At 30.8% G+C, this 141,809-nt stretch overlaps 18 protein-coding genes, 1 non-coding gene and 2 pseudogenes across 20 annotated transcripts in view; 14 read left to right on the top strand and 7 right to left on the bottom strand.

The window, feature by feature from the left end:
* Positions 1-1,861: 1,861 nt before the first annotated feature.
* LOC137822089 (isoflavone 3'-O-methyltransferase 4) lies at positions 1,862-4,137 on the top strand. The gene is made up of 4 exons (XM_068626994.2): positions 1,862-2,519; positions 3,112-3,422; positions 3,551-3,615; positions 3,714-4,137. The coding sequence occupies exons 1-4, from the start codon at positions 2,077-2,079 to the stop codon at positions 4,008-4,010; spliced, it is 1,116 nt and encodes a 371-aa protein (XP_068483095.2). The 5' UTR covers positions 1,862-2,076; the 3' UTR covers positions 4,011-4,137.
* Positions 4,138-6,615: 2,478 nt separating this feature from the next.
* Positions 6,616-9,807, top strand: LOC137822090 (isoflavone 3'-O-methyltransferase 4). The gene is made up of 4 exons (XM_068626995.2): positions 6,616-7,146; positions 8,349-8,659; positions 8,787-8,851; positions 9,345-9,807. Exons 1-4 carry the CDS (start codon positions 6,701-6,703, stop codon positions 9,639-9,641), a joined length of 1,119 nt encoding a protein of 372 aa, XP_068483096.2. The 5' UTR covers positions 6,616-6,700; the 3' UTR covers positions 9,642-9,807.
* An 11,339-nt stretch (positions 9,808-21,146) lies between these two features.
* On the top strand, positions 21,147-23,048 carry LOC137821888 (isoflavone 3'-O-methyltransferase 4). The gene is made up of 4 exons (XM_068626682.2): positions 21,147-21,690; positions 22,118-22,428; positions 22,541-22,605; positions 22,721-23,048. The coding sequence occupies exons 1-4, from the start codon at positions 21,281-21,283 to the stop codon at positions 23,015-23,017; spliced, it is 1,083 nt and encodes a 360-aa protein (XP_068482783.1). The 5' UTR covers positions 21,147-21,280; the 3' UTR covers positions 23,018-23,048.
* An 8,995-nt stretch (positions 23,049-32,043) lies between these two features.
* On the top strand, positions 32,044-34,006 carry LOC150027737 (isoflavone 3'-O-methyltransferase 4-like). The gene is made up of 4 exons (XM_090302308.1): positions 32,044-32,605; positions 32,687-32,997; positions 33,209-33,273; positions 33,538-34,006. The coding sequence occupies exons 1-4, from the start codon at positions 32,115-32,117 to the stop codon at positions 33,832-33,834; spliced, it is 1,164 nt and encodes a 387-aa protein (XP_090158434.1). The 5' UTR covers positions 32,044-32,114; the 3' UTR covers positions 33,835-34,006.
* Positions 34,007-46,757: 12,751 nt separating this feature from the next.
* On the top strand, positions 46,758-49,951 carry LOC150027736 (isoflavone 3'-O-methyltransferase 4-like). The gene is made up of 4 exons (XM_090302311.1): positions 46,758-47,217; positions 48,492-48,802; positions 48,930-48,994; positions 49,488-49,951. Exons 1-4 carry the CDS (start codon positions 46,790-46,792, stop codon positions 49,782-49,784), a joined length of 1,101 nt encoding a protein of 366 aa, XP_090158437.1. The 5' UTR covers positions 46,758-46,789; the 3' UTR covers positions 49,785-49,951.
* Positions 49,952-55,255: 5,304 nt separating this feature from the next.
* On the bottom strand, positions 55,256-56,413 carry LOC150027735 (uncharacterized; annotated as a pseudogene).
* Positions 56,414-64,788: 8,375 nt separating this feature from the next.
* Positions 64,789-70,600, top strand: LOC137822084 (isoflavone 3'-O-methyltransferase 4-like). Its single transcript, XM_090302975.1, has 6 exons — positions 64,789-65,089; positions 65,851-65,854; positions 68,642-68,826; positions 68,938-69,248; positions 69,612-69,676; positions 70,155-70,600. Exons 1-6 carry the CDS (start codon positions 64,845-64,847, stop codon positions 70,449-70,451), a joined length of 1,107 nt encoding a protein of 368 aa, XP_090159101.1. The 5' UTR covers positions 64,789-64,844; the 3' UTR covers positions 70,452-70,600.
* Positions 70,601-71,809: 1,209 nt separating this feature from the next.
* On the bottom strand, positions 71,810-73,870 carry LOC150027734 (protein CURVATURE THYLAKOID 1B, chloroplastic-like). The gene is made up of 6 exons (XM_090302307.1): positions 73,521-73,870; positions 72,989-73,113; positions 72,811-72,897; positions 72,634-72,696; positions 72,118-72,155; positions 71,810-72,020 (listed from the first exon to the last, which is right to left on the bottom strand). Exons 1-6 carry the CDS (start codon positions 73,687-73,689, stop codon positions 71,963-71,965), a joined length of 540 nt encoding a protein of 179 aa, XP_090158433.1. The 5' UTR covers positions 73,690-73,870; the 3' UTR covers positions 71,810-71,962.
* Positions 73,871-77,543: 3,673 nt separating this feature from the next.
* Positions 77,544-78,722, bottom strand: LOC150027733 (NDR1/HIN1-like protein 12). Its single transcript, XM_090302737.1, has one exon. The coding sequence runs from the start codon at positions 78,387-78,389 to the stop codon at positions 77,796-77,798; it is 594 nt and encodes a 197-aa protein (XP_090158863.1). The 5' UTR covers positions 78,390-78,722; the 3' UTR covers positions 77,544-77,795.
* Positions 78,723-80,593: 1,871 nt separating this feature from the next.
* LOC150027732 (two-component response regulator-like APRR9) lies at positions 80,594-85,079 on the bottom strand. The gene is made up of 8 exons (XM_090302732.1): positions 84,651-85,079; positions 84,144-84,305; positions 83,932-84,062; positions 83,523-83,633; positions 83,030-83,141; positions 82,542-82,944; positions 81,250-82,018; positions 80,594-81,055 (listed from the first exon to the last, which is right to left on the bottom strand). The coding sequence occupies exons 1-8, from the start codon at positions 84,829-84,831 to the stop codon at positions 80,942-80,944; spliced, it is 1,983 nt and encodes a 660-aa protein (XP_090158858.1). The 5' UTR covers positions 84,832-85,079; the 3' UTR covers positions 80,594-80,941.
* Positions 85,080-85,095: 16 nt separating this feature from the next.
* On the top strand, positions 85,096-87,320 carry LOC150027731 (pentatricopeptide repeat-containing protein At4g01400, mitochondrial-like). 2 transcript variants are annotated; one of them, XM_090302734.1, is made up of 2 exons: positions 85,096-86,016; positions 86,103-87,320. In XM_090302734.1, the coding sequence occupies exons 1-2, from the start codon at positions 85,186-85,188 to the stop codon at positions 86,109-86,111; spliced, it is 840 nt and encodes a 279-aa protein (XP_090158860.1). In that variant the 5' UTR covers positions 85,096-85,185; the 3' UTR covers positions 86,112-87,320. The 2 variants fall into 2 exon arrangements, with proteins under 2 accessions (XP_090158860.1, XP_090158859.1); XM_090302733.1 differs by having other exon boundaries at positions 85,099-87,320.
* A 430-nt stretch (positions 87,321-87,750) lies between these two features.
* LOC150027730 (ribosome biogenesis regulatory protein homolog) lies at positions 87,751-90,525 on the bottom strand. The gene is made up of 8 exons (XM_090302735.1): positions 90,300-90,525; positions 90,061-90,211; positions 89,648-89,699; positions 89,385-89,513; positions 89,015-89,132; positions 88,405-88,588; positions 88,169-88,282; positions 87,751-88,075 (listed from the first exon to the last, which is right to left on the bottom strand). The coding sequence occupies exons 1-8, from the start codon at positions 90,413-90,415 to the stop codon at positions 87,935-87,937; spliced, it is 1,005 nt and encodes a 334-aa protein (XP_090158861.1). The 5' UTR covers positions 90,416-90,525; the 3' UTR covers positions 87,751-87,934.
* Positions 90,526-92,112: 1,587 nt separating this feature from the next.
* Positions 92,113-94,031, bottom strand: LOC150027729 (28 kDa ribonucleoprotein, chloroplastic-like). The gene is made up of 4 exons (XM_090302736.1): positions 93,472-94,031; positions 92,941-93,042; positions 92,537-92,842; positions 92,113-92,440 (listed from the first exon to the last, which is right to left on the bottom strand). Exons 1-4 carry the CDS (start codon positions 93,790-93,792, stop codon positions 92,387-92,389), a joined length of 783 nt encoding a protein of 260 aa, XP_090158862.1. The 5' UTR covers positions 93,793-94,031; the 3' UTR covers positions 92,113-92,386.
* Positions 94,032-94,099: 68 nt separating this feature from the next.
* Positions 94,100-97,732, top strand: LOC150027728 (conserved oligomeric Golgi complex subunit 4-like). The gene is made up of 3 exons (XM_090302731.1): positions 94,100-94,759; positions 95,141-96,107; positions 97,028-97,732. The coding sequence occupies exons 1-3, from the start codon at positions 94,131-94,133 to the stop codon at positions 97,655-97,657; spliced, it is 2,226 nt and encodes a 741-aa protein (XP_090158857.1). The 5' UTR covers positions 94,100-94,130; the 3' UTR covers positions 97,658-97,732.
* A 939-nt stretch (positions 97,733-98,671) lies between these two features.
* Positions 98,672-102,178, bottom strand: LOC150027727 (pyruvate dehydrogenase E1 component subunit alpha-3, chloroplastic-like). Its single transcript, XM_090302730.1, has 3 exons — positions 101,656-102,178; positions 100,264-101,044; positions 98,672-99,260 (listed from the first exon to the last, which is right to left on the bottom strand). Exons 1-3 carry the CDS (start codon positions 101,875-101,877, stop codon positions 98,983-98,985), a joined length of 1,281 nt encoding a protein of 426 aa, XP_090158856.1. The 5' UTR covers positions 101,878-102,178; the 3' UTR covers positions 98,672-98,982.
* A 309-nt stretch (positions 102,179-102,487) lies between these two features.
* TRNAC-GCA (transfer RNA cysteine (anticodon GCA)) lies at positions 102,488-102,559 on the top strand. The gene has a single exon. It is a non-coding gene; the product is annotated as a tRNA-Cys (tRNA).
* A 1,755-nt stretch (positions 102,560-104,314) lies between these two features.
* LOC150027725 (uncharacterized) lies at positions 104,315-105,159 on the top strand. The gene has a single exon (XM_090302151.1). The coding sequence runs from the start codon at positions 104,482-104,484 to the stop codon at positions 105,046-105,048; it is 567 nt and encodes a 188-aa protein (XP_090158277.1). The 5' UTR covers positions 104,315-104,481; the 3' UTR covers positions 105,049-105,159.
* A 4,421-nt stretch (positions 105,160-109,580) lies between these two features.
* On the top strand, positions 109,581-115,050 carry LOC150027724 (putative L-gulonolactone oxidase 6). Its single transcript, XM_090301955.1, has 4 exons — positions 109,581-110,241; positions 113,488-113,743; positions 114,005-114,106; positions 114,243-115,050. Exons 1-4 carry the CDS (start codon positions 109,591-109,593, stop codon positions 114,953-114,955), a joined length of 1,722 nt encoding a protein of 573 aa, XP_090158081.1. The 5' UTR covers positions 109,581-109,590; the 3' UTR covers positions 114,956-115,050.
* Positions 115,051-118,607: 3,557 nt separating this feature from the next.
* LOC150027723 (putative methyltransferase PMT21) lies at positions 118,608-123,543 on the top strand (annotated as a pseudogene).
* A 3,848-nt stretch (positions 123,544-127,391) lies between these two features.
* On the top strand, positions 127,392-131,586 carry LOC137820210 (putative L-gulonolactone oxidase 6). The gene is made up of 4 exons (XM_068624149.1): positions 127,392-128,143; positions 129,347-129,602; positions 129,813-129,914; positions 130,617-131,586. Exons 1-4 carry the CDS (start codon positions 127,475-127,477, stop codon positions 131,360-131,362), a joined length of 1,773 nt encoding a protein of 590 aa, XP_068480250.1. The 5' UTR covers positions 127,392-127,474; the 3' UTR covers positions 131,363-131,586.
* Positions 131,587-136,475: 4,889 nt separating this feature from the next.
* The window catches only part of LOC150027722 (heterogeneous nuclear ribonucleoprotein Q-like), a 6,038-nt gene continuing 704 nt past the window's right edge, over positions 136,476-141,809 (top strand). The window contains exons 1-8 of the mRNA XM_090302147.1: positions 136,476-136,528; positions 137,965-138,405; positions 138,503-138,619; positions 138,729-138,869; positions 138,957-139,133; positions 140,674-140,878; positions 141,097-141,275; positions 141,385-141,470. Coding sequence (XP_090158273.1) covers positions 138,001-138,405; positions 138,503-138,619; positions 138,729-138,869; positions 138,957-139,133; positions 140,674-140,878; positions 141,097-141,275; positions 141,385-141,470 — 1,310 coding nt within the window. The 5' untranslated portion in view covers positions 136,476-136,528; positions 137,965-138,000. The remainder of the gene's footprint in view (positions 136,529-137,964; positions 138,406-138,502; positions 138,620-138,728; positions 138,870-138,956; positions 139,134-140,673; positions 140,879-141,096; positions 141,276-141,384; positions 141,471-141,809) is intronic.

The raw sequence follows: 141,809 nt of genomic DNA, 5'->3' as shown, positions 1-141,809 counted from the left end.
TTACCGCCCACCGAGAACGCCATCTTGAGCTCCGCTAGAACTGACCAGAGAGCAAACCCTACCTGCAGAGAAGCCTGTTGAAGATGGAAGCTTTGATGTATCAAATCCACATGAAGCCTAAAACTGTGCTGCTTTCTGGGTTTGGGTTTAGATTAGGTTGTTTAGATTAGGTTGTTTAGAATCTTTGTTAAGATCACTCCTTGAAATTGAAGCCTACACAAAGCTTGATTAAATCTATTTTAAGAAACTAAGTGTTTTTTCAAGCAAAGAGAAAAAACTAGTTGATTTGTCGAAATAATCGGTTGTTTGTCACTTAGCTGGCTGGATGTTTTGAAACTGCTTTTTGAATCAGTTATGTAACTGCTTTGACTCGTTCAACCGGTTAAATCGTGGTTTCAACCGGTTAAATGTGTGTTTTCATAACAGTTTTTTGAAAACCTATTTTAACTGATTCAGTTGTTCAAATCTGCCTTAAACGACTGTTTTTCAAAGGCTATAAATAAGGCTTTTGTTCAAATCAAAATACATAACAAATACAGCAAGTATTGATTCAGATTTGAGAAAGAGATTTGGTTTTTTTGAAAGTGTTTTAAAAAAGAGCAAGAGTGCTTTCAAGCTTTATAGTGGTGACAAGTGCTGATCATAGGATCTCTGGTTCTGGTTCTATAATTCCACGTGTTTTCTATCATTGATTAGTGTCTTGTAATTGTACTTCTTTTACATACTGTTTGTGTTTGAAATCCTGTAAAGACAGAGGTTGTTTTGTCTTGAGGTGTGAAGTTTTGCAAAGGGGGTGGGTAGACTTTGTGGGATTCAAAGTCACCTCTTTGTGATGTGTGGTTGTAATCTGTGTTGATTACTAGTGGAAACTCAAAGGTTTGTCTGAGAACTGAATGTAGCTTAGGAATTGAGTGAACTAGTATAAAATTTTCAGACACTGAAAACGAATTCTCCCAAGGAACTAGAGAAACAAAAGTATTGTCTAGCCAATCTTTATTCCCTTCAATGACTTTCGCCAGATTATCTGCATCTTCACAAGACAACAGTACGAAATCTTCACCAAGAAACACTAAATTCACAAAACCACATCCGCCCAAAAAGAGACTCTCCTTAATCGCTTGAAAAAATTGATTTCTTAGAAAATCTTCCAATGTAACTACTCTCCAACCACTCAGAATCCTCCATCATGACCCTAAAGATAGGCGGGGATTCATCTAAATGCTTCTGGACAGTAGCAACAACCTCCTTCTGAGAAGAATCACCACTCCCATTCTTTACCTCTTGTGCGAAAGTCCGTTGGTCCGCCTTTTGGCTCCAAACTTTTTGAGGCCCCTACGATTGCTTTTTGAAGTTACGGACTTCTCTTGACTACTCTCGCCTACTATATTTAGATATATTCACCCGTAATTTCCTATACACAATCCAAATAGTGTCTAGCTTTCTTTCCATCTCAAAACGTCCCTCGCCCCTTGAAACCTAACAAACCCAAAATGTTGGTTCCTAACGTTAAACTTCCTAGATATAAACACATCCAAAACTCTATCCCATCTTTAAAAAAAATTTCAAAAATCCTTTTCTTCATACTCATGAGAAAAATTAGTAAAGAAAAACGAAGTATCTGTCATGGTTGATGAACTTACATTTTCTCTCTCTCTACATTCTAGTGCACCAAGGAGACGTGAATCAAAGTCAAAAAGAAGCAGATCCGAAAGAAGACGTCTAACCGAAGTCAACCGGCGAGAACACAAATCATTAAAGACTATGAAAAATAAAATTATAATTAATTTTAAAAGATCTTTAAAACTCTATATGGGTTGAGACGTCTGTACGATAAAGCATTTTCATTGGATGGTATAATAGTGAAAAACTACGGTGTTACTGAGCGTGTTATCTGCATAGAGTACGAATAAGATATTTTAGACCTCTTCTTTATTGATCATGTTGCACGTACGTAGTGTGTTCCCTTCTCTTCTTCTCTCTCTTGCTTTCTCAACGGAAGAAGAAGAAGAATAGTGTGTGAATATAGACTAGTTTAAAGTGTAGAAGTGGTGAGTGATTGCAGGAGTTGAAGTGGAGATGGCAAGCCTTCCGGATTCAACTCTGAATGGTGAAGAAAAGAGGATGGAAGAAGAGATAGAAGATGCAGAAAGCTTCTCGCGTGCCTTTCAGCTTATGAGTTCGATTGTCCTTTCGATGGCGCTGCAAACGGCAACGGAGCTGGGTGTGTTTGAGGTGCTGAAAGAAGCGGGTGAAGGTGCTAAGCTTTCTGCTAAGGAAATAGCATCAAAGATTAGTTGCAGTAACCCAGAAGCAGCCTCAATGCTAGATCGTCTCCTCGCACTTCTTTCTTCTCACTCCATTCTCAACTCGTCCCTCATTTCCGACCACCGTGTTCCTCCCACCTTTCACCGGCTCTACACCATCACTCCCGTCGCCGCATTCTTTGCTCCCAATTCTGATGGAGTTTCGTTGGGGCCCATGATGGCCTTGGGCCAAGACAAAATCTTCCTACAAAGCTGGTATCTCAATTATTATGCTCATGATATTTTCACTTCTTACTTTACACTGTAACAAAATATTAATATTTATAATAAAATAAATTTATAAAAAATAAATAAAATACAAAATATTCATATATTTTTAAAAATTAAAAAATTATAAATTTTAAAATATTAATATTTATTGAAGTATAAGGTAAAATATGAAAAAAAAAATTGTTATTATTATATTTTATCACTCTTTCCATCACAAACATATTTGTATAATTTAAATTATACCAACAAAAAACTAGTGATGATTCCTTACAAACTTTTTCATGGTCCGTGTGCAGTTTGTTTGTCGTTGGTCCACTCACCAACTATTGGACAAAATTACATTGTTTACACTTTTGACTCCTTGTTGCAATCTTTCATTCTCTCTCTTGCTAATCATTGGGAGATAATAGTTCAAATTTAATGCGGGTTGTTGTGATAATAAAAGAATAAAGTCACATCATTCAGTATTATGATTTTATGCGATCTCCTAAATTATGTCATTGGAAGTAAATGTTTCCAAGAGGATTTATGAATTGAGAGGCACTTTCGGGCAATAACTTTGTTTTTACATTATTAGGACGGAGTTGAAAGATGCAATTAGGGAGGGGGGTGTTCCATTCAACAGGGTTTATGGCACTCATGCTTTTGACTATTCACGTTCGGACTCAAGATTCAATAAGGTTTTCAACACAGCAATGATCAATCACACCACTTTCATGATGAAGAAAGTTCTGGAATCCTACAAAGGTTTTGAGGGCATAAAAAGATTGGTGGATGTTGGTGGTGGTCTTGGAATCAACATTAACTTGGTCACTTCCAAATACCCTGATATCCATGGCATCAATTTCGATTTGCCTCATGTCATTCGAGAGGCTCCTTCCTATCCTGGTATCATCCTTACACATTCCAATCCTGTGCTTCTGCAAAATTAAAAAAAAAAATGTTATTTGGTTAACTTTGAGTTTTACAAGACAATAATATTAAGAGTGTGTAGTATTTACTTTCTAATATTACAGGAGTGGAACACGTTGAGGGAGACATGTTTGAAAATGTTCCTAAAGGAGACGCCATATTTATGAAGGTAAAGTGTGAGTGAGGAGGGAAATATATGAATAATAGTTGGTTGAAAGTTTAATTCAAAGTGATGCATTATACCAACCTCATTCAATGATTGTACAGTGGATACTTCATGATTGGAGTGATGAAGATTGTGTGAAACTGTTGAAGAATTGTTATGATGCAATTCCTGATGATGGAAAGGTGATAGTTGTGGAGGCAGTTCTTCCAAAAATACCAGAGACTAATAATGCTTATAAGGCAGTTGCACAATTGGATGTTGGGATGATGACTCAGCACGAGGGAGGTAAAGAACGGTGTGAAGAAGAGTTCATGGAATTGGCAAGAGCAGCTGGATTTAGTGGCATCAGATATGAATGTCATGTCAACAGTTTATGGGTTATGGAGTTCTTCAAGTAGACTACACCACATGTTTCCTCTGTGTTATTTCTAATTTCTTGTTTATGTGTTTCATGTTTGCTTGTATGCATTTTAAAGTAACAGAATAAGCTCATGGTGTGTATTATATTATGTTATGTTCACTTTTCATATTAATAAAGAATAAAATTAAAAAAAATTTAAAGATGTGAAAGATAAATCACGCCGCTTCCACTAGAATTTGATCACTTTATTTTTTATAAAAAAATAAATTATTTAATATTATGATTTAAACACTAAGTAATCCCTCTTTTCATTAAATTTTATTAGTATGTAAACATTAACTTTAACTTTTTTTTGAACTAAAACTTTACATTTTGAGTAATCCTTGTCAAAATGTACAAGTTTTTCACATAAATGACCGGTATTGCCTTTTCACTATTTCTTTTAGATTTTTAGATGTTTAATTAACCTTTAACATACTTAAACCTTGTTCTTTGCTAAACCTAACATGTTTGTGCAGTTCAGACATATTCCATTTTTTTAGTATGGTATTATAGGTGATTTGAAATAAACTATTCACACTCAATCCCAAAGTTTTAAGTCTTCCTACAATTTGTTTATGCATAACCTTATGGTAGTCAACATACTTATTCCATCAAAATTTTATTTTTTTCATTTTCATAACAGGTTTGTCTCTATTATTCATCATTATTGAGTCCATTTAAAATGATGATTTTGTGATAAATTGTCATTAAAACACTAATAATGATGTTTTAAGTCGGCGTTGAACTATAAAACTTACAATGACATTTTCATTAACAAGGTAACTCCATTTTACCTACAGTAATCATTCGTAGGTATGTCTAAATTTATCTATAAATTTAAATCTATAGGTAATTATCATTATGTAAAAAAAAATTATTAATAACAATTTCAATAATTATCTAAACCAATGTAACATCACTTAACTCTAAACATTCCGGTCACATCTTTTAACATTTTCTGTAAAGCATCTTTGGCTACTATTATCAAATACCATTGTTTATTAGGTCTATGTAGCAACAAAGCACCATTTTACTTTGTGAAAATAAATTATAGGTCCAATTTGCTTGATACAACATGAAGATAAGTGTAAGGGAAAAAGTGAAGTTCTTAGCTAGCTTGCACAAGATCATATACGCATATGCTAATTAAAAAAATGTTATTTGTTACCTTAAAATATTAGTGCTATCGCAAGCTTCGGATATCGTATCTGGAAATAATGCCTTAAAATAAAATAAATATTGACCTATAATTAATGTGGCTCACACTTTCTATATAAATAATACTTATTCTAGTTATAATGATATAGAATATCTAAAATAATATAGCCATGGAACATTAATTTTAAAAAAAATGGAAAATTTAATTATAAGAAACTGTTATATACGGATATAATTTGTATGTAATTTATTTTAAATTTAATTAAAAAATAATAAAAAGTGTTACATACTAATTATACCCATATATAATGTATTAAAAATTTAATTAAAAAAACTGTTACATACAGTTTAAATCCTTATGTAACTTATTTCAAATTTAATTAAAAAATAAAAAAAAGTGTTACATACGAATTATATCTATATATAATGTATTAAAAATTTAATTAAAAAAAAACAGTTACTGTATGTATTAAAAATTTAATTAAAAAAAAACAGTTACATACAGTTTAAATTCATATGTAATTTATTTTAAATTTAATTAAAAAATAATTTGTATGTAATGAAAATTAAAAAAAAATTGTTGGATAAATTTCGTATGTAACATATTTCAAATTTAATTATAAAATAATTAAAAATGTTACGTACAGACTTTATTTGTATGTAATTTATTAAAATTTAATTAAAAATAACAGTTACATACGATAATACAATCCACATGTAACTTATTTAAAATTTAATTAAAAAATAATCAATAATAAATAATGATATTATAAATATTAATAATATTTATATTATTATTAATATTAATATTAAGAATAATGATAGTAAGTATAATAAAAATCATAATGTGATAAAAGAACTTGTTTAGTGTAATGGTTGCAAGAAATGTCAGTATTTCCTATCCGCTATTTTGATGTTCATATAAGATATATCTTTGAATCACTTAATACAAAATGGATTGAGTATAAGCAACAACTATTTTGTAAAGATGAAAACTAGCATTCTCTCTTCATCGTCTACTACCAATATGAAAATACTACAAAATCCAAAATTAACATATTCAAATATCAAAATATACATCCACATAGCTAAATATAAATCCTAAATCCTAATCCTAATCCTTAAATATAAACAATATAGAAAAAAAAACAAATCAAACAATTCAAATTATGAAATATAAGGTCTAATGTTTCATACCGTCTAATACCTACATTCCATCTACCATACCACAACTGTATACTTATTATTATATTTACAAGTTTATTTTACCCATAAAAATATACATTTAATTGTATGTTATTTTTATACACTACTTTATAATATTCTTATAATATAAATTTATTTTTTGTTAACTAATGTTAAGTAAAAAATGAAAAAGACGTGTGTTGCACGGGTCAAAGAGTAGCACCTTACAAAAGAAGCATTCAAAAGATCATTGGATTGTTCAATATATTGTGGAAAAATAGGGAAGAAGAGTATAGTTTCAAGCGTAGAAAGTGGTGAGTGATTGCAGGTGTTGAAGTGCAGATGGCAAGCCTTCCAAATTCAAGGCTCAATGGTGAAGAGAAGAGGAAGGAAGAAGAAGAAACAGAAGATGAAGAAAGCTTCTTGCGTGCCATACAGCTTACAAGTTCAGTGGTTCTTTCGATGGCAGTGCAATCAGCGACGGAGCTGGGAGTGTTTGAGGTGCTGAAAGAAGCGGGAGAAGGTGCTAAGCTGTCTGCTAAGGAAATAGCATCAAAGATTAGTTGCAGTAACCCACAAGCAGCCTCAATGCTAGATCGTCTCCTCGCACTTCTTTCTTCTCACTCCATTCTTCACTCTTCCCTCGTTTCCGACCACCGTGTCCCTCCCACCTTTCACAGGCTCTACACCATGACTCCCGTCGCCGCATTCTTTGTTCCCAATTCTGATGGAGTTTCGTTGGGGCCCGTGATGGCCTTGATCCAAGACAAAATCTCTCTACACAGCTGGTTAAACTCTCTCTCTCTCAACTATTATTATCATTTTATGTTCTTTTCCATCACAAACATATTCGTATATCTAACGTGCTAAGAGTTTAGGACAAGTATCTTAAATGGTATGCATATCGATACACTTGTTGTAGAATATGTATATGTGAAGTGTTCAATTCAAAAAATATTTGTTGGATTTCTGACAATTCTAGTATGGTTCTAATACAATCTTAAAAAAAAAAATACATTAAATTTTTAAAAACTCAAATTTATTATATAAATTTTTATTATAGTTATAAAAATAAGGAACAAATCCTTTTTAACTAGTAATGAGAAACATATTTTTACTAAAAATAAGTGATACTTGTGCACATAAGTATTTATTGTCAAATTATATAATACTAGCGAAATCAGAGGCATTGTAGTGTATGTGTATCCGCATTCCTTCTTCTGTTTAACTTATATGATGATAAAAATTTAACATACATACAACAATAATTTTGGATGAGTCAAAATTGAAAAACAAAAAATAATATGTAAAAAATAAATGATAAATTGATTAATCAACATTTTGTTTCTCCTATGGTTTGAGTTCTCTCCTTCAAGTTTTTTATTTTCTTCCATGGGTGGTTTTGGAATCGGAGAGTGTGATGATGTTCATGTTAATGTTAAGATTCACTTGATGGTAGATAAAAAAGAATGATGGTTTTACCAAAGAATAGAGTTGTTTGAAATGAACTCGAGAGAGTGATTGAAAATAAATGTATGTTATTTTGTTGTATACGTTAGATTTGGTGTGAGAATGGAAGAGTGAGGGTGAGAGTATGATCTCTTTATTTCTGTTGTTGCTAGATTTGGTGTGGGAATTAATAGAGGAGTGAGGGTGAGAGCACCTTTATTTTTGTTGTTGCCTAATAGGAAAGTAAAGGAAGAGTGAGAAGTTAGTTTACATATAAAGACTGTCACATAACATTAATTTAACAAATTAATAAATAATTTTATTTTTTTAATAATTTATATGAAATGATAAAATACTAATAAGATGAGATATATTGAATAAGGATAGAATCATAAAAAAATTGTGTATACCAAAAAATGGTTATAATGAAAAATCATCTTTATATATAGTTATAAATATAGATTTATGTTTCCGTATCTTATATTTTTAAAGATTTCATGTATTTCTGTATGGTACTAGTAATTTGTTTATACATTATTAGGAGTGAGCTGAAAGATGCAATTAGGGAGGGAGGTATTCCATTCAACAGGGTTCATGGCACTCATGCTTTTGAGTATCCACGTTTGGACTCAAGATTCAATAAGGTTTTCAACACAGGAATGATCAATCACACCACTTTGGTGATGAAGAAGGTTCTGGAATCCTACGAAGGTTTTGAGGGCATAAAAACACTGGTGGATGTTGGTGGTGGTCTTGGAATCAACATTAACTTGATCACTTCTAAATACCCTCATATTCATGGCATCAATTTCGACTTGCCTCATGTCATTCAAGAGGCTCCTTCCTGTCCTGGTATCATCCTTACACATTCCAATCCTGTGGTTCTGCAAAATTTAAAAAAAAATGTTATTTGGTTAACTTTGAGTTTTACAAGACAATAATATTAAGAGTGTGTAGTATTTACTTTCTAATATTACAGGAGTGGAACACGTTGAGGGAGACATGTTTGAAAGTGTGCCTAAAGGAGACGCCATATTTATGAAGGTACCTAATTGTCGGTAGGGAAATATAGGAGTATTTAATTGGAAAATTATGGTTTTAATTTTACTTCATAACATCTTATAATAATATAATAATATTTTAAATTAAAAAATATTAATTTATGAAACCTAAATAATTAGATATTAATTTAAAAATCATTTCTCAATAATAAAAACTAATTTAGAAACTAATAATTTTTTTATTCTAAAATAGTATATAATTTAGTTAATATAGCAACTAAATATTTCTAGTATTTAAAATTAGTTTCTATTTAATAATTTTTTAATAGTGATTTTATCACACCTTTTTTACATCGGTTTAAATTTCTAAACATTAATATTCAAACTTGATTTGTTTTTTTATATAATTAATAGAAACTATGAAGGTCTTTTTTATCAATATGAATAATAGTTGGTTGAAAAAGAGTTTAATTCAAACTGATGCATGACTTATACCAACTTCATTCAATGCGGTTTGACATTAAGTAATTGTACAGTGGATACTTCATGATTGGAGTGATGAACATTGTGTGAAGCTGTTGAAGAATTGCTATGATGCAATTCCTGATGATGGAAAGGTGATAGTTGTGGAGGCAATTCTTCCACAGATACCAGAGAATAATGATGTTTATAAGACGGTTGCACAAATGGATGTTGCGATGATGACTCAGAACCCGGGAGGTAAAGAACGATCTGAAGAAGAGTTCATGAAACTGGCAAGAGCAGCTGGATTTAGTGGCATCAGATATGAATGTCGTGTCAACATTTTCTGGGTTATGGAGTTCTTCAAGTAGACCACATCATACGTTATTTCTAATTGCTTGTTTATGTGTTTCATGTTTGCTTTTATGCATTCTAATATATTATGTTATATACACTTTTCATGAAAAATAAGTCAATATTAAGCCTGTGATAAAGTTGTGTGATGTGGCTTAAGATTAAAATAAAGTTTGTTATGAAGATTTTTCTCTTGTCTCTTTTGCTTAAACAATAATATTTTTCACTTAATTTTTACATTCAAACTGAGTAATTAATCATTATTTGAGTAATGAATTTCAAGAGAAGAGATTATTATTATTGTCTCTCTTACTTAAATAATAATACTTTTCACTTAAGGTTAAAGTTTGCTTAAGCATCACTCTAACAATCTTTACGCTAAAATTTAATTATAGAACAATAACAATATATACATTGTTGTATTGTAAGGCAAATAGCAAAAGTGTTTTTAATATAAAGGTAACGTTGAACTATTTTGAATTGGTATATGGTCTTAAGGTGAATTTTTCTAAGAGTAAACTTGGTGGGATTGGGATGGAGCAGTCGGAGATTCTCCACTCTGCGACAATTCTAAATTGTGAGATGATGAGAATTCCTTTTAAGTATTTGGGGATGCCTGTAGGGGGGTGTCATAAGAGGGGTGAGTTATGGGATGAAGTGGTTAACAGGGTAAAGAAAGATTTATCTCGATGGCGGGGAGGATATGCTTAATTAAGTCGGTCTTGTCGTCAATACCTTTGTTTTATCTTTCTCTATTCAAGATTTTGCCTATTGTTTTAAAGAAGATTGTGAGCCTGCAGATGAATGTTTTGTGGGGATGGGGGTTAGATGGAAGGAAGATTGTCTGGGTGGCATGGGATAAGGTTTGTAAATCCAAGGAAGAAGGAGGGCTTGGTATTATGAATGTCAGGCAGTTTAATTTGGCTCTAATGGGAAAATGGATTTGGCGTTTGAAAACGGAAACAGGGGTTGTGGAGGGAGGTATTGGAATCTAAGTATGGAGGATAGAGAGGTTTGAAGGAGCAGCGAGGTAATAATAGTAAGGTCTTTATGTGGTGGAGAGATTTAAGGAAGGTTTGAGGAATGGGGAAGGAAGTTTGAAGATCGTTTGAATTTGGAGGTCGGAAACGGGAGAGAGGTTATGTTTTGGTCAGACAATTGGATAGACTCAGAAGCCTTGAAGATTGGATTTCCAAGATTATTTTCTTTGTTTGTTAATAAGGAGGCAAATTTATGTGATTGTGGTATATGGGGGAACAGGACTTGGGAGTGGAACTTAAGGTGGAGAAGGGGTATGTTCGCTTGGGAAGAGGAGCAAGAAAGTCAATTCTTAGAGATGATCTCTACTAAGATGCTCGAGATGGAAACAATGGATAGATGTGTTTGGAAGGATAGTGATTCAATAGAGCTTTCAGTTAAGTTCGCTTATGGTTTTTAAAGGGGAGAAGGAAGTGAGGAAGACTCAAGAAGTTATAATTTTTTCTGGAAAATTAGGGCGCTTCCCTCAGCTCAAGTCACATCTTGGAGAGTGATTGAAAACAAGGTTGCTTGTAGGGTTAATCTGAAGAGAAGAGGAATCGAGGTCGAGAGTAATTTGTGTTGCTTGTGTAGGAGGTCAGAGGAGTCAACAAATCATTTGTTCGGCGAATGTAGAGTTGCTTGGCTAATTTGGAATCTTTGTTATGACTGGTTAGGACTAAGATCAGTCGATTTTATGGATCTTGGGTCTCATTTTGAACATTTCAAGATTCTGGATGCACCCACTTCAGTTAATCTTATTATGGGCAACTTGTGGATTGCGTTGGTTAGCGAGATATGGAGGCACAAGAATAACTGTTTATTTAAAGGTGGAGTGGTTGATCATACTGAAGTGTTCTCTCTGACACAGATTAAGGTTTGGTCCTAGATCTCTTCAAAAATACCGTCAGCTAATTTTTCATTCTCTGATTGGTGTCTAGAACCCTTGGTATGTATGCATTCAATTTAGTTTTTTATATTGGTTGATCTTTGTTATTTTTTTGGTTGATATGTAGATGGAAAGGTACTTTGTGAGCATCATTTTGCTGTATAAGGGTTGGACCACCCCTGAATTTGTCTCATTTAATTTCATTACTATTTGCTGATAAAAAAAACATAAAGCTCAAAATAACTAATATTACTCAAGTTGACCTTCACATACTCTTATCAATTTCAAAAAAACCCTAAACCTCAATGTCTATTTCTTTAATTTCAATACTCAAGCCACCAATTTAAAACAATAAGACTCATACAGTTTAGAAATCAATTTCAATTTTGAAAAGTTTTTATGTGAAAGTTACTAAATATCCAAATAACAGTTACAAAAAGTTAAAGATTCTTCAAATCTATACGTATGGAATAATAAAATCAAATAATATAAAAAAATTAATCTAGAGTTAAACTATTTGAGATGAACTTTTTTTTAAAATGATGAAGCTAATAATATAAGTTCAAATACCTTCTGAAAAAGGAATTGAACAACTTATTTCTTAGCATGATGGGTTGATTTAGTTGGTTAATATGGTGATTATTGAATTTCTAGTTTATATATTTAATGTGTACAAATGGTATATATGTTTCACTTTTTAAGCAAGTTGAGAAGGGTGTCGAAATTTTATTTCGATTGGTGATATTTTGAAAAAATGCATATCTACCACTAATTGGGTTACGATTTGTTTTCCTTTTTAGAATGAGGTTTGAAGATTATTAACCTTCATCGTGAAAATAATATATATCTTCTTAAGCTTGCTTGGAACTTTGTTTATAGTAACAGACCTTTGTCTTTTCTCCTGAAAGTCAGGGTTCTTAAATCAAAATATGAGTTTAGAATGGTTTATAGATCCTCATATCTTTGGCCTGGAATTATACAATTTTATTCTCATATACTTGATTATATTTCTTAGACTATTGGTACATGTACTTTTATTAATTTTTGAAATGATAAATGGTGTTCTACTACTTCTTTAACAAATATTGTAGGATTTGTGATTGAAATATTCCCTTATCTCCTGAGCAGTTTGGTCGGCACCTAACCAAAGTTTTTAACTCAGTATAATAACGAACCTGAACAAAACAGTTCGGTCATTAAAACCTTGATATTAATTAGATACCAATTTAGAAACTAAAAAATATTTTAGTCTCTAAAGTGATATTTAATTTAGTCACTATAGCAACTAATTATTTTTTACTCTAAAATTGATTTCTATTTGATGATTTTCTTGTAGTGTATATTATTAAAATAATACAAATTTCATAAAGGAGTTAGCTTAAAGAAATCAAATTTAAATTTAAATTATGAGAAGACTTTTGAGACTCAATTCCTCATATAACACTATTTACATTTTTATTTTCCCATCTAACACCCTTTTGTTTTTATTTCCTTATCTAGCACCCTTTTGTTTTTATTTCCCTATCTAACACTATTTCAAAAGTAAAAAAATAAATTAAAAAATTAAAAAAATTGATAATTTTAATTTTGAATAAATTAAAAAAAAATAAATATTTTTAATGTTTAAAATAGTTAGAAATATAATTAATGAATAAAGAAATATTTTTTACAAAAAAATAATAATAAATTAAAAACGTTTAGTTTAAATATTTTTTAAGAATGAAGAAAATAAAAAATTAAACCCTACACCAACATACAAGTTGAATCTATAAACACAAATGAATATTTGTATTTATTTATTATTATTGATGATGTAATCATGTTAATTTCAAGTAAAAAATACAGGACATAATTATAAAAAAAACAAAGTAAATTAGTATTAATTAGTAGTTGACACCCATATAATATTGAAGTGTCTACCCTAAATGCAAAATCCTAAAAAAAAAATTAATGCAAATGTTATACTTAATGCTTAAAAATGAGTAGACACTATAATATTATCTATGTGTCCACTACAAATTAATATTAATTGATTTTGATTTTGATTTTTTTTATAATTATATCCTATATTTTTTACTTGAAATTAACATGATTACATCATAAATAATAATAAAAATAAATACTAATTTATGTTTATATATTCAACTTTTATGTTGTTGTAGGGCTTAAATTTTCATTTTCTTCATTTAAAAAAAATTAAACTAAACATTTTTAATTTATTATTTATTATTTTTATTTTTTAGAAACTCATTTCTTTATTCATTAATAACTATTTTAAACATTAAAAATATTTATTTTTTTAATCCATTCAAAATTAAAAAAAAAATTATTATTATTTTTTTACTTTTGAAATAGTGATAGGTAGGAAAATAAAAATAAAAGGGTGCTAGATAAAGAAATAAAAACAAAAGAATGTTAGAGAGAGAAATAAAAGTGTAAATAATGATATTTGATAAATTGAGTCGACTTTTAATCAAGGTGGTAGTGATTGATTGCATACTTTAATATTTATTTTTCGTAGAAATAAAGCTAGAATATTATTGTTTCGTGTATTAAATAGTGGACAAATTTTATAAATATTTCAAATAATAAAAAATACATTTTTCAAAATTATAAAATTATCTTGTGCATAAATTAATTTAGAAAAAGATTGTAATTTTTTAATTCTTAAGTTTTGTATCAAACACCAAATTTTTGCCAAAATTATATTAATAAAGCACTAACAAACCATGACAAAATTGGAACTCCATTCCAACAATTTGACTATAAGAGATTCGAGTAATGAAATTTTCGTAATATGCATCACTTTTAATGAAAAAAAAGGTGAATTTTTGACCATTTATACAGAATCCGAAAAAACTTTGTGCATATTGTTTTAGAATAAATACATTACTTTTATCTTTATTATTATTATTACTAACTAATGAAAACACAGACCTATAAGTGCATTTTTATTTTATTTTATTATAAAATATTATATAATTAATATGTGATATAAATTTAAAATATTATTATAAATCTTACTATGTACAAAAACATGAATTTAAAATATATTTTATTCTTTATTTAAAAATATTTATATAAGGTAGAAATTATTATCCATATATATCAATTACTTTTAAGAAAAATTATTTATTATTTTAAAATAAAATAAAAATAAATTATTTATTTTATATAGTAAACAAATATATTTTTTTAAAGAGGAATAACTACACTTTTTTTCTTTATAAAAAAAATTATTATTAATATGTGATATAAGTGCATTTTTATTTTATTTTATTATAAAATATTATATAATTAATATGTGATATAAATTTAAAATATTATTATAAATCTTACTATATACAAAAACATGAATTTAAAATATATTTTATTCTTTATTTAAAAATATTTATATAAGGTAGAAATTATTATCCATATATATCAATTACTTTTAAGAAAAATTATTTATTATTTTAAAATAAAATAAAAATAAATTATTTATTTTATATAGTAAACAAATATATTTTTTTAAAGAGGAATAACTACACTTTTTTTCTTTATAAAAAAATTATTATTATAATAACTATTGAAATAAAATTATAAAAATATTTTTATTAAAAATTATTACAAAAATAATTAATTTTTTAAGTTTGTTGTATGCAATTTTTTTTATTGTGTAGGTTATTTTTTATTGGAAAGAATTATTTGAATTTTAAAAAAAATAGTTATTTAAAGGGTAAAATTGTAAAATTTGGATTCTTTATATTTTTTTTCAAATTCAAATTTCTCTAATTTTTTTAAATATTCAAAAAATTTAATTTAAAATAGTTTTTAAATTTGTTAGAATAGGAAATTATAATTTTTGTTATAAGAAATAAAATATTTTTTTGTTATTCAGAATATTGTACCAAATATCATAAGGTTTTTTAATATTGTTCTAAATCAGATATAAAATTTTATTTTTGCACTCTACATTACTATTTAATGAAAATTTATTACAGAAGTTATGAAAAGGTAAATCTTTGATTATAATGGAAAAGAAAAACTATTTATAATACTGATTCTACTTGTTACAAACAAAAATTACTCTTGACAAAACTATACCCTTAAAATACTCTTATAGAAAAACATACTCACTACAAAAATAAATTAATTTTAATGGGTTATTTTTTGCAGTTTTAACCCATGTTAAGTGTATTACTCGCGGTTTGCTTTTTCTCTGAAAGATTCAACGTCGCTAAGTGATTACTGTTATTCCCGACAATTTGAAAACCCCTACTATTTCCAACAGTTTTGAAAACCTTCGTTATTCCCGACTCTTTTGAAAACCCCCGCTATTTTCAACTGTTTGAAAACCTCACTATTTCCGACGATTTTGAAAACTCCCGCTATTTCCGGCAGTTTGAAAACTCCTATTATTTCTAGGAGGTGGATATATAAAAAATATGTGACAAATAATAAAATTTTTGAATAAAATAACCCTTCAATTTGTCTTTTTATTATTATTATTCATATAATGAGTAATATTATAATAAAAAATCTATTATTTTGAGATGAAGTACTGATGAAACCGAGGCATATATATATATATATGTTTATATCATAAGTTAAATCTAGTTGGTCGTGATTGTGTTTTAGATTTGAATTAGTATGTGGTACTTCATCACTTATATATATCATCATCAAGATAATTTTTGAATGAAAATAATCAAGTCTTACATTGTAGAGTTTGTTCTGAACCTCAAATAATTGTGCAAGACTTGACTCATAATAATCCCATATATTTTTGGAAAATGTTTCCGTGCAGAACAAAAGTTTTGTACCTACCTCTAATTATGATTTTTTTTCTTGTTCCTTCATGGATCTACGTTCATAGAGAATATAATAAACTTATTTCATAAAAGTTATAATAATGAGAATATCATAAACATTGTAAACTCATTTAATTCGCATCAAAAAGTAAAAGTATTAAATCCAGTACAAGTTTATTCAATTTATTTTTGCTAAATAGGAAAACATAAATTAATATTTAATACAACTAACTACCCAACAAAATAATATAATGAAGAAACATGGTACCTTCTAAGTAATACATTATCTTTTTTTTTATCAAGAGTACATAGTCTTTATAATCAACTAATTTTCTTGATCATTCCAAATCTTAAAAGTAATGCCTAATGGATTATTGTTGTTGTTATCAGCATTAGAAATGTGAACCTTTGAACTTTCACCTCTTTGCCTGAGATACTCCAAACCACCAGATTTCTTCACAGCTGCAACAGACAATGATGAAAGAATATGAGAATCAACTTCCAAACATTAACAACTAATGCAGAAACCATGTTTCAGGCTAAAACATTCTAAACTGAAAACTCAATTTGAGTAGTTAAGTAGGAACTCTCACCATCATAGTTTTCAACACAAAATTTTTGACAGATGGACTTCAACTCATTAGCACGATAACGATTTGCAAGAACCAGAATATATGGAACAAAATATATAGATATGTCACTACAAAATATTGATTCACACATGAGCTTCAATCTTGGCAAGTCAAACTATTCCACTACAGCTAATAACTTTGTCGGAAATGATTATGATATTGAAGAATAGGAGCATGATTGCCACAGAAAGAGCTCTTCATCTTCCATTAGAATATAGAGACTTTCATTTCACACATTAATACAAATATCAAAACAGATTCAAACTAACTCAATGCATTTTCAATTTCTTCCTTTTTTTTTCATAAATCTCATTCACCATTTCTTCACAAATTCCATCTCTCACTGTTAAAACTGGGTTTCATTAACTAAATTCTAATATGCAATGGAAATACTGATACAATACTCTAATACATTATTGCATCACTCTATACACGTTACTCTATACACGTTACTCTATCGTATTTTCTTGTTAATATTTTTGTTAAAGATTACATATGTTAAGTAAACAGACAAGTCAAAGTTAGAGGTTAAAATTAAGTGAGAGATTTCTGTCTTACTTGATAGCTTGGTGAGTCCTCACGACTTCCTCCATTACATCACCAAATCTTCCTTCAATCAGTTTCTATCAGAAAAATATGAAATTAGTTTCTTCGTATGTGTACATAGTTTGGAATGATGAAATAGAAGAAGTTATATATTGACTCGCTCTTCCTGGAATACAACATTGCCACTCTCTTCCTGAAGGCTTGGAAAAGTGAATCTGAGCCAGAGTCAAATAGAAGATGATGATGAAAATAATGCGAGAGAAAGAGATGATTGCTAGATGAGGATGAAAATAGAAGACGAAATAGAGAGTGAAAGAAGAGAATGGGGTCTTGTTGGATTTTGAAAGTTGGAAATGAAAACAAAAAATGTGAGAAATAACCTAGGGTTGACGTTAGAGAGCATTGTTTCTCTAGGAGAAAGGAAGAAAATTGAAATATTTTACTTTGACTTATTAAAAAACTATTGATGTTTATCAGGGATTTAAGAAACCTCTACTAACAGTGTCCATTACCAGATGTTATAAAAACCTCCACGAATAAATCTCTATTAAAATAATAAATTTTTGTAGTGACTCTAGTAGAAAAAAAGACTTGAATTTTGATATAGTAGAATTTTCAAAAAGAACATTCATCAATAAAACAAAAAAAACTTGGGTATTGAATGGTCAAAATAACTAATTAGAAAATAAGTTTTGTTAAATTAAATAAAAACATTTTTTCATTTTTTCTTATAATTAAAAAAAAAAAATTCAATAATCACATTACTCTTAAAAGTTAAGTTGTCAAGTGATTATTTATTTTTTTCAGTGACCAAATAAGCTTTAACCACTAAACCAAACAAATTCTTTTGTAATATTATGATTTTTATTATACTTATTATTATTAATGTGAGGCACTTGAAAATTTTCATAAGTATGTAGCTTAAATATAATTTAATAAAAATTATATTCAAACTTTCAAAAATTTAATTTATTTTATTTAAAATTTATATAACAAATAAATAAATTTAATGTATAAAAAAATTATATAATTTATAAGAAAAACTTTCTTTAATTTATACAAAACAATTAAATTCAATTTATACAACAAAAATTTATTTTAATTTATAGAAAAAAAAACTTAATTTCATTTATAGAACAAAACATATATTTAATTTATACAACAAAAAATAAATACATAATATTTTAAAAATTTAAATATGTATTTTTTTACCCAATTATTATTTTTCTACATCTTTCAATTCTTTATAAACTTTATAGGATAATTTCTTTAAATAATTTTAAATTAAACTATTAATCAATTTAATAAATTTAATTTAACTAATTTATATCTAAATACTTATTATAAATGAAATTAAATTAAAATAATTAATTTTTAAAAAATTTAAGTATTTTGTATAACATTTATAAATTTAATTACATTTTTTCTTTTACTCAATTATTATTTTTTAACATTTTTCAATTCTTTTTAAATTGTTTAAGATATTTTTTTAAAATAATTTAAAAATAAACACGTAATCAATTTATTAACTAACATATACCAAAATTATTAAAAAAATTAAAATAAATACAATAAACAAGTAAAAATTATAATATTTTTTACCATATTATACATTAAATAAATATAAATTATAGTCCATTTTTTATTTAAATCTATATTTACGTCCATTATGCGTCAGATTTCCAAAAAAATATACTTTTGCATCAATTTTGCATGGATTTGGTAAAAAAATCACGTTCACACTTAACTCACATATGAAAGTTAAATCACCGTGGAAGGTAAATGATCGTTTTTTAGTGGATTTAACTCATAGTATTATCCCTAACAGAGTAATAATGGATGGATTCCTTTACAAATAAGAGTTAAAGGATTTTTTTTTTAAAATTTGCAAATCATCACAAACAGTATTATCAATTTGATCATAAGGGTAATATATTTTATTTTCAGAACGGTCAAATTGAACAGCAGTAATTTAGTTTATTACTTTACTTTACAGTGATAACAATAAGCACAATATTTAGAACTTTATTTTACACTTATAATATGATCTACAATATTACATAATTATAAAATTTTTACTATAGTTATATAATTTTGTATAAAATAATCAAAGTACTCATGATCATTCTGATAAACTTGACTTCAACTTTTAAAGATAAAAAGTATCAAAATATTCTCACTAAAAATCAATTTTAGACTTCTTAAATTGATTAATTAGGAGTATTTTGACAATTTATACAAAATCTAGCCAATTACAGAAGAAATAGTAAAAATCATTTCCAATATTATAATTAACATTCTGCCTTATTTTTACATTAGATTGAAAAGATATTCCATTTTTATACTTTTATGACATCACAAAAACTTATGATAATTTTTCGGGTTTCAATTAAAAAACATATTTAAAAATTATTTTCAGACAGTAGTTAATTGTATGAATCATGATGGTCTTCCTTCTCAAATTTTTATTCCATTCTTTTCAATATAAACTTCTGAATAATTCAAAAGAAACCTATATATAACATATTGTAAAGTTAACTCAACAAAAAATTTACAATATATTATTAAAGAAAATATATATATTCATTAATGAAAACACATATAAAAACTATAAGAAAAAAAGTGGTTTGTTTTTACATTATTCGAGGTAAAATTTTTTATTAAGTTATTTATCTAAAGTTACACGCTAAACCATTCATAAAAAAAACATGTTCTTTAAGGATTTTTTAATTTCATCTTTTAGAACTTCGGTTAAATATAATGGGTTTAAGAATCTCCATACAATATCATAAGTTTCAAAACCTTCGTATAATATTTAAAAACATAAAAAAAAAATATCATAGATTTAATTTTAAAGATTTTAACTATAAGATAGAGGTTTTTAGTTCACAATTTTTTTATTGTTTATTGATAATTATTATAAGCCACATTAAAAATTCTGTGGTTTAAATTATCCACCTTTTATGACACATGATGTATAATATTTGTAAGTTACATTTCTAAAAAAATTTCCTTCTATTTTCAAAATAGAAAAATTTCCATATTTTTATTATTTTAGGTCACACTACTTTTCCCGTGATGCATTTTTTTTAAAAGTCATTTCACAAAAATGTAGCTTAAAAATCATGGCTAAAAAATGATGATCAATATTGATTCGTAAGTCATGTTTGTTTTACAAGAGAGTTACCATAGATAGTTTCACTAAAATAATAAATATTGCAGTAATTATTCATAATTATTTTTATTATAAAAAATACACATTATATTTACTTTAGCTAAACAAGTATCATTTATTTTAAATTCAGAGAAATTAATTTTAAATTATTTATTATCATTGAAATATGTTTATTCAAAAGAGAAAAATATTGCATGAACACATAAACAGTAAAAAAAATTACATTTGACACTGTTTATAATAATATAATAATATTATTAAATTAAAAAATAAAATAAAATATTAACTTATTATAACGGGAAATGTGTGTTTTTAGGGTTGAATGTGTTAATATATAGCAGCCTATTCAAAACTATAAAATTAAAGAAGAAAATTGTTTAATTTGTAAAAAAATACCTTAAAAAAAAGCACTGAAAAAGGAAGGTTAAGGATAAGATTTTTTCCCTTTATATATAGACCTCTTCTTTTTTCTTCCCTTCTCTTCTTTTTTCTTCCCTTCTCTTCTCTTTCTTGTCTTCGTAAGGGAAAGAAGAAGAGTAGTGTGTAAATATATACTAGTTTAAGGTGTGGAAGTTGTGAGTGATTTGCAGGTGTTCAAGTGGAGATGGCAACCCTTCCAGATTCAGAAATAGAAGATGCAGAAAGCTTCTCGCGAGCCATGGAGATTGTAGGTTCGGTGGTCCTTCCGATGGCAGTGCAATCGGCGACGGAGCTGGGAGTGTTTGAGGTGCTGCAAGAAGCGGGAGAAGGTGCTAAGCTTTCTGCTAAGGAAATAGCATCAAAGATTAGTTGCAGTAACCCAGAAGCAGCCTCAATGCTAGATCGTCTCCTCGCACTTCTTTCTTCTCACTCCATTCTTAACTCTTCCCTCGCTTCCGACCACCGTGTTCCTCCCACCTTTCACCGGCTCTACACCATGACTCCCGTCGCCGCATTCTTTGTTCCCAATTCTGATGGAGTTTCGTTGTGGCCCGCGATGGCCTTGGTCCAAGACAAAATCTTCCTACAAAGCTGGTTCAACTCACTCTCTTTCAACTATTATATTATTTTTTTTAAAGGATCAAAACCTTCAATTGATCTAAAGTAAAATCTTAAAGAAATCCAACACTTCACTCTTAAATTATACCAAAAAAACTAGTGATGATTCTCTACAAACTTTGTCATGGTCTGTGTGCAATTTGTTTGTCGTTGGTCACAGTTTTGACTCCTTGATGTTGCAATCTTTCATTCTCTCTCTTGCTAATCAAAGGGATACAATAGTTCAAATTTAATGCGGGTGATAAGTGTTGTGATAAAATAAAAGAATAAAGCCACATGATTGAGTCAAAACAGGGTTTGCTATTTCAGCATTATGATTGTATGCGATCTGCTAAATTATGTGATTGGAAGTAAATGTTTCTTCATTTGCTCAAGTGAAATAAGTTTGTTTATACATTATTAGGAGTGAGCTGAAAGATGCAATTAGGGAGGGGGGTATTCCATTCAACAGGGTTCATGGCACTCATGCTTTTGACTATCCACGTTTGGACTCAAGATTCAATAAGGCTTTCAACACAGCAATGATCAATCACACCACTTTGGTGATGAAGAAGGTTGTGGAATCCTACAAAGGTTTTGAGGGCATAAAAACACTGGTGGATGTTGGTGGTGGTCTTGGAATCAACATTAACTTGGTCACTTCTAAATACCCTGATATTCATGGCATCAATTTCGACTTGCCTCATGTCATTCGAGATGCTCCTTCCTATCCTGGTATCACCCTTACACGTTCCAATCTAAATTTAAAAAAAAAATATGTTCTTTTCGTCTTTTGAAGACTTATTTGGTCAACTTTGAGATTTTACAAGACAATAAGATTTTGCAGGAGTGGAACACGTTGAGGGAGACATGTTTGAAAGTGTGCCTAAAGGAGACGCCATATTTATGAAGGTAAAGTGTCAGTGAGGAGGGAAATATATGAATAATAGTTGGTTGAAAAAAGAGTTTAGTTCAAACTGATGCATGAGTTATATTCAATGGGGTTTGACATTAAGTAATTGTACAGTGGATACTTCATGACTGGAGTGATGAACATTGTGTGAAGCTGTTGAAGAATTGCTATGATGCAATTCCTGATGATGGAAAGGTGATAGTTGTGGAGTCAATTCTTCCAAAGTTACCAGAGACTAATAATGCTTATAAGGGGGTTGCACAAATGGATGTTGCGATGATGACTCAGAACCCAGGAGGTAAAGAGCGATGTGAAGAAGAGTTCATGGAATTGGCAAGAGCAGCTGGATTCAGTGGCATCAGATATGAATGTCACGTCAACATTTTAGAGGTTATGGAGTTCATCAAGTAGAAGAATCTGTCTCTTATCCAATAAAAATCAATTTTAAAGATAAAAAATAATTAATATTTTTTATCAACAGTGAATATATAAAATAAAATAAATGAAACATTTTAGGAGTGTTCCAACCCTTATACATAGATTATCTCTACAAATACAATTCACCGAAAAATCAACAAACACATATACCTAGAATACTTTGGTTGTAAGACATAAAAAAAAATTGGGAGTTATAGTGACTAAATTAAAGAATATTTTAAAATCTAAATAATTGGTAGTTTAAACTTTGGTAGTTAATTAGAGAAAACTATTTAATAATGATAGGAACTAGTTTAGAAACCAAAAGTTTTTTTAATTTATAAAATGTTTCTAATTTAATCACTATAACGAACTAATTATTTTTTTTCTTAAAATTAGTTTTTATTTCATGAATTTCTTTAACTGAGATAATTTCCTTAGTGTTATTTCTAATTGCTTGTTTATGTGTTTCATGTTTGTTTTTATACATTTTAAAGTAACAGAATAAACTCATGGTGTGTAATATATTATGTTATATTCACTTTTCATATTAATAAAATAAAATTAAAAAAATTAAAATATGTAAAAGATAAGATCAGACCGCTTCCACTAGAGTTTTCATCACTTTATTTTTTTATAAAGAATATTTTATTTAAACTTATGATTTAAACACTAAGTAATCCCTCCTTTAGTTAAATTTGATTAGTATAGGTAAACATTAAGTTTTACCTTCTTTTGAACCAAAACTTTATGTTTTCAGTAATCCTTCTCAAAATATGAAAGTTTTTCACATAAATGACGATTATTGTCTTTTAGATTTTTAGATGTTTGATTAACCTTTAACATACCTATATCATGTTTTCTCATAAATTTTTTTCTAGTTCTTTAACTTTTTTTATGACTTACATAATAAACTAAGTTACTTTTCCTAATTTTTAAACCTTGTTCTTTCTTGAACCAAGTTGTTGTGCAATTTGATACATTCCATTTTTTAGTATGGTATTATAGGTTATTTGAAATGAGCTATACTCAGATAATGATAAGTTTAAAATAAATTTTATAAGGATTTTTTCATTCATAGTCAATTCCAATATCTTAAGTTTTGCTACAATTTGTTTATGAGTAGTATTTGACTCCTCAAACTTTATGGTGGTCAACGTACTTATTAGCATTCCATCAATTTTTCTTTTTTATTTTCTTGACAGATTTGTCTTTATTATTCATCATTATTGAGTCCATTTAGGATGATAATTTTGTGCTAAATTGTCATTAAAACACTAATAGTGACGGTTTAAGTCTTGATTGAACTATAAAACTTACAATGACATTTTCATTGACAAGGTAACTCAATTTTACCTGTAATAATAATTCGTAGGTAAAATTTGAAGGTAGGTGAAAATTTATATATGAATCCAAATCCAGTATAAATCAATCAACTTAAGTGAAGATAGGTTGCCTAAGTAACTAATAAAAAAACACATGAAAATATGTCACCAAAGTTTCTTCACTCAAGTTGTATTTTTTTTTTATCAACAATAAAAAATAAATAAAATAAATGTGAACCACTACTCAAGTTGTGTAATGTGGTTTGAAAGAGTTTTTATCACTTAAGCGTCTTACCCATGCTTTGTGTACTATCTAAATTAAAGCAAAATTATTTATCAAGATCTTTCTCACTCAAGCTACAATATGTTGCTTGATCAATATTTCTCATTACTTGAATTTTAAAACAACACTTTAATGATACACCCTTCTCTAACTTAAGAAAAAGGTAAATGAAAACTTAGTCAAACCTCCAAAACTCCATTGCTAAAGTGATCATCACTTTAGCGACCAATCATCATTTGAGCGATAAATTTCAAGAGAAAAAGAGAATTGTTATTTCTTCTCTCTTACTCAAGTAATGATATTGTGCACTTAATATTATAGTTATCGTGTGAGTCGAAAAATCTCAAGACTCAAATAAGATATGGAGAAAACAACAATTTCTACATAAAGCTCAAAACTCATCGAAAACCAATTCTAATAAATTTCATAGTCCTAACAAGGGTTAAACATAGTTTTAGACTAAGTTAAATAATATTTTACACTACAAAAAAATAATTAAATAACAACTAATTTAAAGATAAAAAATAATTAGTCATTATATTATTAAGTTAGATACTATTTTATAAACTAAAAAATTATTAGTAAATAGTTTCTATTATTAATAAAAATTTATAAAATATTTTTCAAATTGATATATAATATTAGCTACCAAGATTTTAGTTACTAACTATTTTAGAGTCTTTAATTAATTAAATAAGTGACTAATTTATAATGTAAAGTAATTATTATTAAAACCTTTATAAACTATTTATAGTTAATATTAAATATCAATTTAAAACTATTTTATAAACTTTTATTACTAATAAAAACTTATGTAGCCAATAACTTTTTATTTTATAAAATAGTATCAAGTTAATCAATATAATAATAATTATTTTTATCCAAATTAATAACTATTTAATTATTTTCTTATAACATTATTAATAATAATACTCAATTTGAACCTTACTTTACATACCATCATCAATTTCAAGAATCCATCTAATTTCAGTACTCAAACTACCAAGTACACAGATCAATAAATCAATGTACGGTAAAATTGTTTTACAAATGTGGTTCTAGAGTAAGATCGCATTTGTAAATCAATGTGAAACCCTAAACTATTTACAAATGCGGTCTTTACTATGACCGCATTTGTAAATAATTTGAATTGATTTACAAATGCGGTCTTACTCTAGAACCGCATTTGTAAAACAATTTAATTTCAAAAATGTCACCGCGTTTTTTGCAAATGCGTTTAAGCGCAAAGCCGCACTAAATAAATGGTCATTATTTTCATATTTTGTACTAGTGTTTCTTGAACCAACTTGTTGTGCTATGGTATTATTGGTCATTTAAAATGAGCTATACTCAGATAATGATGAGTTTAAAATAAATTTTATAAAGATTTTTTTCATTTATAGTCGATCCCAAGATCTTAAGTCTTGCTACAATTTGTTTATGCATAGTATTTGACTCTCGAACTTTATGGTCGTCAACGTACTTATTAGTGTTCCATCAAAATTTTATTTTTTATTTTTTTGACAGATTTTGCTTTATTATTCATCATTATTGAGTCCATTTAGGATGATAATTTTTTGTTATATTGTCATTAAAACACTAATAGTGATAGTTTAAATATTGGTTGAACTATAAAACTAATAACGGCATTTTCATTAACAAAGTAACTCAATTTTATCTGGAGTAATAATTTGTTGGTAAAATTTGAAGGTAGGTGCAAATTTATATATGAATCCAAATCCAGTATGAAATAACAAATTTTCTTGTATTGGTATTTTATTAATAACAATTTCAATAATTGTCTAAACCAATGCAACATCATTTAAGTGAAGATAGATGCTTAACTAACTAATAAAAAAACACATGAAAATATGTCACCAGAGTTTCTTCACTGAAGTTAGTTGTGTAATGTGGTTTGAAAGAGTTTTTATCACTTAAACTTCTTACTCATGCTCTGTGTAGTATCTAAATTAAAGCAAATCTTTCTCACACAAGCTATAATATGTTGCTTGATCAATATTTATACCGCTTGAACTTTAAAGCAACACTTTAATGATAAACCCTTTAAGAAAAGGTAAATAAAAAACTTAGTCAAACCTACAAAACTCCATTGCTAAAGTGACCATCACTTTAGCGACCAATCATTATCTGAGTGATAAATTTCAAGACAAAAGAGAATCGTTAATTTCTCTCTCTTACTCAAACTGATGTTGTGCACTTAAGATTAAAGTTATCACTTGAGCATCACTAGAGCAATCTCAACACTCAAATAAGATATGGAGAAAACAACAATTTGTGCATAAAGTTAAAAACCAATCGAAAATCAATTCTAATAAATTTCATAGTCCTAACTAGGGTTAAACATAGTTTTGGACTTAGTTAAAGAATATTTTACACTATAAAAAAATTATTAAATAAGAACTAATTTAGAGATAAAAAACAATTAGTCATTATATTATTAACTTAGATATTATTTTATAAACTAAAAAATTATTAGTAATTAGTTTCTATTATTAATAAAAATTTATAATTTTCAAATTGATATATAATATTAGCTACCAAGATTTTAGTTACTAACTACTTTAGATTATAAAATAGTCTTTAATTAAATGAATGACTAATTTATAATTTTAAGTAATTAGTACTAAAACCTTGATAGTTAAGGTTAAATAATTTAAAAACTATTTTATAAACTTTTATTACTAATAGAAACTAATGTAAATATTAATAATTTTTTAATTTATAGATTAATCAATATAATAATTAATTTTTTTATCTAAATTAATTGATATTTAATTATTTTCTTATAGCGTTACTAATAATAATACTCAATTTGAACCTTACACTACAAGAAAATCTTGAAATAGAAACCAATTTTAGAAACAATAAATAATTAGTTGTTATAATGACTAAATTAGAGACCATTTTAGAGACTAAAAAAAATTCGTTTCTAAATTAGTTTTTATTATTGTTAAATAGTTTTTAAATTGGTATTTAATTAGCTACCAAGGTTTTAACTACTAATTATTTAGAATCTAATTTGATACCAAAAACTTTGGTAGCTAATTAAATACCAATTTATAAACTATATAACCATAATAGAAACTAATTTAGAAGGCAAAAGTTTTTTTTTAGTTTCTAAAATGGTCTCTAATTTAGTCACTATAACAACTAATTATTTTTTTTTTCTAAAATTGGTTACTATTTCATGATTTTCTGGTAGTGTTACATTACATATCATCATCAATTTCAAGAGTCCTTCTACACATCTACATTTATCTATTTAATTTCAGTACACAGACTACCAACTTCAATAATCAAACTATTGAAAGTTACTTTTTATCCAAGTAATAGTTAAAAAAAAGTTAAAAATTCTTCAAATCCTTGAGACCTAAACCAATATAATCAAATAGATACAAAATTTTAATTTGAAGTTGAACTATTGGATATGATTATTTTTATCAACTAACTAAAGTGTTTTGTGTCAGACCAAGGAGGGATCATGTCAACATCTATTTGTGTCAGACCAGTAGTCTTCTGTTTTTAATGCTTTCTTTATCAGTTTTCAAATGTCTGTAATGCTGAACAATATGGTTTTATTTTCTGAACTATTATGGTTATGGTTTTTGTTTCATTTTTGTTTTCCCTATGCTTATATGCTGTTTGATGAATCCAAAGGGGGAGAAAAATAGCTGCTGAAAAATAGCTCACCATGCTAGGTGAAGCTAGCTGAAACAGGGAGTTAATTCTGCACCTTAAAACCATTTCTCATGTTATGCAATACTGCTGTTTTTTTCTGGTTTAAAATCTGGTGCAGTGCAGGTTCTTAAAGCAACAAAGCTATGAGGTTAGCTATGGGGATTTGTCTCCATCAAACAGGGGGAGATTGTTGAAGATGGTTGCTGCCCCTTCAAGATTGTGTTTGATGAAGACTTTTATGTACATTTCATGTGTATTTTTGTTTTGCTTTAAGTGTGTCTTAGGCAGTGCTTAGAGGTTGTTTAAGAGGGCTTTTTGCTGAGTAACTCACCTCATAACCACTGGCCATGTGATAAGAACAAGCATAAGTTTTCTTAAACTATTTTACAAAAAACACGTTTACTGCATAAAAAATAAATCTGTTCTTTTCTAAGTAAACAAATTCATTTTTACACTGATGCCTTGGTTAAGTCTTGTAAAAAATAGATTTTGTGCATCATGTATTTTGACTAAGTCTTCTATCTTTCAAAACGACTGAGTTTTAAATAGTTAAACTTTCTCTGTTTTCGTTTTGAAAAATAAATCTGTTCATCTGTAAATGAATAGATTCTTTTTGTCTCTGGTGCCATGTCAAGCTTAAACGATTTTCAGTTTTATCTCAGCACCAGAATGGTTGACTAAGTCTCCTCACTTAACAAATTCTCTAACTGCTTTTGAAAATAAATCTGTTCATTTTATTTTCAATCTGTTCATTTTATAACAGCTTTAACTGTTTTTCAAAAATCTGTTATAAGTTGGTTTTCTATAAAATGCAAACTTGTTTCTGAGTTTAAAAGTTGTTCATACATTTGCAAAAACAAGTTTTGACAGCAGAGAATTAAGAGTTTACAAAGGATTAGCATTTGTTCTTAAAAGATTTCAAAAATCACAAAGTGCTTGTTCTTGGTTTGGTTCCAAAAGCTTGGTGTGAGGTGCTGCTACTGTTCTAGCAATCTTTCCTACTGGTTTAAGGCAGATCTTTGTATCCTCAATCAGGTGTAGTCGTTTCACTTCTCATTTCTTGTAATTGTTTGGTTGAACACTCTTCTTGATAGGTTTTCTTGGAGAGTGTGTGTGAGCTGAAATAGGTTTTTTCAGCAAGAGTACCTAAGTTCTTGTAGGTTTCAAGAACAGTGGGAATTGTACTTGGTTGTACTGTGTTTTAGTGATTTCCACCTGGTTTTGGTGAAGACTGGATGTAGCTCAGTTGAGTGAACCAGTATAACTGCTTGTGTTCATTCTCTCTCACTCTCTGCAATTTCGTTTCTGCATAATTGATAAAACAACAAAGAAATAAATCTGTTCAATTGAAAATAAATCTGTTCTTTCTGGGCGCTGTGCATACTGTTCTTAATTTCTGGAAAACTGTCTGGTTTCAATAAGAACACTGATAATCTGTTAAAGGCTAGTAAAACAAGTTGAGTGTGATAGATTGCCTCACTAATTGTCAAGCCCTTAACTGAACCTAAATCACATTATTTGGAATTAAGGTTTGCTGTTTTTGTGTTTCACTGTTTTTCAATCTAATATCAGTGTGTATGCATCTGGAAAATATATCTGCATAATCTTGTAATTAACTAGAGAAACTCTATTCTTTTTAAGGAGGGAGTTGTAAATGTTGAAGAGGTTTTTCATATGACTCAGCTCAAGTCGTAGTTATGGATGAAGCATAGGACATATACCTTCAACTACTCCTTTGTGGATTGGGTACTTAATCCGTCTATATGCGTTAAAAGCTTTAAGTAACTGGGTGTGAGCTTAAGCAGGGTAGAAAGTGTTTCTTTGGATTTTATTTTAGAGGAGTTGTGTCTAGAAAAGAGGGTCCAAGACCCACTGCCGTGGTGCAGGCTCTAGTGCTGCAGGGGTTGGTAGCAGAGTGCTAAGAGGGTGGTTCTTGTGCTGGGTGTTGTGTGGTGTAGTCCTGACCATACAGGTTTCTGCAGGTCAAGGAAGGTATAGACAGGAAATGGTTCGGATTAGTGCTTTCTGGAGGATAGATTTTATTACTCCGATGCAGTAATTTAAAGCTTGATGCTGCATGCGGTGGTGTTTGGTATAGTTGTCTGCCATGAGTGGAGAGCAAGTCTAACGACCAAAAGAGTTGTTTCTTGTTTTTCGGTGCAGAGTGAATTGAACAGGTATAGGTTCTGGTATAGTCTATTGCTTTTTTTCAGGTCATGCAGCAGTGAGCTGGTGGTCAATCACAGCCAAGCACACATGTTTTTCCTCTGTTTAATGTGTTATGTAGATTCTATAAAAGTGTAGCTTTATCTTGTTGATGTTTTTCTACTAAGGGTTTCCTGGTAGAAGCTGGTTACAAAGGTGCAGATATGCCATATTGTATAGAATGTAAGGGAGAAGAGATCATGGAGTAGCAACTGCTTTCTCATCTGGTTTCTGCTTACCGAGGAAGGTGTCTGAGATGTTGTTGTTTTGCTTTCTGGTTAGAGTGTTAGTGGCTTGCTTGGTGGGCTGGTAGCAAGCTATGCCTATATGTACTAACAGGTTTTGTTTGTTGGTTTGAAGCAGGTTTTGGGGTTGTAATTACATAGCTCTTTTGGAACTAAGTGGTGTGTCTCTTAGTTAGCATGCATGTATTGTAGGTAGTTTTATTAGGAGTTCTATGTATACATGTTGGAAAGAGTTTCTTTTTATTTAATTAATTCATTACAGATAAAAAAAAAATCAAATATCAACAGAGAAAAAGGAATTGTGAGATTTTCAAATAAGAAGAAGATAATTTTCTAAATTAAAATATGATAAAGATGAAAGTGATCTTGAACACACACAATAAAATTTGGTTTTGAAAAAAAAAATACAAATGAAGCAAGAAATTTTAAACAAAAGAATGGAAAAGTGTGAGGCAGAGGAAACTTAAAAAAAAAAATAAAGAATAATAATTAGAAAAATATATGAAAAGAAGAAATAATGATAAGGAAAGAATTGAACTAAAAGTCTATTTTTTTTATACAATTTTTTTGATCCATGCTAACTTGATGCAAGAAAAGGAAATAAATTAAGATTTATTTAAGTAAGTATAAATATTTTGAAGTTAAATCATAATTTTGATTTTCAATAATTCTTGATCTTCAATTTGAGTCTATCTTTGAGGGATATACTATCTCATTGGAAACTGTTGTACGCACAATTTTCCATCAAAATGAATTAAATTGTGGCGGTCTGATTTCACTGAATACCTAGCTAAAACACCGCATTCAGATAATATTATTTTGTCTACAACTATTTCTGCTACTACATATTTCATTATATTAATTTATAAGGATTGAAAAGCTTTTATATATCAAAAACCCTAATCCATGCAACAAACTTCTCAAGCTCCATCAAAGGTCAGAGGTGTTATTTATAAGGAAATTGGGTTTTCCATTTACAATTGTATTAATTTGCCAATCATCTAATCAATTATTTAGACTCATAATAAAGTTCTTAGCTAGCCACCACACCACCATAAACAATGTTTATTAAAAAATGTTATTTATTACCTTCAAAATATTAGTGTTGTCTCTTTAAAATAATGCCTTATAACTAAAAAATATTATCCTACACACAATAAAAAGCATATACTTAACATTATATTATAATAATATTTGAAAATTTAAAATAAATTAAATATAATTAAAATATTATTTTATTGATTTGTCAACGAATGGTTTTTTATTGTGGTGTTGACATATCAACACCCAAATTATTATAAGTATCTCAGAATAATAAAGTATAAAGGTTTTCAATGGATGGTTTAATATATAGTGGAGAAGTTGGTGAACGATTGCAGGTTGAAGTGGAGATGGCAAGCCTTCCAGATTCAACGCTGAATGATGAAGAGAAGAGGAAGGAAGAAGATGCAGAAAGCTTCTCCCGTGCCATGCAGCTTGCGACTTCCGTGGTCCTTTCCATGGCAGTGCAATCGGCGACGGAGCTGGGAGTCTTTGAGGTGCTGAAAGAAGCCGGAGAAGGTGCTAAGGTGTCTGCTAAGGAAATAGCATCAAAGATTGGTTGCAGTAACCCAGAAGCAGCCTCAATGATAGATCGTCTCCTTGCACTTCTTTCTTCTCACTCCATTCTTAACTCTTCCCTCACTTCCGACCACCGTCTTCCTCCCACCTTTCACCGCCTCTACACCATCACTCCCGTCGCCGCATTCTTTGCTCCCAATTCTGATGGAGTTTCCTTGGGGCCCGTGATGGCCTTACTCCAAGACAAAATCTTCCTACAAAGCTGGTTCAACTCTCTCTCTCTCTCTCAACTATTATCATTTTATCTCCTTTTCCCTCACAAACATATTGGTATGTTTTAAAATAGGAGTGAGCTGAAAGATGCAATTAGGGAGGGGGGTGTTCCATTCAACAGGGTTTATGGCACTCATGCTTTTGACTATCCACGTTTGGACTCAAGATTCAACAAGGTTTTCAACACAGCTATGATCAATCACACCACTTTGGTTATGAAGAAGGTTCTGGAATCCTACAAAGGTTTTGAGGGCATAAAAACACTGGTAGATGTTGCTGGTGGTCTTGGAATCAACATTAACTTGATCACTTCTAAATACCCTCATATTCATGGCATCAATTTCGACTTGCCTCATGTCATTCAAGAGGCTCCTTCCTATCCTGGTATCATCCTTACACATTCCAATTCTGTGGTTCTGCAAAATTAAAAAAAAAATGTTCTTTTTGTCCTTTGAAGACTTATTTGGTAAATTTAGAGTTTTACAAGACAATAACATAAATAGTGTGTACTATTTACTTGCTTAGAGTCCAATACTTTCTTTGTTAATAATATATGATGTTGAGTTTTAAAAGCAAAAGGTACCTAATATTGCAGGAGTGAAACACGTTGGGGGAGATATGTTTGAAAATGTGCCAAAAGGAGACGCCATATTTATGAAGGTAAGTGTGGCTGTGTTACAGGGGATTTTGGTCAATTCATAATGATGGGTGCTAGGGAAATATATAGTATTTAATTTTAAAGAGGAGAGGAATCTCTCCTTTTATCAAACACCCTTTTTACTTTAGCTTAAACTTCTAACCACTACGAACGTGTTTCTTATGTTGAATATGAATAGCAGTTGATTGAAAGTTTGATTTATTGAAACTGATGCATGAAACTTATACCAATCTTCAATGAGCTTTGACATTAAGTAAACTGTGCAGTGGATAGTTCATGATTGGAGTGATGAACATTGTGTGAAGCTGTTGAAGAATTGTTATGATGCAATTCCTGATGATGGAAAGGTGATAGTTGTGGAGGCAGTTCTTCCAAAAACACCAGAGACTAGTAATGCTTATAAGGGGGTTTCACAACTGGATGTTTTGATGATGACTCAGCACGAGGGAGGTAAAGAACGATGTGAAGAAGAGTTCATGAAATTGGCAAGAGCAGCTGGATTCAGTGGCATCAGATATGAATGTCATGTAAACAATTTTTGGGTTATGGAGTTCTTCAAGTAGACCATTATGCTCTTTACCTCTACTTCCTCTGCTTTATTTCTAATTGCTTCTTTATGTGTTTTATGTGTTTATTTTTATAATTTTAAAATAACAGAATAAACTCCTGGTGTGTAATATATCATGTTATATTCACTTTTTATATTAATAAAATAAAACAATTGAAATATGCAAAGATAAGATTAGAACGTTTCCACTGGAGTTTTCACTATTTTCATGAAGAATTTTTTTATTTATTTTGAATTTATGATTTATGCACTAAATAATCTCTAGTAAATTCAGAATCAATCCAATGTGTATTATGAAAACTTTAGTTAAATCTCATTAGAAACATGCATAATATCCTTCTTTTTTAACGTCTTGAGAAATCCTTCTAAAAATGTTCATATTTCTCAAAAAAAGGATATTTATTGTCTTAATTAATTTTTCTAGATTTTAATAGATGCATATTAACCTTTTAACATCCTTTTCCCTATATCATGCTTCTTCACATAAAAAATTCTGGTTTTTTTTTATGATTTTCATAATCAACTAAGTTACTTTCCTAATTTTTAAATTCACTTTCTTCTTGAACATGTTGTGTAATTCATACACATTTGTTGATGATTTTTTTAGTGACTAAATAAAAATAATAAGGTATTTCATTAATACTCCAACCTTTATAGAAGACCCAGTAAAAAGTTCTTCCCTTATCAAAGTTTATTCCCCTACACTTCTTTAAACCTTTCCAACTTTGTCTAACAAAATATGAGTATAGAACTGCTAAACAAAAAACAGAACTAATATGGATACTAGGTATAAGGCCACATATATTAGCCCTCCTTCATCTTCCAAAAAACACCAGCAACACCTGGCCCTCCATAATCCCACATACTTCTGCACCTTCTACAACAAGAGGTTGCACAACTTCTTGTCGTCCATATAGAGAGGATTGTAATCTGCAAGCTTCCCATAACAACATCCTTAACAGAGCTTAACAAATAACAACCAATACCTCTTATTTCCCTCCAGCTTTTTAATGAGTTCAGAGTCCTCCCATCCGACAGATTCCGTGCTAAACAGAATGCTTCTAATAGTAGCATGACTGCTTCAAAACCGCAGCATACTGAACCTCATAGCACATCTCTTCTGCCCTACTGTAGCTTCCTCATAGATTGACAAGATCTGTGTTATTTGGAAGATTTCTTCCGCGCGTCAGGGACTTACTACGGCCACTCCACAATCCTGTCCACACCTTATTCTTCTTAGAGCTCAAATGCACTAAATATAAGTTCTTGAAATGGAATCTCAGGTCCTTATATTGGACGAACAAAATATCTATTCATCTAAAGCATAGGCACCATACACGTTTGTGATGTTACCTCCCCACAATTGACAGTCTTGTGCCTCCATGTTCAGAAAATCTGTGAAGATAAGCCTTATCATTTCTTCTTCTTTGTAAGGATTCTCACTCGAATTTAGTTCTCCTCCATCTAAGCCACCATTTTCAAATTGAGTTTTCCCACCCTCCAACCTCACCCACTGTCAGCCTTTTGTTCAAAGATATAGAATGCAACCTCGAATACAACGAGATAAGCTTATTATCACCTGCCCAGACATCCTAATAGAATCTGACTTTATCCCCAAAGCCCACTTTCCAGACCAGAGCTTCTTTAAACCACCCTTCTACATTATCCTCGCCACAAACTTTAGACAAATCCCTCCACCACCAAGACTGGTACTTCTTGGGTTAGTGACGTTGACTTGATTCAACTCCATATTTAGAAATTAAAATATCCTTTCACTTTCCTCGTTCTTCACTCACCAAACACCATTTCCATTTGGCCAAAAGAGCTTCATTGAACTTTCTAATGTCTCTAACCCCAATCCACCTTACTTCATAGGTTTGCATACGTTTTCCGAACTGACCCAAGAGATAACTCTATTATCCTTTCCCCAACCCCAAAGAAACTTCCTTTGAATACTTATGATTCTACTATATACGGACTCTGACGCTTTATAGAAAGAGAGATGAAAGAGAGGTAAGGTTGTGAGCACCAACTTAATTAAGCAAATTCTCCCTGACAAAGATAAGAATCTACCCTTCCAAACACTAAGCCGTGTACTAATTTTATTCAAAACTGGCTCCCAAGACTCCTTTTTTCTCATATTAACACCAACTTCAAGACCCAGGTATTTAAACTGTGTCCACATAAGAGTACAGTTAAGACATCTTGCATAGCAATCAAGGTTACTCCTAACCAAATTAATACCTACCAACATTGATTTATGAAAATTAATTTTTAACCTAGAAGTCAACTCATAACACCTTAGAATTTCTTTCAGAGTGAACACATTAGAGTAAGAGTCTTTCTCACATGAAAATAGTGTCATCAATAAACTGAAGCACACAAGATTCAACCTCGTTCCTCCCCACCTTCACCCTAGTAAGCATGTTGGACTTAATAGCTTTCCTAACTAACCCAGTCAAACATTCAGCTACAACTAGAAAGAGGAACGGAGCTAGTAGGTCTTCTGCCTCAACCCTCTCAGAGGGTAGAACTCTTCAGTAGGACTTCCGTTAACCAACACAGACACAGAGGTAGACTCCATGCAACCTTTGATCCACTTGATCCATTTACTATGAAAACCAACATGTTCAGTTTATCTCATAAATGATCATTATTGTCTTTTAATTATTTTTTCTAGATTTTTATAGATGCATGATTAATCTTTAACATTTTTTTCCTTGTATCATGTTTCTTCACACACAAAAAATCTAGTTCCTTGATTTTCTTGATCGCTTACATGATGAACTAAATTATTTTACTAATTTTTAAATTCTATCTCTTATTGAACCAACAGTGCAATTCATGCACATTCTACTTATTGATCACGGTATTATAGGTCATTTGAAATGCATTATACTTAGATAATTATGAGTTTAAAATAGACTATATAAAAAATTTCTCATTCATAATCAATTCCAAGATCTTTAATGTTGCTACACTTTATTATTCATGTTACTTTACCCATCAAACAAGGTCTTCAATCTTGTTTTTTGGGAAGACGGTTGTTTATTAGGATCCCTCATCTTTTTTAGAATGAAGCTTTTTTTACTATGAATTAAAGTAATCATAGTACTTCTATTTATTTTATTTTTTATTGTTAATTATAGAAAATATTTTCAATCACTAATGTCTTATCAAAATTTTATTTTTTCATTTCGACAACGAGTTTATCTTTAAAGATTTTTTTAATCCTAGAAACCTAATATAACTAAATGAATACAAAGTTTTAATTTGAAGTTAAACTACTTGATTTGATTATTTTCTTTAATTAAAAAAAATAATTAATTATTATATTGACTAGTAGGTAAAACTTTGATGGTTAATGTTATATATTAATTTGGAAATTATTTTATATTTTTTATTAATAATAAAAATTATTTTAAATATCAATAAATTTTTAGTTTATATTATTTTTTATCTTTAAAATTATTTTTTATTAAATATGATGAAAATAATTATTCTAAACTGAAATATGATGAAAATATGATTCTAAACTGAAATATCATAAAGGTGAAAATAATCCTGTACATGTCAACGTCAATTATTGTAAAATAAAATTTGATTTTGAAAAAAAATGAAAAATGAAGTGAGAAATTAAAAAAAAAATAATGGAAAAGTATGAACGACAGAAATTTTTTTTGAAAAAAAGATATAAAAATAATAAGAAAATATGAAAAGAAGAAATAATGGAAGGAAAGAAATGAAGTAAAAGTTTATTTTTTATTCAATTTTGTTGATCGCTGCTAACTTGATGCAAGAAAAGGAAATAAATTGAAATTTATTTTAATATCTTAATATTTCATTTTAATTTTTAAATTAAGTGGTGGTAGTGAACACAATTTCTTTTATCTTATTTTAGTTAACAATAGTTTTAATTTGATTCATGATGACATGGAGTCATGTAAAAAATTACGTAAGAAAAACACACATGTTTAACTTAACCTTTAATAGTGATGTTACTTATTTGTTGATAAAATTACCACAAAAGAAAAATAACGAGAGAAATATTAGATTTATGTTAAAGTTATGAATAATCTTTTATTAAATATGGTTTACCTTTTAAATGTGTACATTAAAATTATCAAATGTGGATTTGGCTCTTAGGCGATGAGAAGAAAGATTTGTGGGAAAAAGTACTGGATTCTAAGTATGGAGGTTGAAGAGATTTTTGGGTGTAAAAGAATTGTAGATCATATTTTTTATTTTTTTTGTGGTGGAATTTGAAAGAAATTTGGTTTCTTGAGTGTTAGAAAGACAACTTTAGGATAATTTTATGGGAGGTGGGAGGTAGATAACGAGAGAGAGAGATAAGGTTATAGGAGGACAAATGGACGAGAAATATGTTTCTCAAGGTCAATCTTCCAATGATGTTTTCCATTTGTTCTAATAAAGAAGCTTACATTTGGCTAGGAGGGGAGATGACAGTCAATCTAGAGTAGTTTTGGAAGTTGGAATGGAGAAAGAACTTGTTTGAATGAGAAAAGAATCAGGAACAACAGTTAATGTATCTTTTGGGAGAGAAAAGGATAAGAGAGGATAAGAAAGATTCTTGAATTTATAAATGGAATTTCCATGAGAAGTCAGGTGTTATTTATAAATGGAATTTCCAACTACAATAGTACCATTTCCTCAACACTTAATATTTTCTCTTAACCATTTTCTTTAGCAAATAAAAAAAATAGAAATACAAAGGAATACTCCAACACTTATAAAAAAAAAATCTACTCAATATACTACATCAAAAAATTAGATCCTATTATATATATATTTCTACATAGACTTATTCAAAATTTCACTATTTCAAAATAAAAAACAGATTCAATAAATCTAAAATAAACAAACTTAAATAAAAATAAAAATTATAAAAAAAATACATCAACTTAGTCAAAAGAAAAAAAAAATATGATGATAAGTCACCAATTTTAATATTAATTAATTCTTTATGTATTAATTTATTGTTACGTATAGATTCTCTTTTATCTCTCATCTGCTTATCCTCTCTTTAATGTCTCATCTATTATTAACTTCGTTATTCTTAAGTGCTATAAAGAAATTGAGTTTTCCATGAAAACCGTAATTTACAAGTGTTTTAATTTGCCAATCATATCATCTAATCAATGTTTAACAAAAAATGTTATTTATATTATATACCTTCAAATATTAGTGCTAGCTCTTTATTTACGCTAGCTTCCGATCGGATCTGGAAATAATATAGCCATGCACATGCATTTTAACTATAAATATTGGAGAAATGTCAACTAAACACGTGAATAAGTGTATTATGAATAATTACAGAAGTTGAGTCAACTAGAATGGTTTATTTTCACCCTAAATTCTAAAACAAATGTTGATATCTATCTGTTCTTTGTTGAATATTACTCAACAATTAAAAATAAAACATTTTAATCATAGAAGTAAATGAAAACTTTATTTAACTTACATTTTAATTATATAAGTATAACCGCAAAGTGTTATGAAACTTATAAGAGAAATATTATGAATTTGAGTTAAATCTAAAGTTGATTTTCACGTGAATAATAACTTAAAGAAAATTTAACCACTACACCAAGCAAATGCTTTAGTATGATTATGATTTTTATTATACTTATTATTATTAACAATATTAATATTAATAATATGAATATAATAATAATGTTAATAATAATATCTATACATCTATACCTATATATATATATATATATATATATATATATATATTATATAAAGGGGATTCCCCTCTTAACTGCTCTAAATTTTTTTCCTATTTTATCCTTATATTAATATTTATTTTTATTATTGTATTATGGTCATTTTGTCATTTCTTATTCACCTCTTAATTGCTCTTAATTCTTTTTTCTATTTTATCCTTACTTAATAATTTATTGTATTAATTTATTTTGGTTATTTGGACATTTTATAATTTCAAAAATTAATAAAATAATTTTAAAATTTATTTTATTTGTTATTATTTAATTGTGGAGAGAGTGGAGAGGGTGGGGAGAGTGGAGAGAGTGATTAGTTACTTTTCTGTTTTAAAGATTTTTTTTTATTAAATAAAAAATTAAAGATATTTGTAATATTTTGTGGACCACTTTAGTAGGAGAGTGGAGATTTAGTACGTTACTTTTTTTTTATTTAAACTGATATTCTCGATTACACATAACTCACGTATCCTACTTTCCACTTTCTCTCTCCTATATAGGTACCTACTTCCCACTTTCTCTCTCCACTACACATAACACATTCTTTTTTTTACCATACTTCTCACTTTTCTTTTCTCTTTCCTTTTCACTTTCATGTAAAATCATACTTTCATTTCTTTGATTAATCTTGCACTTTTCATGGATTGTTTGTGAGTTTTTGGAGTTTTTTTTTGCAGTGGCTTTGGATCCGTGATTGGGAAAATCTCGACAATGGTGTTCTAGGAGCATCTCTCCAAGGTTTATTTGTTTTCAAGAAACTATGCAGGTTTTGTTGTCTAATGATTATGAAGGTTTTGTTGTGTCTAATGAGGGTCTAGCCTATACTCAAGACTAAAAAACATAGGACCTATATTTTCTCAATATTGCACTACATTATAATTCAAACAATTTTAACTTTTTTGCTTTACTTTATATTAAATTATAAAAAAAAATGGAAAGTGATAACTTCTCATACTCTAATTTCACCTTCGCAATTATAGAATAATGTTTTTTCATCATTACTCTACTTCAAATTTGAACAGTCAAATTAGTATGTAAAATGTTTCAATTTTTTATTTTATGCATTATCTTATTTTGGTTTATATTTTTTTTATTTTATGCATTATCTTATTTTAGTTTATAAAAAAATGGAAAGTGATAACTTTATATTTTTATTTATGAATATCTGATTTTTTTTTATGTTGTGGAACATAATTTAATAGGAGGTCTTTTAAAATTATTTCGTAAACCATAATAAACATAATTTTACTAAATTTAATGAGTTTTAATAATATTCAATCAATATGCATTTAAAAAAATATTTTTATGACATAATTTTCACAATCTATGTTAAAACAAAATGAGTATATATATGATCGTCTATATATTTGATTTAAAAGGTTAAATATTACTATAATCACTAAAACAATGTATTAATTAAGACCTAAGTTTCTTTTAGTTTGAAATACTAATTAAAATCAAACTATTATAGATTTAATGAATAGTCAAATCAGTAAAAATAGAAAATATTGATACACAATAATAATAATAACATTAATAGAAAAAATAAAAAAATACAATAATTATAAAAATAAAATATTAGATACATAATAATAAAAATAAAATATAGATATACATTAAAAACAAAAATAAAAAAATGCGGATACACCTGCGCGAGAGCGCCTGTGTTCCCGCTAGTATATATAAAGGGGATTCCCCTTTTAACTTCTCTTAATTTTTTTTCATATTTTATCCTTATATTAATATTTAATTTTATTATTGTATTATGGTCATTGTATCATTTCTTATTCCCTCTTAACTGCTCTTAATTTTTTCCCATTTTATCCTTATATTAATTTTTAATTTTATTATTGTATTATGGTCATTGTGTCCTTTCTTATTTTTTCTACAATATTTAATATACGTAGTGGACATTTATGAATTGAAAGAGAGGTGGAGGAACGGTTATGAATTGAAAGAGAGGTGGAGGAACATTTATGAATGGAAAGAGAGGTGGAGGAACGGTTATGAATTGAAAGAGAGGTGGAGGAGTGGTTATGAATTGAAAGAGATAATTTATTTTGAAAATTAATTCCATAATGAAAGAGTGTCTGTTGTATGAGAGAGAAATAAATTTAATAAAATATTTGAAATAAATGGAACAACCGTTTGAATTGAAAGAGATAATTTATTTTGAAAATTAATTGCATAACGAGAGAGAGTGTCTGTTTCATGAGAGAGAAATAAATATTAGGAAATGTGAGTAGTGGCCAAACGTGAACAATTTGATTATTACTGAGCGGTTACCACTTTCTTCAGTAGTTTCCACCGTCACCATTTACATCCACTTTCTTACGAAGGAATAGTTTTCACCAGTTACATTCACTCCCTATAAGGAGTAGTTGAGCGGTTACCACTTTCTTCCACTTTCTTATAAGGAGTAATTTCACCCGTTGCATCCAAAGAAAAAAAAAAGCTCATAAATTTTGACACATTTTGAACTCTCTTCCTTCACGCTCCATGTTCTTCTCCTACTCTCACCCATCTTAGTCCCTCTTCAATCACCACTGTACAACAACGACCACCATTGTTTCTTCCTTCTCGCACTTCCCAAAGCGTTCGAAGCAGAGACGTGTCTCATTGTTATATGATTTGAACATTTTTGTTTCTATTGCTTTCTTAATTTTTTTTTATATATATTTTTGAATGAATTTTAAGCCCAGCTTTGCGGGCAAAGTTTTTATGTCTACTGTGCTTTGATCTATTAGATATGTTGGAAGTTTGGTAATTTGTATTTAGTTTATTATTTTATTTTTTTCAACTTCTTTGCCATGGAAGATGTGGATTCAATTGATATGGTGATAGATTCCGCAACTTCCAACATACAACCATTTGCATTATGTTTTGACATTGTTTGCTGGTCCATTTTTTTTAAACCTTAATTTTAACCTTGATAACCTTACAAAGTTCAAGATTACACCCAAGTTTAATCAAAATTTAATATTCAAAAATAATAAAATGAAAATATAAAAAAAAATTAACATAAATTCTTAATAAAACTATTATCAATGATGCATTTAGATAATTTACATATCTTCTCATATAATTTAATATTTATTAAAATTATATGAATATATAAATAGTAAAAATGAAAAATGCGGATACAGGCACATGAGTGCTCGTGTTCCCACTAGTTATTAATAATAATATTAATAATAATAATAATAATAATAATAATAATAATAATAATATTAGTAATAATATTAATAAATATTAATAATATGAATAATATTAATAAATATTAATAATATTAATAATATGAATATAATTTATTTTATTATTATTAATAATAATTATATTAATATGTATAAATTATGTTAATAATAATAAGTATAATAAAAATGATAATATGATCAAAGGATTTGTCTGGTCTAGTGGTTAACTCTTCCTTGGACACTGTAAAAACTTGGGTGATAAACCTGGCTGTTGCAGTAAAATAAACTATAAACTTAACTACAAGATTTGATTAGCATTTCTGCGCTAGTGATTATATTATATTGTGTGATTATTATTTTTTATTTAATATGTAAATGATTAATTAGTATCATATATTAAAATTATAGTGTTTAATTTTAAAAGAATTAAAAAATATTTTTTTTTAAATAAAATTAAAATATATTCGTTAAAAGAATATTTAGGCATATATTATTAAAATAATACAAATTTCATCACTACAAGAAAATCATGAAATAGAAACCAATTTTTAGAGACCAAAATAATTAGTTACAATAGAAACTAAATTAGAGACCATTTTAGAAACTAAAAAGAAATTTGGTTTCTAAATTAGTTTCTATTATTTTATATTATTGTTAAATAGTTTCTAAATTGGTATCTAATTAGCAACTAAGGTTTTAACTACCAAATTTCTTTTTAGTTTCTAAAATGGTCTCTAATTTAGTTACTATTGCAACTAATTATTTTGGTTTCTAAAAATTGGTTTCTATTTCATGATTTTATTGTAGTGCATAAAGGAGTTAGCTTAAAGAAATCAAATTTAAATTTGAATTGTGAGAAGACTTTTGACCATGATAGTGATTGATTGTATTTACTTTAATATTTATTTTTCGTAAAGCTTGAATATTATTGTTTCATGTATTAAATAGTATGTTTAGACAAATTTTATAAATATTTCAAAGAATAAAAAAATGCACTTTTAAAAATTAAAATTATCTTGTGTATAAATTAATTTAGTAAAAGATTTTAATTTTTTTAATTCTTAAGTTTTGTATCAAACATCAATTTTTTGCCAAAATTATATTAATAAAGCATTAACAAACCATGACAAAATGGGAACTCCATTCCAACAATTTGACTATAAGAGATTGGAGTAATGAATTTTTCGTTATATGCATCACTTTTAATGAAAAAAAGGTGACATTTTGACCATTTATACAGAATCCGAAAATTAAACTTTCTGCATATTGTTTTAAAATCAATATATTACTTTTATCCTTTTTATTATTATTACTAATTAACGAAAACACAGACCTACGTGTATTTTTTATTTTTTTACATTTTATTATAAAATATAATTTAGAATCTTACTATATATAGAAAAACATGAATTTAGAATATATTTTATTCTTCATTTAAAAAATTAATTATATAAGGTAAAAATTATCATCCATATATATCAATTAGTTTTAAAAAAAGAAGTTATTTATTATTTTAAAATAAAAAAATATTCAATTATTTATTTTATATAATAAACAAAATTATTTTTTAAAGATGAATAATTACACTTTTTTTCTTTATATTGAAATAAAAATATATTATAAAAATATTTTTATTAGAAATTATTAAAAAAATAAGTAATTTTTTAAGTTTCTTGTATGCAATTTTTTTATCGTGTAGATTATTTTTTATTCGAAAGAATTATTTGAATTTAAAAAAAAGTAGTTATTTAAAGGGTAAAATTGTAAAATTTGGATTCTTTTTCTTTTTTTTCAAATTCAAATTTCTCTAATTTTTTAAAAATTCAAAATTTTAATTTAAAATAATTTTTAAATTTGTTAGAATAGGAAATTATATTTTTGCTTATAAGAAATAAAATATTTTTTGTTATTCAGAATATTGTACCAAATATCATAAGGTTTTTTAATATTGTTCTAAATCAGAATTAAAATTTTATTTTTGCACTCTACGTTACTATTTAATGAAAATTTATTACAGAAGTTATGAAAAAGGTAAAGCTTTGATTATAATGGAAAAGAAAAACTATTTATAATACTGATTCTACTTGTTACAAACAAAAATGATTGTGTTGACAAAACTATACCCTTAAAATACTCTTATAGAAAAACATACTCTTGTAGAAAAAAGATACTTGAATTTTCATAGTTGAATTTTCATATAGTAGAATTTTCAAAAAGAACATTCATCAATAAAACAAAAAAAAAAACGTGTTTATTGAATCGTCAAAATAACTAATTAAATAAGTTTTCTTAAATTAAATAAAAACATATTTTCATTTTTTTCAATTTACTTTTTTAATATTTTAATATATTTTTAATAAAATAAATTACAATATATTTTTATATGTTTTAAAGTTTTGTTAAATTAAATAAACACCTTTTCTTATTTTTATTTTAATCCTTTTTTATATTTTGCTATTTTTTTTATTAAATTAATTCATTTTATTTTATTCAAGATTTTTTTATTAATGGAACGAAATTTACGACAAAATTGTTGACTATGACCAACACGAGCATAAAGACTAAGACTAGTATAGAACCAAATTAATGATTATATTTTATTATTATTAAAGTAACAATATATTGATATCCTAATAAATTTAAACAATCATTTTATATCATTATTTTACTTTTGTTCCTATAATTACAAAATTTTAATTTTTCAATAACCACATTACTCTTAAAAGTTAAGTTATCAAGTGATTATTTAATAATAAAAGATCATTCTTAATTAAGAGACTTTATATTTATTAAATATTTTACAATGAACTAAAAGTATAACTAAATCATTTATAAATCAATTATTTTATAATCTTGAATTCGATTTAAACTCACTTACTAACATAATATTATTCAGTAACATATAGTAATGGATTAAAACTTTATTTTACACTTATAATATGATCTACAATATTACATAATTATATATTTTTTACTATAATTATATAATTTTGTATAAAATAATCAAAGTACTCATGATCATTCATGATAATCTTGCACTTCAACTTTTAGAGATAGAAATATCTTTAATTTTCAAAATATTTAACAAGAATCACATCTAAAAATCTAGAGAGAGTTCGATAAGTTTAGTAATAGAAAATATTTGCTGAACTTAATTTGTTAGCCTTTAATATTCTACAATTTAGTGCAATATGTACTTCATATATTTTCAAAAAAATCTTGAAAATTATTTATTATTTATGGAACACATTTCAAATTTTATCATCAAATTAATATTCTTAATGGTTAAAAATTATTCTCACTAAAAATCAATTTTAGACTTCTTAAATTGGTTAATTAGGAGTATTTTGACAATTTATACAAAATCTAGTCAATTACAGAAAAAATATTAAAAATCATTTCCAATATTATAATTAACATTCTTCCTTATTTTTACATTAGATTAAAAAGATATTCCATTTTTTATACTTTTATGACATCACAAAAACTTATGATAATTTTTCGGGTTCAATTAAAAAACATATTTAAAAATTATTTTCAGACAGTAGTTAATTGTATGAATCATGATGGTCTTCCTTCTCAAAATTTTATTCCATTATTTTCATATAAACTTCTGAATAATTCATAAGTCATGTTTGTTTTACAAGAGAGTTACCATAGATAGTTTAACTAAAATAATAAATATTGCAGTGACTATTCATAATTATTTTTAATATAAACAATACACATTTTATTTACTTTAGTTAACAAGAAAATTGTTTAACTTGTAAAAAAATACCTTACAAAAAGAAGTCAAAAGAGGAAGGTTAAGAAGGTAGGGGTTGAGACGTGTGTATGATAAAGCATTTTCATTGCATGGTTTAATGGTGAAAAAGTAGGGTTTTACGTAGCGTCTTATTTTACATATTCATCACTGTTAAGGATAAGTTTTTTTTTTCTCCTTTATATAGGCCTCTTCTTTATTCTTCCCCTTCACTTCTTCTCTTTCTTGTCTGCAGGTGTTGAAGTGGAGATGGCAAGCCTGAATGGTGAAGAAAAGAGGAAGGAAGAAGAGATACAAGATGCACAAAGCTTCTCGCATGCCATGGAGATTGTAGGTTCGGTGGCCCTTCCGATGGCAGTGCAATCGGCGACGGAGCTGGGAGTGTTTGAGGTGCTGAAAGAAGCGGGAGAAGGTGCTAAGCTGTCTGCTAAGGAAATAGCATCAAAGATTAGTTGCAGTAACCCACAAGCAGCCTCAATGCTAGATCGTCTCCTCGCACTTCTTTCTTCTTACTCCATTCTTCACTCTTCCCTCATTTCCGACCACCGCGTTCCTCCCACCTTTCACCGGCTCTACAGCCTCACACCCGTCGCCGCATTCTTTGTTCCCAATTCTGATGGAGTTTCGTTGGGGCCCATGATGGCCTTATGCCAAGACAAAATCTTCCTACAAAGCTGGTTCAACTCTCTCTCTCAACTATTATTATCATTTTATGTTCCTTTCCATCACAAACATATTCGTATAATTTAAAGAAATATGTTTTATTAACACCCAATCTATCTGGTACTAATACAGATTTGACACTGCTTGCGTGATATTAATTAACGTCGGTAATATTTGATGAGGATGTGACACTAATTCTATATTATAATATATGACACGTAGCACACACAAAATTGGTTATTTGTGTGTCTCTAAGTGGTTACTTATGTGACGCACGCAAAACTGGTTACTCGTGTGTATAAGTGGTTACTTATGTGATGTTTATGGTCACCTACTCTTCATGAAAAAAAATTCATTTTTTTAATAAGAACCATATATTACATCGATGAGATGACTTAACTGGTGTAATAACTCTACCAGAACTGGTTACCCAGCCACAAGTTCCTCCACATATACTGGCACACGCAAAACTGGTTACCGTCTTTCTGTAAGTGGTTACTTATGTGACGTTTATGGTCACCCACTCTTCATGAAAAAAAATCATTTTTTTTAATAAAAACCATATATTACATCGGTTAGATGACTTAACCGATGTAATAACCCTACCATAACTGGTTACCAGCCACATGTTCCTTCACATATACTAGCACACGCAAAAACTGGTTACTCGTCTGTCTGTAAGTGGTTACTTATGTGACGTTTACGGTCACCCACTCTTCATGAAAAAAAATCAATTTTTTTTAATAAAAACCATATATTACATCAGTTAGATGACTTAACCGATGTAATAACCCTACCATAACTGGTTACCAGCCACATGTTCCTTCACATATACTGGCACACGCAAAAACTGGTTATAGTGTGTCTGTAAGTGGTTACCTATGTGACATTTATGACCCACCACTCTTTATGAAAAAAAAAATCAATTTTTTAATATGGGACATATATTACATCGGTTAGATGGCTTAACCGATGTAATATGGGTCATTCTGAGTAAAAAAAAAAAATATTACACCGGTTGTTACTAATAACCAATGTATTATATTTTTTTTTACCCTATTTTGAAACTCACACTGCTCATTTGTGCGCAATCTCACTATGTCACGTTTGGAGAGCGTCAAATGTGTGTTACTATATTTTAAAATATATCATGACTCTATTTTAAATTATACCAAAAAAATATGTGATTGGAAGTAAATGTTTACAAGAGGATTTATGAATTGTGAGGCACTTTTGGGCACGTTTCTTCATTTGCTCAAGTGAAATAACTTTGTTTATACATTATTAGGAGTGAGCTGAAAGATGCAATTAGGGAGGGAGGTATTCCATTCAACAGGGTTCATGGCACTCATGCTTTTGAGTATCCACGTTTGGACTCAAGATTCAATAAGGTTTTCAACACAGGAATGATCAATCACACCACTTTGGTGATGAAGAAGGTTCTGGAATCCTACGAAGGTTTTGAGGGCATAAAAACACTGGTGGATGTTGGTGGTGGTCTTGGAATCAACATTAACTTGATCACTTCTAAATACCCTCATATTCATGGCATCAATTTCGACTTGCCTCATGTCATTCAAGAGGCTCCTTCCTGTCCTGGTATCATCCTTACACATTCCAATCCTGTGGTTCTGCAAAATTTAAAAAAAAATGTTATTTGGTTAACTTTGAGTTTTACAAGACAATAATATTAAGAGTGTGTAGTATTTACTTTCTAATATTACAGGAGTGGAACACGTTGAGGGAGACATGTTTGAAAGTGTGCCTAAAGGAGACGCCATATTTATGAAGGTACCTAATTGTCGGTAGGGAAATATAGGAGTATTTAATTGGAAAATTATGGTTTTAATTTTACTTCATAACATCTTATAATAATATAATAATATTTTAAATTAAAAAATATTAATTTATGAAACCTAAATAATTAGATATTAATTTAAAAATCATTTCTCAATAATAAAAACTAATTTAGAAACTAATAATTTTTTTATTCTAAAATAGTATATAATTTAGTTAATATAGCAACTAAATATTTCTAGTATTTAAAATTAGTTTCTATTTAATAATTTTTTAATAGTGATTTTATCACACCTTTTTTACATCGGTTTAAATTTCTAAACATTAATATTCAAACTTGATTTGTTTTTTTATATAATTAATAGAAACTATGAAGGTCTTTTTTATCAATATGAATAATAGTTGGTTGAAAAAGAGTTTAATTCAAACTGATGCATGACTTATACCAACTTCATTCAATGCGGTTTGACATTAAGTAATTGTACAGTGGATACTTCATGATTGGAGTGATGAACATTGTGTGAAGCTGTTGAAGAATTGCTATGATGCAATTCCTGATGATGGAAAGGTGATAGTTGTGGAGTCAATTCTTCCAAAGTTACCAGAGACTAATAATGCTTATAAGGGGGTTGCACAAATGGATGTTGCGATGATGACTCAGAACCCAGGAGGTAAAGAGCGATGTGAAGAAGAGTTCATGAAATTGGCAACAACAGCTGGATTCAGTGGCATCAGATATGAATGTCGTGTCAACATTTTCTGGATTATGGAGTTCTTCAAGTAGACCACACCATATGTTATTTCTAATTTCTTGTTTATACGTTTTATGTTTGCTTTTATGCATTTTAAAGTAACAGAATAAGTTTCTGATATAATATATTATGTTATATACACTATTGAGCCTCTACTCAAGTTGTGTGATGTGGTTTAAGATTAAAAGAAAGTTTGTTATGAAAATGTTTCTCAATCAAGCTACACAAAATGTTGTTAAACACATGAATGATACACACTAGTGTAACTTAAGAAAAAGTAAAAAAAAAATAATAATCAAATCTTGCTGATAAAAAATCTTGAATAATAATCATCATTTAATAGTAATTGGTTTCAAGAAAAGAGATGATTGTTATTGTCTCTCCTGCTTAAACAATAATATTCTTCACTTATGATTAAAAAAAAATTTAAGTTTGTTTAAGCATCACTCTAACAATCTTTACGCTCAAATAAGATATAAAAAATTAATATATACGTAAAGCTCAAAATAACTAATAATACTCAAGTTGACCTTCAGATACTACCATCAATTTTAAGAATCCTCCTTGTAAATCTCAATGTTTATTTATTTAATTTCAATATTCAAGTCACCAATTTAAAACAATAACAGTCATACACATATAATAAATCAATTTCAGTTTAGAAAAAAATTTATGTGAAAGTTAATAAATATACAAATAACAGTTAAAAAAAATTAAAGATTCTTCAAATCTAAACATATTAAAAGTAAGAAGAAGAGAATGCATCTCACATTAGTGTCTGAGTTTTCTTTTCTTGGTTGTTTAATTGTTAATGTTACTCATTTTTATTTTCATTTTCCTACCCCCTGCACAAGTAGAGAGTTATCTTGATACCATTGTTGATGTGGGCATCGACGGAGAGGATGAATGCGTTCTGAATATGACATTCTTATTCAAAAATCAAAATTGGTTATCTTGATACCATTGTTGAATAGGATTAGAAAATAAATATTTTCTTAAGGTTTGTTATGAAGTTTCTCATCTTATTCTTCTTCTTTTTTTCTTTTCATTATTATATTTCTCTTTTTTAGTTTTATTTTAGTAACAACAAATCAAAATTAGTGATTCACAAGAATGATGACTTAATTTCTTTAAGGTACAAAGTTAACTTGACATCATTGTTGATGTGGACATGGAGGATGAATGCTTTCTAAACATTCTTGCAGAGAAGAGGAAAGAAATTGGAAAATAAATATTTTTTTAAGGTTTGTTACAGAGTTTCTTATCTTATTATTTTTTTTTCATTATTATATTTCTATTTTTTAGTTTTATGTTAGTAACAACAAATCAAAATTGGTTATGTTTATTGTGTTATAAATTTAAATTTGTTTAATATATTTTTTACTGCAACTTAATTATTAAAATAGTAGGTTACAAGTCATAAATGATGAGCGAAAATGTTTTTATCTTCTTTTTACTTAGTGATATTTGATATTTAAAAGATATGAATACACACAATAATATACAATATAGTAATAATAAAAAAAATCAGATGCACATGCGCTTTAGCGCCTGTGTTTCCGCTCATATTAATAATATGAATATAATATTAATAATATGAATATAATTTATTTTATTATTATTATTAATAATTATATTAATATGTATAAATTATATTAATAATAATAAGTATAATAAAAATGATAATATGATCAAAGAACTTGTTTGGTCTAGTGGTTAATGTTTCCCTAGTCATTGGAAGGACTTGGGTTTGTGTCCTGGCTTGCATTACATACGGATTTTAGAGGATATGAATCCAAATAGAAATGATAATAAAATTGGGAATTTAGGGTTACGGAACGAAATAAATTCAAAACAGTAACAATAGAAACCTGGATAAAGGAAGGCGCCACAAACAAAGTTTGATAAGTCTAAGGATGATCGCCACAAGAATTGGTGGATTCTTGATAAGATCGCAAGATGCAGGGAAAAACCCTAGCAGAGAAACACTCTCTAAAATTGTCAAAATATTCATTCCCCTATTCTGAGTTCCAATAGTGTATAAATTACAAGTTTAGCTAGAGGTATTTTCTTGTTTGTAAGAAAATAAGACGAAACTACAATCCTTATATTTCAAGAAGGATCATTTGCCCCAGTGGTTAAGTTGATACTTTCCATCTGGTTCTAGGATCCAAACATGTTGTGCATGTAATCAATGAAGTCTTTTTAAGCTGTGGGCAATTCAACAATTGGGCCTCCAAAATATTAGCCACCTTGTGCTGTAAAGTCTCTTGGGCCTTTTTAAGCCTTCCTCTTGTCATGGGTCCGCCTAAGTCTGGGATGGCTTGGTCAAGTTCCTCCTTACTATGCCCTTTGGTTTGGATGTCCTCATCATTCCCTCCCTCTTGAGAAAGACTTGAAATTAATTCCAAAGCTTCATCATCTGCAGTAAAAGGAGACAAATCAGACACGTTAAAAGTGTTACTGACATTGTACTTACTTGGAAGATCAATCTTGTAGGCATTGTCATTAATCTTTTCTAACACTTGGAAAGGTCCATCCCCTCTAAGTTGGAGCTTTGATTTTCTTTGTTCAGGGAATCTTTCTTTCCTCATGTGTACCCAGACCCAATTTCCAGGCTCAAAGATTACTTTCTTTCTTCCTTTGTTAGCTTGCTTAGAATAACCTTCAACCTTTTTTTCAATTTGTGCTTTGACCTGTTCGTGTAGCTTTCTCACATAGTCAGCCTTAGCCTGTGCATCTTTATGCTTTACAACAGAAACGTTAGGCATAGGTAACAAGTCTAATGGAGTTAAAGAATTTAATCCATACACAATTTCAAATGGAGAACAATTTGTTGTGCTATGAACAACCCTATTGTAAGCAAACTCAATATGAGGTAAACATAATTCCCAAGCTTTCAATTTTTTTTTTTCAAAATAGTTCTAAGTAAGGTACCCAAAGTTCTATTCACTACCTCTGTTTGTCCATCTGTTTGGGGATGACAAGTAGTTGAAAACAAAAGTTTGGTACTTAACTTACCCCATAAAGTCCTCCAAAATTGAGTTAGGAATTTTTATCCCTATCACACAATACTTCTTGGTAGCCCATGAAGTCTTACTACTTCTGATGCGATCCAAAAGGCCAAGGAACCAGGTCAACAGGCGCCACCTCGACCCAAGAGGACTCTGAAGAAGCCGTTAAAGCTATTGGACTAATTCAACCATTCCAGCATATTTTCCTCATTTGTTGGTTACTGCATTTTCTTTGTTTTTAGCATCATGGGTATTAGTGGTTAGAACATGGCTATCATTTAGGAGTTTGTTTCAGTTGAGTGGTCATCATAGGATTAGTGGTTAGTTACGAATTCTGCATATTTAAATACTTGTAATTTTCATTAAGGGGATATACACAGAAAACTTGCATCAGTTCTTTTTCCTTTCTGAATTTTCTTAGTCTGGAGTTTAGCCTACTTACAAGCTGCTATCAACTTCCCTAAAAAACAAGTCAGCTACATGGCAAGCATCATCAATTTTTTTACAAGGAATAAAATGAGCCATTTTGGAAAATTTGTCAACAACCACAAAAATAGAATCTTTCCCAACTTGAGTTTGTGGCAAACTCAATACAAAGTCCATTGAAATACCAATCCAAGGGCTATCAGGAATAGGTAAAGGAGTGTACAAACCTTGAGGTTTGACTTTTGATTTGGCCTTTTTACAAGTAATGCACTTTTCACAAAAATTTTGTACATCACATTTCATGTGAGGCCAATAAAAATGTTCATGCAAAGTGTCGTAGCTCTTTTGAACCCAAAAGTGCCCCATTAGCCCTCCCTCATGTGCTTCTCTTACTAAAAGATCCCTAATGGAACATTTAGGAACATACAATCTTTTCTTCTTAAACAAATAACCATTGTCCTTAAAATAGCCATTGGTACTAAACTTTATGCAAGCATTATAGATTTCAGCAAATTCAGAATCATGTGGATAAATATCTTTTAAAAATTCAAGACCAAACAATTTTGTTTCAAGAGTAGAAATCAAAACATGTCTTCTAGACAAAGCATCAACCACAATATTTCATTTTCTTTTTTTATGCTTAATGACATATGGAAATTGTTCTAAAAATTCAACCCACTTGGCATGTCTTTTATTTAATTTTCCTTGGCATTTTAAGTACTTTAAAGACTCATGGTCACTATGAATCACAAATTCTTTTGGTAAGAGATAGTGTTGCCATGTTTGTAATGATCTCACTAAGGCATACAATTCCTTATCATAAGTGGGATAGTTTAAGGAACCACCATTTAATTTCTCACTAAAATAAGCAATTGGATAACCTTTTTGCATCAAAACAGCTCTTATACCCACATTAGATGCATCACATTCAATTTCAAAAGATTTTGCAAAGTTTGGTAATGCAAGAATGGGGGCATTAATCAATTCATGCTTAAGGGCGGCAAAGGCTTTTTCCTGTTTTTCTTCCCATTTAAACCCAACATGCTTTTTAACAATCTCATTTAGGGGTGCTGCCAAGGTGCTAAAATTCCTTACAAATCTTCTGTAGAAACTAGCTAGGCCATGAAAGCTCCTAACCTCACTCAAATTTTTAGGGATAAGCCATTCTTGGATAGCCTTCACCTTTTCATAATCTACCTGAACTCCTTTGGCACTTACCACAAAACCCAAGAACGCAATTTGTTCAGTACAAAATCTGCATTTATCAAGATTAGCATACAACTTTTCTTTTCTAAGAACATTCAAAACAGCACACAAATGTTCCTTATGTAATTCCAAACTAGTGCCATAGATCAAGATGTCATCAAAATACACCACAACAAATTTGCCCAAAAATTCTCTCAAAACATGGTTCATTAATCTCATAAAAGTGCTTGGGGCATTTGTTAGCCCAAATGGCATCACACGCCACTCATACAATCCATATTTTGTTTTAAAGACAGTTTTCCATTCATCCCCCTCCTTAATCCTAATTTGATGGTAACCACTTCTTAAGTCAATTTTTGAAAATATACAAGCACCGTACAGTTCATCTAATAAATCATCTAACCTGGGAATAAGGTGTCTATACTTGATGGTAATATTATTGAGTGCTCTACAATTTGTGCACATCCTCCAAGAACCATCCTTTTTAGGCACCAAAATAACTGGAACAGCACAGGGGCTCATTCTCTCTTACACCCATCCTTTGTTCATCAGTTCTTCTACTTGAGTTTGGATCTCCTTTGTCTCTTAAGGGTTGCTTCTATAAGCTGGCCTATTAGGAAAAGATGCTCCTGGAAGAAGGTCAATGTGATGTTCAATTCCCCTTAGGGGTGGGAGTCCTCTAGGAACATCACTTGGAAACACATCCTGGAATTCCTACAACAAAGAATCAGCACTAGGAAGAAAATTAATTTGATTAGAATGGTCAGCAACCAAAGTATTATTTTTGCAATAAAGTAAGTAAAGGGGTTTGCTAGAAAGTAACAACTTTTTCACTTCATTCACTTTCAGCAATCCACTCATTTTTTTCTCTTTTTAGGTGTTTCACTCTTGCTCTGTTTAGGTATTTCACTCATCTCTCTTTTCTCTTGGACTCTCTTTTCTCTCAATTTGATTTGATCCTCACACACCTCTCTAGGAGATAAGGGTTTGAGAATGATCTTCTTATTATTCTGCATGAAAGAGATTTTATTGGTGAAACCATCATGAATAGTCTTGGTGTCAAACTGTCACGGTCTCCCTAACAAAATGTGAGTTTCCTCCATTGGAACCACATCATACAAGACATTGTCATTATATTGTCCTATGGATATGTTCACCTCCACTTGCTTACTCACTATCATCTCTCCATCTTCACTAAGCCATTGAAGCTTGTATGGCCTTGGGTGCGGTTTTGTCTCCAAATTCAATTTGGTAACTAGTCTTGAGCTAGCTACATTGGTGCAACTTCCTCCTTCAACTATGAGTGAACATATTTTCCCTTCAATGGAACATCTAGTATGGAAAATATTTTCCCTTTGGGTTTGGTCCAAAGCTTGCATTTTGCTTCCTAAAAGCCTTCGAATCATCAACATATCACCCTCCAATGCATCCAACTCCACCTCTACATCCTCCTTCTCTTCTTCACTTGAAGGTTCACTATCTATTTGTCCATTTGATAACATGTACATAGTTTTTTTTGTTGGACATTCTGCAGCATAGTGTCCCCTTCCTAAGCATTTGAAACATTTTACATCACTTGTCTTCCTTTTAGGTGGTGAATTATTATATCTATTAGATGACTTCCCACTTGAAGACATGGTCGAACTTGAGGGAACTCCTTTATCATTCCAGTTGGAATTATTATTATTGTTAGAACTCCTCCTCATGATTCTTTTCCTCTTGAGTTGTTGTTCTACTTGGTTAGCCTTGTGCAACAAGTTCTCAATGTCAACATACTCTTGCAGCTCCACAACATCCCTAATATCGTAGTTCAGTCCATTCAAAAACCTAGCCATGATTGCTTCGTTTTCTTCATTCATTCCATCTCTAATCATAGTTACCTCCATCTCTTTAAAATACTCTTCCACACTTTTATTTCCTTGAGTCATTCTCTGGAGCTTGAGTTGCAAATCCCTATTGTAGCCTGCTGGAATATATCTCTTTCTCATAATCCTTTTCATTTCTGTCTAAGATTCTACCATGGGTTCTTCAAATCTAGTTTTGTCCCTTTGGTATTTATTCTACCAAGTTAAAGCATAATCTGAAAATTCAGTTGCTGCCAACTTCATCTTCTGTTCCTCATTATACTCATTGCAAGCAAACACATGCTCTACTTTAATTTCCCACTCCAAGTAAGCATCATGATCACTTTTCCCATTGATTGTGGGAATATTTAATTTTATTCCATCAATTCTCAGAGTTCTTTGTTCTCCCTCATTTTCTCTTCTCCTCCTCCTATCTCCCCCTCTATTTTCTGGATTTACTTGTTGTGCTTGCTCCATTTGATCCAACCTCTCATGGAGTCCATCACTTTGTTGTTTCATTATCCTTTCCAAGTGTTGTGTTAAGGCTTGCATCTGCAGTTGAGAAAGTCCACTATCTGACGATTCCCCTGCCATGCTCAAGTAAACAGATTACAAATAACAATAAGTTTGGGCCTCACACCACTTTCTCACGTGTTTACACTCAACACTCGTGTTTCACACAATAAGGCTTTTTTTTCTAATGATCACACTGTCTTTTACCACTCTTTCTCTACTTAAGGTTCTTACAAGAATCAAGCAATCGATAATCCAGAATCACTTTCAAAAGTAGCAATCAGAATCAATTAAAAATAATAGTAAAAAACAAAATAGTGAAGATCAATTTCATTATCAACAAACAAGCAAGACAATTAAAAAACAGCAAGCAAAACAATATATAGAGAAAATAAAATATGTAGACATGCCACTTTTAGAACTTTTAACAAACATCAAGTATGCACTGAATCAGAGCTATTTTTTTTCTTCTCTTTTCCTCTTGTTCTTTTTTTTTCTATTTCTGTTTTCCTCTTCTTCTTCCTTTTTTTTCTTTTCTTTTTTTTTTCTTTTTTTTCTTCTATTTTTTTCTTTTTTTTCTGTTTCTTCTTTTTTTTTAAAAAATAAAAAATAAAAATGAACAGTACCGTGAACAGTAATGAGGAAAAAAATATATTGGATGCACAATTATATTATGACTCAAACATTTGCTCTGAATACCAACTGATATGAATCCAAATAGAAATGACAATAAAATTGGGAATTTAGGGTTACGGAACGGAATAAATTCAGAACAGTAACAATAGAAACCTGGATAAAGGAAGGCGCCACAAACAAAGTTTGATAAGCTTAAGGATGATCGCCAAAAGAATTGGTGGATTCTTGATAAGATCGCAAGATGTAGGGAAAAACCCTAGCAGAGAAACACTCTCTAAAATTGTCAAAATATTCGTTCCCCTATTCTGAGTTCCAATAGTGTATAAATTACAAGTTTAGCTAGAGGTCTTTTCTTGTTTGTAAGAAAATAAGACGAAACTACAATCCTTATATTTCAAGAAGGATCATTTGCTCCAGTGGTTAAGTTGATACTTTCCATTTGGTTCTGGGTTCAAATCCTACTTGAGGAAAAAATAATAATATTATTCTATTTTTAAGGATCCAAACATGTTGTGCATGTAAGGCTTGGTCAAATTCCTCCTCATCAGCAAGCAACCTTTGATCCATTTGATCCATATACTATGAAAACCAGCATTATGTTCCCCTATTATTGTCTTTTAATTATTTTTTCTAGATTGTTATAGATGCATGATTAATCTTTAACACTTTTTCCCCTATATCATGTTTCTTCACACAAAAATTTCTAGTTCCTTGATTTTCTTGATGGCTTACATGATTACCTAAATTATTTTACTAATTTTTAAATTCTATCTCTTATTAAACCAACATGTTATGCATTTCATACATATTCTACTTATTGATCACGGTATTATAGGTCATTTGAAATGCGTTGAATAATTATGAGTTTAAAATAGACTATATAAAAAAATCCTCATTCATAATCAAGATCTTTAATGTTGCTACAATTTACTCATGGTACTTTACCCATCAAACAAGGTTTCCAATCTTGTTTGTTGGGATGACGGTTGTTTATTAGGATCCCTCATCTCTTTTAGAATGAGGTTTTGTATTATGAATTAAAGCAACCCTAGTACTCCCATTTTTATTTTTTTATTATTAATTATAAAAAATATTTTCAATCACTAATTTCTTATCAAAATTTTATTTTTTTCATTTGGACTAGGAATTTATCTTTAAAGTTTAAATCCTAGAGACCTAAAAGAATATAAGTAAATGAATACAAAGTTTTAATTTGAAGTTAAATTACTTGATTTGATTATTATTTTTAATTAAAAAATAATAACTAATTATTATATTGATTAGTAGGTAAAATTTTGATAATTAATGTTATATATCAATTTAAAAATTATTTTTTATTTTTTATTAATAATAAAAATTACTTTAAATATCAATAAATTTTTAGTTTATATTATTTTTTATCTTTCAAAATATTTTTTATTAAATATGATGAAAATAATTATTCTAAACTGAAATATGATGAAAATATTATTCTAAACTGAAATATCATAAAGGTGAAAATAATCCTGGACACGTCAACGTCAATTATTGTACAATAAAATTTGATTTTGAAAAAAAATGACAAATGAAGTAAGAAATTAAAAAGAAAAGAATGGAAAAGTATGAACGACAGAAAAATTTAAAATCAAAAAAGAAATAAAAATAATAAGAACATATGAAAAGAAGAAATAATGTAAGGAAAGAAATGAAGTAAAAGTCTATTTTTTATACAATTTTGTTGAACACAATTTCTTTTATCTTATTTTAGTTAATAATAGTTTTAATTCGATTCATGATGACGTGGAGTCGTGTAAAAAACTACGTGAGAAAGACACACATGTATAAATTAACCTTTAATAGAGATGTTAGTTATTTGTTGATAAAATTACCACAAAAGAAAAATAACTTGAGGAATATTAGATTTATGTTAAAGTTATGAATAATCTTTTATCAAAGGTTTAGCTTTTAAATGTGAACATTAAAATTATCAAATGTAGATTTGGTGCTGAGGGCATGAGAAGAAGGATTTGTGGATTCTAAGTATGGAGGATGGAGGGATTTTTTGGTGCAAAACGAATTTTAGATCAGATTCTTTTTGGTGGTGGAACTTGAAAGAAATTTGGTCTCTTGAGGGTTAGAAAGATAAGTTTAAGATAATTTTATGGGAGGTATGGAACGGGAGGGAGATAAGATTATAGGAGGACAAATGGGCGGGAAATATGTCTCTCAAGGTCAATTTTTTGAGGATGTTCTTCATTTGTTCTAATAAAGAAGCTTATCTTTGGCAAGTAGGGGAGATGATACTTAATCTAGAGTGGTCTTGGAAGTTGGAATGGAGAAGAAACTTGTTTGAATGGAAAAAGAATCAGGAACAATGGTTAATGTATCTTTTTGAAGAGAAAAAGATAAGGGAGGATAAGGAGGATTCTTGGGTTTGGAAGGATTGTGAGATAACAGTGTAACAGTGTATCTGCATATACTATTTTTAAAGAAGATGCTCAAGCGGAAGAGAAGGATTTGTTTGTGGGCTTTTGGAGGATAAAGGCACAACCATCATCACAGCTCGTAGTATGGAGGATTTTGGAAGACAAAATAGTGACTAAAGTGAATTTGGTGAGAAGGGAGCTAGGTATGATTAGTCACATTTGTTGTATGTGCGGGGAGGAAGAGGAAACTAGCTTTGATTGGTGTCTTGAGTCTCGAGTTTGCACGATGTCTGTCAAAAACTATTAAGAGATCTAGTTTATGAGTCGAGGGCCTTTAAAAGTTCAATTGTAATAAATGATATTTGTATTGTTTGTGTGAGGAAGATGAACATTAGTCTTTTGTATAAGGGTTGAGGTATCCCAGAAATATCTCTTATTTATTCATTTTTTTCAATAAAAAAACATTAAAATTATTTCATGTTAAATGAATTTTTTTTTTAATTAGTTTATACATTAAAATTTAATTTGAATAGATATAAATATTTTTTTAAATAACACTTTTTTTATATTATATTGTGTGATTATATAATTTTTATTTAATATGTAAATAATTAATTATTATTATATGATATTAAAAATAAAAATTGATACTGTTTAACTTAAAGAGAATAAAATATTTTTTTCTAAAAATTTAAATTAAAATCTATTCATTAAAAAATATTTAGTCATATATTATTGAAATAATACAATTTTCGTAGTTAGCGTAAAGAAAACAAATTTGAATTACGAGGATTTCAGGCTTGAGATTTGACCATCTTACTTCTTTTGACTATCTTACTTTTGACCATCATACTTACGACGACTAGTGGTCTAAATTGATTAGTAAATCAAAAAGTAAACATTTTAACTTTATTTATTTATTTATTTTTCGTAGAAAGAAAGCTTGAATTCAATTATTGTTTCATATATCAAATGGCATGTTTAGACAAGTTTTATAAATAATTCAACGAATAAAAATATCACAATAAAATTATTAAACAAAAATTAATTTTGAAAAAAAATAATTATTATAATAATTAAATTAGATATTATTTTAAAAATTAAAAAAAATCAAAATTAGTTTATATTATTGTTAAATAATTTATAAATTGGTTTCTAATTAGCTACCAAAGTTTTAATTACCAATTATTTAGATTTTAAATTTAGTAGAAAAACATTGATAGCTAATTAGATACCAATTTAAAAACTATTTAATAATAATATAAATTAATTTAGATACTAATTTTTTTTAATCTTTAAAATAATTTTTAATTTAATTATTATAACAACTAATTACTTTTTGTCTCGATTTGTATGGAATGATTTTTTTGTGTGACATTTTTATAAATTAAAATTAATTTGTGTATAAATTAATTTATAAAATATTTTTAATTCTAAAGCTTTACCAAACAGTGTTTGCTCAAATTATATTAGTAAAGCATTAGTCTTAACAACCGTGGCCAAATCGGAACCAACAATTTGACTATAAAGATTCAAGAAAACATATAAATGTTAATGGAAATTATTGCGTCACTTTTAATGAAAAAAACATGAAATCTTGATTATTTATACGTAACTCTAAAATAAAAATTTTCATATTTTTATAATAAATATATTATCATTATTATTACATCAGAGTTTAGAATAGCAAATTATTACTTTTATTATGTTAAGAAATAAAATACTTTTTATTATACTAAGAAACTTTAAATTTAATTAAGAATTATTACATACATATACAAATTCATAAATAAATTTAGTATTACGTATAATATTATCTATATATTTTTATCATTAATAAATTCAGCATTATATAGAATTATTATCTACATAGAGTTATGACATATTCATACAAAAATTACCTATAGACATCTATATATATAAGGTTAGATTCTCTTTATTCACTACAAGAAAAATATTAAATAAAAATTAATTTTAAAGAAAAAAAAATAATTAATTACTATACTGACTAAATTAAATATTATTTTAAAGACTAAATAAATTTTTTATTCTAATTAGCTACAAATGTTTTAACTACCAATTATTTAGTTTCTAAAATAATCTCTAATTTAGTTAATATTGTAATTAATTATTTTGGTATCTAAAAAATAATTTTTATTTCATGGTTTTCTTATAGTAATTATCCATAAACTAATAATAATTATAACAATATTAATATTAATAAAAAAAATTATTATTGTTATTCATATTATTAATAATACTATTATTCTTAATATTTATATTAATATTATTAGTAATATTATTTTTAATAATATTAATATTACTAGTAATATTAATAATAATAAAATATTATTATTATAAAAAAATATAATAATATTGATAATAATAATAATAATAGTCATAATAATAATGATAATAGTTATAATAATAATATAACAATAAAATTTATTTGATGTAGTAAGTATAAATTTTATAATCACTTATAAACTTGGTTCCATCCAAGTACTATTATACAAAATATCATAAGATTTTTAATATTGTTCTAAATCAGATTTAAATTTTTTGTTTGGCAATCTACCTTAAATTTAAAGAAACATTTATTATATATAAAAAAAAAAGTATATCCTTATACATACTCTTATAGAAAAAGAAACACTTGAATTTTCTTAGTAGAATTTTCAAAAAGTACATTCATCAATAAAACAAAAGAATTGGTTATTAAATGGTCAAAATAACTAATTAGAAAATAAGATTTATCGCGACCTTGAAAAGTATCTAATTGTACAATTATTTGAATAATTCATTTAACTATATCTTTTAGATTTAAATATATATTTAATTTCTTAAATTTGAGTTAAATTTTGTTTAGTTCTTCAAAATTTAAAATTACTTTTTTAATCTTTCAATCTAAATCCGAATATATTAATATGTAAAAAGTTATCGAAACAATTATTTGAAAGCAAAAGAAACATATGCCTAGATATTTGATAATAAAATGTAAACTTTGAAATAAATTTCCATATAAATTTCTTGCAATTATTTGAAATTTGTAATAATATTTAGGGCAAAATAACTAAGAGAAGCATTTTTATAATTATAAGATTAAAAATTTATTTTAAAAATTGGGAAGCTGAAAGATAAACTGATCCAAATTGAAAGAACCAAAAACATTGTACACCTTTTTTGTAAATATTTTAAATTTAGAAAATCTTAAATATTTTTTAACAGTCCTAAGGTCAATGAAATATTTATAATGTTTTAAATTAAAATTATTAAATATTTTTTTAATTAGTCTCAGTAAGATGAATTTTAATAAAGCATTTATAATATTTTCAAAAGTTTAAAATTTCAAGAAAGTATGAATATTTTTTAATAATTAAAATATAATTTTTTTTAAAATATATAAAATAATTTTTAATTTGTAAATAATTAAAATAAGTAAACTTGGATTTACTATTTCAATGTAATTATTTAAATTTTGAAACATATATTTATATTTAAAAATTAAATTTTTTTAATTATACTATTTTAAAATTTTAAAAATTAATAAATTTAAATTTAATTATGTGATCCAAACTATTCATAGTTTAAATAATTTTAAAACGTATTTATAATAATTTTTAATAATTAAAATTGATGGTTTAAATTATACTCTTTTCATTCCAACTATTTCAAGAAAACATTTATAGAATTTGTTGCATGTTTAAAATTAAAAAAAAAACATTTTTTATCATTTTATATAATTAAGCTACAGTAATAAATTTATTTATTTAATATCAACTGTTTAAGATTGCAAAAATAAAATAATCTGTTAGATTCTTTTAAAGTATATATAAATATATTATGGGGGGTAAGTCATGTAATTTTTTTTTATAATCAAAGTTAGTATATAATTGTGTTTAATCTCAACCAGTCACAATTTTTAGGAAATAAAGTATAATTTTTTAATTAATTGAAAATATTAAATTTAAATTACTAATGTAATGTTAACTATCCCAATTTTATGCTGATTAAAAAAATTTTAAAAAAAAACTATCCCAATTTTATAATAACTTAAAAGTTTAATTTGTATAATGGAATCTATCAAGAATGTTTTGTTGAAAAATGATGTGTATGAAGTGGGTGAGAAGACTTATTATGTATTTCACAAGGACCATTACATTCAGAGACACTAAAATAAGTTATTATTAATTTAATAATGATATTTTTTTTATTAAAGTTGCAATGATTTATTTTAAAAAAGGAATGAAAGTCAAAACAAAGTAGATACTAACTAAAATCCTATGATAATTTTTCAATAGTAATAATAAAATTATTTTGTTGAAAGCATAAAAGTCAATTGAAGAATCTAAAAGTTGGACCAATCCAACAATATTCCATTCATTTTGAAGTTCTTCCCCTAAAAGACAGCATAGCGGTCTAATTTGCCTCAAGCGAAAGTGATGTATATTTCCATTTTTCTCTTTCTGTTAACTTCATGGAGAAAAATGATAGCTAGGAACACATATTTCTTGACTTATCTTACAATATTTAGGATGAATAATACTTAAACTAATATTTAAATATATCTCGATTAGATATTTAAGCATTTCATAATACATATGAGTGCAAATTTTACTTTATAAATTTATTTTATAAAGTTGAGTTAGACTTAAATCTATTTTCTAATATAGTCATTTCGAAACTATACTAAAGAGTGTTTGTTGAGTTTATCAGATCACCTACTATCGAACTGTTATCGGATCATTCATCATTCATAATATGTTATCTCATGTAGAAGAAGTTGTTACTCTGGACGTGAAGTGTGTTTCTCTGGACGTGAAGTGTGTTGAAGTTCGGCATCGTTTAAAGATTACAAAATTTCATATATGCAAATCTGAACTTGTGAAAGTGTAGTTGTTAATAATATTTTATTAACTTTTGACTAACAACAAAAATATGTTTTGAGCATGAGTTGAGGTGTATAAAGGTGAATCAACCAGTGAACTAGAAACTGCACTTCAAAGAAATTGATAGAGTGTTGTTGCGTGTTAGGTTTTTGAACTGTCATGGCAGAAACGTTGGAAACAGGTAGAGAAGTTGTGAATGGGAGAGAGGAGCATCATCTTAAACGGGAAGAAGAAGATGAGTTGACGTTTTGCATGGAAAAGATGGTTTCGTTTGTTGTTCCAATGGCTCTGAGGACATTGTTTGAGCTGGGGGTGTTTGATATCTTAGCCAAAAATGGTGGCAAACTCAGTGCAAAAGAGATTGCAGTTGAGATAGGTAGCAACAACCCTGAAGCTCCTGCAATGTTGGATCTGTTGATTTTGGCTTAATCCCAAGTCCCACATCAATGGGTTCATTGTTTGGGAAGAAGGTTTGAGGGTTATAAATTAAACTCTTCTCCTTCACTGTTATATATCCCAATTTGTAATATCTTCTCTCATAATAATAAAAGGGAGTTGTTTTTGCTGTGCTCGGAGATTAGGCTAAACAGGCCGAACTCCGTTAACAATTTTCGGGTGTGTTTTTTTCCTCTTTATCTCTTTTATTATTCCGCTTTATTTATTCAATATTATTTGTCGGGTAGCTCTGTTAGGGTTTTGTTTTAGTGGGAAAATTACCCGTTTTTCCCAACAAGTGGTATCAAGAGCCGAAGGTTCGCCTTGGGTTGTTTGAAATTATTTGTAATATTGAATATTATATTTTGAGTTTGTAATGGCAAATAAAGAAGAAGAAGCGAAGAATGTATCCAGAGTGTCGGGCTCCTCGTCATCATGGTCGAGGTTCCCGGTGTCCACTTTGAAATTGGCGGTGGAAATATTTGATGGCACTGGACATTTTGGCATGTGGCAAGGAGAGGTCTTGGACTCTCTTTTTCAGCAGGGTCTTGATATTGCTATTGAAGGAGAGAAACCAAAAGAGGTAGAGGAGAAAGACTGGAGTATCATCAACCGGTTAGCATGCGGAACTATTCGATCCTGCCTGTCCAGAGAGTAGAAGTACGCTGTAAAAAACGAGACTTCTGCACACAAACTGTGGAAGGCATTGGAGGACAAGTTTCTGAAGAAGAGTGGTCAGAACAAGCTCCTGATGAAGAAAAGGTTGTTCCGATTTGACTACCAACAAGGTACTACTATGAATGCACACATCACTATGTTTAATCAATTAGTAGCAGACCTGTTGAATTTAGATGTGAAGTTTGAGGATGAGGATTTGGCTTTGATGTTGTTATCATCTCTTCCTGATGAATTTGAACATTTGGAGACTACGCTCTTTCACGGGAAGGAGAATGTGTCGTTAGATGCTGTTTGTTCTGCTTTATATAGTCATGAATTGAGAAAGCAGGATAAGATGAAAACCAAATCAACGACATCAGAAGAAGCATTGGTGGCAAGAGGCCGTCAGCAAAGCCAAACAAAGGAGAGAAGAGGGATGTCTGAGTCTAAAGGTCGAGCCGTTGCCAAAGATGAGTGTGCTTTCTGTCATGAGAAAGGACACTGGAAGAAAGACTATCCAAAACTGCAGAAGAAAGAAAAGGTTCCGCAAGATGCAAATGTTGCAGAATGCAAAAGTGATGTGGAATCAGATATCTCTTTAATTGTCTCGCTTTCAGCATCATCGTACCCAGATGAGTGGATATTGGATTCAGGTTGTACCTATCATATGTGTCCCATTCGGGATTGGTTCTTTGAATTTCAAGAACTTGATGGCGGGGTTGTTTACATGGGTAATGATAATCCATGTAAGACAGCTGGGATAGGTTCAATCAAGCTGCGGAATCATGATGGATCCACCAGAATTTTGCGGGATGTACGGTACGTGCCAAAGTTGAAGAAGAATCTCATCTCATTGGGGGCTTTAGAATCTAAAGGCCTAGTCGTGACGATGCGAGATGGAATTCTTAAAGCAACTTCAGGAGCACTGGTGATGTTGAAAGGCGTGATGAAGAACAATTTGTATTACTATCAAGGTAGTACAGTGGTGGGGATAGTAGCGGCAGCAACTTCTAGCTCTAAGAAGGATGCTGAGGCAACGAAGTTGTGGCATATGAGGTTGGGACATGCTGGAGAGAAATCCTTGCAAATTCTTACCAAGCAGGGATTGTTGAAAGGTACGAAGGCTTGCAAACTTGAATTTTGTGAGCATTGTGTTCTGGGAAAACAACGAAGAGTGAAGTTTGGCACTGCAATTCACAATACCAAGGGTATTCTGGATTATGTGCATTCAGATGTGTGGGGACCTGCCAAGACTCCGTCAATCGGAGGTAGACATTATTTTGTCACTTTTGTGGATGATTTTTCCAGGAGAGTTTGGGTGTTTACTATGAAGAACAAAAATGATGTGCTTGAAATTTTCCTTAAGTGGAAAGATGAAGTTGAAAACCAGACAGAAAGGAAGATTAAGGTTCTCCGAACCGACAATGGAGGAGAATACAAGAGTGATCTGTTCCTGAAGGTATGCCAAGATTGTGGCATAGTTCGGCACTTCACTGTTAGAAAAACACCACAGCAGAATGGGGTGTCAGAGCGTGTGAACAAGATACTTGTGGAGAAAGTTCGTTGTATGTTGTCTAATGCTGAGTTAGGCAGAGAGTTTTGGGCTGAGGCTGTGACATACGTTCAACATCTCGTCAATCGTTTGCCATCATCTGCTATAGATGGAAAAACCCCGTTAGAGGTATGGTCTGGAAAACCTGCAACTGATTATGATTCTTTGCATGTTTTTGGTTCTATTGCATATTATCATGTGATTGAATCAAAGTTGGATCCACGGGCAAAGAATGCTCTTTTCATGGGCTTTAGTCCTGGAGTGAAGGGATACCGTTTGTGGTGTCTAGAGGCAAAGAAGATGATTATCAGCAGGGATGTTACCTTTGATGAATCTGCCATGTTAAAGAAGGTAAATCCAGAAGGAGCTGATAGTACTCCACAACAGGTGGAGTGTGTTCGGAAGCAGGTGGAGTTTGAGCAGACAGTGGTGATCCCAACACGAAATACCACAAGTGACTCTCCTATGGAAGAAGAAGAGTCAGATGAGGAAGAGGTTCCTACCCAAGAATCTCAACAGCAATCAACGCCAATTGCAGTTAGAAGACAGAGACGAGATATTCAGAAGCCTGCTCGTTTCATGGATATGGTTGCCTATGCACTTCCAGTTGTTGATGACATTCCATCCACTTACCCAGAAGCCATTCTGAGTTCAGAGAGTGGTAATTGGGCAGGTGCGATGGAAGAGGAGATACAGTCTTTAAAGAAGAACAAGACGTGGAAGTTGGCACAATTACCAAAAGGTAAGAAGGCAATTGGGTGCAAATGGGTATTTGCAAAGAAAGAAGAATTTTCTAATAAAGAAGATGTTCGCTACAAGGCAAGGTGGTTACAAGGGCCAAGTTTGAACATTGTTTAGACTTGGTTAATATTTTGCACATTTGAAGTTGGCGCCCGGAGGCGCAAATTTGAAGCACTGTAAAGTTTGTTTTTGTTATGTTTTGAGAAGATTTGTTTTAGGTGGGACTTGAAATTAAGCCAAGGTGGAGATTTGTTGATTTTGGCTTAATCCCAAGTCCCACATCGATGGGTTCATTGTTTGGGAAGGAGGTTTGATGGTTATAAATTAAACTCTTCTCCTTCACTGTTATATATCCCAATTTGTAATATCTTCTCTCATAATAATAAAAGGGAGTTGTTTTTGCTGTGCTCGGAGATTAGGCTAAACAGGCCGAACTCCGTTAACAATTTTCGGGTGTGTTTTTTTCCTCTTTATCTCTTTTATTATTCCGCTTTATTTATTCAATATTAATTGTCGGGTAGCTCTGTTAGGGTTTTGTTTTAGTGGGAAAATTACCCGTTTTTCCCAATAGGATCGTCTTCTTACCCTTTTGGTTACTCATTCTCTGTTATCATGCTCCATCACTCAACAAGAACCACACCCTCAGAGGTTCTACACCCTCTCCCCTGCTTCCAGATATTTTGTTACTGATCCTCAAGGTGCATCATTGGGATCCTCCATCAAATTGCTTCTCGACCAGATCTTCTACAAAAGCTGGTTACTTTTTCTTACCCCTCTTCACTGAAACATAAATCTTTGCTTAATTCTCTGTTGTTTTTCGTTTTGTTTTGAGGCAATGAATTATTGAGTGATGGGGTTTTGATTCAGGGGTGAACTGAAAGGATCAATCCTAGAAGGGGGTGTAGCATTCGACAGGGCTCATGGCATGAATGCCTTCGAATATCCACGTGTGGATCCCAGGTTTAATGAGGTTTTCAACAACGGTATGACAGGCCTCACCACTGTAATTACGAAGAGGATTCTTGAGTTATACAATGGTTTTGAGCATGTCACTAGGCTGGTTGATGTTGGTGGAGGTCATGGGGTCAACCTCAAATTGATCACATCCAAATACCCTCACATTCAAGCTATAAATTTTGACTTGCCTCATGTAGTGGAAAATGCCCCCCTCCTTTCAGGTATTATCTATGATTATTTATTATGATGAATTATGAACTATAAGGTTCGAACATTCCTCTTAAATAATATATCCGTGTCGGACACATATATTGAACACTGGCACACAATACTTGTAGGACACGTAACCAGCCATGAAGAATGTATTTTTGTTTCAAAAGAAACTGAAACATACTTGTGCACATAAATTTTTATTGTCAATTTATATAATTTTATAATCATATAATACATAGATTCGTGTCTTTGTGTTTTACAATTTAGAAATTATACGTATTTTTGTGTCTATATCGTGTCGTATCAGTGTTTGTATCTGTGTTACTTTCTGACAAACAAATAATAAACTCAGAGTTATTTTGGTCCTGCAGGTGTAGAGCATGTGGGAGGAGACATGTTTGAAAGCGTTCCTTCAGGAGATGCCATTTTTATGAAGGTGGGTTTGCTTATTAAGCTTTTTCAACCAAAGTTATATATATGCATCTAAATATTGTAGCAGAATGTAATATTTAAAAAGTAATTTTTATGTTTAACTATTGCCTGGACATAGATAACGGTTTGGTGATCCTATTCGACTAGAGATTAAGACATTTCATAATATATATGTGGGTGTAAACCCCATCTTATAAGTCAGTTTTATGATATTGAGTTATGCTTAAAGTCTATTTCTTAATATGATATCAAAACATAACTAACTATTGTTTGTTGGACTTATCAAACTATCTACTATCGAACCAACCGTTATCAGACCACCATAATATATAGTTTCGTATTATATAAGTGGGTGCAAATCTCACCTTATAAACAGGTTTTATAAGGTTGAATTAGATTTAAAATTCACTTCTTAATCTTATAATAGTATGTTTATCACACGATTAATTGACATCATAACCATGGTGGATAAAAAATTTCAGTGGGTACTTCATGATTGGAGTGATGAACAGTGCGTGAAGCTCTTGAAGAACTGCTACAAAGGGATTCCTGATGATGGAAAGGTTATTGTGGTGGACTCAATTGTGTCAACGGTGGCTGAGACAAGTCTTGCTGCTAAGAGTGCTTTGGGATATGACCTCATAATGATGACTCAAAACCCAGGAGGGAAAGAAAGAACACGTCAAGAAATCATAGAATTGGCAGAAGCATCTGGGTTTAGTGGGGTCAGATTCATATGCTGTGTATGTGGCAACTGGGTTATGGAGTTCTACAAGTAATGAATATTATGCAGAATGTGATTTTGGGGAGTGAAATTCTGCAGCAGAACATGGGAAACTAGATGCTTAAGACGATTTCCATGAATAATATGTTATCATAAAGGTTCTCTTGATTTTTCTTTTCAATGAAGAGGACATGTTGGAACTTCTATTTGGTATATAACTGTTGTTTCCTCTTATTAAAACTCACAGGAAAAAAAAATAGAAATGCAGGTAAAAAATACACAAAAGCAACCCCTTCTAAATTTTTAATAAATTAAATTAAATTTCACAATTTAAGGGTGAAGAAATTTATTTTTTACAACATTTGATTTTATTTTTATTTTTTACAATGCATAAAAGTAACATTGGTACTACTATTTACCAATTTTATTTCAAAGTTCATGCAAAAAAATATAAAAATAGAAGAAAGTCATACAAATTACTAATAATATACTTTTCTAATAATTAAATGAGTTTTTAATTTAAAAAAATCTTATAAAACCGACTCATGAGATGAGTTTTGCATCCACTTATGTACAATAAATTGCCCTCATGTCGATGTGGGATCTCCAACAATAAATTTATCTATTAAAAACTAGGAATACTCATATTCAACTTAAAATAGAGACATACAATGCATATATAACATAAAGAATCACATAATATGTCAAGATTTATGTTTTAATTTTTTTTTTAGTTATGATTAACTATTATTATTGTTTTCATTTTACTTAACTTTCACAAAAAAGAATCACATCAAATATGTAACCTTTTGGTTTGAGGGTGAACTTCCTTTCATGAAAATGGTTTTGTAGCAAGATATATCTAACAGTAAAAAGACCATACTTATGCATTTTGGAAAGCATTGTAGATTTCTTTTTCCACAAATTGTTTAGAAACATTTTTTTGCTTTTAAATAAGGTGGTCAAGTTATGTTGTTAATTAGGTCAACTTATACATATAAACAAGATTTATATATTTTAACATGTAGAAGTTCTAAAATGGGTTTGACCTTGTGTATTAGCTTAAAAAGTTGCCAAAACTCACTTAAGTTTAATTGGATTTTTTTTTATCTAATATGTTATTTAAAATAATAATAATATTTTTTTGAAAATAATGAAAGTATTAAAAATATTTCCAATAATTCCCTTTATGGTCTTATATATGTGCTCCCTTTGCTTCAACTTTTGAAGTGACTAATATTATTATTGTGTTGATGCTCTGTTTTACATGTTATTTTAGCAAGATCCTAACTAAGCTCTGGCAGAAAATGAAATGGACTAAATGATAAGGTATCCTTCAAATTCAAGGATTCAGTTTCCATGCATTAACTAAAAATGTTAACCTTGAAATTCAGAAAGGGATATAAACATATATATAACTGAAGAAATGTATATCTTCTTGAATATATTAAAAAGATTACACTTATTTGGAGGCTAGATTACATTACATGGGATGAAGTATGTTGGTCAGAAGCTTACTGGGACAAAATAAAGCACAGCTGCAACTTCAACAAAATGCTCACTGCTTTAGCTGCTCCCAAGTATTTCGCTATATGTTTCTTTTACCTTTCTTAGAAAATTTTCCCTGTCACAGTAACCAAATTATGGAAATAAAACATTGATCATCAAGTTATAATTCATGCAACCAAATTATAGTAAGTTATCAGCAGAATTTGCTCTACCTGTCTGGCTTGAAAACTAGGTTCTTGTAAGCAAACCACTGCAGAGAAAGATAAATTGAAGATGAACTACTATTGATGATATCATTTTGAATTAAAAGCTTATTGATGATATCATTTTGAATTAAAAGTTGATTTGATGGTATCAAGAAGTGGACTTTAAATCTAACTCAATCTCATAAAATTGGGTTATGAGGTGAGGTTTGCATCCACTATAAAGAATGAAATGTTCCAATCTCTAGTCGATGTGGAATCTCCAACACACCCTCCTCACATCGAGAGTGACAGCTCGTATGCGTGGGACAACATATTATGGGTGGTCTGATAACGGTCTAATAAACCCAACAAACACTTGTTAGGATAAATTCGAAAATGACTCTGATACTATTAAGAGTGGACTTTAAGTCTAACTCAACCTCATGAAACCAGTTATGTTATGAGGTGAGATTTACACTCACTATAAAAAATGAAATGTCTCAATCTCTAGTGAATGTAGCGATATCCAACAAATGGACTTACCCCAGTGTAGCCAATGCCTACTACCTCAAGAACTCCAGGAATCAAAGGAAGCCTATCAATTGCCTGTTACAAGTGATAATCATATCATTGCTTAGGTTACAACAACTTAATAATTTACCTCAGAAACCACTTGATGATGATGTATTTGATGGAAATTCTGTATTAAAAGAAACCTACTGAGATCATTCCAGCTGAGCCCCACAATGCAACAACACCAGCCACTGCCAATGAACTCACTGCATATTTATCTTCAACTTTCTCCCACTAGCCAACATTAATGAGTCAAGTCAGAAACACAATAGCAAGGTCACATATATCATCACCCTTTTATCAGATAATTTGAGATGATCCTTACAGCTTCTTGAATAGTCTTCACAATCTCTGGCGTCTCAGCAATAGCAGGCTCTGTTGTGGCAACTTCTGCTGCTGGGGCCTCTCTTGTGGTAGCCATTCCCATAACATTTCGAGCAATCTTGCGGCCTGAAAGAATCAAACTTGAAAAGTTAGTACCACTGAAGAAGCAAGGCTAGAAATATCCATGATTCACAAACTGATGGGCATGACACATTCATGCAGAAATTAATCTTCACAACTCATACTGAAATTATAAGACATTAAGGTGTTTGAAAAATGTTAATTTGACAACTGCATACTGAAAGATTAAAGTTTATAACTCTGATTTGATCAAAACAATTTTAAAATTGTTTCAAGTAAAAATTATTTCTCTTTTCAATTATAATCTGATACAGAAACTTGAATGTGATAACACTTATGTAAGTGTCGTATTATATAACTAATTGTGATGATTTTTAATAACCGTCATACTAAAACTGTCACTACATATAAGTTTTCTTTTTAGTGAAAGCTTTTTTAGGTAATTCACTTACAGAAAGCAGCAGTCTTGGAAGGACGAGTGTGAGAGTGCAGGGGTGGTGGGGGAAGAGTGGGAAGAGTAACACATTGTGGGGAAGAAGCTGGTGATTGCCTTGGAGGCTTGGCATCAACAAGGGTGGAGGAAGAGGATATAGAGAGGGTGGGGGAGGAGGTTGAGGCCATTGTTATTGTTCTGCAACTCCTACTTTTAGTGTCCTATGAAGATTCTGAGGCTAACAGGGAAAGAATATAGATTATGTTGTTGAGATATTTATTTGGTGTGTTTGTAATTTTGCTGGAAGTTCTTCTGCCACAGTTTGAAGTGCTGAACCACTCATTTCTCTTCATTATGGATAGTGTGTGTGATGACATGGATGCTAAGATAGGGCTTTTATGGTTTTTCCTTGGATACAATGTGCTTGCACTTCCTCCAAGCCTCAAATCATGCAAAAATATCTTTCTTCTAAAATGCTTTTTTTCATCAACTCTTTTCTGGCTCAAAATACACCTTCACAAAATATCCAGCAAGCAATGTACTGTCAATCTGTAATGGGAAATAAAGATTTCCCCAATCATAATTGGTAAAGTTTGGTGGCTAAAGGATAAAAGAAAAAAAATGAGGCAAATTCTTTCTACACCCAACATTTTTTAACCTTCACCCAACAGAATTTTCAAATTCCAAAAATACCCTTTATTCCAGAAATGAAAATCCGAAATAGAAAATAATACATTCTGGAAAAAATAGATCTGGAAGAGCTTTTTGTATTCTGGAAACAAAAATCAAAAGTCCATTCCAGATAAGAAAATCTGTAATACAAAAAATAATACATTAAAGGTATTTTTGTCTTTTCTAATGGAATTGAGTTCGGTAATATGGTGCAGGAAACAATTGCTAAAAGGCAGTTTCTTCCTGCACCTCTATATTTTTCTTCCTACATCCCCACAATTTTGTAAATTCTGAAACTGACTCCCACAATTTTGGGATCTGGGAGTGTGCTGCGGATTCATCAATCTGAAAGTGAATCATGTTGCATTCCGGATGAGGGGGTCTTCTGGAAGCAAAGTTTGCATAAATTATTGATTTCTGGATTGCAGAATCTGGAAGCCTAATTTCTATTATGGATTGGTGGATCTAGAATGATTTTTTTTTCAATTATGGATTTCTGAATCCAGAATGCATATTTTGAATTACGGATTGACGGATCCGGAATGATTTTTTCAATTATGGATGTTTTGCATTTTTTTTATTTTGGATTAACATTATCATTCATGTACTACCGGAAGCATCAATCCAGAAGATTACCGGATGCGCCAATCCAAAAATTTACCGGAAACGTCAATCCGAAAATTTACCGTATTTCATAATCCAGAATAAAAAAAAATGTACAATTTATAGAGCGACACTTTTGTCTTTGCGCAAGTGGGGGTGCAGGAAGAAAAATGTACTGCCTTGCCAAAAATGGATAATGGCCCAAGGATTGGACTGGAGTCTATGGACCCAAAGAGAAGGAGAATGGCCATTGGGTTCTGCACCCCCAGTTTGAAGCTGCAACCCCATGAGGGTAGTCAAATATAATAAAAAATGTCCCTAGTTCAGATTTATAAAACAACCTTATTTTAGATTGAGTGATAATCATAGTATATTTTGAAGTTTTGTACACATTCCAAAATTACGAAAATGTATTAATTCTTAAATGTATATTTCGAGATTTAAAAATACATACATTCTAAGAATATATTTGAGAATGTGAATTCTAAAAATTATTTTAGAATATCCATTTTAAAAATAGATCATGGAATGTGTAATTTGAAATATATTAATATATCATGAAAGGTGTACAAATATATTTTTGGATATAAAAATATATTTTGATATCTATTTCCAAATCTTAAAATGCATTATAATTTTTTAAAGATAAAATTGAAAATTTAATTTTATGTGGGGGTGAATAAATAAGGTTGGAGAATTAGGATATATTAAGCCTACACTGGATGCTTCTTTGTGCGCACAAGTATTTAACTGTCCTATGTATATACAAAAGTGGACTGTTTCTTCACCTCCATATATGTTCTTCTGCCACCTCATATAAAATGTGAAAATATCTTTTTATTCTTCTTGTGCCACCCTCATAAAGTAGCTTCCAAATTATATAATCGAGACACGCATTTGAAAAAAGACTTTTGAATTATATAATTTGAAAGCTAAAAAAGACTTATAAGTTATATAGTCCAAAAATTAATAATACATTTGAAAAAAATTTCTCAATTATGTAATCTGGAAACTAAATGCGAATTTGAAAAAAAGACTTTTAAATTACATAATCTGAAATATTACAAAGGGATATTTTTAGAAATACGAAAATTTATGGAAGCGAGAAAAGAATATATGGACTTGCAGGAAAAAAAAAAGTCACAAAATGATATGGTAAGATAGGTGGTGAATCAATTAAGGGGATTAGAACATATATACAACTCAAGGGTTCTACTCTGTTCAATTAATAAATGACTTTAATCGTGCAATATCTGTAATTTAAACAAGAAAAAAAGTGTTTTTAGTTAGTTATATTTTCATTTAAATTATTTTAATTCTTATATATATAATAATGAATTTAATTCTTAAACAAAAAAAAATGAACTTTACAAATTTCTCTCATAACTTGGCAGGGAAGAAACAAACAACTAATATAGTGGAAACATATCACATAATTTTATTTTAATTATTAAAATGTCTTTGAATTTTTATAAAATGTAAGGTAGCATGTTAAATGGAATGTGATTAACTTTTTACCAAAATTTCAAGTTTTCAATTGAGGTAAATGATTTTATTAAGTAAAAGTGACTAAAAAGACGTGTATTTTAAAAATTAAAATGTATTCCGTGTATATAAATTAAAGTACAGAAGTTTTGTTGCACACCCCTATTTTATTTATACATATTTTATCGTTTAACTTTCAAAATGTCACATATTTTATTATCTTATTGGTTGAATAATAATGTAGAACTTCAAAACAACATAGATAATTGATAGGGAAGAAAATTGAATCTAACACTTTCCTACTTAACTTTTAAATTTGATTCTAACATCCAACTTTTTTAAAATTTTGCAGGAAGAACACTTTGCTACAATATGGAAGATTATGAACAAAACATTATAATGTTTTTGTTTTTTTCACTTTTGGACACTTGCATTAAAAAGTGATTATTCCTTTACCTATTTAGTTCTGGTTCTTCTCCACTATGCACTAATCAATCACATAAAAGGGAATCGGATTCACAACAAACTTCACTCTCAAAATCAAACTCCAACAGAGGAAGCTTCATAGATGCTATGCCCACCATTGAAATTTATACCATTGTTCATTTATCTGTTATCCTTTTATTAATTTTAGATTATATTAATTATTATATTTTTAACTATACCATTGTTGATTTTATTTAAGATTATCAATTGACCTTATTATGAAAAGATAAGTCATTAGCAAGCATCACATAATCACCAATACAAAAGTAAAATTTCAACTTTTTGAAAGATAATTTTTTTTTTAAATACTACAATAAAAACTTATTAATTTAAGAAACATTAAAAGCTTGTCTAAATCGAATAAAAATATTACTTATATTCCTTAATTTGTATATCATTTGAAGTATGTAAATAGAATAACCAAAAATAATAATAATAATAATATGTTTATGAGATATTTGATCATCTCACACAATGCACTGATTCCAATATCTAAAACACCACTTCTCACTTGTCTATGGTAGCAGATGCAAAAGCCTGCTATGAAAATTAACTTCTCAATTATATCCCAATTATATCCCAAATCTCCCACGACTAGAAATTCTTCAACATCGCAAAATCGATTTTATAAAGTTAAATTAAATTAAATGATTTTATATAGTTAAATTAGACTTAAATTATTAATTTTTATGAAGTTAAATTAGACATGAAATAACACTTTACAAAATGTCTTACTTTGCTGCACCAAGTGCCATAACCATTGCAACACAATTGAAAAAACTCCAGTCACAAACAATTTGAGGACTAAGAGAAGAAACACACATGCCTTCTCATTCTGGTTCCTCTAAATTAATATACAATACCACATAAACCTTGTACACTGCAACTTGAAAATTCTTTCATTTTTACCTTTTCTAACACACTGAAGTTGAAAAAAAAACTAACTCTTATATATGAATTTTCTGGTTTTGAGGGGAACAAAAAGAAAGAGTTGCAATTATTACACTGAATCGATGACAGAAAAAGAAAAGGTAGGTTGAAGAAGACATCATACATCGACATCGCAGGGTGAAACTCCGAGGAGAGGAACTGGACCCACCAACCCTTTCTTCAAACCCATCAACACATCGCACTTCACATACAGTCCATAATGAGCAGTTTTGATGGCACCAGCCTTCCACCGAACCCTGCCCTGAAATATCAGCCTCAGACCCACCACCCCATAAGCCTCGTCCACCACCAATCCGTTTGAAACCTCAACCGACACCGGCACCGTCGTCCCTCCGATCACCGGAGACACCGACACAGCGGTGTGTTTGCCCTGGTGCAGCGGCGGCAGCAGGACCTGCGGCGTTATGGCCTGGTTCCTGTAGGAGACGAAGGCGGAGAACCTGTCGTAGTAAATGGAGACACGCCTGTTGGGGTTCTTTATGAGGACGGAAAATTGCATGGTGGTCGACATGAGCGGTGGGGTGGTGGCGTTGAGGCCGTAGATGGCGGCTCCGATCACCGTGAAGCGGGGCTTGTGAGGACGGTAGACAAGCCAGAGCACAAGAAGAGTGACACCCGCTAAGAGGAGGAAGATGGTGATGCCTGTGCATGCTGCACGTCTCGGATCATTCGAGTTTTTGTCCTTCGACATTTTCCCTGTGTTGCAGTGTGTGACTTTGGAGTTTGGTAGTGAAGAAGAGAAAAAAGACAGAGAAATAAGAGGTCAATAGAGGAGAAGAATCTAAGAGGAAACTGTTGCATGCTTTTACTTCACATTTTTTCATATATAAACGTGTCTATGTCTGTGTCTCATTTTTATTTATTTTTTGCAACTCTCACTCTTTCTACACTTGAATCAAGTTCTGTAAATCATTATCCAAAAATTGCTTATTTTTAACTACCTCTCACCAAAAGAAAGATGCTGTAGTAATGTAATGGATCACAGAAGTCACAAAGGAGAGTTGGAATTGGTCACTTGGTATTGGAGTGCTTTTACATCTCTTTTCAGTCCAATTTTTCTTCTTCTTTACTTGTTATGCCTTTCACTTTTCTTTGCCTATCTCTTGCTAAGAATATAACTCAGTGAGTGTACATTATGATTCTGATTAGTCATCACTTCTTTTGCTGGCAATGTCTTTTACTTCCCCTCACCCAAACTCCTAACTCTTTATATGCATTTTTCTCCCTCATTTCACTTCTTCTGGTTACACTTGTCTTTTTCTGTCATGGGAAGATGAATGAATTAACAATGAGAATACACAAAAATAATAATAGAAAGAGTTTGCACTGGAATTTATATTAGGTTTGGAATTATAAAAAGTGGGAAGCAAATAAAATTCATGGAAATAATTTCTTTTTTTGCTGTGAGACCTCCAAAACTTTAATATTGTTGTCATTAAGGAATAAATTTCAATGTTATGTTTGGTGTCCTAGAAATGGAGAGGAGAGAGTAGATATAAGATGGAGTTGGGGAATATAAGAAGTTTTTTGGTAGAAATTAGTTAGTAAAAAAATAGTAAGCCTGTAGATCTTAATTTTATTTACTTTCACATCACAGTGATGAAAGGTAATGACAGCATGTGATTAAACAGTGATATTTATATTAAGGAAGTCTAATTCAGTTGATTTAGCAGAATGAATGAATTGTTGTAGATTTTCTAATTGAATAAAAAGAAAAGTGTGCTACTCTTGTTTTTTATAATGGATTAAAAGGATTTAATACTATAATATACACTTTTATCAGCAAAATAGTATTTTTAATCATAGTATACCTCTTTTTTCTATCCAAACCAAACAAATTTATAAAATATCTTTTAAATTTTCATTCTATTTTTCTCAACCTAAATAGCACACAATTCCACATTATTTTCTAATAGAATACAGCAAGTACTGTAAACCCTATGTTTAATTAAATCAAGTGCCTCATTTAATTTCTTCATAGGTAAGCTACACAATTAACTCTCATGCTGCTTATATCATATATATCAGTATATACCAATAGTCAAACGTATGATAAAAATAAATGTGGAACCAACAAAGTTCACCGCCTTCATTTTCTTAATTTAGCATGGGGTCAGGTAGTGGTGCTTTTGGTTTTTGTTCAGAAAAATAAATGAAGAACCAAAAGAGAACAAAAGCAGAGGAGGGGAGAACCGAAAGGAATAGCTAAAGGAGATGTGGCTCAATTTGACTCCTTTCACCGACATATGGATAAACTTAGACTTAAAAAATGAACAGTGTGTGCATGCAATGAACTATGTGTTTTCTCTTCAGTTATACACACGTTCGGTTCCGTTTGGACCATGCTTCGCAAGATCATACACCAAACTCAGCATGATGTGATGTGTTTCCCACAACTGCTATGCAAGTCGCATACAATTTATACACATCACACATGTTAACACTGTTTATGATTTCAATGCCCTAATTAAGACTTTCAAAACTGATTTATCCAAATTATAAGATCACATTAAAATCTATCTTAACTATAGTTAAAAAATTGCTTACTATATTTTTTATCTAGGCATGAAGTCTAATAGTATTACACATTAAAATTTCGGATTAATTAAAAACATAAGAATAGAATCTGAACAAATAATATATTAGTAGGAATTAGGAAAAGAAAAGTCAGTTTGGAGTTGGTATTAGGTTCGACCCATAAAATATTAGGAAAAGAAAAGTGAAATACATGAACAATGGGGTCCAAGTGCTTTTACAAATCATAAGGGGACTTGGGAGGAGGAGTCTTCAGTGATTGCAGGAATTTCAAAATGTACCTACGTTGACTGGATTTGGTTGATTGAGCAACCAAGACTATAGTATTCTTAAAGGGGGCTCAAATGATCAATGGAAAGATTAAAGAAAGATTGTTTTCATTTGATTACAAACCATAGATGCTTGCCAGGATAGAAGCTATTTCAACCCTTATAGCATACTACTGCCTATATAACTATAACCCTGTACTAGCTTTCAATCCAGAAACATATACACGAGGTAAAATCAAAATTTCAAATCAATTCTACATTCTAAGAGACAACCAATATGACAAGTCATAAGAAAATACTAACAACGCTAAAAGGAAACATATTTTACCAGACACACTATACCTATAGTTAATCCTTGTCGAGAGAGGCAAATCAGCTTTGGAAGTTAAATTTTAATTCAGCGATTAAGGTAATTTCAAGAAGCCATAATAAAAAAATTTCAGGAATCACCACCCAGGTCTGATACTGGATGATCACTGTGTACTTGGCGAACAAATTGCCCTTTCACCCGAGGGCGCTGCTCTGCCAATCTCTTCCGGCTTTGATATCGGACCTGAGCAAGAAATTTCAACAATAAGCAGCTGCGTTAGACAAGAAAGCAATCACAATTTAAGTTTCAAATCCTAAAGTCTGATAATTTTAGAAATACATGGCAGCAAGCAATTGCATGAGGCCCCGATAATTCCTTTACCATAAATATTTCAAGAGTAGCTCTTTTCAGAAGCAGTAATAGCACGGCAGCAATACCTTTTTCTCGTAGCATCTGTCTTTCCGCTTAAGTCGAAACTTTGTTAGAGCTGCTTCTCGTTGGCTGGTGCGATGAGAATCTGTCCCTATGAATCCATCATAACCGAGGTGACCAATATCAAAGAAACTTTCATTGTTGTCCTTGGCTACCTTAGCCGAAGTAGCATTTCCTTCACTTCTACAGCCTATGCTTCTGTACACGCCACTACAATTATGATTTGTTGTATCATGGTAAAGAGCAGTATCAGCACTCTGACTAGCAGTCGGAGAGTCCTGTGTCTCAAAATCCAAATGGCTTTGGTCATTTACATTTTGATCAGAAGCATGGGTTGCATCGTCAGACCAGTGATGATGTTTTGAGTTGGGAGATTGATGATTAGACTGGGAGGAAGTACTTGAGGGAAAGGGAGAGCTCTCTTTCTGGAACACTGATTTTGGAGTCCATATGGGATGGACAACTGATTGAGAATAAAGCATAGAAGGGACGACATTTCCATTTCCAGTAGACTTGTGACCATAAGTCACCCCTGTAGCAGGAAAGAATCTAAGTTGACTGTTTGGTAAATTTGGATCAACTTGTTCAGATTGACCAATATCTGAAGTGGTAATTTTCTCCTTAATTTGATTTTCTGCACCATATTGATCAGAAGTTGATGTGTTTTCAGATAACTTATGGGATTTCTGAGAATCATGACTACCGTTTGTTAATTTTGCAGAGATAGTTGATGGTGTTGGACAAAGGGTCTGCAACAACTTACTACCACCATACCTGCAATTTTTTTTTTATCACATCATAAAAAATTCTCTTTATATTTTGAAAGTTCAATAGAAGACATGCTTTGGAAAGCAATAATTGATACTGATTTCTTGACCTACAAAAGTAGTAGGCAAGTGGTCACCCGCCACCTCCCCAAAATTCAGGCTTGGTGGGAAGTATTACTTAAATTGCTGATGACTGAGGATAAAACACAACAATATATTTGGTGTCTATATAGAAGCTTGGACAAATTTACCACCACTTAGTGTTTCGGAAGACCATAAATACATGCTCTTAAAATGGTTTTAGTCCATATCAATTTGCCAGTTGGTAAACTTTTAACTCCATTACCCGGCATGTAGAGTGACATAAGCAAAAATGGGAAAGACTCTAGAAAGTACACGTATAATTATAGAAATGAAAGTTAAAATTCATTTTGCTGAATTTGTTATTGTTAGAGCAAAGAAAGGTTCGTACAACTCCTATCTTTAGTACTTGATTACGAATTAAAGTCCAAAACAAGTAGAGAACTAACCTAGAAAAGGCAGAAGCATTTGAATGGTTCAATATTTGCCTTTCCTCAGATACATCTTTGTATGAGCTTCCAGGAAAATATCTTCTTACAGAAAGTTCCAATTGTGTATCAAAGTCAAACTTGGCAATGTTACCACTACTGAAACTACAATTTTCATCAGTGCTCTTTGGAAGTGTCTTGAATGTACCAATCAAGTCAATGGCCCCAGTAGAAGGGCCTTCCAATTCATCAATGCATCCATGAATATCGACATTAATCTCAGGATTGGCTTTGCTCAACTCTATTCTTAGAACTTCATCCTGATTTCCCATTTCACCAAAATCATAGCCTTGACCTAGCCTTAAGCCTGTTGGTTTAAAAGTTTTGTTGCACCCTTCATCTTCTGATATAACTATTGATTTGGCTGCAATACATGCTAACTGTAACTGAGTAACAAAATAAGGGCCAAAGATTTGAACAAAAGTACAAAATAAAGGAAACTTGCACACCTCCAGCTTCGTCATTATGCTCATCTGATTCCCTTTCACATTTTGTAGAGTTTTCATGCTTAACTGTGCCAATATCGCTCAAATTTGAAGAACTCTTCAGCAGTGAAATATCCTGCATATTTTCCATGAATGTACTCTCAGCTTAAAAAAATGGAGGTGTACTAGTTCTCTCTACATAGGAGTTGGCAAAACATGTCGTTTCTATATAAAATCATGAAACCAACCTAACCTATAAAGGAAAATGTCCCAAGTTGGGAGAAGAGTGGCTTCATACATGTAATGGAAAAGGGATTCAATGTTTATGTCTTTGTGTGTTAATCATGCCAAGCAATGAAAGTGTAGATGAAACTTCAGAAATTGAATTAGCAGAATTAAAAATTAATTGTTGTTTCACACCTAACACAGAAATCTGAGAAACTGACATCTGTTGCAGGCATATTGCAGCATGTTGTTATTTCAGTGAGAGTTTAGAGGCCGGGAGAGAAAAACTTACTTGAGCCTCACTTGTTTTCTCGCTGCATTCATTATTTTTTGGTGTCGAAGCCACAGAACCGCTAGAATCATTGCTTGCAGCATGATTTTCTGCAGCAAAACCAAGTTCAATCTGTGACAGTGTTAAACTTTGAGGAGGCCTGCTTATATGTATGGAAAACATGAATTGAAGCAATAAATGGGAAGTAAATAGGGAGGTGATATTTTGACAGCCACCAAGACAACTCAAAATAATAATATTTTAATCATGTTTATTTTATTTTTTAACTTCAAATCTTAATATATACTATTATAGTGGGTTAAAAATTGGGTGTATTTTTTTATCAAGGGTGTCAAAGTAGTAAGTTCACACTAATAGACAAAAGAAATATCAAAGAATTGCCAGAATAAAATTGAAGAATATGACGTACAACATGCCATCTCCACACATGCTGCCACAAGTTTCTCAGCTCATTCTTGCGAACAGGTTTTATAAGAAAATCAGCTGCACCTTTTAACATGCATCTGAACGCCATGCTAACTGAATCATGGGAAGACATCACTGCAAAATCATAAGAAGGTGAGAACAAATTTGAGTCCATTAGCCACATCTAACTACTAACAGTACCAAGTCAACTCATACTTATGACGGGAATGTTTTTGCAAGCTTCATGCTCCATGACTAAACTAAGAAGTGAAAATCCAGATATTGATGGCAAATCCACTTCAGTTAATATGAGATCTATGTCAGATGCTTTGTTCTTCAATGTCTCCCATGCCTTTAAGCCATCACAAACTGTGGAAACTGCATGTAAAAATTGCAATTAAGAAGTTCATAAGCATTTTGAGCTTGAGGGAAAATTCCCATTTCAAACACTACCGTGGAAGGAAATACCTTACACAGTGCCCACCACAAAAGTACACATTTGCATGAAATCATTCCCTTTATATTTAATTAAAACAAATAAATAACCATTATTTAGTTCAAGTACGTTGTAAGTGAAACAAACCAGATTGATACCCCCAGTTATTGAAATATCTACTTGAGTTAGTTTGTTCACATTAAACACGTTTAAAGAGGAAACAGAGGTGGTTTGGGTTTTCATTTTCTCACACATAATTTAAACAACATTTTTTTTAAAAAGAAAACCTTTGTAACTGCATTTACGGAGAAGTGCAGCAATGATCTGTCGAGTAGAATCATCAGCTTCCACAAGCAACACTCGAAGCACCATCCGAGGCAGAAAACGTTCCCACCGAACCGTGGAGGCATTGTTGCTCTGTTCCCCCTGCATCTGCATCACACACTTCTCACCCGCCACTTCACCCATTCTCAAGCAATTTGCTTCTGCTGCATTAATCAAAACCCTAATTTGACGCCAGAAAAGTAAGAAGAAGACACCTGATGCTGAATCTTAAATTGGGCAGTGAAAATATCTAAAAAGTCTGCTAAATTGAGTGGAGGCAGAGAGAAAAAGAGACAGAGAATTTCGGAATTTTCAAACCGCCTTCAATACTTTGCTTCACAACCGCGAAAATTCTACAAAATATCTTCTCACGCCATGCCACATACATGCATAGATACATAATCACTCTCAGATCTCAACTTCCTCTGTTTCCCCTTCTGACGTGTCCCATTCTCCACCATTAGTTATTAGACACGTGCCTCATTCATCTTCCGAGAAATGCCACGTCGTCCTCATTTGGGAGGTATTGGTTACCAACACGTGGAATTCTTAGGTATATTCATTCCTGCTTCCGTCAGCCATCAGAAGCAAGAAGAAGAAGAAGAAGAAGAAATGCAGAGAATCTTTGTTCGGTCGAAAACCCTAATCACGGGTGCTTCCAATTGCATCTTCTTCCTTCCATCACCACCCCTTTACCTGCAAAACCCAAAGCAACAACAAGGCTTTCACAGCAACAGTGGGAACACCCCTTTCGGATCACCAACACGAGTTCAGAAGCTGATAGCTTCCCAATCAGACCCTCTTCTGGCCAAAGAAATCTTCGATGTGGCCTCTCGCCAACCTAACTTCCGCCACACTTACTCGACCTATCTCATTCTCATCCTCAAGTTGGGTCGCTCCAAAAACTTCTCTTTCATCGACCATCTCCTCCGCTGCCTCAGATCCGATTCTCAACCCATCACTCCCACCCTCTTCACTTACTTGATCAGAGTCTACGCAGAAGCCGATTTGCCGGAAAAAGCCCTCAAAACCTTCTACAACATTCTCCACTTCGATTGCAAGCCTTTGCCCAAACACCTTAACCGCATTCTTGAGCTCCTCGTTTCCCACCGCAATTACATTCGCCCCGCCTTCCTTCTCTTCAAGGATGCTCACAGGTATGGGGTGGAACCCAACACCAAGTCCTACAACATTCTCATGCGCGCGTTCTGTCTCAATGGGGACATTAGCATTGCCTACTCACTGTTCAACAAAATGTTCAAACGAGATGTTGTGCCGGATATAGAGTCTTACCGGATTTTGATGCAGGCCTTGTGTCGGAAGAGTCAGGTGAATGGTGCTGTTGATCTGTTGGAGGATATGCTCAACAAAGGGTTTGTTCCGGATTCTTTGACTTACACCACTTTATTGAACAGTTTGTGTAGGAAGAAGAAGCTCAGGGAGGCTTACAAGCTTCTCTGTAGGATGAAGGTCAAAGGGTGCAATCCTGATATTGTTCATTATAATACTGTTATATTGGGGTTCTGTAGAGAGGGGCGTGCTCACGATGCCTGCAAGGTTATTGCGGACATGCGGGCCAATGGGTGCTTGCCTAATCTGGTGTCCTATCGTACTTTGGCGAGGGGCTTGTGTGACATGGGAATGCTTGATGAGGCTCGCAAGTATGTCGAGGAGATGCTGTGCAAAGGTTTTTCTCCTCATTTTGCTGTTGTTCACGCCTTGGTGAAGGGGTTTTGTAATGTTGGTAGGGCTGAGGATGCCTGTGGAGTTCTTACTATGTCTCTTGAACATGGGGAAGCTCCTCATGTGGATACTTGGATGGTCTTAATGCCTGTAATATGTGAAGTTGATGATGGTGGGAAAATCAGTGGTGCTTTGGAGGAAGTTCTTAAGATTGAAATAAAAGGGCATACTAGAATTGTGGATGCTGGCATTGGTTTGGAGAACTACTTGATTAAGAAGATACGAGCCAACTCCAGAGTATTCTAAAACTTATGCAGGACTTACAACTTACAGTCATGCTTCTGTCATTCATGTTGGATCTTTGTGGTATGTTTGTTGCTTTCCTACGAGTGTAGCCTGCATAAAAATGCCATTGCCCAAGAATCTGGCTTGCTTTTAACAGATAACCAAGGTTTTCAAGTGACGATGTTGTTTTTTGCATGTCAATCATAATTATGCTACTCGACTGGAAAATAGAGTATAACAGTGGTTAATATGAGGACAGCTGGGATATTATAAATTCGGCTAGTCTTTGGAACTCCAGAAAGGAGGGATGGGTTCTGCTCAAACGAACGCTGGTGACTTTCTGTAATATTCAACAATCAACATAGAAGCCCGAAACGGATCAACATGGATTCACTAGGTTAAGACATTCTTGTTCACTGACTTAGACATTCTTGTCATTTTCATCTCATCCTTTTCAGATAAGTAATCTCCCCACCCAATCATTACAGATTTGAATATGTGTATAGAAGTATACCAAAACAAGAAATTTCCCTGTGTCAGTCAGCACTGATATATTAGACCTTGCCATGAAGTTTGACTCCCATCAATAAGAAAATTTTGTTGTACACATGTGAACTATTTAACATTGCTGGTAGTAATATAGAACACGACAATTTTATATGGTCTCTTCACATTCTTCTTTTTTCTTTAATTTTTCATCTGATAAGTATTACGGCTTCATTTGTACTACTTTTGGTGTTTGGTATTAACATAGAGTTTCATTATGCGACTTGCATTGTTAGCTTCAAAGGCATACGCGTATATACAGAGTGTAAAATGGTTTTTCTTCTGAATAGCCACTTTCCAATTTTGCATTTTCTATTTTGTAAATTAGTTTTGAGACGTAGTTCATGCTTGTTCAGTAAAGAATTTCACTATCGTTGCAGAATAATGTTGCATTTATTTGGATAATAAATTGTTGTTTAAACAATGAAGCTGGCAATGTCCGAAGTATCACTTTACAAATTTAAACATTATATTTTTACAGAAGTTTTCTTCTATGCATTTCGTTAGTTACACTAAATATTGAATTTTATACTGTACAAATAATAACAGTTAAAATAATGCATACATGTTTTATTTTATCCATAGACGATGTTATTCGTTTGATAAATTAAAAGCTTTTTGTCACTTAAAATAGAGAGGATAGGGACAGATAGATGAAATTAGCCTACAAAACTTAAAAACCAGTAAACAGTTTCCAAGAACTCTACAAAACTTGTTTTAAATAAAACCTAAACTATTTCCCTTTCTTCCCTTTCTTGAAATTTCCCTTTTTAAAAGACTTTTTCTCAGGTTTCAATTTGTTGTCAGCTGGTGAAGCCTTCCCTTTATCGCTTCTTCGCTTCTTCTCTTTCTTCACATTGTGCATTGTGACGGCCTAGAATTCCGAGAGCACGATTTTAACGAAAAAAAGGTTAATAATAAAACAGGGCAAATTTGAAATCCATGTCACTAAATGAATCTACTGTACCTTTTCAACGTTCAGTATGTTATGAGAATTCTTGGACATGATCTTGTTCAATATTTTTTCAGTTTGCTCTCTCTCTTGTGATCCTATCCCGGTTCCTTCCACCACTGGCAGGAACTAGATGAAAACAAACCAATGGAAGTTAACAAGACAGTTTAGTTAAAAATGGATGTTTCTACACATAACAATTTACATGGCTAAGAGAAACAGTTATATATGCTTAGTGTACAGTGCACAACCTTCCGATATTTTCCTTTATGTTTTGCAGGCTTTTCACCAGGCAATTTCTTGTCAAATTTCCCACCACTGGCTGTTGCAGTTGCCGCAATTCCTGCTACATTACCTAGTTCATCCTTTGTAACTTTCTTGGGTGCTGCCTGAGTTCCTGTTATAGGCAAAGCTGTAGCTGCCAACTGAACATGGCTGTATAATAATTTGTTCAGATTTCATTACAATCAAGAAAATATCATGAATAGCAGAGAGAAAAATAATAAAGATATATATTAAAGGAAAACAAGAAACACCAGGTCAAAACTCTACAACAAACTAGTCGAAAGTTGCACACTTTTAAGGTAGGACAGTTGCCTCTAGATTACTCAATTGCTCCCAAAGGTGGGGAGATTACAACATGTACGAAAGTCAGACATTAAATGAAATTGAGATGCCACCAATAGCAAAGGTGAGATACAATTGACTCAAATGGAAAATTAAAAGGCAAAGGTCCATGATCCATGAAATAATTGTGCACACAACTATAAGTCAATGATGTATACTATAATGAACATTAACAAATAGAATTCCCATGCTACAAAATCTTCAAGGTAAATTGAAGAACATTATGTTACAAACCTTGGTAAAGCACCGAATTTAGCAGCTTCTTTCAAGTTCTGTAGTCGATTTTTATCTTGCTTTTCAATTCTTTTCTTCTTATTTTCTTTTCTTTTGGCAAAAGGATCCTCTGCTGGATCTACAAAATGTTATAAAAATACCATTACTAACATGCCATACATATAGCTCTGATCAGTGTACAAAAACAAACCCAAAAAACGTTAATTACAAGTTTATATTCATGAAAAGATAAAAATGTTAAAGTCAAGAGAATAATAACATTAAACATAAACGGTCTAAATAAACATCTATATGATTTGAAATATAGACATATAAATACTCTCTAACTTCCAGATTATCACATCCAGGAAAGGGATGTTCGATCATATACCATCAGTTTCTTTTGCCTCGATGATAGGTACAGCATCTTCATCATTTGCACGATCATACCCATATCTCCGTTTCCAGGTTCCGGATTGTTCATCATACACAATCTTGTCTTTCTTCCGATTCTGTATGCCTGCAAAATAACACACAGAGGTTAAAATACATCAGTTCAACTAATAAAAATTAGGAAGCACTAAGCCAAACACAGACCGTATAACCAGCATTAAGATTATTTGAGAGTCACATGTGCAGCATGAATAGACAAACCTTTCTTTTTGGCAAAAACTTCCCATTTAGTAGGAGGCTTAGGTTTTGGCAACTGAAAAAAGCATCACAAAAATTGATGAGCCAGTGATTTGAGTGATTAGACATAAAAAAAACACTACAAACAAAGAACCAAACTTCTTATTCATATCATTTAATTCCAAACTTACCTCTATTATATATATTTATTTCTAAACTCATCAGTTGTATACATCTTTAAGGTTATCAAACTATCATTTTCCTAGAATCATATAACCAATACAATTGCATAGATAATTGCAATGCAGACGCATATATAAAGTTGCAATACAGTAGGAATAAGGATTAGGGGCACGAGCATTAAAGGAAAAAAGTGAGAATCAATAAATTATATAACCTTTGAATTAAGAAGAACAAAAATTGGAGTGTGGGATTACATGTTTTTCTCTTGGCAATTTAGTGAGTGGCGCAGGCAAGTTGACAAGGGGGCCATCTACATCTTCCGTTGATGGTAAGGTAAAGAGGGCATCTGCAACAGCTTGAACCAGGTGAGTGGCTTTCAGTAAACACTGGTTGACGAGGTGCTCCCTGTGTGGAATAAACGTAAGCAAAGACAGTGTCAAAAACGAAAAACCCTAAAGAAGAGGAAGAAGACGGTAGGTGGGTACCTTGGTACCTGGAAAGAGGTGGTTGAGAGGGGAAGGTGTGATTGGAGTCGAAAGCCATGAGGTTGCCGAGGTCCACATCGAACTTGTGCTGTTTCTCAGCTTCAATCTCCATCTCCATCTCCATCACTTTCAACTTCAACAAATCAAACCAATATCAAACCTCAGCGGCATTGCAGGTGGGTAACGGCTTAAGGGTTTGTTTATGTTGTGTTGTGTTTCTGTTGTGTGGTGTTGCAGCGCGAGGATGAAGAACAAATGAAACCGAGGCCCAATATACAGGCCCAACACAAACAACAATAAAAAGAAGAAAAAAAAAGATGAACCTTTGAGGGATTGCTTCTTCCTGCACCTCCACATGTTCTTGTGTCACCTCCATATAAAAGTGAAAACACATTTTTATCTTTATTGTGCCACCCATAGATTTATAAAATTCGGAAGCAATTTAAAAAAATTATATATATTTTGGATTACATAATCCTGAATCTAATATATTCGAAAATAGCTTACGGATTATGTAATCCAAAATATATTTTTAATAAATTATATTTTGGATTATATAATTTGAAAATAACTTCCGGATTATGTAATTCAGAATATATTGTTAAAAAAATGGTTTTTTAGATTATATAATATGGAAACTAATCACGCATCTGAAAAAAGGTTTTCAGATTACATAATTCAAAAGCTAATTTCATATTAGAAAATACTATACTTCTGGATTATGTAATCTAGAAACTAATCACGCGTCTGAAAAAAAGGCTTTTTGGATTACATAATTTGAAAGCTAATTACGAATCTGAAAAAAGACTTTCGTATTACATATTCAAAATACTATATAAGGATTGAAATACAAAAATTTATGAAGGTGAGAGAAGAACATATGGAAGTACAATAAGAAACAATCCCTTTGAGGTGATGATATTGTCCGCCTATTTATTACTTAAGGAAGAACTTTTTGCTTCCTGCACCTAATGATTACTAATTGCACCCCATATAAGTCTCATGGTATAACGTGTAAAAGATAAAACAACAAAACCGCCACTTCGTTGCACCGAAATAAGAACAGAGTAATGGATTGTTACTAATGATGAAGAACCTGTTTAATAAATTTTGTAAAATACGATTCCTCTTACAGTATCACACTTTTTAATAAAAATTTGCAAACGCATTGTAAGTTTAGAACAGAAAGCTCAAAATTATGTTGCAGCTGAACATTAGAGTCACAAAAACAAACAGAACTGCAATACTGCTAATGAAAAAAAAACTAAAGGTACTGATTTTATCTTGAAAACAATGGACAATTTAGGGAACAAAAGAACAAAATTTCTGATTCAATTCTACGTGCCTAAAAAGTTTAACAATTATCATGTCATGATGTTCAAAGATGAATTTGATTATATTTTGTGAAGTTTCGTTTAATATTAAGTTGGAAAGTTATAAAGAAAACAATTTTATCATTATAATTATTTTGTATATCAAGATGTGATTGTAGTATATTTTGTCCATTTGGAGACTAGAAATTTATGAGATTAAGATACGTCTCTTAGATGATGTGTTTTTGTTAAACACACGCATCGATAGCGAACATTAACACTCATAGGACACGTATCCATAAAATGTTTAATTAAAAAAATATTTATGAAATTTCAGACAATTCTAAGACAATTCTAACATAATTTTATAAAGGATAAATTCATTATTTTTTAAAAACTCAAACTATGATACCTGGAAATTAGTTTCAAAACTGCACAGCAGTGGTAAAGAGTTGCCTCAGTGATCTTTCTCATTTTGCCATAGTGAGTTTAAATAATTGCAGATATGTGAAAATAAAGATAAGTTTCTTATCAGGTCTGCCATTGTATTTCTTGATCTTAAGTTGAATACTTTTTCCACTCAAAAAATCATGTTTTGAACTATCAAAATATACAGAGATATTGCTGATTGAAATTTTAAACACAAGGAATAAACCCAGATTTTGATGGACTTTTGACAGCAGATCTACTCCACTTGCTGACATATTCTAGCTGGGGAAGTTCTTCCTAAACAATCAAAATTGCAACAATCACTAGGCAAAATCTGAATATCCAGTTAGATCTTATTCTTCTCTCTTTACACGCTCTCGAATCACCAGTGTTCGACCACAAAGCACCTGCAAGAAAGATCAGACCAGAGACTAACTCATGAATGAGAAGCACAACAATGAAAAGTGGCAGAGCAAAGGTAGAACACACACATATATATATACCGTTCCATGGAGAGACATTGCTGCATCACGCTCTCTCTCTGAAAGATAGGAGACAAACGCATAGACCCTTTGTTTCCCTTGTCTCATATCATGCAACATCCTTACACTAGTCACATTACCAAATCTGCCAAAAACCTCTCTCAGGTCTTCAGGCACAGTAAACTTGGAAAGATTCCCAACATACAACTTATGAGGACCTTCATAGTACATAGTTCTAATGGGTAACGAATTCATTGTGTCAAGATCCCTCCTCTTGGGATTCATCTCAGCTGAAAATCTAACCAGCACTTCACGCCCACCAACATCCTTCAGTTGTGAAAAAGGAACCAAAAACACATTTTCAGACAGATAGCCACAACACACTATGCAAAAAGATACATGAAGCGAGTTTCACACTCACGAACCGATGCGTCCAATGCATCAATTGCTTTCTTTGCGGAGTCAATAGATGCCATTGTCACATAAGCACTCCCTCTACTCTTACCACTCTCCTCACTCCGGGAAACCTGCAAAAGTGTAGTCACCCCATCAACACATTACCTTGTTATGATCTACAAGGCTCGAACACGCTTCTTCTTCTGTCACCAAGACACTGTATGTACGATGATACTTGTAGGAGACGTGTTCGTAAAATGTCTAATTGAAAAATATTGATTTTTTGACAATTCTAACCCAAATTGTATCACAATTTTAAAAAAAATCTATTACAAAAGAAAAACTAAAACATACATATTCACATACATAGTCACTAATGAGTATCTATACTATACTTAGATAGGAACTAGCCAGTTAACAATGAAAATGAAGATAATGGATGGAGCAAAGAAGATTTCAACCTCTGATTTTTCTTTTAAATTGAATAGTTTAGTGAGAAGAGAAGAGAGGGTATAGTAGAATTGATGTTAAACAATGAAAAAGTGGAAGAATCGATAAACCTGAGCAGAAAGTACGGTTCCATGGGGGTTGAACATGTGAAGTAGATGCTGTACGTCACAGCTACTGGGAAGGTTGCAGATGTAGACTTCGGTTGGTCTTGGTTGCTTGAACGCTTCTTTCTCCGCATGTTTTCCTCCGTGAACGACCCTTGCTTTATCCACCGTGGCCGGCGAGGCGGTGAAGGAGAAAGTCGTAGCCTTGGAAAAGGAAATGAATGGTTTGTGAGAAGATGTGAATTGGGTATGGAGATTGTAGTTGAATAAGGGAAAGGGTAAGGAAGAAGATGTGAGTGAGAGAAAGAAAGTGGCATTAGGTGCCATGTTTAGCCTCTGATGTGCTACACTAACACTTGAGTTCAGGAAAATGGGTGTGCTTTGTTTTAAGTCACACCTTTTTCTTTTCTAAAACATTACTGTTATCAAAATATAATATCATAAATAAATAAAAAATCATTGAAAACAAAAATTACTGATAAATAAATAAAAGAGTATCTATGTTAAATAGCTTATGATGAAATTTAAAGGAAAAAAAATTATAAAAAAATACATAAAGTTAAGTAATTGATGATAAAAATAGAAAATAAAAATGGTAGCTTAATTAAGAAAAGAGTGAGTTTGTTGTTGAAGTGATTTGAGATGAGATCTGAAGTGTGAGGAAAATGGGGACTACGCCTGAGGCAAACGGGAATAATGTGGCGGACGAAGAAACCGTCGCCAGCTCAATTCACTTCGGCACGGCGGAGGCCGTCGAATTCGTCCGTTCCCTCACCGACGTCGGTGCCATGACGCGCCTCCTCCACGAGTGCATCGCTCACCAGAGAGCCGTCGACGTCGAACTCGACGAGCTTCTCTCGCAGCGCACTGACCTCGACCGTCACCTCCTCCAGCTCCAGCGCTCTTCCGACGTCCTTGACATCGTCAACTCCGACGCCGACTACATGCTCTCCAACGTCGCTTCCACCTCCGACCTCGCTGACCAGGTCAGCCGCAAGGTCCGCGAGCTTGACCTGGCGCAGTCGCGCGTCCGCAACACGCTCCTCCGCATCGACGCCATCGTGGAGCGCGCCAACTCCCTCGAAGGCGTCCACCGTGCACTCGAGGCAGAGGACTACGAGTCGGCCGCGCGCTACGTGCAGACGTTCCTCCAGATCGACGCGCAGTACAAGGATTCCGGCTCCGATCAGCTTCAGAGGGATCGCTTGTTAGCAGCGAAGAAGCAGTTGGAGGGAATTGTAAGGAAGAAGCTCTCTGCCGCAGTGGATCAGCGCGACCACCCCGCCATTCTCAGGTTCAGTCATGGATATTCAAATTTTAAGTTGCGGGAACAAGAGTATAATAGATTGACTCTTTTTTTTTCTATATCTTAAATTATGAGAGTAATGAATATACATATATACATATATATTACATATAAGAGTAAACTGTATATGCATCTTTTGTTCGCTGGATTCCTGTCATCCAATTGCAAATTGTTTTATTTGATGAGTCTGTCCACTTTCAGATTTGTTAATTTAATACTCATTCATACCATGATTTTTCTGATTGGATGATAGTGTTTATATATATTTTTTGCATTGAGTGCATAGGAATTGAACTTGATATTATGTTAAGAACAGTTAAGAAAACAACTTGTGCCACAATGCCTGAACCTTGATCCATCATTGCTCAGGTTCATTCGGCTCTTCACCCCGCTGGGTGTGGAGGAGGAGGGATTGCAGGTGTATGTTGGGTACTTGAAGAAGGTGATTGCAATGAGGTCAAGAATGGAGTTTGAGCAGTTGGTAGAGACTATGGATCAGCGTAATGTCAATTTTGTTGGTTGTTTGACCAATTTGTTTAAGGACATTGTGTTGGCGATTGAGGAGAATAGTGAGATCTTGAGTGGTCTTTGTGGGGAGGATGGTATTGTGTATGCAATCTGTGAGCTTCAGGAGGAGTGTGATTCTCGTGGTTCTGTGATTTTAAACAAGTATATGGAGTATAGGAAGTTGGCTAAGTTGTCCTCTGAGATAAATGCACACAACACCAATTTGCTTGCTGTTGGAGGAGGTCCTGAGGGTCCTGACCCACGAGAGGTTGAGTTATATTTGGAGGAGATTCTCTCCCTTATGCAGCTTGGTGAGGATTACACCGAATTCATGATTTCAAAGATCAAAGCGCTTACTTCTGTTGACCCTGAGTTGCTTCCTCGTGCCACCAGGGCTTTCCGGAGTGGAAGTTTCAGCAAGGTTGCACAAGATTTAACCGGCTTTTACGTCATTTTGGAGGGATTTTTCATGTTGGAGAACGTCAGGAAAGCAATAAGGATCGATGAACACGTGCCTGACAGCCTTACCACTTCTATGGTGGATGATGTGTTTTATGTATTGCAGAGTTGCCTGCGGAGGGCAATATCCACTTCCAATATTAGTTCTGTTGTTGCCGTTTTGAGTGGTGCCAACAGTTTGCTCGGTAATGAATATCATGAAGCCTTGCAACAAAAAATAAGAGAGCCTAACCTTGGTGCAAAGTTGTTCTTTGGTGGCGTTGGTGTGCAAAAGACAGGGACAGAAATTGCAACAGCTTTGAATAATATGGATGTTAGCTGTGAGTATGTTCTGAAGCTAAAACATGAAATTGAAGAACAGTGTGCTGAGGTGAGTGTTGTATATTTTTAGTACCTTACAATTATATATCACTGATTATATTCATTAAATTTTGAATTATGATGTTAATTTTAGCAGTAAGTACAGTTGGCACACCCTTGCTTTATGCATTGTGTGCCTGGGGTCCCATTATAAGGTAATTTTAGATTCATGGGTTAGGGATTATTCATAAAATGTGTGTGTGCAGATCGTGTCATTTAATTTGTGCAGGATGTAGTTCTGAATTTCTGTAACATGATTTTGAGTTTTATGTGATATTTACAAATATTGGATAAAAATATAAAGACAGCAGTATAGGATAAACCAATCTCAAGATTGACATTTTGGCAACTTCAAAACCACAGATTAATTTGCAGTAATCCTTTCTGTAACAAACATGGAGACAATTGATTAGAAGAATGCACTTGAAGTATGATTTAGAAATTCAGAAATTGTAGCAATGATTTTGCCCTATAAACTATGTACATACACATGTTTCCCCCGAATGTTGTGATGAGTACATGGTCAAATTTGTAGCAATCCTTCTGTTAACATTGATATGGAGATGATTGATTAGAGAAATGCGATCAAAGTATGGTTTAGAAATTCAAAGTTTTAGTATTGATGATTTCACTCTATGAACTATTTTCCATTTTAGACTGGATGTTTCTTCAGATGTGCAAGTTTGCTAAATGAATATTTCATATTTGTCAACTGCTCCTCCCTTCATTTTTAAATGAAGCAATGTAGCTGGAACAGTGCTATAGACTATTTATTTTAAGAACTGTTTCTCAATTTATATAGCGCTATGTCAATTTGTCCTTTGTTGGTTTATAATTATAGGTTATTCTTTATTTTATGTCTGTTTACTTTGCCTATATAATATACAAGTTTAAAGTTGCAGAATTAACGGACTGAATAACTTCATACAGGTTTTTCCTGCACCAGCTGATCGAGAAAAGGTAAAATCTTGTTTGACTGAGTTGGCAGATAGCAGCAATGCTTTCAAGCAAGCTTTGACTGCTAGCATAGGACAACTTGTGTCAACCATTACACCTAGAATAAGACCAGTATTAGACAGCGTTGGACCAATTAGCTATGAGCTTTCAGAGGCTGAGTATGCAGATAATGAGGTGAATGACCCATGGGTTCAGAGACTTCTCCATGCTGTTGAGACAAATGTGGCATGGCTGCAGCCACTAATGACTACTAACAATTATGACACGTTTGTTCATTTGATTATTGATTTCATTGTGAAAAGGCTAGAAGTTATTATGATGCAGAAAAGATTTAGTCAGCTAGGCGGTCTTCAGCTGGACCGAGATGCTAGAGCTTTGGTAAGTCATTTCAGTGTCATGACACAGAGAACTGTTAGGGACAAGTTTGCACGTCTTACTCAAATGGCAACAATTCTAAATTTAGAAAAGGTTTCTGAGATTCTAGATTTCTGGGGTGAGAACTCTGGACCTATGACCTGGAGATTAACTCCAGCAGAAGTTAGACGTGTATTGGGTCTGCGGGTTGATTTTAAACCAGAAGCAATAGCTGCTGTGAAGTTGTAATATCCGTTTATATGGTCTCTTCACATTACTTTTTTTTTCTACTTCAATCTTCATATGATAAGTATTACAGCTTCATTCTTACTACTTTTGATGTTTGGTAAGTTAACATACAGTTTCATTATGCGACTTGCTTTGTGAGATTCAAAGGCAAAAGAATAAGAAAGGAGTATTCAGATTTGCCACCCGAGAGGCTGCCTACATCAAAGCATCTTGTGTAAAACGATCATTGTTCCTGAATAGCCACTTACCAATTTTGAATTTTTTTTATTTTTTATTTTGTAAATCAATTTTGAGACTTAGTTCATGCTTGTTTAGTAAAGTTTTCTCATTAAATATTTCATTTCCACCAAACAACTTTTTCTTGCGTTTCGTTGCATTGCATAATATACTAGTGTTGCATTTATTTGAGTAATTAATTGTTATTTCGTTGCATTGCAGATTATTGTGGTTCATTTTATATTGTAAATCATCTCATTGCATTAGGAAATAACTTTAATAATGAGAATCTTATTTAAAAAATATTGAGATGGTAGTAGGAAATCACGATAATAAAGGACTCTACATTTATTTGTTGTGGCATTAGCCACACTTTTGAGATGCTTTACAGAGTTGAAAGTGTATAGATTGCATAAAAAATAAAAGAAAATATGTAGAGTGGTTTGCACTTCTAGCCTCTTTAAATAATCAAAACGAAGTTAATATATGAAGAATTTATTGCAATTCAAAATTGATATCCTAAATACAAATTGAGATCTAAGTTTAGTTTAAAGGATATAAAATTATAAGTATTTTAGTAAATACAAATTTTATTGTATTATATTATTTACTTAAGTAATTCCATGTCACAAAATTTAAAAATAATTTACTACTGTGCAAAAATCTGTGATACAAATTCAATCAAATATTCAACATTAAATTAAAATACATTATATCTACCATTAACCAAATTTACTTCATCTCAATCATAACAAAGTGAGTGAAGGATAAATCATGACTATACCGAGAGAACATGCCTTGGAGATAGAATTCATGAGTCCACTACAAGATACTCATTTTGAAAAATTAAAGGAATCCACAAGAAGAATAGATGGCTGTTATAATTGCAACAACTGACTAATAAAAGGAATGATTGGAAATTGTCATTGTTGACACTAGTTCCAAGAATGCTAACAAATATAAGGAAAGAAAAAACAAAATTTCAACCTAAACAAATCCTCTCTATATTTTATGAAGGGCATTTGGACCGTAATGTTTGATTTCTAGAAAGTACAAGAACAAGAACATGAATCTAAAACTGAAAACTAAGATGTCAGACTTGGATAACATTAGACATGAGCAGTGCCTTGAGTGAATTTTGGGTCCTCGCATCTGTACTTGCCATCAGGTCCAATTCCAAAACCTTTTGGATCAGCAAAGACATTCTCTAGAAGCTGGCTGCGTGGTGGAAGAGGGCTCTCATCTGCAAACTCAACTGCCTCCTCAAGAACCTCATCAATCTTATTCTCTATGGCCTTCAACTCTTGTTCACTGGCTAATTTGTTCCCAATCAAGTATTTCTTCAGTGCAGAGATGGGATCCCTATCAGCATAATGTGCCTTCTCAGCTGCCAAAGCACATTCAGATGATGGTGAATAATTACCATGAACTTGGCAGACACAAATAGAAGACAAAGAAAACTTCGGCAAGATGTGAGTTATTTTGATCATGGCATGAATATCCTGACTTGTTGAAATTAGAAAAACGGTTGTGGTAATCATAATATTATTGCCACAAGAATAAAAACAATAATAAAACATTATCCCACTAGTTAGGTTGGTTACATAGATCACGTGACACTATTGATGTAATATGCATAGAAAACAAAGACTATAAGATTTAGCAGGACGTTTCAAAAAAGAATAAAATATGCTACTTTTATCAGCTAACATAGTCATTAAGAGCAACAATAACCACAGGGTAATCTGAATTATGTCCACACGTTTAGATGAACTCATTATTTAACACATTGATAGCAAGAAAATAATACCTTGCAAAAACATTATCAAACTATAGGAAAAAACATCCACAACTTTAGTTTATAAAAATTGTTTACAAATATTAATCAAACTACATTTCCATATTTCAACAGGAATGTTGTTGATCAGGCACCATGATGTTTTGCACTTGCCATCAAAATGATAAGAGAAGTTACTTTTCAAAGAGACAAATCAATAAAGTGTAGTATAAGTACAGCTTATAATGTAGTTATGCCATATTTCAAATCCAAACAATAAAGTGTAAATCTTTACACCATTCACAGGTTTAGAGTGCACAAATACAAGTTCAATTTCTTTAACATACAAGTTTGGCAGTGATCCAAATCCATGATCTTAATCTTAATATCAATTGCATTCTCAACATCTAACATCAAGAGAAAATTGGTCCTAAAACTAAACTACAGAGATAATGCACAGAAAGCTTACAGAAGAATAAATGTACAAGTATTATGTTCAGTACCACTTAAGATACCAACAAAAGTGCAAAGGAAATGCAACATAATATACTAAAAAATTAACAGCATATTTGAAGTACATTCTAAGAGAAGAAAGCATAACATAAACGCTCACCAGGGTCACGAAGCTCATCAGGATCGGCCAATGAATGTCCTCTAAATCTATAGGTCTCACATTCTACTAAAGTCGGTCCTTCTCCTCGTCTGGCTCTTTCAATAGCCTCCTTTGCCACCTCCCTGACCTTCAAAACGTCCATCCCATCAACATGAACCCCAGGCATTCCAAATGCTGGCCCTTTCTTCCATATTTGAGGATCGGAAGTTGCCCTGAGATGTGACATCCCAATAGCCCACAGATTATTTTCCACCACAAACACAATAGGCAATTTCCATAAAGCTGCCATGTTTAGGCATTCGTAGAACTGTCCATTGTTACATGTTCCATCTCCAAAAAATGCCAATGTCACATGATCACAGTCTGCCTCTTTCAAAACCTCCCTTCTATACTTGCTGGAAAATGCTGCCCCAGTGGCAATAGGGATTCCTTCAGCAATGAAAGCAAACCCACCGATCACATTATGTTCCTTTGAAAACATATGCATAGAGCCACCTTGACCTCGGGAGCATCCCGTGGCCTTCCCAAAGAGCTCACTCATTACAGCACGCGCTGGCACCCCCTTACTCAGTGAATGAACATGGTCCCGGTATGTACTCACCACCGAGTCTTCTTTCTTGAGAAGCTTGATGAAGCCAGTTGACACAGCTTCTTGGCCATTGTACAAGTGAACAAAGCCAAACATTTTGCCTCTATAATACATCTGGGCACACATGTCTTCAAAGAACCTGCCTAAAGTCATGTCTTCGTAGAGCAGCAAGCCCTCCTCTTTCGTAATAAGCTGCACACACCAATACAAACAAAAAACAATAATTCAATTCAAACACTCATTTCCAAAAAAACAAAAACATATTTTTCAGAATCTGAAGCTAACTGGATATAGCAGGCATAAAAAGTCTCTTCTTTCCTTAAAGAAGCATGATTCAATATTTTATTTCAAATGTTGTAGATATTTCACAATTTGATGGTACAGGTTTTATAGTTAATACAAAACCTATACCATCAAATTGTGAAAAATCTACAACATTTGAAATAAAATATTGAATCATGCAGCTTATAAAACAAGAGTTTAATCTCTACGAACCATAAGTGTAAAACTCTTCATACTTGTCATCAAATCAAAAACTCATGCATAACTTCTAAGGTAAGTATTGTAACAATTTCTAATTGATTGACTGTGCAAAAACTCTCTATACGGTTCGTGGTTACACTATTTATTTACTCAAAAACTAATTGGGTAGGTTGAATTAAGTAGAAAGATAACTTTTTTATTTAATTTTCAAAAACCCATCATGCAGGATCCATGCCATGCTGAACAAATGAAAATCTCCTATTCCCAAAGGAATGGATTATTGATTTGTGATACTCAAAACAAAACGGTAAAAGGGTTACCAGATTGTTGGCTGATTTGAGCTTCTTGTTCTTGACAGCATCGGAGACAGAGACAACAATGGAATTAGAGCGAGCATTGAGCTTAACGGGGGCAGTGAAACGAAGCTTGTGAGTGGATCCAAGGAAGGGAGTGAACGTGTGGAAAGACATGGAGCAGCCATTGGATCTGTGCTGAAGAGGAAGAGGAAGAGGGTGCGCAAACTTGGGAACAGAGAGAGACATTGTTAATGTTATGGTATTGCGATTTGCGAATGAGAAAAAGAAAGAGGTTAATGTGTTTGAGGAAATGCAAAAGAGAGAAGAGACGAAATCATAAAAACTGAAATTCACAACACATTACACATTCAATCACACATCACGGAGAATAGAGAGGGAAGCCACCAATACACAACTAACTTTTCCTACTAATACTACTTATTCTTCTTTTCTCTTCATATAAATAAATAAATATTCAAATTATTGTTCAACTAATTCAATTCACACAACTTTTATCTCACCTTGTTCCTACAAAATCACACCCAATATTCATTACCAACTTTGTTTATATTAATTTTTATTAAAAAAAATATAATATTTTATTTATTAATAGAAGTTGTAAAGTGAGAGTGAGAGAAAAAAAATAGTGTGAAATAATTGGAGGTTCAATATTCACCTAAGTTTCTATATTTTCTTACCTAGGTAAGTAAATTGTAATAATGACATCATAATTAAATAGGTTTTCAAGATTATATCTCATGTTAAATAATAAGCTAATATTAAATTATGGTTAACTTATAACATAATAGTATTTTATTTTATTATGAAATTTATGTCATCAAAGTATATCAAAAATGGGTCCATAGCTCAGTGGTAGAGCATTTGACTGCAGATCAAGAGGTCACCGGTTCGAACCCGGTTGGGCCCTCAGAAATATGTTGTTTTAATTTTTCAATAAAATCTTTTGTTTTATAATTAAATAAAACATTTACAAAAAAGAAATATGTTTCTTAATAAAAAAACTATTTATATCTAAAAAATAAAAATTAAGAAACTACTTTAAAAACGATTTTATAATATTAACAAAATTTGGTCAAATGTTGTTAAATGTATCTTCTAAGTGCTTCATTTCCTTTTTCTTATAAGCTTTTCTCAATATTCCCTTTTCACCAATTATCACACACTTTTTCCTTTTTCTCTCCTTTTTATTTCATAATATTGCCCCTTTTTTCACCAAAATCATTAAAAAAAACCTTGGATTACGCATTTTTTATCCCATAATTGGAAATACGTTATGTGATATGAATATATACTTGAGAACAATTTCATTAAGCTACATACTATTCTATCTTTTATTTACTTTTTGTTCAACATGTTCACATTATTATAAATCGAGTACTCGTTGTTTCAAGTAAGAAAAAAAATGAATCTGCTATCTATGAGTTGTAAAACAAAAACTATGATGAATAAGCAAAATTATAGGGGAAAGGGAAAAAAGAGAGCTCTGTCTACTCTTTTTTTAAATACTTTTTTTTATATATTTTTTACCTCGTATTCAGAATTAAAAATGCTTTATGCAGCGTAAATGTTATTACTGTTGGGTAAATTATATAATTTACTGTGTACGTGTTCACAAAAAAACAAAGATAAAAGAGTGGGAGAGGCATGAAGCACTTCTCTTTCCATGAACCCATCATTGTGTCCATTGACCATCATCACTAAACCTGGACGCTATGCTTCTTATCTCCTTTTCAGAGATTGTTCCAACTTTTAAACGCTCTACTTTTCACTTATTTTCTTTCTAATACTAATTTCAATCTTTTTCATCTCCTACATAGTCTGGTAAGAACTATAGTGTGTATGATTATATATATATATATATATATATATATATATATATATATATATATATATTTTTATTTTTATTTTTATTTATTTATTTATTTTTATTTTTTTTTATGAATGATTTGATAGAAGTTCGGTTGATAAGTTGAATAAACTATATTGTTAATGACTCTAATATTATAGTAAGAAGTAAACTTTAAATCTAATTTAATCATATACATCTTATAAAATGACATTGCATTTACTTATATATTAGAAAATGTTTTCGTATGTATTTGATCAACATTAATGTTAGTGTGTAATAATGATTAACAAAATTTCTCACTAAAATAGACTCTAAATAACTATGAATATCATACTAAAAAGTCGGCTTTAAATCTAATTCAATCTTATATAAATGATATTAGTGTACCGGTTGGTATCGGATGAAGGGTGGAGGTCTCAACATCCGGTTAGTGTCGACCGACATGACCAGATTCGTTAAACCTAATAGAAAATTAACATGATCAAACAGTGATTAAGCATTACGTCATCATTACACATTAATTACACTAAATACCATACAAACTAGAAGTTTGCAAGGAAGAGAAGAAGAACAAAAGGAGAGAAAGAGATCTCTTTAGTGAAGTGAAGATAAATCATAAGATAACTGACTGAGAAAGAAGGTGATAGTTCTCTCAACCTCAACCCATTCTAAAACAATTTGCATTCATTTTTAAATTATAACATGTCATTATATCTAATCCATCGTTAATATTAATATTAGATTGTAATAATGATTAAGAAAATTTAGAATGATGATCCAATCTTACTTTACTCATAACACAAACTAAGTGGGTCCACCGCACTAGATTAAAACAAAGAAAGCATTAGAAAGATACCCTGAAAGGTTCGAAAAGAAAGAAGAAAAGAATTAGATGCTTTATGTGTCGGGTACTTAATAGTTATCCTCCCATAATAACATAAACAACAAAAACCTTCACACAACCAAAACCTAATCCATCAATGGGGAACTGCGCGTTCAAAGGAATCACCACAACTCAACCTCTTTCGGAAAACGACAACATAGTCAAGGTCCTCACCCCAAACGGAGCCATCATGGAGCTCTACACCCCCATTACCGCCGACTGCATAACCAAAGAGTTTTCCGGCCACGGAATATTCCGGAGCCGCCGCGACTTCTTCTCGGAGCCGCTCCATCGCGACGAGGAGCTTCACGCGGGGGACCTCTATTATCTTCTCCCTCTCGACCCTTCTTGCAGGTTGCCATCCACCAAGAACGCCGCCAGACAACTATCCGACAACGCCGCCGCCAGTGCGACGTTAACGCCGTACAGAATGTGTACCTACGATAACAACAACAATAGGATGTGGTCGGAAACAGGTGAAGTGTGTCCGAGGAAAGGAGTGTGGAAGGTGAAGCTGGCGATAAGCCCGGAACAGCTGTCGGAGATATTGTCGCAGGAGTCACAGACTGAGGCGTTCGTGGAGAGCTTGAGGATGGTGGCAAAGTGCGGCGGCAATGGCGTGCTGTCTGCGCCGAATTCCGATCACTCAACTTCCTGTGACTGAGAATCAAGTTTTATAGGTGCTTAAATTGGTTAAAACTTTGGTCTTTTGTTGTTTATAATTGATTTCTCATGTTATGTTTTTATTTTATTAATGAAAAATTTACTTTGAAAACTTTAAAAGTTGTATATAACTGTTGTTATTGGTTTAAAAATAAATATATATAATAAAAAATAAATTTATAATTAAATAATGTTAAAAATATTAAAATAATAATATTTTGAGTTATAATATGATTTTATTAAAATTATGAGTTGTTAAAGTTATTCCAACATTTCACACATATTATTCATGTTGATGAAGTTGGAATATAAAGTTTAAGTTTAATGGCTATATATAGAATATATTTTGTTTGCTGAAGTTTTACGAGGTGAACTTGCTTAGAAAAACAATTTATATATGATAAATTATTCAACTTTTTTTTTACTTTTTAATATATCTTTAATTCTTTTTGTAATGGGTTTTATTTTATTTTTGTTCAAAAAAATTATACAATTTCTGGCTATTTTTTAAAAGCTTTTTTATCACATAAAAAGTTAAGAGAAATGATTAAAAATGCAAAATTTAATAATTTACTAATATCAAAATATAATCAAAATTCAAGAAAAATTACCTTTTTATTTTAAATTATGATCTATTTAATATTTTAAATAGATTCATTTAGTGCATTGAAAAAAATCGTATTATATGTCACACACCCATGAATTATAGTAGAAATTGGACAAAATTTTGTGATTCAATCCTAACTTTAATCCTTAAATTCTTTAGTGAGTGTCGCCGGAATTTAGAAGCACAAAAAAATCACTCAATGGTAATACGATATATATATAGGGTTGAGAAAAATCTAAATTATCAAATCCAATCTATAATTATTTAAATTTATATTATTTTTAATCTATTTATATGATTTTATCTTAAATTTAAATTTATATATTTAGATTTTAAGTCTATTCCATTTAATTGGATATGGATTAGATATAGATTGGATGCAATTTTTAATTATCCAAAATGAATTTTAGGTTGGATTTTGACTTGGTTCCGACCTAGATTAAGCCGAGTCAATCTGGACCTAAGAGCAAAGTCAGTTCGAGTCTGTGTCGAGCCAAGTTGGCCTGGACCAAAGTTGAGCTGATTCAATCCAGCCAAACTTGAGCCGAGTCAATTCAGGCCAAACTCGAGTCAAGTCGGTCTAGGCCATAGTCAAGTCGAGTAAACCCTAGCTCAAGTCAAGCTGAGTGGGCCAAAGCCCAAGTTGAGTTGGCACTCGGGCCATGTCATGTCAAGTCGACCCCGACCCATGTCGAGTCAGTTTGGGCTCATGTCAACCTGATTTGTCTAGGTCAAAATCTAGCCAAGTCAGCTCGGGTCCAGGTCTAGCAAAGTGGGTCCTGGTATGGATTTAGCCGAGTTGGTCCAGGTTTAGGCTGAGTCATCTCGAGTCCATGTAGAGCCGAGTCTGTTCGGGCCTAGGTCGACCCGATTCACCCAGGTCCAAATCTAGCTGAGTCGGCTCATATCCAAATCTATCATTCGGAACACTTATTTATTTCTATTTAAATATACTGAGTCTCTTTGTTTCATTTCCAAAAATTGATCTAATTTCTATTTAGAAATGAAAGAAAAGTGGACCTGATATAGATCTAACCAAGTTAATCCAAGTCTAGGTCAAATTAGCTTAGATCCAAGTTGAGTCAAGATAGCTTGTGTTCAAATCGAAATAGATTTAATTTACTTGATAAAATAATTATAATCTAAATTTAATCCACTGAATGAATTTGAAAAAATCTAAATAAATTTAATGTAATTAAAATTAAAATGATATAAAATTTATACATAATAATACAGATAATATATGTGTGTGGAGGGGGATACTGGTTGATATGGGCCTGGGCCCTCACTCTTCACATTGCCCACAGCGTCAATCATTGTAATTGCTTTGTGGGCCCTTTCTAAGTACCAACCTCTCATCACCCTCAACTTATTACATAAGAGTAATTTTGTCCCTACATCACATTTCATATTATTATTATTATCAAATTTCATAATAATAATAATAATAATAATATTATTATTATTACCCTTATTATTGATTCTAGTAGAAACTAATGGTGGATGTTCTAATTAGAAGACAAATTCAGGTTTTCATTTATGGTAAGGATGTTTTGCTTCTTTTAATCAACCTTCATCACCTTCTCCTCTCCTCATTTCACACAACTCACTCTCACTTTCAGATAAACTGCTTTTATATAACTTTATTTTCTATATTGTAACGTAGTTTTTCTAGCTATACTTCTATTAGTTAGACTTTTGAGTTCATATTTAACCTATAAATCATTTTTATTATAATTCTTTTTATAGAATCACTTGATTTAACAAAAACTACAAGTGCTGAATCAAAACTGAAAATTCTATCATACATTTTGATAGAAAACTTTAATGTATTATCAGTTATATTTGTATAGTCATGATCGAATCCAATAATATTGTTGAGTGACTCATTTCCAACCATAATTCTTATGAGAATTCGTATTTGGTTTTAGATAGTAATGAGGAGACAGAGATTATGAAATTAAGCAGATCATTGGAATCCGAATCATCAAAGTTAAATTAGGAAATAGAACAAAATGATCCAGGTTAAAAAAGAACGAAGTTCAATTCATAAAATACGACACTAATACTATAAATTACTGTTTTTTACTTAACACTATGCTCTAGTAGGAGATCTCTTTACTAAAACAATATTATAAAAAAATATAATTTTATACAATTATTTAGTTTCTATTTTGTACATTGTTAACCCCTCTTTTAGTCCTTTTTTATGAATTTTTGTAATTATAAAATTGAGATTAAAGATAAACAACATAGTTATTATTAAAAGGAGATGTTTTTTTTTGCATTAGTTATCAACCAGAAATAGAAAATGCTCCTTTAAATTGTATTTATACCGCCTCTGAATTGCATTTATATCGGTCGATCTAAAATTACTACGAAAATAATTCAATGTATAAGAAGTATAATATAATATTTTTTAAACAGTTAAAGAAGCCTAATACAATAATAGAAAACAAGTGTATATAATTTCATAAAAAAATTTAAAATAATTATTGTAAAACCTTAATAAATTTATTTATGTTAATTTAATTTCTCGTCACTATACATTTTATTGGATTAATTTTTTATTTTATAAAAATATTATTAGTATGAGTTTTATATAACTTACCTTGATAATAATTCGTGATTTAATAATGAAAAACATCTTTAACCTTTTAGACTATTTCTTAAATTAAAATCATTATATATATATATATATATAGAAAGTTGAGCTTAGTTTCATAAAATGGTCTCATAAAAAATACATTAGATAATATATATAATCTTTTAGATATTTTTGAATTCTTATTTATATGTCTTTAAAAAGTAATATTTTAAAACTATTTCTAATAAGACACTAACTGTATTTGTCCAGTAGTGTTTAAAACCCAATAACAGCGCCGACACTTCAATTTTTTTTTTAAAAAAAAACTCTCACATTAAACATAACACTTCAATTTACTTCAAGATTAATATGATATATAATTATTTTAAATCCCAAGTTAATAGATTGTCTTGATACATAAAAGGTAAAAAAAATTCAGGTTTTTCTGAAGCATCTTATGTAAAATTTTATGTTATATCTTATTTATCATATAATATAAATATATAAGATCTTATCCAATTCTTGTTTTAATAGTAAATTTTATTTTAGAATCTTATTTTTTTTTTGTTACTCTCATAATTTAATTTTGGTTGGTATAAAAGTATATAAATTTATATTTTTTAAGATCTACTTTTAAAAGAACTTTAGAGTACTTTTAAAAATCTTTTTCTTCATACTAAATTTTTTTATTGTTGCTTTAATTGAAGATATTATAAAAGGAAGATGTTGTTACATCTAAAGATTACCAAATTTCTTAAAACGTTTTTTTTTCAAACGATAAAAAGGTTAAGAAACTTCAAAAAAAAATATTTTATACTTTTTTTCTGAATTATATGTTTTAGATAGGATTTAAAATTTAGGATTTTGATTTGGTAAAGTAAATAAAGTCATTAAATTTATGAAAAGAAAATAAAAACGTGTGCCAAATTGGTCTCACCGATATTATTATGGATGGGTGTTGTTGATAGGGACTCTCTACTAAACTCTATTTATACCAACAATATATACAACAAATTAATGTATTTTATTGATTTCTAAATTTATTTAATTTTTTTATTGATAAATAATTTTAAAATTGATATTTAATTAACTGTCAATATTTTAATTAAAATATTTTATAATTTAATTACTATAACAATTAATTATTTTTTTATCTTTAAAATTAATTTTTGTTTAATGAATTTTTTATAATGATAACTCTCAATATTTATTATTTTAATTATTTTTCACATTATTTAGTTACAAATTTAATTTTTGTTATATTTTTAAAAAAAAAATTATCACATTTGGTATAATTTTTTTGCAATAAATATGAAGAGTGGTATGAAAACACAATTGTGGATCATATAATGTTTTTTCTTCTCTTGTTCTTCCTTGGTTTCCATGTCGCAGTTTCTACTCCGGAGGATCCCATAAAGTGCTCCTCACAGAACACAAACTGCACCATCACCAACTCCTACGCCACATTCCCTGATCGAAGCATCTGTGAAGCAGAGGAGGTGTTTTACCCCACGCAAGAAGAAGATGTTCTGAGAGTGGTTGCAGCAGCCACCAGAAACGGCAAGAAGATGAAAGTCGCCACCCGTTTCTCCCACAGCGTCCCCAAGTGGGTGTGTCCTGAGGGCAACAATGGGTGGCTAATAAGCACCAAAGATCTGAACCGGGTGTTGGAAATTGACGCCGAGAAAAGGACGGTTAGGGTGCAGAGTGGCGTGACGTTGAAGCAGCTGGTGGAGGAGGCGGCGACGGCGGGGTTGGGGTTGCAGTACACGCCGTATTGGTTGGGTTTGACGGTGGGGGGCATTTTGGGGACAGGAGCCCATGGAAGCAGCTTGTGGGGGAAAGGAAGTGCTGTTCATGAACAGGTTGTGGAGCTTAGAATTGTTACGCCTGCATCTCCTCAACATGGTTATGCTCAGGTTCACACCCTTTCTCATGAACAAGATCAACATTTCAATGCAGCAAAACTCTCACTCGGCTTGCTTGGGGTCATTTCAGAGGTATGTATTTCTGCATGTACCCTCACTTCCATTTTCTTATTAACTCAATTTTATAAAATCGGTGTAAAAGAGTTGCACACTTAGAAATCTTACATTGACTATAAATTAGAACATTTTATAATCCACTTCTAAGTATGGTATTATAGTTATTTCGAGTATATCCTAACAATTGTTTGTTGCACTTATTAAGTCACTCATAATATATAATTCATTTATGATTGATATGAGATATTCAATATATTTTTTTAAAACTTGTCAACTCGTGCGTGAGACTATATATGTATGGATGGTTCGACAATAAATAATCTGATAAACCAAACAAATTCTCGTTAGAATAAACTTTAAATAACTCGTTAAAAGTTGAAATTAAGTTATAAAATATTATTATTCTCAAACACGTGTCTTTTATTTTTTGTTTATTTTAACATAATCAACTTTTACTTTCAAGTTTTGAACCTTCTGATAATTTTATTCAAAAGAAATTTAATGTGTGTTTCTGATGTGATTCGTATAATTTTGTGTTTTTAAATGAATATAAACTGTGAAGAAGATACTATCTTTTAATTACGAATTTTATGTCGTTGTGTAGCAACTTCCGAGAATACAGCCAAAATATTGGTACCTTAACGCGGGAGAAAAACTAATGGATTTACACACACACACAAAATAGTAAAAATATAACTCCGAAAGGATTTGTACAAGGTAAAGATAAAATAAAACATTCATAATTAGTTTTCGTGATAACTACTCTAACACTACCTTAAACTCATCGATAGATATATTGGTACTTCTAAAATTTATAAAGTGAGAGCTTTTGTGAATGTTACCAAATTATATTGAACAGGAAGATAACTAACCAACTTCTTTCTTACCAACTTTATACCACTTAAATTTAAAATATTATATTCGTTAGGTTACGATTGAATTAGTTTTTTTTAATAAATAAATAAATAAATAATAGGGATATTTTAGAGATACATCAACTCTTATAAAAAAAATATAAATAGATTTTTTTACATTCAAGAGACAAACTTCTAAAACAAACAGAATAACATAATCTAAAAAAAACTATTCTATCATAGTTTTTATTGTCGATCACATGTTTACAAAATATACGACAACAAACCTACAAGAAAATCATGAAATAGAAACCAATTTCTAGAAACCAAAATAATTAGTTGCAATAATTAAATTAGAGATCATTTTAGAAACTAAAAAGAAATTTGATTTCTAAATTAGTTTCTATTATTGTTAAATAGTTTCTAAATTGGTATCTAATTAGCAACCAATGTTTTAGAGACCAAATTTAGAAACAAAATAATTGGTATCTAAAACCTTAGTTGCTAATCAGATATCAATTTAGAAACTATTTAACAATAATAGAAACTAATTTAAAAACCAATTTTTTTTTAGTTTCTAAAATGGTCTTTATTTTAGTTTCTATTGTAACTAATTATTTTTGTCTCTAAAAATTGGTTTCTATTTCATAATTTTCTTGTAGTGAAACTCTTACAAGCCTCGCACCTAAATTTTTTTTAATGAATTTCATGCAAACCAACTATTAAAACAATAATCTGAATAAGAAAAATATGTTACACGTACATTCGATATTATCCACGACCGAATTAACTATACTAACACAATAACTCAAAATGATCACAATATAAGAGATAAAAGTGGTACTCTTATAATTAATTTAGTTAGAGGAGACTGATTTCATATAGTATTTATTTAAATTGTTACAAATTCTCTGTATTTAGCTTCTGTACTATTTTTAGAACCAAGATATCTATAGTATTTTGTGGTGGATTTGCTGTCATGTGAGTCTGAAGTATGAACCTAAATATATGCATCACAAAAGTCAATATTGACATGGTAGGTTAGATTAGGTTTAGTGTAATTAGTGATAGTTACATCGTGCACCTACCTCACATAAACCTATATTATTGGAGGGATTAAGAACTCAAGTGGAAACATTTTCTTTAATAAGTTTCAAAAAGCTTAAGCCTGTTGAGGTAAAAATTTAATTGTTAACCTTAAAGAGTTATTGGATATACTTGGCCTCTCACAAACATGAAGACTATCATCATTTTTTGCCCAAAAAAAAAACATGAAGACTATCATCACTAGGTAAATTCTTCACCTTACAAATTGTGATCTACACTTTCTAAAATTTTCAAAATTGTCTTTATTTCAGAATTAAAAAATAAATTCTGAAAAAGTAAATTCAAAATAATTAAATTTGTGTGTTCTATAAAATAAATTTCAAAAACAGAATTAAAAAATTTAAATTCCGTTTCGGAAAAACAATTTTGAAGAATTAACAACATTTTAGAAAAAAATTGTGAAAATCAAAATGTAAAAATATATTAAAACACCAGAAAAGTATTTCAAAAATTCAAATCTGAAAACATGTTAAAACAAAAATCTAAAATATATTTTGATTTGTAGTCTCTTTTGTTTAAAGATATTTTTGTCATTTCAAACAAAAAATAGTGTGTAGTATGATTTAACCATTTATTTTAAAATCTTGATAGCTAATTATATATCAATTTATAAATTATTTAACAATAATAGAAACTAATACAAGAAAATCATCAAATAGAAACTAATTTTAGAGACAAAAAATAATTAGTTGTTATATTAACTAAATTAGAGACAATTTTATAGACTAAAAAAATTTGATTTCTAAATTAGTTTCTATCATTGTTAAATAGTTTTTAAATTGTTATCTAATTAGTAGCTACCAAAGTTTTAACTACCAATTATTTAGATTCTAAATTTGGTAGTAAAAACTTAAGTTGCTAATTAGATATCAATTTAGAAACAATTTTTTTTTAATTTCTAAAATGATCTCTAATTTAGTCAATATAATAAATAATTATTTTTTTATTTAAAATTGGTTTCTATATAATAATTTTCTTGTTGTGATAAATATCCCACAAATATGTGCAAAAAAGCAAGAAATTGACAATGTGCCTTTTCTCCAGCAACATAATTATTATTATTATTTATAATAAAAATAAAAATAAAAACACTTCAAAACTATCCAAACTCTTATATGAGAATATAAAATATAAGCAGAAAAAAAAAGCAACTAAGATTTTTTTTAGCAAATTATGCAGTAGCTGCAATGCATTCACATGACATAATATATGTTCTTTTGTTTCTTTAAAACGTCTTAATTTGTGGCACTACATTTCTGTTGGGAAGGTGATTATGATACAATGCTGATAAATTTTGCAGATTACTTTGAAACTTGAACCTCTTTTCAAGCGATCCATTACATATCTGACCGAAAACGATGCAAATTTGGAGGGTCAAATCATAACATTTGGACAACAACATGAGTTTGCAGATATAATTTGGTACCCACATCAACACAAAGCTGTATACCGTGTTGATGATCGTGTTCCTATTAATACATCAGGCAATGGTGTTTACGATTTCATCCCTTTCCGTTCCACTCCTGCAATTGAATTAGAACTCCTCAGAACCACAGGCGAGTTTTTCTTAATGTAAACTAATATTTAGTTACATAAAAATCACGTGTTTGATCTTGAATTTCGTCAAAAGTACTTTCAGTAAATTTCTCGTTCTCTGATTAGTATCTATAACTCGTAGTATGTATGCACTTAATTAATAGTTACTAATAGGGTGACGGATATAATGCTTTTGTTAGTCCAAGCAATAGTACTTAATAACTTGTCTTCAAAATTTCTAATGAAAGTGATATTGTTTTCCTTTGTTTTTTTTACTATAGAGGAACTTGAGGAGCTTACTGGTAATGCTGTGGGGAAATGCTTCCTTGCAAAGAGAACAACGAATGCCCTTATGGCCACTGCTTATGGACTAACTAACAATGGTGTTGAATTTATCTTATCTATTTTAGTCAAATGAGTACTTAGAGCTCATTTTTTTTACAAAAGCTTTCATGTTTCATGAAGTAATAAGAGCACTTAGAACTAATTTAATCACATATTCTATAATGGAACTTGCAGGTTTAATCTTCACTGGATTCCCTGTAGTTGGATTTCATAACCAGATTCAGGCTTCAGGGTCATGCCTGGGAAGTGATATGAACACAAAGACAAGATTATGTCCTTGGGACTCTAGAATCAAAGGAGAGTTCTTTCACCAAACGGCATTCAGCATTGGGTTGTCTGTGGTAAAGAACTTCATTGAAGATGTGAAAAAGCTGGTTGAATTGGAAGCAAAGGCATTTTGTGGCATAGAGATATACAATGGAATTCTAATGCGCTATGTGAAGGCTTCAAGTGCATACCTAGGGAAACAAGAGGATTCCATAGACTTTGATATCACATACTACCGTAGCAAGGACCCAATGGCTCCAAGGCTGCATGAAGACATCATTGAAGAGGTTGAGCAGATAGGGATTTTCAAATATGGAGGACTACCCCATTGGGGTAAGAACAGGAATGTGGCATTTGAAGGAGTGATGAACAAGTACAAAAATGCAGACAAGTTTTTGAAGGTTAAAGATGAGTATGATCCACAGAGGCTATTTTCTAGTGAGTGGACAGACCAAGTGTTTGGTCTAAAAGAAGGGTTAATGATATCAAAGGATGGGTGTGCATTAGAAGGTCTATGTTTATGCTCCCATCACAACCATTGTGCACCAACCAAAGGCTACTTTTGCAGACCAGGCAAAGTCTACAAGGAAGCAAAGATTTGTGCTCTTTCAGGTTCTTAAGATGTAACAAGTTTCAAATAACTTTCCACAATGTATCTGCATATAGTTGAAGAACTAAATAAAAGAAGATGCGATAATAAACATGGATATATGAACTGATTATAAAAAAAATAAAAATCATGAAATAGAAATCAACTTTTAAATACTAAAATAATTAGTTGAAATAATAACTAAATTAGAGATCATTTTATAAACTAAAAAGAAAATAGTTTCTAAATTAGTTTTTATTATTGTTAAATAGTTTCTAAATTGATATCTAATTAGCAACCAAGGGTTTAACTACCAATTATTTAGTTTCTAAATTTGGTAGAAAAACTTTGGTTGCTAATTAGATACCAATTTAAAAAATATTTAATAATAATAGAAACTAATCTAGAAATCAATTTTTTTTAGTTTTTAAAATGGTTTCTAATTTAGTTACTATTGCAACTAATTTATTTTATAATTGTCTTGTAGTGCGTCAACAGTTCAAAACAGATAAGTTACTTGTTACTATGAAATCCTAGCAAGTTGTTATATATATATATATATATATATATATATATATATATATATATATGAGTTCTTAGGTTGTTATGTATTACTTTCTTCTGATTTAGAATTTCGTCATGTTTTATGTATATGGAATTATAGGATAACTTGCTTGTATAAGGATGGAAGAATCTCCTTAATCCTAACCTAAAATATCTATATTATTTTTTTTATTGATAAAAAAATATATAGAGAATTAAAGAAGAGCAAGTAGATAATTTTTTAAGCCTGATTGATAATATAATAAATAATCAGAAATTTTAAGGGGTGATAGTGTACCACTTTGATTTTTCTTCTAATTTTATTATGAATGCTGGTAATACATACATATAGCAGATATAGTTCATATACATGGTGGGGAATTAAGAAGAACAAGTGGATTAATTTTAAAACGTTATTTAATTATAATAAATAATCAGAAACTTTAAGGGGTGAAAACGTTAAGAAGTGTACCACTTTGAGTTTCTTTCAATTTTATATGAATGCTGATAACTACATAGCAGATATATTTGAAGTAGTCATTATGGTTCTGGATAGAGAGTAATTAGTAAGTGTAATATAAGAGTTACTATTTTATTTTCTATATATTGTTCATATTTGTTTGATTATAACTTTTCTATTTGGAGTTTCTGTCATTGCAATATGTAAGTACCCAATAAATAATAATGAAGGTAAGGCGAGAAAAGTTAAAAATAATAATTTATAATTATTTTGTTAAAAAAAGAAAAAAAAAGGAAGATTTTACGGGAACATAAATTGACATAAAATTATGGAAGGGAAATTTTTTTATACTTTTCATTTTTTTAATTATTAAAATTAAATAATTTTATAACACACAATTAAAATTAATAGAAAACAATTTTATTACAATACAAATAATAAAGTAAACGTTTTAAATCTTTGAGTAAATTTGAATTTTTTTAATTAGCATAAAATTATGTCCGTAAATTTATTTATTTTATTTTCTTATTCAATAATCTACATGCCTAATTAAAGAGAAAGTTCTCTACTTATTTCTTTTATTTTTGTCCATATTCAAACTATATTTTGTGTTAGACCCATTCAGTACGGTTTTGTCTCACTGAATTTAGTTATTATATACATGTTTGGTTGTCCTTTGTGTTTGTTTTTCATCTATTTAGACACAAAACTGAGTTTTAGTTGAAAGCAATATACGATATCAGTTGGCTCTATTTACTAAAGAGCAACATCAAGTAATAAACCAACAACGATATCAGTCTTGGTCAATGGTAGTTCAACTTTGGAATTTAAACCATTGAGAGGATTGAGACAGGGTGATCCCTTAGCCTTGTTCCTTTTCCTTGTGCTAGCTGAAGGTTTAGCTAGACCGGTTAGACAGACGTTTAAAACTAACTTGCTTAAAGGAGTGAAGGTGGGAGCTGACGATGTCGATACTTGTGTTCTCCAATTTGCAGATGACACCCTTTTTATGTGTTAGGATTCCTACTCTAATGTTTTCTCTCTAAAGGCTATGTTTAGGTGTTACGAACTTGCGTATGGTTTGAAAATGAACTTCCACAAATCAAAGATGACAGGTATTAATGTGGAGAGACAATCTCTTGAAGTTTACGCTAAAACCTTACATTGTACTATGAAGGTAACTTTCAAGTACCTTGGGTTAGAAGTAGGTGGTAACCCGAGGAAGAAGAAGTTTTAGGAGCCTATGATAAACATAATTAGTGTTAAACTAAATGCTTGGAAGGGATGACTTTTGTTTCTTGTCGGAAGAATTTGCCTAGTGAAATCGGTGTTTTCATCATTACTGCTCTTCTATTTGTCTTTCTTCAAAGCCCCAGAGGTGGTGTATAACAAAATTATTAGCATTCAAAGGCAGTTATTGTGGGGTTGGGGGAAGGAGAAGAGCTCTATCTCGTGGGTGAGCTGGGAGACCCTGTGTAAACCCTTTGAGGATGGCAGACTGGTATTAAAGATATTAGGAAGTTCAATGTTGCCCTCTTGGCTAAGTGGAAGTGGAGGCTTTTAAATGAGGAAAAGGGTAAGTGGAGAGATATCCTCATATCTAAGTATGGCACGGAGTGTAGACATAATCAGTCTTTTTTTAAGTACCAGTCATGGTGGTGGAAAGATTTATGTAAAAGTTGCTGAGAGGGTGAAGAAGAGGGGTGGTTTCGAGGAGCATTAGTATGGAAAGTGGGAGGTGGGGATAAGGTTAGATTTTGGGAAGATGCCTGGTGTTATGATGTCACTCTCATCTCCAAGTATCCTAGGTTGTATTCCATTTTGTTGGATTAAGGGGAGAAGGTGGAAGAGGTAGAAGGGTGGGAGGATTCGGTGTGGAGATGAAGGCTTAGGTGGAGGAGGGCTAGGTTTTAATGGGAAGCTTCACAATAAGAGGAAATGTGTCAGTATATTTCCAGAATCCGATGGAATAAGGAGGTTAAGGATGTCTAGGCGTGGGGAGGTGATGCATCAGAGGAGTTCTTTGTGAAATCTGCTTATGACTGCCTAGCTAGGCATGCATGTAGCCCCCATAATAGTATCTTCAAGAACCTTTGGCAGGCCAAAGCCTTTCCAAATATGCTGACAACAACGTGGAGGGTTCTTATGGATAGAATTCCTACAAGAACTAATTTATCTAGAAGAGGAGTGGTAACCCCTTTATATTGTGTGATGTGTCAAGCTTCAGATGAATCTTCACAACATCTTTTTGTTGAATGTATCATTGCCCAACTGGTGTGGGCTCAATGCTTCAGATGGATTGGGATTGTGTTTTTTCATCATAACGATTTGATGAGTCATTTTGAGAATTTCGTCTTGCCACACGGTACATATAAACAAAACTTGGTTTGGAAATGTATGTGGGCGATAGTGTGGTGTATTTGGGAGCATAGGAATCATATTGCCTTTAAGCAAGGGGTAGTAGATGCAGAGGTGATTTTTTAAAATGGCACAACTAAAGTCATGACTATGGATGAAACACAAATTGGGTGCCTTTAACTACTCCTTCTCTGATTGGCATATGAATCTAGTTATTTGCATTAAAAGCGTCTTGTGAGAGGAATGGTCTGGTAAGGGGTTAAAGGCGGGTGCTCGCTGCAAAACTAGTTACAGGGACAAGGGAGGTTAAGAGACATAGAAGATGTTGGCTCCCAATGTTAAGGTGGTTATGAGGGATTGTGAAGCTTTGAGGTGTAAGGTTGGTTTCTTGCAGAATTATGCAACAACTGATGCATATTTTATTCAGGTAAGTATGTAAGCCAACTCAACTTTTTCGAGAAGAAGTTATGTGTGTTGCAAAGGTCTTGTTTGTTGTACTTTTTATGCAGCAATTTCACTCTGCTCTCTTGAAAAATGCTATGTTGATGGTTGTTCAATTGGAATGTTTTCTCTATGATTCATGCAACCCTTAAATTCAAGTATCTTATGCATGAAATCCAAGGTCTAGTGTTCTGTTTTGAGTTATCCAAGGCAAGCTATCCATATGCATATTATCCATATAGGGTGTTGGAGGCAATCATGTTCTGTTTCAAGCTTTTTAATTTCTTATAGCTTTGCTTATCTTTTTTGGTAGTGCTGTTTTTGGGCAGAATTTTGTATCCTTTGGGTTTGTATGGGGAGTGGGGGGTTTAGAATAGTTTAAGATTCTTGAGCTAAGTGTTGGTTCATATAATGTCTCTTGTTTTGATGTACTCTTGAACTAGGTAAGGGTGTGTAAAAGGGTTGAGACACCCCTTAAATGTCCCGTTCTATATTATTAATTCATTGTTGATAAAAAAACATCAAGTAAAAAACGGTAAACTTGTTTAATTAGTATTATTAACAAAATTCATTTTATCAACCTATTTTTGAAAAAAAAATAAACCTTTAAATCACATCCTAGCAATAAACTTTTATTTTTTATTGAAGTGGAACAAATTTACGTCACAGATTGTATCTCTGTGATGTTCTTAAATTGTTTTAAGTCACAAATTGTATCTCTTCTATTCAGTTCAGAAGAAACTGCGAGACTCAACATTATATTTTGCACTATACAGCAGTTGTGTCTACAATCGTCTTCTATAATGTCATATAAACAATAATTTTGAAAACAACAACTGTCTATACTTTGACCTTATTTGTTGTGAACTATAGTAGACACTTGGTCAAAATAACTGTCGTTTATAATGCCTTATAGACTATGGTCGTGAATTGTCGTTTATAAGTCGAAAATACACTACAAGAAAATGATTGAATGGTAACCGATTTAGAAACCAAAAATAAATAGTTTCTATAGTAACTAATTTAGATACCATTTTATAAACTAAAATTTATTGGTTACTAAAATGGTATCTATTATTAATAAAAATTGTAATATAATTAGATACTATATTTTTGGTTGCTAATAATAAAAATAAAAATAAAAGTTTTTTTTAGACACCATTTTTTTAGTTTCTTGTGAAGATGTAATTGGAAACCATTTTTTTAGTCACTTTTAATTTATTTTAGAAACTAAATTTTGGTCTCTAAAAATAATAGAATTAGAAACTAATTTGTAGTTTCTAATCATCATATATAATTAGATGCTTTAATTTTTAGTCATTATTATTTGAATTTAGATACTAATTTTGGAGTAATTAAATTTTATAAAATTAATTATTAATTTATAAAATATTTTAAATTGGTATGAATAAATTTATTAATTTTAGTATAATATTAAAATAATTCTATCAATTTAAAAATTACATTTAAAATAATATTTTAATATTTTAATTTTATTTAAATATAAAATTAAATTAATAATAAATTCAAAATATTATTTAAAATAAAAATTTAATAAATTATTTTAAATAAAAATGCATATTTTTCAAAAATTTATTTAATTTATTCAAAATCTGAGCAAATGGTTTGAAATTTGAAAGTTTATCTGTCTCGTCCCTCACTCTCACGAACACACACTCTGCAACTCGCACCTTCACACGCTCTGCAACCCGCACCTTCACGCACTCTGCAACTCGCACCTTGCAATGGCACCCTGCGACGACAACGTACCCGCGACGGCAACGCATCCATGACGACAACGCACCCGCGACGGAAACGCACCCTGCGACGGCAACGAAGCTCCACAGGTATTCATTCCTTTACTGTGTTTTGATTCTAATTATCCACTCTCTCTCTGTCACGCTTGTTGTGTCTTTGTTTCAGTCGAATCACAAAGATTCAAAAGCTTTGCGACATTGACCACGAATTCAACCCTTCGGAATTGGATACCCCCAATCACTAGGCTCTTCATCTTCAGGTTAAATTAGGTTACTCATTCTCCTTCGTTGCTATTCCCAATTCCTAACGGTTTCCTATCCTTTCACTTTCAATTTTCAATCCCACAGAACACACTGCACCACATTCTATTCGAATGTGAAAGAGCTGATAAACAACAGAATAGAGGAATAGGAACTGTATAAAGTCTATAGTTGACGTGCTTCAGCATTAATCTTAGTATTAAATAATTCTCCCATTTATTCTAATTCATTTTTTTTTCGTATTGATTATAATTATTCTTATCATGTTTTTACTATAATAAATGGATTTGAGAATTGAGAATGATAATGGAAAACTAATTACCTCCAAATCTGCAATGATAGCGAAGGATGTACAAGTAGACTATTTAGCGGCTTTGTGGTTTTGTTCACAACTTGATTTGCATCTTTTTCTCTCTTAATTCTTTTAATAATTTATTTTCTTTGAAAGATTACAGTAAGTAATAAATGTTTTAAGTGATTGTATATAAGATCTGAGGGATTTGTGAAGTCAAATTTCTTATAAGGGTTTACATATTTAATTGTGTTTTTTTAGAACTATAAGTAGATAGTGAAACAATGTTTTGCTCATTAACATAAATTAAAGATTACAGTAAGTTGTCTACCGTGCTATTTGTTGATGCCCAATGATGGAGGGACTATTAGTGATCTGCCATTTGGTTTCTTTATACCTGAACCATTGCCATTCTCTCTCTCTATTTCTCTTTTACATTCATATCTACTCGTTCATTTATTTATTTTTGTGCAAGAAGGCTGTAAATGAAACCAGGGTGTAGATTATTTGATTTGCATTTAATTATTTTATCCGAGGGCTATGCAAATATTTTTCTGGTTGCACGAACTGATGAATAATTGGGTTGAATGTGGGTTTGTTACTCAGATTTATCATATAAGATTATATTTTGTTGATGGCAATGGCAGTAGTTACTGTTTTTTCCATTTTGAATGATTGGCGGCCACATGTTTTTTAACTTGTTATTTTTCACACTATTGTTAGGGTGATAAAATTCATGGATCCCTCTATCAATTTGTTGGTTTCATCATCAATTTGTTATTGGATCCCATTTTCAACCTTGTGGAATTTATGAATTTCAATCAGTATTGTCTTGAATAAGTAAAATGTTATTTTTAACTTTACTCCTCCATTTATATGTTGATACAAATTAGTGATGGTCTAGTGGTACTTATGCGGGCCTTGAGGGTCTGTTCCTTTTATTCCATGGAAATATGTGAAAGCCTATACATAATAGGGCAGTTTGATGGGTTATTTTGTTTTTTCTAAAAAAAAAGTCCATAGTATTATCTCAATTTGTATTTGTGTTCTATTTTTTTAGCCATGTCAATTTTGCAGCCATTTGATAATATATTCCATGTACTATCTCAATGTAGGCTTCGTAAATGGTAGTCATTTGCTGATGCTTAATTTTCATTGTTGATTGAGCATGCATAATTTTACAGAGATGGAGAAAATATGGCACGTTCCGGCTTACTTTGTTAAAACGCCATTGCCCTCCAATTTTTGAGAGGAAGGAATGCTTGGTTCCTCCACCAGATGGATACAAGCCTCTAATCAGATGGTCAAAGAGCAGAGATGAGTGTTGGTACAAGTATAATGTAATATGCTTTATGAGTTAAAAAGAAAAAGACTGAATGAGTTAACTATAAATATTATGCACTTGTTCAACTTTTCTGTTACATTAATGTCAGGAATGTGCCCTATGAGTGGATCAACAAGCAGAAGTCTAACCAACATTGGTTGATTAAGGAAGGGGAGAAATTTCTGTTTCCAGGTGGGGGTACTATGTTTCCCAATGGTGTTGGTGAATATGTTGATTTGATGCAAAACTAATCCCAGAAATGAAAGATGGGACAGTGAGAACTGCCATTGATACTAGTTGTGGGGTGAGTTTACTCATAACCTCTTTTTCTTGAGGTTTATTTCAAAGTTAATAACTTAACTCTGATTTATTGTAGGTTGCTAGCTGGGGTGGTGATTTATTGGATCAGGGGATTCCAACAGTTTTTCTTGCTCCAAGAGATAACCATGAAGCTCAAGTTCAATTTGCTCTAGAGCGTGGAATACCAGCTATTCTTGGTGTCATATCTACACAAATACTTCCTTTCCCATCAAACTCCTTTGACATGGCTCATTGCTCCAGATGCCTTATCCCATGGACGGAATTTGGTAAATCTTCTATGCAAATTGAATTTTATCAATCAAACAGAATTCATTCTTATTTATGTGATCCAGCTTTTTTAGTGCCTTGCACTTAATTAATGTAAAGCCAACACATTTTATGATTTTGTTTCCGTTGGTTGATGGGTGATCAATGATCAATGATCATTGATGAGATGGTATGCAATAGGACCTTCATCCTCTAGCTAAGGTTTTACATAAACTCAGGCATTCAATTTAATTCCTATTTTGGTGTTTATACGTGACTTGTTAACTAGTATCTAAGTTCACTCTAATTTTTTAGTCACTCTCTAATGGGGGATATTCTCATGTGCTTTTAGGTGGTATTTATCTCATGGAAATGCACTGTATTCTTCGTCCCGGTGGATTTTGTGCTTTTAGGTGGATTTTGGGTATTTATCTCATGCAGGCTTGTTTACCTATTTTGTTTACTATTTGGTTGAAAGTTACCATGCTATGTAATGTCAATTGATACACAAAAGATTGCGAGTATCGTGGCTGTTGTTTGGGGCTGTAACAAATCAAAGTTGAAATTGAAATGTAATTGACTTTTTTTTATTCATGTTTATCCAGAACTGCAATGAATTACATTCTTAATCCTAAGAGATTTGACAATACATATGTAAGTTTTATCAATAGAATGTTTCCTTTACCACACCTAAATGAATTGATTTTTACACTTGATAAAAAATAAAATAAATAGAAATAAAAAACTAAATATAAAATAAATAATAATAATAATAATAATAATAAATAATAAAATATTTTTTTTATAATAAATAATAATATATATATATATATTTTTTATAATAAATTACATTATTTAGAGACCAATATAGTGACATTTTTTGTTATTCATATATTTGGTCACTAAATAAGTTTCTATATATTTTGGTCACTAAATTGGTTTAAAAAAAAATAGTTGTTAATTTGGTTTTTATATAATTGGTCACTAAATTAGTTTCTATATTTTTGGTCACTAAATTGGTTTTTATTTAATGGTAACTAAATTGGTTTCTAAATTAGAATCTAAATTGGTATCTAAAATTAGCGACCATGATTTTAGCCACTTAAGACTATTAGTTTCTAAATTAGTTTCTAATTAAGTTAGTGACTAATTTTATCATTTTAGAAACCAAAAATTTAGTTTCTAAAAGCACTTTTTCTTGTAGTGATATAGCGTACGTATTGATAAATTACGATTTCAAAACCATTGTCTAAGATCTTTAAAAATGGTTATCTAAGATTTTTTTTTCATTAGTGATAGAATATTTAATTTAATGCATAAAATGAATTTAATCTATTTTAAATAAATTTAAAAAAAATCTAAATAAATTTGATTTGTTAAAATAGATCTGAATTTTAGATCTAATCTATTTTATTATATTTAGATTAGATCTAGATTAGATTTTGAAAAGAATTTCATACATACCTAGTGGAAGTATTTTTTTTATTTTTCATTAAACTAAAGTGTAACTTGCATTGGAGATAACACCAAAGGGATCCTTAACCATTATACAATAACTTTCAAAAATGGATGAAAGACACCAAATATATAATTCTCTTGGTTGAATAGATAATTACCAAGTTGTCAAAAATGACTGCGATTCAATACTAATGTTAAATGTCATACTTGTATTCCACCATATCTAATCCAAGTCACGGAACTTCGTATAATAATTAAATATCACGCTTATTAACAAATATTTCATGTGATTTACGAAAATAACTTTTATTTGTGAACCAAATAAACTTTTAAGTTTTTCCTTCATATAAAAAAAAAACTTTATTTATTTATGAGTTAACTCTAATAGTTTATGTTATTAATAAAATTATAAATTAGTTTTTAAATTAATATTTAATTAGATATTCAAATTTTAGCTAATAATTTTAATTTTAAAATAGTTAATAACTAATTAAATACTAATTTAAAATTTATTTATTAATAATAAAATTACTTTATATACCAATAATTTTGTTAATTTTTAAAATAATATCTAATTTAGTTAATATATTAACTTTTTTTTAAGTTAATATTTATTTAATACTTTTTTTAGTGAAAAAACAATCCCACTCTTCTAGATAGGAAAGTTTCTCATGTGATATCCCTTTAAAAAAATTCTTCCTTCACAACATTTTTTTTCACTGATTGAAATGTTTCCTCCATAGTTATGGGAACCCTAAACCTTGTGAGCATATCAGACCTGTTTTCCTTCCATGACTATTCTCGGTTAGAACTTATATAAATGTAATGTATGTAGAAAATAATGTATATAATAATATAATTGAGTAGCTTATGAATGTTAAAGTCAAAAAATGATAATGTAAGTTATCATAAATATTTAGATTAAAGAAATGTATATTTGGAGTTACAACCAAAGTTTCTGGCAAACAAATAAATTTGATGCTAATGTGTTTTACGTTGTTAAAAAATTTAAGAAAATAATTTTTGTAGGTGTTTACAAGAAAAAGCATAACAGAAATAAAATATTGAGTGTAAAGAAAGATCTCAAACTTATTATTAATTTAAATCTTATTATTGTCATTCTCTTACCATAAATTTATAGTAATTATTTGTGGCATATTACCTAAAATGGTTGAAGAGGTCATTAATTAAAGTAATTGATCATAACATATTAAATTAACTATAAAAATGTAGTCGTAATTATCTTGTAAATAAGAAATGTTTATTGACATCACAATTCAATTTAGTAGTTTATTTAGTAAAGAGGATTAAATTATGTGACCCTATATTTTTATGGTATATATACTCATTTGTGGGATATATACGAAGGTATTCAAAATATATATGAAAAAAATTATATTACCTAGAAGCATTTATGGTTGAAACATCTAAATTGTGTACAAAGTATATGTTAGAAGTATAAGTCCTTAACACACATTTTTATATACTAAATAAAAGTGATAAAGTTATTTTCTTACATAGTTAATTGATTTTAAATTATATCAAACAATTTTTTAGTTGAAGAACTTAAACAAAGTTTTTTTTATTCAGATTGGTGTCTTGAATCCTTGATTTGCACGAGGTCAGTCAATGTTTCTAGGAGATAACTCCTTGTAGGTTTTTCAGTTCTTGTTAGGAGGTTAGAAATTTAGAGTCTCAAGAAGATCTTTTGTATAAGGATTGCGGTATTTCTAAAATACCTCTTATTTATTCATTATTTTTTTACTCATAAAAAAAACACAAATGATTAGATCATCGGATGAGAAGACAAAAGATGGTCTAGTAATAATGTAAAGATCGTCTAATGACAACATTTATTATACTTAATTATTTTAATATTTTTTTGTTATTCCTTGGTGTATGTTTTATATATAAAGACTATTGTGTACAAATAATTTTGTACTATGTTAGATTTTATGTATAAAATCTTTTAATGTTAATAAAAATGTTTTTTTTTTAAAATTTTGTTATTATCTTTTTATGCTTGTTATTGATGCAAATCCAACAATAACTATTTACAAAACATTTTTAAGACAATAAATCCTCAAATTAATGAAAAATGAATAGTTGTTTTGAATGAACATAACAAGCTTTTTTTTTCTTTCCAAATGATTTAAAGAGAAATTCGTTGAAAAGTATTATGATGTCGAGGAATTAAAACAATTAACATATGTGTCGGAATTAAAATAATTAACACATGTGTCATAATTTAGAGTATATATATGATATTAACAAATTATACTTCTATATAAAGTTTAAAATGGAAAACACATTATGCAAAAAAATAATAGTGTTATAACAAATTCCATGTACTAATAATAAATATACATTTTTGGAGTTAGTTAAGGTATCCCACATGTTGATTAGATGTAAATAAGTTTGTAATAATATTAGAGTATATTTTTTTTTATTAATAAATAAATAAATAAATTAAAGAGGATATTGTCTCAATCTTTATATAAATACTAAACTAAACTTACCGTTTAACTTTCAATCCAAAACTATTACAGACCAACATACTTACCAGTTAGGAGCTAGAAATTTAGTTTGTTTGATTTAAAAAAAATTAGAATATAAAGATAAACAATTTGATCTAGGCTTGACTAAGCAAAACAATGACTTAAAAAGTCTTTGTATTTATGATATAAACTATAATCACACTAAACCTCGATTAGATTACTATAGAAGACCAAGTTTAATAGCATTACTTAATAAAATAATATTGGATGCAGACTTCGATAACGTGCGCTAATAGCGAAAATATTTTTCAAATGTGTGTAGTATTCACCTTAGTCCATGGTTGGTTCATCTACCATTTTTTCTTATCAAAATAATACTTGTGTATAATTTTTTTATGCAATAGGAAATAAATATATATTAGAAAAAGTAAATTTATAATAAATAATATGAAAAAATATTAAAATAATAGTGTAACGTGTTTAAAAGTGTTTAAAAATGTGATCATGTACGTCTCTTTGTTAAGATATGTAATGGTGTATAAATAGGATGCATAGTGCAGAGGAAGTAGATAAGAACTTTACAGTAAAAAGATGAGGGAACAAGTTTTGAAGTACGCATTTGTGTTCTTATTTATCTGTGCATGTGGAGTCATTGCAACTCCTCCAGAGGATCCAATTCGGTGTGCTTCAAACAACAAAAACTGCACCATCACCAACACCTATGGCATCTTCCCTGACCGGAGCCTTTGCCGCGCCGCCGAGGTTATCTACCCCACCTCGGAGGAGGAGCTCGTGTCCGCGGTGGCCTCAGCTTCCAAGAACAAAAGAAAAGTGAAAGCCGCGACGCGCTTTTCCCACAGCATAACGAAGCTGGCTTGTCCTGACGGCGAAAACGGGTTGCTGATAAGCACGAAGAATCTGAACAAGATACTGAAGATCGATGCGAAGAAAGGGACGATGACTGTGCAGAGTGGCGCGTCGCTGAGACAGATCATCTCCGCGGCTGGTGAGGCTGGTTTGGCCCTGCCTTATGCTCCGTACTGGTGGGGTTTAACCATTGGTGGACTCATGGGAACTGGTGCTCATGGAAGCACGTTGTGGGGGAAAGGAAGTGCGGTTCATGAGTATGTGGTGGAGTTAAGAATTGTTACTCCTGCTGGAGAAGAAGATGGTTATGCTAAGGTTCGCACCCTTAACCAATCTCACTCCTCTCTCGATGCAGCCAGAGTTTCCCTCGGAGTTCTTGGAGTTCTTTCCCAGGTATATACGTATTCCTTTTTCCTTAATATCATTTTAGTCTGTGAGACTTTTAAAAAATTATCGTTAAAAGATTAGAATATTTCACTCTTTAATTTTAATTATAACCTATCTAGCATAGATACGGTTACAGACACAGAGATACGTATAATATCTAAAATGTAAGATACGAGGACACGGATCTATATATTATATAATACGAGAACACGGATTTATATATTATATAATTTTAAATTATATAAATTGAAAATAAATATTTATGTGCAAAAGTATGTTTCATATTCTTTTGGGAGCAGGAAGATATTTTTCATGAATAGTTCAAAAGAATTTGTTTCTTATTTTTATAATCATAATAAAAATTTATACAATAAATTTAAGTTTTTAGAAAATTATTGTATTTATACCTTTTAAAATTGTGTTAGAACCGTATTAGAATTTTAAAAAATTCAACAAATATTTTTTGAATTAAACACTTCACCGATAAATGTCCTATGAGTGTCGACACCGATACGTGTATCCGACACGGATATGTTTATTTAAGATATGTGTCCGAGCCTCATAGATTATAACACAATATTACGAAATTGAATTAAGTTTAAAGTTTATTTCTTAATATGTTATTAAAATCATTCTAATTACTATACCGTTATCGAATTATTTATAACATATATTTTCATATACAAATTATTAGATCACTCTTTATATATGTTTTTACGTACGAATTAGTAATAGGATGTGGTGAGAGTTTAAAAAATCTTCAAATCTCAAAAAATCCAACTAGTAATTTTTTTTGAAGTAACCACGTGAATGCCAAGTCAAATCTTTCTAATTAAATATTTTCACCTGTAAGAAATAAAAAAGCCTTTCTCATCTTGAAATAATGCAGTGCAGATCAAGCCAAGAATTTCACCCTCCACCTCCCAAATAAATAAGATACAAGGGTGACCTTCAAAACATGATATATAATTATTTACATTTTACTAGTTGAATTAAAAAGACATATTTTAACTTAAAAAATATATATTAAAAAATAAAATTTAAATCTAATTCAATTAAAATTATTCTAATTTCTAATCGATATAGAAGAATATAACTAAGATAAAATTTTATTTTTTTCAAACATATATGAACTCTTATTATGTCCAAAGTAAAGTGTGTTAGGTATTCTACAGATACCAGTTTAGTTTGATCTACACTTTTATACAGGTTACCCTAAAATTGGAGCCTCTCTTCAAGCGATCTGTTACGTATGTGAGCAAAGATGATTCGGATTTAGGAGATGAAGTTGTTAGTTTTGGAAGAAAACATGAGTTTGGTGATGTAACATGGTACCCAAGTCAACAAAAAGCTGTCTATAGAATTGATGACCGTGTGTCTGTTAATACCTCTGGAAATGGCTTATACGATTTCTTCCCATTTCGTTCCACACTCTCAGCAGCATTAGCCATTGTTAGATCTACAGGTTCCATTCTTATTTTTTCTATTCTTCCATAATCAATATTAAACAACAATTCAGATATGTTTAATATTTCATAATATAAAATATAACAGAGACAGTGCATGCATGTTTGAATATGTACGTGCATATGAATACAAAAGAGAGAAAGGACAACTTAACAGTCAAATATGTTGTTGTTTATAGTAGTTGTTTTTTCACATTTTGGTTTAACAGAGGAACTTCAAGAAGCAACACGTGATGCTAATGGGAAGTGCCTTGGTGCTAAGTTGATAACTGCAACTCTGTCAGGCATTGGTTATGGATTGACTAACAATGGTACTCATTTTTCTTTTTCACCATTCTTTTTTTTTGTTTGTTTTTGAGTAAAGTAAAATGGCAATTAATTTGTACTCAGAAATGAAAAAACTTTCAAATTCAACAAAAAAAAATTTGATTGGCCAAAAAAAAAGAATTAAATTGAACTGATACCTCAACTCTAACTCTTATATAAAGTTAAGTCAGTCAAAATCTATCTTAAAAAAAAACCTTACATAGATCAGAACACATAAAATTGAGGGTCATGACTAATAAACGTAAACAATCCCACAAATCAACATAAACTCCTACCCTTTTCTAATAGATGCATACCAAAGATTTAAAACATCCGTCAAAATATGAAAAACTTACCCCATAGTCTTTGAAATTCACCCATGATCATACCTTCACTTGCAACATAGAAAAAAATTTCAATATAATCTATACTACCACTTTTAAAAATCTTCTTATTCTTATGTTTTCACAATTTCGCTACCATAGCTACCCACACACAACCCCATATCTTATTAAAACTTTTATTCATCCTACTAATCTTAAAACTTCAAATTCAACAATATTAATAATTTTTTATCAATGAAGAATAAATATAATTAAAGACACACTTCACAAGTGTCCAAACCCTTCAACCCTTGTCCAAACCCTTCTACCCTTGTACAATAAGATTCAACAATATTAATCTATTTGTTTAAACATATGATGTAGGTGTCTTTCTTGGGTATCCTATTGTTGGATTTAGCAACAGGATGCAAGCATCAGGAACATGTTTAGATAGTTTAAACGATGGATTGATCACAGCATGTCCATGGGATTCCAGAATAAAAGGAGAGTTCTTTCACCAAACTGCGTTTAGCATTTCCCTGTCTGTAGTAAAAAACTTCATTGAAGATGTGCAAAAGCTTGTCGAGTTGGAGCCAAAGGCACTGTGTGGCTTAGAAACAGCAAATGGAATCCTTATGCGCTATGTCACAGCTTCCAGTGCATACCTTGGAAAATCAGAAGATGGTGTGGATTTTGACATCACCTACTATCGCAGTAAAGATCCATTGGCTCCTAGGCTTTTCCAAGATATACTTGAAGAGATAGAACAAATTGGGTTGTTCAAATATGGAGGATCACCCCACTGGGGTAAAAATAGAAACTTAGCATTTCTAGGAGTAATAAAGAAATATGATAATGCAGAGAAATTTTTGAAGGTTAAAGAGGAGTTTGATCCAGAAGGGGTTTTCTCGAGCCAGTGGACAGACCAAATGCTTGGACTTAAAGAAGGGGTGACAGTATCTAAGAATGGGTGTGCAATGGAAGGGTTGTGCATTTGCTCACAAGATAGTCACTGTGCACCAAAGAAGGGTTACTTATGCAGGCCAGGGAGAATTTATAAGGAAGCAAGGGTTTGTACTAATGATGCTGAGAGAACCAGAGAAGTAGATGATGTGAAGGATGAACTCTGAAGCACTATAGATCATTTGTTGCTTTTAATACTACTTCTGCTTCAAAAGTTTTCAATTTCCAAAACAAAATTCTTACTTCCTCCTTCAAGAGTGATGTCTGTCATTTAATTTGTTATCAGTTCTAGTTTATTCAGTTTACATTATAATTTACCTACTAAGGTTTTAATGACATGAATCACAAAAAACATCCACAGTATTTAATGGCAAAGAAGCAGAGTTGACAACACTTGGTTTCAGTCTATACACATGTTATAAGACATATTCACTGGTATGATATGATACAAGAATAAAGTCCTTCACGTTTTATTTGTTATACCAACTTCGACATTTTCTTTGTTATACAGACTTGAGCTTTCATTTGTGCTCACTCAGGATTCACTCTTATAAAATATTAAGTAAAAATTAATTTTAAAGATAATAAATAATTAATTATTATTTGACTAAATTAAATAATATTTTAGAAACTAAAAAAAATATTGATATCTAAGGTTTTTTTTTACTATCTTGTTTTTTTTTTTACCAAAATGGAGTCACTGTCAAAAAAATTACGGACAAGTCGTGCTAACTTGACACGACTTTATATGTAGAAGTCATGCCAAGTTGACACGACTTTGTCACGTCAGTCTGAAGTCATGTTAACTTGGCATGACTTTTGCTACGTCAACCTGAAATCGTGTCAAGTTGCCATGACTTTATCCATGTCATATTTTTTTAATTTTTTTGTTTGTTTTTAAATATATATATATATATATATATATATATATTAGAATTAGTTAATTATAATTAAAATTATGAGTTATGTAATATTTGAAATTAATTTGATAAATAATTTTTTTATGAATGAACAAATACTTATGTAAAGAAAATGAGTAAATTAATAATCAAACTTGAAATTGAATTTTATTATCAAGCTTGTTTGTGCGGACAATTGCTTCTATTGTGACCTTCGGTTCTGCAATTCTTTGTTTATTTAGAATTGAATAATCTATTTCATTGATTAAATTGGACCTCATAAGCTTGGAATTAATATATATATATATATATATATATATATATATATGACGTGGACAAAGTCGTGCTAAGTTGGTATGACTTCAGGGGTTGACGTGGCAAAAGTCGTGCCAAGTTGGCATGACTTGCCCAAATTTGTAATTTTTTTTAAAGCGACACCATTTTGGTAAAAAGGGAAAAAAAAAGACCTTATGATGATCAAAACCCCGATATCTAAATTAGTTTCTATGATTGATAAATATTTTATAAATTAGTATCTAATTAACTACAAATTATTTAGATTCTAAAGTTGATAGTTAAAACCTGGATAACTAATTAGATACAAATTTAGAAACTATTTATTAATAATATAAAGTAATTTAGTTACTAATATTTTTTTTAATCTCTAAAATAATATCTAATTTAATCACTATAATAATTAATTTTTTTTGTGTTTAAAATTAGTTTATATTTAATAATTTTTTTTTATAGTGATTCTCACTATAAATTTACTTAAATTTGCCAAACAAAAGAGGTCAAAATTCTGCTTAATCTGATTGTGAGCCATACTAGATATCCTTGTCCATTTATGACAAAGGCAAGGAAATGAGTATAGATATAAGCCTAAGATTATCTCTTGTAGCACACTATTGAGTTTCAATGTATCTTTCTACCTTCCTTTTTCCATCTCCACAGTTTGGAATCTCCTATTTTCTTGTATATTTGAATAAAGATAAAGAAAACAATGGGAGAATTAATAAAATAAATTATATTAATACAAGTAAAATTACTAACAAAATATATTCACCAAAATATTAGAAAGTGGTTATAAAAGATCTTTTTATTAATAGATATGGATTTTTTTTACATTGACATGTTTGCAAATGTTTCAAAATTGTAAAAGCACTTCATATTTTTTTTATCTAACATATAGATTATCTTTTTCCCTTTTTAAAACACTCACCTCACATGTTATTTGACAAAACTAATATAAAATATAAAAAATTATATTGTAATTTTTTTTTTCTTTCTATATTTTTTTTCATGTTCCAACTTACCATAACTGTAACTAATAATTTAAATTTTCGACCTATAACTAATAAATTTTGGCTAAAAAACATTTGTTTTAAATTTTAACTATTTTTAATTTTTGTTAACTTATTGATATATAGATAACATGAATTTAAGTTTCTTTACTGTCTAAACGAAACTTTATTGTCATAATGGAGAATTATTCACTCTCCCTAAACTTTTACCTAAAAATTATTAATCCATATACTGAAAATGTTAGTGAAGATATATTATATATGAGCTAATATACATTTGTCAATAACTTGTGATGATATAATTTTACTATTTTAATAACTTGTAATTATAAGCATTAGGCTAGTTTTTCAATTGTAGTTTAATATTTTGTAATTAGGTATAAATAACAATATAAACTTAGCTTGAAATTAAAAACATTTAGGAAATAAAGGATGGGAGCAAAACCACAATATAATAATATTCTCATTAGTAATTTGATATTGTATTGGATCGTCCGAGTCAACCACAACGAGTCGGTCAGGAATTTGACAATTCAATCAATAAATCACAATGAAAAGGTCACATGACGACACGTGACCAATCGACCCATGACGATAAGCTATGGGTTGACCAAGTCGGCAGGGTTAATTCACGGTTAAAGGTTGTTTAACACAACCCTAAACATGAACCAACCCCCTAATCTGGCCCACTAACAAAGACCCATTAAGGTAATATAAATAGCACAAACTCCAAGAAACAAGTACGTCATTATTTACAGTACTCTGACACCTGAGTGCGAACACCCTAACTGACTTGAGCGTTGGAGTGTCTTTTGCAGGTACAATCCCAGCCTGTGAGACCAGACGACCGAGGGGAGGAAGGCAAAGCAGGAAGTCAGCAGTGGTAGTGACCGACCGAAGGGAGTCGAAGAACAATTGTTCTCTAGACCCCAACACACGTTCGAGAACAAATATTATTAATAAAAAAAATATTTGTGAAGCATAAAGTGAAATACAAAGAAAAAAAATTAATTAAAATTGGGATTAAGTCGAGGAAATTATCAGTTCTAAAATTTTAAATTTAAAAGATTTTTACCTTCTTAATTATTTGTGGCTGTATTAACATTTATTTATTTATTTTATCTTCACATTTATTCTGTTTATTTATTTGTAATGACTTGATGCATCTTTAAATTTGTTTTTATAGACATTACTAAAATTCTTTTTTTTTCCAAAACATACAAACATGAATTTCCTTCAACCATTTCCATGATTGATCGAACAAAATTTAAAAAAAAAACATGCTAAGTGTAGGAAATACTAGAATAAATATTAGTTTTATTTTCACATGAAAATAAGACACTGCTATAAAAAATCATATTAGAAATTTGTTTATGAGAGTGTGAGTGAAATCACATGAATATGTAAAATGTATGGTAATGTGAAAATTGTATTAGTTCACCAATAGAAATGAGACTTCACTTGCATAAGAATAGGAGACAAGTTACTTTAAATATTACATCACATAGATGTGATTGTATTCATATAGGTGAGAGAGACATATCAAAAGGAAAAACACATGTGAGAAAGTCCTCCATGAATGTGGGGGAATTATCATCACAAAATTGGTTTTCTTTAAGTTTTAAAAGAACTTAGATTTTTATATGTCTAACACACTTCAAAATTAACTTTACACCAACAAAATTAATTCATTAGTTAGTTTTCAAACTCAAATTCCATAGATAAACTTAAAACTTAAAAGTACACTAAAAACTTCTCATCTCCTAAAAAGATAAATTAATCAAATAATAACATATAAGAATAAATGAGATGGTTATAAAGATGAAAAGAATAATAATAATAATATGAATATATACTAAAAAAAAATTATTAAATAGAAATCAATTTTTTTTTAAAAAATTAATTGTTATATTAACTAAATTAAAGATCATTTTAAAAACTATTTATTTATTTATTTTTAAATTAGTTTCTATTATTGATAAATAGTTTCTAAACAAAGTTTTTTTGCCAAATTTAGAATATAAATAATTGGTAGTTAAAATCTTGGTAACTAATTAGATATCAATTTAAAAACTATTTATCAATAATAAAAATTAATTTATAAATTAATATTTTTTTAGTTTATAAAATGATTTTTAATTTAATCACTATATTGCAACTAATTATTTTTTTCTCTAAAATTGATTTTTATTTAATGATTTTTTTTAATGATAAGATTGAAAAGATTGAAGTACTAGAAAGTGGGAAAAAAAATGTTACATTAGTAAGACAGTTTGAAATTAAATTTGTAAAATAGAAGAATTTGGAGAAAGTTAATGTTGTAGTTTTTTTTATGCTTGTAATCCAAGACTATTATGTATAAAAATGATATAGTTTTAAGTTTTATGATGTCAAATATTTATTTTAAAAAGTTATATTATGATATTTAAATTTTATTCTATTAAATTACTCATATTTCCTATTTTTGTTTAAATTATAGCTTTTCCTGTTAATTTAAAAAATATTGTTGTTATATAATTATATTCATTTTAATATATATAAATGTACATGTAAATGTGATAAATTGTTTGCAGATTCAAAACAATATTAGGGTTACCTTTATTTTCAACTGAATCGGGCATCTTTTGATCATATGTACAATTTTTTTAATCAAAATATATTATGATCTATATAAAAAAAACTAAAATCTCTCTATTTTCTACAAGTGAATAGAAGAATTGAATTCCTAATTATAATTTCAAATATTGCTTAATTGGTAATTTAAAAAATACTGATTTGTTAATGTATAAAATATTCTTTGGTGAACATTTTTTTTATAATAATGGTAATAAGGAAAATTTAAATTTAAGCTAGGGTAAGGACAATATCCAAAGGTGATAATTGAGTATAAAAACACGTGGGGATTGATGAATGGAGGGAGAGAGCGGGTGCAAATGAATAAAGTGAGAACGACCTTTTGATATTATTGACTATTAGGGGAATCTGAAAAGAGAGGGTTTGGCAGATAAACACATACACACATCTCAGTCTTTGTCTCTCTTTCTCTGTGTACAGGAAGAAGAAGAAGAAGAATCACAGAACCGAAACCCACCCAGAAGCAAATCCGAAAACCCTTCATTTATTAGCACTGGTACGCCATAAAAAATTCCTCCTTTTTTCATTTCCATCATAAATATGCCTCTTTTTCTTCGCCCCACTTCTTGTTTCGATCCCATCCTAACCATTCCCATAACGCCATTTTTGGCCTCCCAATCTACCAACAAACCATCTTTCTCTTTGGTATGTCACAAATCTCTGCCCTATATTCCTTGTCTTATCCTCTTCCACTCACATCGGAGGGTTTAACCCTACCCTAACCTTTCAGGGTTTTCTTTTTCACCCTAGATTTGCATGTCTGCTTCTTTTTCTCGTTTAATTTTAATAGCTGATTCAATTTCTTGCCATTCCTCTGTCCCAACATTGAACAAACACGATTTTGTCTGCATAGAGATTTCGATGAGAATATTTAAACTTGCCTATTGCCATTTTCATAGTGTAGAACTATAACTGGAATAGGTCAAGAATGGAATGAATAATTAGGTCTGAAATTCCCCCAATTAGGAGGGAAAGGAAATGAAGGGGAAGTCCCCAGTACTCATCCTCAATTTTGTCATTGATTTACAAGTGGAATGGATAGGTCTGGTAGAGTTGGTCAGTACTATCATCCATTTATCCTCGTTTGTTTCAATGATCTTGCTGCCGGTGGGAACATATGTCATCCAGATCCTCAAGGACCAGGTCTACCATTGCCTCTTCTTGTTGATTGGAATCACCAGTGGTTTGGAGGGCTGAGACAGAGGTTCCCAGTTCTGAGAAGACAAACATGGATGAGAGAGAGATAGGGTTTCTGCATCTTGCATATAAATCAGAGAGAATGAATGAGCTGGAATTTCCAAAAGTTGGCCGGGATTATTGAGTAGTTTATTTTGTTTTTCTACTCTTAAATTGGAGGAATTAGGGTTTTAGAGGGTTTTAAAATTCTCCAAGCCCTTTTCTTTCCCTCATTTTAAAATGCTCCCAACCAATATAAATCTTCCTCAAATGCCTTCCCTTCCCTTCCAAATTTTCCTCTCAAACACGACTCTTAGGATCTCAATTCAGTTGCCCACTGGTCAAATGAAAGAAATTTAGTAGTAATTTATTTTGTTTTTCTACTAATGTCTCAAATTGGAGGAATTAGGGTTTTAGAGGGTTTTAAAAATTCTCCAAACCCTTTTCTTTCCCCCATTTTAAAATGCTCCCAGCCAATATAAATCTCCCTCCAATGCCTTCCCTTCACTTCCATATTTTTTCTCTCAAAGATGACCCTTAGGTTCTCAATTCAGTTACTTACTGGTCAAATGAAAGAAATTTAGTCATGTTGCTGGGTGGTATATGTGGTTCTGCATGGCATTATGCCTCTGTATGCCTCCACTCTAACTTTCCTAGCAAAAAAAATTCCCCTCTGAAAAAGCAATTACCTAAACCTGGTGTCCTATAAATCCTAAAGTTCTGTACAGATTTTGTGATTAATTTGTGAACCTGCAGGTAGTCAGCTGTTCATGACAAAAGTCTGATCCAATCATGTCAGAAGGTGCAGAAATTGATGAGCGAGTGGACCTTGATGAGGAAAATTTTATGGAAGAGATGGATGATGATGTTGAAGAACAAATAGATGATGATGGAGTGGATGGAGGTGAAGATGAAAATGCTGAAGGTAGTGTTGAGGAACATGATGAATATGAGGATTCAACAGCAGAGGTTGGTGGGAAGGACCATTTACCTGAAGCAGAAAAAAGTGACATTGCCACTGAATTTGGTGATGATGATCAAAAACCGTCTTTCATTGATGAAGATGAGAAAGAGAAGCATGACGAACTTCTTGCCCTTCCACCTCATGGTTCGGAAGTCTTTATTGGTGGACTTCCTCGGGATGTATGTGAAGATGATTTAAGGGATTTGTGCGAGCCGGTGGGTGATATTCTTGAGGTGAGCCTTCATAAATTGATGTAATGATATTATAAACTTGTCCTTTCTGCAGGTGGGAACATTTGCTAAAAGATTTTTATTTGTTGTTTCTTTTCAGGTGCGATTAATGAAAGACAGGGACACTGGAGAAAACAAGGGTTATGCCTTTGTTGCTTTTAAAACAAAAGAGGTAGCACAAAAGGCAATAGAGGAGATACATAGCAGGGAATTTAAGGTATTTATGTACTCCCTGGAAATCTTGTTGTCTATATTTTATTTTCAAGACAGATTTCAATTAAGAATCTAATTTTGGTGAATGGTTTAAAAATTATTCACGATTTCAGGGGAAAACATTGAGGTGTTCACTTTCTGAAACCAAACACAGATTATTCATTGGTAATGTTCCAAAAACTTGGACGGAAGATGACTTTAGGAAAGTCATTGAAGGAGTTGGTCCTGGAGTTGAAAACATCGAGCTCATAAAGGTGCAGTCTCGGGTGGCTGTGCTACTAGCTTACATTAAACTTTTGGCAGGCCTAATGTTTTATTCCTACTCCTTTTGTTTTTATCAGGACCCTCAAAATCCAAGTAGGAATCGTGGATTTGCTTTTGTTTTGTATTACAATAATGCATGTGCTGATTATTCACGGCAAAAGATGTCAAGTGCAAGCTTTAAGCTGGATGGCAATACCCCCACTGTCACATGGGCAGATCCGAAGAACTCTCCTGATCATTCTGCTTCTTCGCAGGTAATTTCCAGAATTAAGGTGGAATGCAAATTAAGAGTTTCTTATTGCTTTTTCTATCATTGCATCAAGGGTTTGATTGGACATGTATCCCTTCTCCGCAATCTTTTCCTCCTTTTCCTTTTCACGCTGCAGAGCCCAATCCTATGGTTATTTTCAAGTTTCTTTATGCTTTTGACATGGATCTCAGCATATAGGAAAACCTATTTGCTGTTGGAGAAATTAATTGTGATTTAGGTGTTTTGATTTTTCGAGCTGCATTTTCAAACTGTGAATTTGAGCAAGTTGTATCATTTCCTCCAAAAGAAAAAAAAAAGGGGGAAAAACTGGCTCTCAACATTTTTTTATGGGTTAGAAAAAGGTTGATGGGGAGATAAGTTTACCTTATTTCAAGGTCAGGGCTTGTCACAATTTACAAGTCTTGCTGAGGACATACAGTTACAACAGTTGGTTTGCTGGAGAGGATTAGTTAAATATATGGAGGTAGTAAGGGTAGGGAGGGTCATTCAGGAATATAAATTTGGAGAGAATTTCATAAGTGCTCAGTTGTAAGGGACAGTCATTTGAGAAGGGAAACACTTGGCAAAGAATATTTCTGTGCTTGTGTCTGTTAATTTCATTCAACTAATATAAATCATCTTAACTTTTACTCATTTCTTCAGATATTCCTATTGGATATATTTTCCATGTGTTGACTGTCAGAATCTTCAAAATCATCTGCATATTTTATATTCAGGATTGGTTTGCAACTGCCTTAGGTGTTAAACTTTGACTTCAGCTTATGCCTTTTCTTATTAAGTCTCTGTCTCGGTTTGGAATTTAGATTATTGTTCCCGCAATATGGTGGCCCAAAGAATTCCAATATGCTTTAGTAAGTACCATAGTGGTGTAAGAGTAAGATTAAGTTTACCTATACACTTGTTAAAGACTTCTAAGAATTATGCATCTTGGTCATTGCTGTTTCTCATTCTCATGGCTTGTGTTATTAATGCCTAGGTTGTAATGTCTATTGTTCAGGTTGCTAGGAGCTATTACCACTTGTTTAGTTGGTTAATTTGGTTGTTAGTTAAGTACTGGCAATTATGAAGCTAGCCTTCTGGCACATATAAGCTCATCAATGTTTCTGTAAGCATAACATTGACCCTTTCAATCACTTTGGGTTTCTTATCATATCCCTTCTATCTCAAATTTTTCTGGTTCGTGCCATGTGTCTGAATCTTTCCTTGGCATGGAAATGAACAGATATCAGAAACATTTAAGTGTCTTTACTTACTCTCTAGATTCTGGACCATCATTTTTGGTGAAATTAATATGACTGACACTTACAGAAAGCTGGTTTGTTTAAAAAAGGGATTGATGTTGATCGTCGAAAGCATCATAAATGTTGATATGCGGTGGTTATTTTTTATTTTTTTGATCAGCACTAAAAAATAAATTGATATGCGGTGGTTATATTGATGTGTTTTTTAGGGTGTGAGCCTACGGGAACTAATTAGGTAATTGAAGTTTTGCTTTCAAACATTTTTGTATTTGGCATTTTCAGGTAAAAGCTCTGTACGTCAAAAACATACCAGAAAATGTTACCACTGACCAACTGAAGGAACTATTCCGTCGTCATGGCGAAGTAACAAAAGTGGTCATGCCACCTGGCAAAGCTGGAGGGAAACGTGATTTTGGTTTCATTCATTATGCAGAGAGGTCAAGTGCATTGAAAGCTGTAAAAGAGACTGAGAAATATGAAATTGATGGTACTTATTTTATACTATTGTTATAAATAAACGAAATTGTCCCTTCAAGTTTATCTCTTTTTCTCTTTCTTTAATTGAATTTCTCTGGAAAAAAAGGAATAAGGAGTATCCTGCATAAAAATCATTAACAAGTGTCAGTTATCACTTGTCAGTAAAAGAAGTTCTTTGAATGTTCTTAGTGTGTTCACTTAAACTTGTTTAATGTATTTGAACTGCAGGACAACTACTTGAAGTTGTTCTTGCCAAACCTCAAGCTGATAAAAAACCAGATGGAGGGTATGGCTACAATCCTGGACTGCATTCAAACCATCTTCCTCATCCTGCATATGGTAACTTTTCTGGAAATCCTTATGGCTCTTTAGGGGCTGGATATGGTGTTGGTGGTGGTTATCAACAGGTATTGACTGAGTCACAGTGTATATTTATAACTGACGTGTTTGTTTGTTTGTTTTATTCTTTGTTCTAATCTGCTTGGATATTGTGGGTTCTTGTGTACTTTTGTGCAGCCAATGATATATGGTAGGGGTCCAATGCCGGCAGGAATGCAAATGGTTCCAATGGTGTTACCAGACGGTCGAATTGGCTATGTCCTGTAAGTTTGTACAATTCATTTAAATGGTTTCGTTTCCTTATATTTGATATTAACCCATGTACGAATGATATCTAATGATTATTAATATACGATACATTTTATTTAGATAAATTTATTATGTAGAAATACTAATAAAAACATGCTCTTAAATTTAAATCATGTTATAAATTTATATGATGGCTTATTTGTTAATGTCAATTTAATTTTAAATTGCATTGCCAATTATGCATAATAGTAATTTAACATAGTAATGGAAATAGTCATATTTACCCAATATTTATTTTAAATTAGTGATGTTGTAGAAAAAGCATATTAATTTATCATTACTATGAAATGCTG

Source organism: Phaseolus vulgaris, chromosome 5, assembly GCF_051622355.1.
Source record: "Phaseolus vulgaris cultivar YP4 chromosome 5, ASM5162235v1, whole genome shotgun sequence".
Lineage (NCBI taxonomy): Eukaryota > Viridiplantae > Streptophyta > Magnoliopsida > Fabales > Fabaceae > Phaseolus > Phaseolus vulgaris.
The sequence above is the reverse complement of the archived record's forward strand: the minus strand, read 5'-3'. Positions and strand labels throughout refer to the sequence as shown.

Bases quoted from the DNA above. Each gene is read 5' to 3' on its own strand.
- LOC150027736 (XM_090302311.1), top strand. From the start codon at position 46,790: ATGGCAAGCCTGAATGGTGAAGAAAAGAGGAAGGAAGAAGAGATACAA. The intron at 48,803-48,929 runs GTATCATCCTTA...CTAATATTACAG, and splicing joins AGAGGCTCCTTCCTGTCCTG to GAGTGGAACACGTTGAGGGA. The intron at 48,995-49,487 runs GTACCTAATTGT...GTAATTGTACAG, and splicing joins GAGACGCCATATTTATGAAG to TGGATACTTCATGATTGGAG.
- LOC150027734 (XM_090302307.1), bottom strand. From the start codon at position 73,689: ATGGCCTCAACCTCCTCCCCCACCCTCTCTATATCCTCTTCCTCCACC. The intron at 72,697-72,810 runs GTAGGTTTCTTT...CACTTGTAACAG, and splicing joins GCTCAGCTGGAATGATCTCA to GCAATTGATAGGCTTCCTTT. The intron at 72,021-72,117 runs GTAGAGCAAATT...TTACTGTGACAG, and splicing joins CTAGTTTTCAAGCCAGACAG to GGAAAATTTTCTAAGAAAGG.
- LOC137822090 (XM_068626995.2), top strand. From the start codon at position 6,701: ATGGCAAGCCTTCCAAATTCAAGGCTCAATGGTGAAGAGAAGAGGAAG. The intron at 7,147-8,348 runs GTTAAACTCTCT...ATACATTATTAG, and splicing joins AAAATCTCTCTACACAGCTG to GAGTGAGCTGAAAGATGCAA. The intron at 8,660-8,786 runs GTATCATCCTTA...CTAATATTACAG, and splicing joins AGAGGCTCCTTCCTGTCCTG to GAGTGGAACACGTTGAGGGA.
- LOC137821888 (XM_068626682.2), top strand. From the start codon at position 21,281: ATGGCAACCCTTCCAGATTCAGAAATAGAAGATGCAGAAAGCTTCTCG. The intron at 21,691-22,117 runs GTTCAACTCACT...ATACATTATTAG, and splicing joins AAAATCTTCCTACAAAGCTG to GAGTGAGCTGAAAGATGCAA. The intron at 22,606-22,720 runs GTAAAGTGTCAG...GTAATTGTACAG, and splicing joins GAGACGCCATATTTATGAAG to TGGATACTTCATGACTGGAG.
- LOC150027730 (XM_090302735.1), bottom strand. From the start codon at position 90,415: ATGGAGATGGAGATGGAGATTGAAGCTGAGAAACAGCACAAGTTCGAT. The intron at 90,212-90,299 runs GTACCAAGGTAC...TATTCCACACAG, and splicing joins TCTCAACCACCTCTTTCCAG to GGAGCACCTCGTCAACCAGT. The intron at 88,076-88,168 runs GTACAGTAGATT...TCGGAATTCTAG, and splicing joins ACATACTGAACGTTGAAAAG to GCCGTCACAATGCACAATGT.
- LOC150027733 (XM_090302737.1), bottom strand. From the start codon at position 78,389: ATGTCGAAGGACAAAAACTCGAATGATCCGAGACGTGCAGCATGCACA.
- LOC150027737 (XM_090302308.1), top strand. From the start codon at position 32,115: ATGGATGGTTTAATATATAGTGGAGAAGTTGGTGAACGATTGCAGGTT. The intron at 32,998-33,208 runs GTATCATCCTTA...CTAATATTGCAG, and splicing joins AGAGGCTCCTTCCTATCCTG to GAGTGAAACACGTTGGGGGA. The intron at 33,274-33,537 runs GTAAGTGTGGCT...TAAACTGTGCAG, and splicing joins GAGACGCCATATTTATGAAG to TGGATAGTTCATGATTGGAG.
- LOC137822089 (XM_068626994.2), top strand. From the start codon at position 2,077: ATGGCAAGCCTTCCGGATTCAACTCTGAATGGTGAAGAAAAGAGGATG. The intron at 3,423-3,550 runs GTATCATCCTTA...CTAATATTACAG, and splicing joins AGAGGCTCCTTCCTATCCTG to GAGTGGAACACGTTGAGGGA. The intron at 3,616-3,713 runs GTAAAGTGTGAG...ATGATTGTACAG, and splicing joins GAGACGCCATATTTATGAAG to TGGATACTTCATGATTGGAG.
- LOC150027728 (XM_090302731.1), top strand. From the start codon at position 94,131: ATGGGGACTACGCCTGAGGCAAACGGGAATAATGTGGCGGACGAAGAA. The intron at 94,760-95,140 runs GTTCAGTCATGG...ATCATTGCTCAG, and splicing joins GACCACCCCGCCATTCTCAG to GTTCATTCGGCTCTTCACCC. The intron at 96,108-97,027 runs GTGAGTGTTGTA...AACTTCATACAG, and splicing joins TTGAAGAACAGTGTGCTGAG to GTTTTTCCTGCACCAGCTGA.
- LOC150027724 (XM_090301955.1), top strand. From the start codon at position 109,591: ATGTTTTTTCTTCTCTTGTTCTTCCTTGGTTTCCATGTCGCAGTTTCT. The intron at 113,744-114,004 runs GCGAGTTTTTCT...TTTTTACTATAG, and splicing joins AGAACTCCTCAGAACCACAG to AGGAACTTGAGGAGCTTACT. The intron at 114,107-114,242 runs GTGTTGAATTTA...TGGAACTTGCAG, and splicing joins TTATGGACTAACTAACAATG to GTTTAATCTTCACTGGATTC.
- LOC137822084 (XM_090302975.1), top strand. From the start codon at position 64,845: ATGGCAGAAACGTTGGAAACAGGTAGAGAAGTTGTGAATGGGAGAGAG. The intron at 68,827-68,937 runs GTTACTTTTTCT...GTTTTGATTCAG, and splicing joins CAGATCTTCTACAAAAGCTG to GGGTGAACTGAAAGGATCAA. The intron at 69,249-69,611 runs GTATTATCTATG...TTGGTCCTGCAG, and splicing joins AAATGCCCCCCTCCTTTCAG to GTGTAGAGCATGTGGGAGGA.
- LOC150027725 (XM_090302151.1), top strand. From the start codon at position 104,482: ATGGGGAACTGCGCGTTCAAAGGAATCACCACAACTCAACCTCTTTCG.
- LOC150027729 (XM_090302736.1), bottom strand. From the start codon at position 93,792: ATGGCACCTAATGCCACTTTCTTTCTCTCACTCACATCTTCTTCCTTA. The intron at 93,043-93,471 runs GTTTATCGATTC...ACACTTTTGCAG, and splicing joins GAACCGTACTTTCTGCTCAG to GTTTCCCGGAGTGAGGAGAG. The intron at 92,441-92,536 runs GTATATATATAT...TCTTTCTTGCAG, and splicing joins CAATGTCTCTCCATGGAACG to GTGCTTTGTGGTCGAACACT.
- LOC150027732 (XM_090302732.1), bottom strand. From the start codon at position 84,831: ATGGGTGAAGTGGCGGGTGAGAAGTGTGTGATGCAGATGCAGGGGGAA. The intron at 84,306-84,650 runs GTTTTCTTTTTA...TTTTACATGCAG, and splicing joins CCGTAAATGCAGTTACAAAG to TTTCCACAGTTTGTGATGGC. The intron at 83,634-83,931 runs GTACGTCATATT...ACACTGTCACAG, and splicing joins ATGTGTGGAGATGGCATGTT to ATTGAACTTGGTTTTGCTGC.
- LOC150027727 (XM_090302730.1), bottom strand. From the start codon at position 101,877: ATGTCTCTCTCTGTTCCCAAGTTTGCGCACCCTCTTCCTCTTCCTCTT. The intron at 101,045-101,655 runs GTAACCCTTTTA...TGGTGTGTGCAG, and splicing joins TCAAATCAGCCAACAATCTG to CTTATTACGAAAGAGGAGGG. The intron at 99,261-100,263 runs GTGAGCGTTTAT...GTGCTTTGGCAG, and splicing joins TGATGAGCTTCGTGACCCTG to CTGAGAAGGCACATTATGCT.
- LOC150027731 (XM_090302733.1), top strand. From the start codon at position 85,186: ATGCCACGTCGTCCTCATTTGGGAGGTATTGGTTACCAACACGTGGAA.
- LOC137820210 (XM_068624149.1), top strand. From the start codon at position 127,475: ATGAGGGAACAAGTTTTGAAGTACGCATTTGTGTTCTTATTTATCTGT. The intron at 129,603-129,812 runs GTTCCATTCTTA...TTGGTTTAACAG, and splicing joins AGCCATTGTTAGATCTACAG to AGGAACTTCAAGAAGCAACA. The intron at 129,915-130,616 runs GTACTCATTTTT...CATATGATGTAG, and splicing joins TTATGGATTGACTAACAATG to GTGTCTTTCTTGGGTATCCT.